Source organism: Cupressus sempervirens, chromosome 8, assembly GCF_028749045.1.
Source record: "Cupressus sempervirens isolate cs-2001-9-10 chromosome 8, ASM2874904v1, whole genome shotgun sequence".
Classification (NCBI taxonomy): domain Eukaryota; kingdom Viridiplantae; phylum Streptophyta; class Pinopsida; order Cupressales; family Cupressaceae; genus Cupressus; species Cupressus sempervirens.
In genome coordinates, this window is record NC_143125.1 from 241,313,607 (window position 1) to 241,457,785 (window position 144,179).

A 144,179-nucleotide genomic window follows, 5' to 3' on the forward strand; every position below is an offset into this window, starting at 1 on the left:
ACCGTTGCGAAAGAGATTCTATGAAGAGAATCTCAAAAAAGTGACACTTGCAACAGTAGGCAGACGCAGTGAGGACCACTGGTGACTGTTGTAAAAGAGATTCTATGAGGAGAATCTTGAAAATAGTGACACTAGCAATAGTAGGCAGACATAGCTGAAACAATTGGTGACTGTGGCAAAAGAGATTCTATGAGGAGAATCTTGAAAATAGTGACACTAAGGGGGAATTCACTCGAGTTGTGACAAGACTCAATCCGTGGATACATGAGTAGAAAGCAAGAAAGCAAGAAAGTGAAAGTGACTATACAAAAAGCCTAATGGTACACTGCAAAATGAGGCATTGGGAACAAGAGGCGCCTATTTACTATGTTTTCACCTTTTTGGGAATTTTTTTTTTTCTTTTTTTGGTGCTACCAAGGTGCCTATTTGCTACTAGATTTCCACTAGGCTAACAATTTTTTTAGGACTTTTATTAATTTTTAGATTTTTTTCAAGACATATAGATATGTACAGAGAGCTTGCTGAGATTCAATCAACTGTAAAACCACTTCAGATGGAGAGTGTTGACAAGCTCTTTAAGCACTTCTCCTTCGGTCATGGAAAGTTGATAAGCACCAGATCCATATACTACACTGATGATGTATGCACTTAGCCAGTTTGGTTCAAACTTTCCTTTTTGCACTCATTATTGTTGATTCTTAGGGTTCTCTCTCAGGACGAGGTCACCCAGCTGGAAGTCACGTGGCCTGATTCTTCGATTGTAGCTTTGTGCCATTCTTTGTTGATATGCTCGTAGATGATCACATGCCACTTGTCTTCATTGATCTAGTAACACAAGCTCTTGAAGTCGAGCTATCTTGTAGTCATCATTAGTGATAAGGCCTTTCATGGATATTCTCAAGGTAGGAATCTTGACCTGTATTAGAAGCACAACATCTGCCCCATACACCAACGCAAAAGGAGTCATGCCAGTTGGAGTTATAATGCTTGTCCTATATGCCCACAAGGCTGGGTTGATCTGGAGATGCTAGTTTCTCCCTAACTTACTGACTATGCAATGAAGAATTTTGAGGATCACCTTATTGGATGCCTCATCTTGGCCATTACCTTGGGGGTAATAAATGGAAGGCCAATGTTGTGTGATCTTGAATTTCTTACAAAGTTCCTTGAGGTCTTTATTCTTGAACTATCCTAGATTGTCAATAATGATTGAGGATGGTATACCATATCTACAGATGATGTAGTTTGTGATGAAAAGTGCTACAGTTTTTCCATCAGCAACTATGAGAGGGACTGCCTCTACCCATTTCATGAAATAATATGTAGTTGTGATAATGAACTTATGTCCATTGGAAGAGGTTGGGTGAATCTGCTCCACCAAGTCGAAGGCCCATTGTTCAAATGGCCATGTTGTAGTAGAGGGAATCAACTCTCTGGCTAGAGTGTGAATGAGATTCCCATGTAGCTGACATTACTTGTAGGACCTAGCATACTTAACAACTTCTTGCTCCATTTTAGGCCAGTAGTAACCAGGACGAAGGAGTTTACAAGCTAGTGTCAAGCCATTGGAATGAGATCCACAAATGCCTTTGTGAATGTCAATTAATGCACCTTTGGACTCGTTAGATCATAAAAACCTAAGGAGTGTTCCATCAAGACCTCTCCTATACATATCGTTAGCAATAATGACATAATGTGAAGCATTATGGATTAGGTAATGTTTTTCATTTTGGGTCAGACCTTCTGAAATGGTTTGATTATGAAGGTAGGAATAGATGTGATGGTAGTGGGATGATTCTTGCCCTATAATAGAATAGATCATCCTAGAATCAAGTGTTTCATAGGCTGGGTAGTGTAACACTTCACCCAAGAACTCATGTTAGAGATCATTTTTTGGCATTTGTAGCAAGGAGGCCAGAGTGGCCATGGCATCAACCACTTTATTATCTACGCGTGGAACTTGTTGGAAGTTGATGTGTGCAAAATACTTTGTTAAGTCATCAACCATGCATTTGTAAGGAATTATTTTCTCATCCTTTGTTTGATACACATCATTTACTTGGTTGATAACAAGCTGAGAGTCACCGAAGATGTCTAACTGATCTACTCTCCATTAAGCTACTTTTTACATACCATTGATCAAAGCTTGATATTCAAAAATGTTATTTGTACAAGGAAACATAATCTTGTACGCTTCGAGCAATGAGTATCTCTGTGGTGTAATGAAGAGTAATCCAACACCCGATCCTTGTTGTGTGAAGGACCCATCGAAGAACATAACCCATGTATGGTGAGTGAGTGTAAGAATTGACTCATCTAGGAAAACAATGTTCATTGGTAGAAGACTTTGTATGGGTGCCTCGACTAGCTGGTCTGCAATTGCCTATCCCTTTATAGCTTTGCATTCAACATATTGGAGGTCAAACTCACTTAGTATCATGACCCATTTAGTCAATCTTCCTATTAGAGCTGCCTTACTAAGCAAGTACTTTAATGGATCTATTTTAGCCACAAGCCATGTAGTGTGGGCAAGCACGTAGTGTCTCAATTTATGGGAAGCAAAGACAACTACCAAGCAATCTTTCTCAATAATATTGTAGTTTTTCTCATAAGAGACCAATGTTCGGCTCAAGTAATAAATAGCTCTTTCTTTGTTGTCATTGTCTTCCTGAGCCAACAGGATTCCCAAAGATGTTTCAATGGCTGAAATGTATAAAATCAAAGGCTTCCCATGCATAGGAGGCATTAGGATTGGTGGATTAACAAGATATTGTTTGATCTATGTTAAGCTTTGCTCACAATCTTGGCTCCAATTGAATTTCACACCCTTATGCAAGGTTTTTGTGAAGGGTTGTGATTTATCCACCAATTGTGAAATCAACCTATGAATAGATTGAAGCCTTCCTTGTAGTCCTCTCATTTGACTAATGTTCCGAGGTGGTGGCATGTCCCTTATTGCTTGTACTTTTTCTAGATCTACTTTGATTCCTTTTGCAGAAACAATATATCCCAACAATTTCCCTGATGTGACACCAAATGCACATTTCTTAGGATTGAGCCGAAGACTGAATTTTTTCATATGATCTAGGATGGGACCCAAGTCTTGTAGATGAGTATTGCATTTAGCACTTTTGACCAAGGTATCATCAACGTAGTCCTCCATGGTTCTATGCATCATATCATGGAAAATTGTAATAACAGCCCGTTGATATGTAGCACCAGCATTCTTTAAGAAAAATGGCATCACATTCCAATAAAAGGTTCCCCATGTACATTTGAAAGCCTTTTTCTCTTGGTCTTCTAGTTCAATTTTTATCTGATTATATCTAGAAAAACCATCCATAAGTGAGTACATCTCATAGCCAGCTATCATGTCTACGATCATATCAATATTAGGGAGCAAAAAGTCATCTTTAGGACATGCCAAGTTAAGATCATGGAAGTCTCTACAAACTCTAATAGATTTATTTTGCTTGGAAACAAGAACAATATTGGATATCCATTCAGCATAATCAATTGCACGGATGAAACCAACTTTCAAAAGTTTCTCCAATTCGGCTTTGACGAGCAATGCAACATGAGGGTGCATTTTTTGAAGATTCTATTTAACTAGTTTGATGCCTGGTGCTATGGACAAGTGATGCATGATAAGATCAGGATCCAATCTTGGTATGTCAGAATATGTCTAGGCAAAATTTATTTTCTTTTCCTTGAAAAAGGCAATGAAATGTTCCTTCTCTTTAGGTGACAGTGATTGCACTAGATGTATCACATGAGGATGTTCTTCTGTGCCCAGGTTAATTGGCTGCATCAGCTCTATTAACACTTATGATCTCTCCTGAAAGTGACTAGGAAGGACATCAAATATCTCATCCGTGAGCACCTCAAAGAGGTTTTCACCCTTGGATATGTCATTTGTTTTTACTTTTTTGGGATCCAACATTGCCACAATGTGGATTTCACCATCGGACCTCTTGCATTTTTTCCTTTTAATTGTGTGACTGAGATATTTGATGTCAGCCTTAGTCATGTTGATACTCTTCTCATTGGTGGAAGACGTTATAGGTTTGATAGTGTTTAGGTAACAGGCAAGAGCATAGTCATTCTAGAACATGGGGACTTCGTTAGATGCATTGGGGTTCCAGTCTATAAGCTCAGGATGTGTGGGTGAGAGAGTAGTGGCTGGTTCAATTGCGTTCATAGTATAATCATTAAGTGCATGGACCAGAAATTCAAGACCTACGATGACCTCATCCACAGGTGTATTCAAACACCTTGAAATACTAATGTCAGGAATTGCTAACTCTAGAACACTAGTTAGATCATACCCCTGTGACCTAATGCTAGATGTTTCACCCGCTTCGATTTGATTTTCATAGACATGCACTTGGTCAATGTCTTTATTAGTAGTCACTTCTGAAAGATTGTCAAACTCATATTCATGAGAATTGGTGCTACATAGTGAGAGACTATAGAACTCCCCAACAATGATAGGGACATACTCTCCTTCAGCCTCTAGATTCTTACACAAATACTCAATACGACATGACTGACTAGATTCTCCCTTTTTTGAATGATATTTGAGTTGTTGAGTATTGTCCTTAGACAAATCACTGGTATCATCCATGGTGCTAACACGTGGCACAAAGTCATCTAGCTCAGTAAAGAATTTAGTGAGATCATAAGGAATAGGATGAGGATAGGAATCCTCATCATCAGATTCTTCCTCTTGAGTATCTGACTCAGCTTGTGACTCATTTTTAGATGAAATCTCAATTTTCAGAATGAATTGATTTGATCCTAGATGGAAAGGGACCTTCTAAAACCCTAGGCCAGTTGTATCACTATTGCTTCAAGCTTTTGTTTTGATAGGATCAATTAGGCCATTGTCATTGCACCCAATAGGGCTAGTTCCCTTGTAACCAAAATGCTTCATAAGCCTAAGACCAGGTCCATATTTCTTAGGAGTGATTTCTCAAGCTTGTTCTGTTTGGTCCACTGGAGCCTCTTCTTTGTAAAGCCATGCAACAATGAGTCTATTTTCACTTTCATCTTCTAAGGGAACTATAGCCTTGACAAAAGAGCCATTAAACTTGGTCTAAGGTGTTGGCACAAATGGCTTCTTTGCTTTTGAGGGCCTCCCATAATGTCAAGGGGACTCTGGAAGAGATGTTAATGACATCACTGGTTCCATGTAGTATTCTCCCATACCAGTCTCTTTCAGTTTAAATGACTTCTCAATTTGTTTCAGCTTATTGTCATGACAATTAGTAGACTCATGGTTAGCAGGGACAAAAGAATCATCATCTTTGAGCATATTGTAGGTGTAGCTAGTAGTGGTAGGAATAGTAACTTTAGAGCCATGAAATGGGAATTTGATGCATTGGTGGTATGTGGATGGTATAGCATGCATCTCATGTATCCATGGCCATCCCAACAGAATGTTGTAGGCTAAGGGAATGTCAAGCACCTAACAAATGACATCCCTTTCGATAGGACCAACGTGAACTGGTAAAACCACAAGACCTAGTGACTTTCGTTCCACTTCATCGTATGCTTTAATAGTGATCTTTTGTTGAGGATCAACAGAGTCCTCAGAATAATCCAATTGTCTAAGCAGAACAGCAAAGATAATATTCAGGCTAGCACCATTGTCAATAAGTACCCGACGAACACGTGTCTGGTGGATCATAACCTCAATATGTAGAGGCTGATTGTGTGGGTGATTCAAAAAGTTGTCATCCTCCTCAAAGAAGGTCATAAGATAAGGTGAGGTCAAGTGACCTACCATGGATTGAAATCGCTCAAGATCAAGATCTTGAGGAATGCTTGCCTCAGTGAGGGCTTTGTCTAGAATTTGCCTATGAGCAGGCAAGATTTTAAGCAGCTCAAAGATGGAAATCTGAGCCTTAGTTCATTTCAACTGATCAAGAACACTATAACTGGTTGCAGTTAAGTTTGTTGTGTGTTTTGCACCTTTACCAGATAGACCAGCAAGGGCTTTGTCTTTATGTTGTTCAAGATTGGAAGTAGGAGGTGCAGGGCCTTTGAGCACCAACTTCACATGGGAATGAGTAACAACGTTAGCACAGTGTTGCAAAGATGCATTATCCATCTTATTGGAAGTAGGACCTCTCAAGACAAATGGTGTCTTGGGTTTGTCATTATCTTGCTTGCCCTTTATGGTAATAATGTCATAGTATTTAGAATCTACAAGTTCAACCATGTGAATGACATTGTCATCATTGGAATATGTATAGTTGACCTTATTGTACGGTTATGGTTTCGAAGTCTCTTTTTTTTCATAAGCTAGAAAAGGCTCTTTAAATGCCTTATGGTCCAAGTTTTTGTTATGTCCATCTACCACAAGATCACCAGCATCAATCATGTCCTGACTTTATGACATAAGTTTATATAGTTGCTGGTTTTGTGTCCCTTGTTTTGGTGATACTCACAAAATGTGGTCTCATTCCACCATGGTGGGCATGGTTGTGGATCATAGGGATGAGGGTTATCCATTGGTGAGATAAGCTTATGTTGTAGCATTGTTTTGTATACCACATCCAAAGGTTCTCCCAAAGGCATATACTCTCTCTTGGGTCATGTTGTCCATGAGTTTCTCAGTTTTTTCCCAGATGCCTTATTGTTAGGGGGATGCTTCTCAGCATTTTTGGTCACTTTGAGGTAGTTTGTGAGATTAAATGCCATTTTAGTAGGTTTGGGTGTGACATTGTCAACAACTCCATCATGTACAATTTCTCGGTTCTTGTTGACATGTTTGGTTTTATCCCTGTTGGAAGTTGAACCTTATTTTGTGTCTCTCTGAAGAGTGATCTCACCTTTCTTGACCATAAATTCTTCAATATAGATAGCCTGTGTAATCATGTCTTCAAAGGTATGTGGACATTGTAGTTGGACTCTATACCCAAAATTAGGTAAGAGGTTATTAGTGAAAGTGTCAAGCTTCTCCATTTCTGGGATTTTACTAGAATAATTAGTGTATAGTTGTCTCCATCATTGGAGGAAAGTGAGAAAAAGCTCACCAACCTTCTATTTAAGGTTACATAGATCTCGAATATTGACAGGGTGTTGAATATTATGAGAATATTGCTGAACAAATGAATTGAAAATTTCATCAAACATCTTGATACCAGGAGGTAAATGTGAGAACCACTCCAAAGCCTGACCACCTAGGCTTCTAGGGAATAAACGCATGAGGTACATTTGATTGTTTATAAATTCCATAGACAAAGCATCAAATTCCCGCAAGTGATCTTGGGGATCAGTAGTACCAAAGTACTTTTCATATTTGGGTAGTTCTATGCCTCATGGGAAAGACATGTTTATGCTTTTGTCAAATGGAAATGAACAAAGAGCATCCAATGTGTATGTCTTTGTAGGTTTCTCCTTCTCATGCATCATCTGAGCCAATTGGTCTTCTATAATTTTCAATTGTTTTTGGAGTTTGGAGGTTTCAGTTTCTTCTTCATATTTGACAATGGTTTCTACATTGAAATGAGAAGGTAACTTTGCTCCCTCTTGGGCAAGCTTGAGAAAGTATTTTTCTTTCTCTTCGTTGATTCGGATTTCCATGACCTTCTGAAAGTTTTTGTCTCTTTGACATTTTGCTATGTGTTCAGGGAGGATTTCCACCTCTTCCTATTCCTCATCAGTGTCATATTCTTTCTCTTTCTCTTTGTCATCCCTAGGTGGTTCTTGATATCGACTGTGACTACCATGTTCAAGTTCACGATTAGTCATTATAGGAACATGTTTAGTTTCTATATGTTGTGTTTCAAAAGGGTCTGTGGAGAAAGGATCATACATTATATTTGGGAATGCAGGACCTCTACCTGTCTCAGTATCCTCTTGGTAAAAAGGATTCCTAATTTGTTGCAAATTGGAAAATGTTCATTGAACTCGAGATGACCTGGTAGGTGAGGAAGACCATGAAGATGCCTCACTATCCAAACTAGATACAGATTACATAATGAAAGGTAAGTGACCTCTATCATGATTACGACCCCTAGCACGACCACATCTAAGGTTATCGGGATAAAACACATTGCTGCTTCTGGTTGTGACAGTCATAGGCAAGGACAAGAAGCTAGAACCTTGACAAGGACTACACTAAGATTGAGTCTCAAAAAGGACAAGATAATAGTAAGAATGTTGTTCACTAAGGCACAAATGGTCTGATTTAAAGGCTAGAATAGCTAGATATTATGACCAATGCGACACAAAGTATGACAAGCATTAAGAAAAAGACCAAACAAATTACTTATGAGATGAGACTAGTCAAGTTGTAAGACACAATTCTTCAGCTAAGCAAAGTGTCACTATTTCAGGACTGTTTGCAAATAAAGAGCAATAAACAAATGTAGAAAAGGACAACGTGCAAGTTGCAAATAGCTAAAATAGACCCAAATTGGCAATGCTGACACAAGATCTCATGTGAAAAACCTTTATGGGCTGCACAAAAAAGTTTTATAGGCCACATGAAGAAGTCTCTGTCTTGCACGAAGGTCAGTAATAGTAGTTTAATTTCATGTGAGGAAGTTCATAGGGTTGTGCGAAGACTCATAATAGCAATTTAATTTTGCGTGAGAACAAAATGATTTCACGAGGACCAGATGATTTCGTGCAAGAACAAAATGATTTCACATGAGAAGGTAGACCATTTTTACAATAGTAACTAATTTTGACAAATTTTGATCATTTCAATAACCAAGCAGATAAACAGGCATGTAGAATAGCAAGTAGGTGATTTCAAGCATGTCTGAAAATAACGAGCAATAGCAAAAGGAACGTTGCACATGAACAATCAAGTGACTTAGTACGCACTAATTCCTAAGAGAGCTAATTGTGTATTTTTTGAAAATTTTTGCAATCATGCATACATCCCTAGATAATAAAAGTTGGCCTCTCTAACATTTTTAGTAATGTTTTGACTTTGCAACTTTTATGACTCACAAGGGTGACCTCCAATCCTAGCACACCAAAGTTTTAACACAGTCTAAGAACTTAATCTTCAAGAGCTACTGGGGAGATCTAACAACCCACAATGAACAACACCCGTGGAGGTTTCTTCCACAAGGAAATTTATATAGTGGTTGTCACTACCACATCAAAAATGGCTATTACTGCTCAAGGTTCTGTCAATGTAGTTTTCCCTGTAGAGGGATTGTCTTCTACAGTGAACCCTCTCTAAAGATGACCAACTCACAATAGTGTACCACAAGGGGACTTAGCTTACAAATTCAAGGTCTTGACACCTTTTCACTTTTAGCCCAATCAAAGCAAGCAGATTAATCTGACATGCTAAACTAAGATTATCTCTTAAAGATCTATGATATCAATTCCTAGTGATCTATCAACCTTTTTAGACAAAGGATATCTCAATCAACAAGTTGAAGATTCATCTATCTGCGAGATGCTTAAAGTATCCTCCCCACTTACAAGAAATCCGTCTTAGAGAGGAGTTTCACTAGGAACCCACTCTCTCAAGATTCATAAATAGTGTTCATGGGGGTCTAATTACTATATGTGTACAGATGTTAATTCCCAAAAGAAAATCTATCCAAAAGTAATCAAAGAGCACAAGGTGGTACACTTAATCAATTTAAATAATGCAAGGTGAGTCCAAAGATGTGGAACATTTAACCCCTCACACAAGCCAAAACAAGTCCACAAGTCAGAAACTAGTGAGTTCTAGAAAGCACAAAAGGGTTACCTAGTGGAGCATTTAACGCTTCTTTCCTATAGACCCCTCCCCTTTAACGTGATGTTGATCTTGCAACCATAGGGTGAAATGAGGGGTCGACGGATTAGCGAGTCCAATAACCAAAGATAGCTAATTAGATCTATCACTAATAACGAAGCCTACTAGATGAAACTTATAGAGATCACAACCTAGTATCAAATTATGCATGTGTTGTAAAATGAGAACATGGAAGGAAATACACACAAGCTTGACACAAGAGATGTTTGTTTTAGCTCCAAATTAAGGGTTATCAGTCAAAGAGAATTACCCGGGAATCCTCACAATGCACTTAGTAGACATGTTACTTGTTTTTAGCAACTTTATCATGCTTTTCCAATTGCCCCGCAAACTGTTGTTATGTTGTTCCAAAAAATCAAAAAACACAGAAAAACTAGGAACCGTGAGTAATTAGTAGAAAAACTAGAAAACACGAAAATCAATGCAAAAAAAAGCCTCTGTCAGCAGAGTCTCGCACGAAATTCCTGACAGTTCACGTGAAGAAGTTTTATGACCCGCATGAAATTATATTCAGCCTGTGCAAAGAAACATATGTCGTGCAAAGTTTCACGCACTCAAGTGATTTCTTGTGCAGTACAGAAAGAATCTTCACACGAAGATTTTGGATCTTCGCACGAAAATGAATAGTTTCACACAAAGATTCCCAAATCTATATGAAATAGTATGAACAAAGAACAAAAACAATGATTAAAAAAATGTAGAAAGAGGCCAAAAAATTTGATTTTCCCTGCCCCACGGTGGGCTCCAAAAATGTATGTGTGAAAATGTGGCTTATTCTAACACACACACTTCAACATGGTCCTTATTTGTAGATTCATCCTGGAATGAACATTGGATTGTTCATCCAAAAATTAGCTAGCAAGGTGACCTATTGCCTTCTATCTAAAGGAAATTGCTTGTTAGATATCCTCAGATTCGAGGTATTTAAGCAACCAAACCCTCTAAGAACAAAGGATTTAAAAGAAAATGCAACTAATCTACATGAGAATGCAGATTAATCTAGAATGGAGTATGTACATTTAATCTAAAAACATATAAAAGAAAGCTATGCTAAAATGTATTCATATTATGCTAAATGAGATTAAACTAGAAAATGAATATCTTATGAAAGTAAGGAGCTCAAATAAATGCACAATCCAACAAAAATTCGATGAAAATTCTCATTCAACCTCCTCCAAACTAAAGAGATGAGGGTCTCTTAAATAGACTTTCCTGGAATCCATCAATGGTTGAGATTGATTTCAATCAATGGTCAGGATTGAAGATGAAGTTCATCCATAAAGGAAGATTCCCAAATTAAAGGGAGTTAACTGATTTAATTTGAGTAGAATAAGGAGTTAACTAATTTAATTCCTTTTTGATCAATTGTGAACTAGGAATTTCCCTTTTTTGAACTGAAGAGAGATTTTGGTGAGATATTAAATTAAATTAAATGAGATTTACTCTCATAATTACCTTTTCTATTTAATTAAATAATCTTTTAATTAATTAGAGACATTTTTCTTATTTAGTTAAATAACTCCATTTAATTAATTAGGAATGGCTTCCCATTTAATTAAATAACCGTGTTTAATTAATTAGAAGTAAGTACTCCGTTTAATTAAATAATTACATTTAAATAATCAAGACAAACGTATTTATTAAATTAAATAAATTTAATTCCATATTACATTAGCCTTAAGATATAATTTAATTTAATTAAAGTATTAAATTAAATATTAATCAATAGGTTTAATGTGACCAATATGAATAAATTCTATAGGAATTAAATAATAAGCATGATGAATGTAGATTAGGGTTTTCTGCATCTAATAATTAAGTCAAGTAGCGAGTAGTAGAATAAGAATTTGCCTAGTGGAATAGGACTTTAGGATTGATCAGAAATAGACCAGAATTGGTTGAGATGGCAATGAGCCAATTTTGGGGTATTACAGTCCTCATTGGAAATGATTTGTGTGTTCTCCAAATATATGTGATGTTTGGTAGAAAAAGAATGTTTAGCTAGTGCCAATTTGTAAACCCTATCATGCTTGATGTCTGCCATGCTCTTTGATACAAGTGTGGAAGGAGCAACCTGTTTCACCAATATAGGGTGTGCCACAAGAGTATACCACTTTAAAGACTCCTGAGTTGGAATACATATCTCTGGGGTCTTTGATTGGTGGGACATGATTCTTGAGCTTGGAGAGAGGTTTGAAAGCTATACGCAAACCATTTTTAGATAGGATCTTAGTAATTTTTTTGGAAATTCCTTCCACAAAAGGGTGGGAGGTGTGCAGAACATGAGGGGGGAGAAGAGAAGGGTTAGGACTTGAGGAGGAAAGGTGGAGGGACCTGGCTTGATTGAGGGCCATGGGAGTTTTCTTGGAAGAATAGCCATTAAGCCTAAAAACCTAGTGGAGATGGTTGGGCTCAAGGTTTAGATGATCATCATCACAAATCCTATGGGCTCTCAAAGCCAAGGTCTTAAGAGTGCTAGTTTTATGGCTAGGATGGTGGTGGGAGGATGGTTGTATATATAGGTTAGTATAGGTGGCCTTTCTAAACACACAATGACCAAGGGAGCCATCTGGTTTCTTGATGAGAAGAACATCAAGGAAAGGCAATTGGATGCTAGACTAGAGATCTTTGGTGAAAGAAATACAAGGTTTCAAGTTGTTGATGTGCTGGTGGAGCTCTTCTAGTTTGTCTAGCCCATGAGGCCAACAAACATTAGTATCATCTACATATCTTTTCCATCACTTAGGTTGAAGAGGGAATGAACAAAGGGCCACCTCTTTAAAATGCTCAATATAAAGGTTGGAAATGATAGGGGAGAGAGGGGAGCCTATCGCCACTCCATAAACTTTCTCGTAGATAACCCCTTGGAAGGAGAAAAAGGTTGACCTGAGGCAAAGCTCAACCAAACTAGCAATCTTCACATTGGTCTTGTGCTTCATAATTTCAATGGAATTAGGGATAGGGACCTTTGTGAAGAGTGAGAGTACATCAAAGCTTACCAAGACATCATTGTTGTCTAGATGTGTGTCCTTAACAAATTGGACAAAGTGGGTTGATTATTTAACAAAGGATCAGAATTTCCTACTTGTAGAGAGATTAACTTGGCCAGATAAGAAGCCAAGGGATACATGGGGGAGCCTATGGTGTCAACTATAGGCCTAAGTAGGATGCCCCCCTTGTGGATTTTTGGGACCTCGTAGATATGAGGAGTGACTTACTTGGAGGGAACCAACCTTTTCTTGATGTCACCATCAAAGGACAAGGCCATGACACTCATTTTGACTTTTTTCAAGATTTTACCACAAGACATCTAATCCAAAAACTTAGCATAACTATCATGGATTGTGGAAATATGATTGTATTAACTAATAAATGACACTATCTAACTCACTTATACTTACTTTAAACTAACCTCTATCGTTACCTATCTAATCCACCCCCTACTCCCTTTACTCTCCTCAAGCGCTATGTCTTACCCTTCCCACTTGGGCAAGTGGTGGCCTACACCTCCATAAGACAAGGTGACATGGATTGTTAGTGTGCCAAGCTATGTGGGATAGAAATTTTAATAATGGGGGTGTAGTAGTTTAGTACTATTATGGTTTTAAATTTTGGTGTGGGGTTTGTTGAATGACATGGGTTTTGGGACCCGCCCATGTGGTGGTATAATTATGTTTCACTCCATTCAATGCATGCTTCCTCTACAATGGTAGTAATGGTTGTCGTATCATAAAGTGAGTGGGTTCTTCCACCTAGGAAAGTGCCAAATTTACCTACCTCCTTGCTCTTTATGTTGTTGTTGTCCACAAGTATGCACCACCTTGACCAATTGGGAGTATACATACCTCCCTCTGCTTCCCAAGGAAAAAGGGGCACTTCAAATATGCCATGTTGTCCAAGGAGAACGTGAGGTATGGGTTGGTGTGAGAAGGAGGGTGTGTGGATGATTTTAATAATCATTAATCCTCTCTTTGACCCCATGTCTTGGATGGTTACCTAGGAGATTACTTGACCCAAGACTTGATAGTTTTTTGCAGGTCCTTATCTCCCCACTTAAGGCGCCATTAGATGGGAAGGTGGGGAGTGTCAATCAAGAAGATGTCAGCCCAACTTGCCAACCTTCCTCTCCCCATGATGCCCTTGTACTCTCTACTCTGACGACCTAAGATCACATGCAGATCTTGGAGGGGTTTCTAACCAATAAGAAGAACAAGTGTTTATTACTTCCTTTTTGTCTCCAAAGTCTACACTTAGGGTGATGGGAAAAGTAAATTAAAAGTTTAGTGGTTGGGTTTATAGGATATTTTGTTTTATTTTATGTATTTTATTTTTGTTTTTTCTTTTTTAATATCTAAGATATTTAAAGGGATCCTAGGGGAATATTCTCTGTTTCCACTTTTGAAGACAATATTATTTTCCCATACATTTTCCAGGGAGCAAATGTGCTCTCCTAGGAAATGTATGGGGAATATGCATTCTAATTTTTTTTTAGCTTGCTTTCTTTATTTACTTTCCTAGATAGCATTGACATACTTTATGAATTAATAAGCATCCAGAAGGGCATAAGGCTAATAAAAGTTTTCTATGCACCATTTAATTTTCAAGGAATTAGAAAATCAATTCAACAACTAGGAGGTCCATGCATTAAAAATATTAGTTCTACTAGGTCTTCTTGCTCTTAGGGGTTTAATAAGTGGGTCTATTCCACAAAAATTTAAAAGAAAAATTAAATAAACATATTAGAATGTGCATCAAATTAATCAAGAACAATAGGGCCTTATCTATAATTACATTTAGTAACTAAATGAGAACACTAAGAATATAAAATCTACATTCTTTCCTTCACACTAAAGTTTTCTTATAGATTTGTTCACATCGTGCATTTTTATTTCCCTATAGTTGAGGGGTGATTTAAGTTAGTTTTACAAGTGGTTCCAATTAGGACTATAGTCTATCATTTTAAGCATTGAATTTTCCAAGTAAAATGCAATGTTGTTGAAAGTGTAAATTTGAATATTAATCTTTAACAAGAACTTATAGAGAAGTCTATATATATTCATCATTTCGTCAAATTAACACTAATAAAATTCTAAAATGAAAGAGGAGGTTTAATTGATGTAGTTTTAAATGTCCACACTTTAGATGGACCCATTATTGCCCTAGTGTCACAAAACTAGGCTCTGATACAAAATGTCATGCCCAAAATATAGGGCAAAAATGCACCAAAATTTTATTTTTAAAAGTGAAAATAGGATTCAACGTAATACATAAGTATTCAAATAGAATTACTTAACTTCCTCATACTCAAGTATAATTATAAAATTTAAGTACAAATAAAATGTGAATTTTTCTTAACATATTTTAAACTCAATTTGCATAACTTAATAGATATCATCATTTTATCTAATTAATACTAATCAAATGAATACAATTTTGAACTATAAGAATTCCACAAAAAGGGTAACACATCATTGAATCCATTTTTTGATAAACACATTCATATAAAACAAGTTACAATAAATATCATATGAAAGGATCATACTCCTTTTTTAAAAAATTCAATCATCTAATTCAAGGACTCCCTCAGGAAAGAACCAGGGAAGAAAACTTGAGATCGTAGTCATTTCCACAATAAGTTTAACAATCACATTTTTACAGTGGGATCATTATCTCAAGGAGAAATCTCCCAACATTTGAATTTAAATAACAACTCTAAATTTCCTTCTTGGCTCCTCAATAGGGTAGCCATTTGAAAAGTTTGCAAACACAATAAGGTAACCATGGAGAGAACGAAACTGACTAGGTGACAAACAATTTTAACATGAAGACACAATCAATCTTTTACTCCCATCCAAGTTTACACAATAGGTTTTTCATTGAACTAGACTAGGGTGAAGGTGGATTTTTCCAATAGGAGACATTGGCCACAACACCATAACATATGCCCTTTTAGGGCTAAAATCTCAAGAACTTCTGTTCTTCCACAGATGCCCTTTTGAGGTTGATATAACAAGGACTTTCATTCTTTCACTTCTCAAATTCCAAAACTTAAAACATCATTTGTGCTGATGAGTAGGGGCCCATAACACCCTACTCTCTCTCCCTCTCCTCATCCTGAGAAGAGACTACACTGTCAAAGTCCAACTAAAGACCTCATTCTGTACATGGCCACTTCTGCCTTATTTGAGGGTGAGGAATGCCAATACAACCCATACAATGCTTTCAAAAAAAAAAGAAAAAAAAAAGGGAAAATATTTAAGAAAAACCCATTTCAATCCCTCCCAAACATATTTATCAAACACATGAACATACATATGCAAACAAAGTAACTTAAGCATGAAACACAACATGAACCAAAAGAGCTTAAAAGATTCTTACCTTCACAATAAGGTTATGAAAATTGAACAATTTGAAATGAGCTTCCCTTCCTTCTCCTTCTCCTTCAATCTTGAATTGCTCTCTAAAATTGAAGGTTGGGCGAACAACCTTCTTCCCTCAAATTTGCTCCTAAATAGGATATTTAACTCAATCACCTTCAAAATGTAATAACTCCCCCACTTGCCTAAGGTTCTAGGGTCTTCTAAATCAACTTATCATAAGGCTGACCTCAAGGTGGAGTTAAACTCATTCAACTCATGGAGAAACATTCAACTTTCTCAACAAAGCAAAAATGGGATATTTGAGTGACCATAAAAGTGAACAAAAGAGGCTAGAGGGCTAGAAAATGACCCCAACTCATACCCATTCCCCTTAGGTACTTAGATTTCATTATTTTTGGCTTCTAGGACTAATAAAGGACCTAAAAAAAGCTTGAAAATTTTAGAACTTCCTAACAACCCTCAAAAATGCAAATTAATCACTAATCTTGATTAGGGTAATTAATCTCAATTACTAACTGATTAGCAAAAAATTAACTAACCTAGTCCAACTTAGATCTTTAGGTTACTTAGGTAACCCTAACTATTAAGTTGAAATGCATTTACAAGTCATGCATGTCAAGCGACACTATAAAATCACTATTACAAAACATTAACACTTAATGCTTAAAGAATGATACATTTGTTCAATTCATGATAAAAATAAAATACAAAAAACAAGGTCTCCATTTTTTATTATACTCAAACTTGGTTTTCACAAATGGTACATAGGGTCTAGTTTTGATTCTCCATTAGATTTTCTAGCTAAAATATCCTACACACTCATTACACCCATCAGTGGCCCAAGAAAATCGCATGCATATATATATATATATATATATATATATATATATATATATAACTCATTAGGAAAATTACATAATTTAAAGCATAAGTCTTTCATTTAAATAAACCTTTCCAATTTCAACATGTATTTAATCATCAGTAGTTACATAATCACTATAACATTGTAGACACCTAAATTTGATTACACTATTTTAGTAATCCTATTTAGTTATCTAAAAAGGGCATTATTAATTAAATTTCTATTTAATTAATCCTTTGTCATCCCCTAGTTGATTAATTTAATTAATCATCTATAGTCTTAATTGATAAATCAAATAATCTATTATTTATCAATTAAATCCTATTCTTCTATCTAATTCCAAAAATCCCCATTTATTAAATAAATCTATTTGATAAATGAAATCCTCAAATTCAAAAACCCCTAACCTATCTCTAATCCTCCATTTAGCCTAATCCACCCCATCCACCCATACTAACCAAGCTTAGCCACTAACTCACCCACCCTCATTAATGCCATCCACTTGCACATCTCTAACATCCCTAATCTAATCCTAAACCCAAGCCTAATCCACCCCCTAATGTTGTCACATTCCTTAAACAAGTTTAAGACTTTTTTAATCCAAACCAAAGTCTCCCCTCAAAAAAACCCAACCACTAAGTCATGAGTGCTCTTACAAAACATAAAGACTCTTACAAGCCCACTCATGACTCTTACACCCATCTTCCACACTCTTCCCTCTCCCACACTCATTCCTCTTACATCCCTCTTACATACTCAACCCCACTCATCATGACTTTAACCAACCCTTTACCCTACCCTCTCACACTCATCCTCCTTGTGACAAGTGTCACCTTCCCATTGGTGCTAAACAAGCACAATCCATGTGCTCCCCTTTGAGTGCATCTTAGCCCTCCTTAAGCCTTCATCCATCCTTGTATCTAAGCCCTCCATCCCTCTACCCCTTAGCCTATAAATTGAATCCCATCCCAAGCCATTTCATCAACAATATTTGAGCTAAAGTTACCATGCTATTTTGAGAACCAAAGCCATCAATATTACCCTTATAATGCCAAATTGAGAGCTCACAAAGCTACCAATTTGCCATTACCCATCTCCATTGAAGCAACTTTTGAGCATCTTGAGCATACATCCACAACAAAAGGAGACATCTACAGAATCAAGAAAGCATGGATTGTTTTCTCTTGTGAGGTTTGCACTTCTTGTTTGCTTTCTTTGTCTAAGCATATATGTGAATTTAGTTTTTGGTTTGTGAATGTTTACTTTATTTTTTAATGTTCTTTGCACACTGATTCTTGTTCTACAAACATAACTTTATTCATTAATTTAGATTAAAATACGAGAATAATCATCATTAGGCATGCATAAACTAAAGCATAATAAACATCACCCATTAAGGAATACTGAACTATCTGAATGCATATAACCTAATCATTGAGGTACCATAATCAACATCATCATCATTGGGTGAATACATCTCATATCATTGTTAGTGAGATTTTAAAGTTCAAAGAGTCGAGATAATGTAGTAGCTCTCACATCACTGAGTATTAAAAGATGAATTTATCAACTAATCTCAATTTTCATCAGGGCATTCACAACATAAAACATTACTTCATCTCCCTTTCAATCTCCTATAACAATTTTAATAGAGAATTCATATTTGATGATTACATATGAGGAGGGACCTTACATTAAACTAAAGTAAAGTGTAAATAGTAAATATTTATTTACACCAACACCCCTCTTAAGTGCAAATTAGGGGAATGCACTTAAGCTTATGAAAGCTAGAATGAAATGCAAGATGGGTCTTGGCTACTAGGCCATGTTAGGTACCTATGTACATAATGAAATGCAATCTCTCATAAAGCAGAGAAAGAGGGAAAACCTCATGGGAAACACCCTCCCCCAAAAAGAGAGATATAAAAACTAGATGCATGGGTGGATGGAGTAATCAAGACCCCCCCATTATGATATACATCAAGTATATACAAAAAAAAAAAAGTGAGAAGAACACTATCCCAAAAGAGGAAAAGCCTGCCCCCCCGCCACAAGAGAGAAGTAGAAGAGAGACAAGATAGTCTCCCCCCCCCCCCCCCCCCCCAAATGAAGAGTGTCGATCAGTGATAGTTGCTCCAATGTAGAAGTTGATCTAGGAATGCTGAATAGTGTTCTTGCCCATTGGAAGAAACAATACCATAGGTACAAGTGAGATGCTTCTATTATGTGCGGAAAGAATCTTGATTATCACTAATGTCTTTAAAAAATGCTCAACTATCCCTATTAAGGATGAATGTAGAACCTGTCTCAAAGAACACATTGTCTCCTCAACTAATAAAGAGACCTCCTACAACTGTTATACATAAGTATCCATAATTATATCAACCTATAAAGATTGATCATGTAGAGAATGGACATGAGGGTCAGAGTGAGCCCTTGCAACAATTGAAGAAGGATCTTCTCCATCAAAGAGAAGATGGATATCATCAATGATGTCCCCCAAATCCACTATGTATAACTCCACAAATGAACCTAAAATATTTGCTATGCAGTCATCCTTTGTTGTTGGAGCTAGAAGACAAGGTGTACCCTACTTTTTTGGACCTATCACTATGGAAAGATATGCATGTGGATTATGTTGATGTCATGACCTCTTGCTGTAATTGTCAATAGAACCCCATGTATCCGAATCTATTGAAGCACTATTGTTGGTGTCACTATAAATTTCCACAATGTATGATGTATGGAGAGGATTAGAGGATAATATAGGTGAACTTTCCTCAAAGTGAACATCCTTCTCCATAAAGATCTCATTTGTCTCTGAATCCATAAGTTTGTATTCCTTCACATTATCTTCATATCTGATGAAAGTACAAGGCCTAGGTGGTGGTAGCTTTCATCCCCTAGAAGAAATGTTTTCCCTTGGCAGATAATTGAAGACTCTGAAGTGTGTTACAATTGGTTTTCTATCACACAATGCCTCAAAAGGAGTCTTTCCATCTAAGGCATTATGACAAGACCTATTAATTATGTGATTGGCAATATTGATTGCATCAACTTCAAGTGATGGATCTAGAGACTTGGCTTGTATCATGCAACTTGCCATAGACTTAAGAGTTTGGATCCCCAATGCTGCAACATCTATCTTGTGTAGACTAAATTCTGGTTGATTCTAAATATCAATACCCTCAAGTTTGCAAAAGCTTTTAAGTCTTTTGTTCACATATCTACTTTCATTGTCCATTCAAAGAACTTTGATGGCTTTCCTTGATTTCTATTCAAAATGAGACTTGAAGGCTAGAAACTTATTCAACACTTCATTCTTGTGATAAAGAAAGTAGATCCAACTATACTATGAAAATTGATCAATGAAAATAAGTGTGTGGCAGCCCTAGCTGATTATGTCATTGCAAAAGGACCTGCTAGTACCATGTGAACCAACTAAATAGCAACTAGTGCTCTTGAAGACTTTCCTCTAGTTAATTTCTCCTTTAGATGCATCTCCACTAAACATGTTGAACATTCACCTATGGAAAATTTGATTGTAGGTAGACCTTTGACCATTTTGTTTGAGAAAAGTTACTAAGTAGAAGGCAAGATGTCCAAAAAAATATCACCTAGGGCTTTCCTATCCATTGTTAGCCAATCAGTGATTTCACTGGTAGATACTTGATCACATTTTGGTTTAGGAAGGGTACCATCTACATATTAAGAAACTCCTTTATGCATTAAATGACACCACATTTTAATGGATCATGTAGCATAGTTATGTGGAGTTAATTTTGGAAACTTAAAATTTCCCATGATGTAGAAAATGAGAGAAAAACAACAAGCAAAGGGGACCACAACATCAAAAACACTCCCAATTTTCACTCAATCAAACTGCCCACAAAAAAGATGCTTTTGACAATTTATATATAGTGTGTTTACAATGGCCACTTGCCAATTTTGGCCTTAGTGGACTTCTTTTGATTTTGATTTTTTATAACCTCCTTATGGAGTTCAAAATTGGAACATTATAATGTATCTTAGATATAAAACAATTATGAAGATATATCAATGCAGAAAAAGGACCTAATTCTGAAAGTAACACTTTTATCCACACAACCCTATAATTTGATTGTAGATGTGGAAAGTAGATAAAAAAATAATGCACTTTGAAAAAAAATAGAACCTGTTTGGGTGTCCATATGAGCTCGTATGGAGCATTTGAAGTTGCAAAATTTAGGATTGGATAGGTACAATTGCCAAAAGACATAATTTCTAACAAATACATGCACTAAAACCAAAAAGGAGATGCACCGCTAAAAAGTTTAGGAAATTCTACCCAAAATAAAAAAAGATTGCACTTGATTTGGAGTCTAGATGATTGAGATATGGCCTCCCAAAGCTGGACTCTCAAATCAAAAATCAATCTGGAGAGGGTTGAATCAGTAAAAGATGAGGTTAAATTTGACCATCATATGACTTGCAGTAGTTCAATTTTTCCCTTAGATGATGGACAGATGGCCATCAAATCTAGGCTTGTGAACTTAATGATGTCAATGTACCCATGCCTTGTGATGACATCAACATGACATCAGGATGAAATCAACACATACAAAATTTTATGGACAAGTACGGTGACTAACATTGCATAGCATGAACTAGCTAACATTTCTATTAGCATGGCCAATGAGGTGTCTGCCAAGTGTGCTACTAATGTGGGTGGATGATTAGGCATGTAAGACTATCTAAGGTGGTAGGTGAATCAACCTATTGACTGGGCTAGGTCATAGGTTCCACATCTTAGGATGTTGTGGCAACAATACAAATTGTATGGCTCATTTGGTTGATTCCATGTGGCACTTCTAGAAAAATCATCGACACTAATTTAAGGGTTCACAGTGTCAAAAATTCAAGTGGCCCCAGGACTATAATCTTTGTTAGAGCTATGTTGTTTACCATCGGGATGAACAAGGTTTCCAAGAAGTTTTGCAAGCCATTTTCAGATTGGCATCACCAAAATATAACTTTGTAGGTTGAGAAACCATGGGTTAGTCCCACATCGGTTATGTAATGGAATTCAATTATGTTTAAAATGAAAATCATTAGGTTATAAGAAAAAAATTTCAGTCCATCGATGTAGGGTGATGTCAGATTACTGGGAATATTCACTAGAATCGATGGAATATTATGTCAGTAATTTGTAGATGAAACCCACCGATGAGTTAGAAATATTCCATAGAAATAAATATGAATTTTCATTGTAGGATCGGGGTGTCATTGCCCAATTCTACAAAAAAAAAATCTTTGCAAGCCCAACTAGGCAATTTTTTTTCTTCTGAAAATACCCATAAATTCAAAAAAAATAATGCAGAGAATAAATTAATTTAGATCTAGAAATAAATTAACATTTCAAATTAAAGACCATACCTAGTTTGCAAATCGAGCCTTCAGGTGCAAGTTTGTAAAAAAAAATTGCCTCACGATCAACTTTAACCTAGCATAGGCAAATTTATAACTGATTTTCACCAAATTAACTTTTGGGATGTAATGGTGAGGTCCATTTTGGCTCTAGATGCTCCTAATTTCTATAGATTCTTTAGATCTAGGTCAAGGTGCTGAAGCATGAATGGTCTTGAATGGCTGTGTGAAGAGAATTTCTCCAAGCTCTGATACCAATTAAGAATTTTCCTTATGGTAGAATACACCCAAGACCAAGGAACTCAAACACAAGCACAAAAGTAGACCAAAGAGAGTATGATCAGAATGATGATATATTCATTCAATATGAATTAAAAGTACACTAGGAGTGCCTATATATAAAGGCCTCTGAAAAGCTTTTAGAATGCATAGAAAGCAACATGATAAGTCATACAACCAGGCACATGTCCACTAGATATGGGTTATCCTCCATTAAGCACAAGAGTAAGTGTGATGATGAGAGGATAAGCCTACAAAGGTGTAGCATGCAAATTAATGTTGTAGACAACATGTGCTAAAATGAGAGTGTGAATAACTATGTTTTCTACATGACAACTCAATTAATTATGCGAACTCTAGTGTTGTAGACACCACGTGTTGAATTAGAGTTGCTTGCTCCAATGTTGTCAACATGACAACTCATAAGAGTTTGTAAACTCCTAAGTGTCTCACCAAATAAATAATAAAATAATGAAATATAGTAAAATAATGCATTAACCAGGTAAACTTAAGTAAAGTGTAAATAGTAAATACTTATTTACACCAACACAAATATCTTTCCCTTTTAAATTTTGAAGAACTGAAAGGATTCCCTCACTTAGCTTAGTAATTTCTTTGGTCATGTTATTAGCTCTTCCATGTTAGAGGTCTTTTCATAAGCATTAGAAGATTTAGGGTTTTCATCTTCTTTTTCAACATTCAAATGTATGTTTTATAAGCACTAGTACCATATAAATGAATCTAAAGTACACCCCCCTAGGTTTTGTAGAGCTTGAAGTATAAGAAGGGTCTAGCCTTATGGTTGGTTGGTGTTCGAAAGGGTATGTTAAAGAAGGGAAGTAGCTACCCCTAGATGTATCTTATTCTCATCAGGGTAATTTGGAATTAAATATGTCATTGTGAGTGGTTAATTATCATGGAGAAGTATTGAAGGTGTATTACTCAAATGTGTTGATAATGATCATTTAATCACAATTCTAAATGAAATTCATAGTGGAGTGTGTAGGGGCCATTATATGGATAAGAAAATAACTCACAAAATAATTGGAGTAGGATTTTGGTGGCCCAATATTTTTAAATATGCATACAAATTAGTGAGAAGATGTGATGCTTTCCAAAGGTTTAGTGGAAAATTAATTTTTTTTGGAAATGTTGCATTAAAATCAATAGAGGTTCAAGCACCCTTCCAAAAATGGGGAATAGATTTCATAGGTGAAATATCAAATAAGTATTAAACTAGTTATTCTTGGATATTAGTGGCAACAAACTATTTTACAAAGTGGGTAGAGTAGTGAACAATTTCTTGTTAAATAATATCATAACCAGGTTTGGATGTCATGAGAAGATTGTAACTGATTTTTCCATGTGCTTTAGATTTGAAGATTTGAAGATTTTTTTTTTATAAATATGGTATTACTAGACAAATATCTTTTGTATATCATCCCCAAGGAAATGGGAAAGTAGAATCAAGTAACAAGAGTCTATTGAGGATCATCAAGATAATCCTAGATAAAAACAAAAGGGCATGGGATTCCAAATTGCCACTAGTACTCTAGGCTAATAGAGTGATAGTAAAGAAAGCCCTAGGTTGTGCACCATTTGATTTGGCATATGGAATACAAGCTAGATTACCTTAGAAAAATTTAAGAGGTATATATAACTTTTTTCAACATTATGTTGATGATCTCATTGATGAGATGCAGATTAGAATGGATGATATTATGTAGTTAGAGATGCTTTAGCTAGAAATTCAAAGTTGCAAATCCAAGTTAAATGCCTATTTGATAAGAAAGCAATACCAAGGAAGTTTTAGCCTAAAGATATGGTACTGTTATAAAATTCTAGATTAGAAGACAAGGGAAAATATGGAAAGCTTGACCACGTCTAGCTAGGTCCATATACAATTCATGAAATTGTGGAGAGGATTCTTATTTCATAAAGGAACTATTAGGAAACATTCTTGAATTGCTAGTTCATGGACAATTCTTTAAGAAATACATCTATTGAAGGTATTTTAATTCTATGAGAAGTAGTTAGGTCTATACATTCTATAAATTTGTGTACATTTATGTGTCCCTCTATATATATTTGTTATTTTAGTTGTGTGTGCATTGCTGTCCCATATTTGTCAATGTTACTATCACGTGTGTGGCCTGCTCTATCCAAAAATTTTGAATTCTTGTAGGGACACAAGTTATCTATAATCTCCAAACATAGTCATTGATGACTTGATTTTTCACCCATCAAAAAAAATTGTGAAATCCTATGAAAATCAAGAAGAAATTGTGTTTCAATTGCTTAGGGTTTCTGAAAATTTGTTTTCCCTCATGATAGAACCCTAGGGCAATAGTCACGTCTTTTGTTTTGTTAAAATTTATTCAAAATTGACACACAAGTATAAATAGGGATATATGAAAAATCTTGCTTATACATTGTATCCCTAAGTAATTTGACTATTTTCATATATTATGAGTTGCATCTCTAAAAAAATATAAGTTGTGATGTTGGAAAAGTGTTTCAATTGAAACATCATTCGTTTGTGATCACTAACTATAATAAGGTATGTGAGGAGGTGAAATAGTCAAGCTAACAATCATCACATCATCGCAAATGTTAGTGTTAGTTGTCAAGTTAGGGTTGTGAAGGAGTGATTCACTAAAGATCACATGATTGCATCTTGTTCCTGGCCTAAAAACTATTAGTTACAAAGGTGCAAAAGCTAATAGCAATAGTTAAGTCAAAGTTATCACTCTATCACAAATGGTTAAGAGTAACCCAAGGTTAAGGTGGAAAAATAGTGAAAGCATGTAATTGTGGCTTTGTAGGGTTAAAAGATGAGTTAATATTTCAAGTTGTGAGGTTGCAATGGAATGAAATAATTAAATCCAATGCTTATCATGTCATAGGTTAAAAAGAATTGAAGAATTTTCAAGTTGCAAAGTAGTGATAAAGACCCCAAAAAAAAAGTTAGCAGATCACAACAACTCATGGTTAAGCCATACAAAATTATTTTGAGTCATGAAACTACAAAGAAAATTTGACAGTTAAATAAATAAGGTATCACACCATCACAGGGGTCTAAGTTGTAGTGAAAGTTTGAGTTACAAAGCTAAAAAATGAAATTAAAATAGTTAGAGTTGAAGGTTAATGCAAATTTGTAGGTGGCAACACAATTAATATATTTTAGGTAGTGTAGAAGCAACAATGAACCATGTAGTTAAATTTTGAACCATCACATCTTTGCAAGAAGTTATGATTGACTTGAGGTTAAACTAGCAAAGGGGTGAAAGCTTATAATCACACTTTCATAGGATTAAAGTGTAACTTAAGATATTCTATTGAAAAGCCATGAAACTAATAGAAGCAATTTAAAATAAAGGCTAACACAACATCATATAGTTAAAAAAGATTAGTGTCTAGTAGTTGTGAAGAGGTGACAAGGTAAATATTTGAGTCATCACTATTTTGTAAGTTGAAAAAATGTTAAGTCTTGGATTGTGGAAAAAGTGTGAGGTAGTTAGTTTGATTTTCATCACTAGATTGCATGAGTTAGTAGATTGAAGTGATAAATAGTTGGAAAGTGGCAATTAAAGGGAAGCACAATGTCACAAGCTTGACATAGCAGTTAGAGATTTAAGTGATGAAGTTGTGAAAAAACTTAAGATAGCCCTCTTCACATGGTCATAACTAGGAATGAAGAAAGAAAGAAAACTAAGGTGGAAAAGTGACAAAGAGGTCATTGGATAATCACAATCCTAAATTTTGAAGGCATAAAATAGATTTTAAAATGACCATATATGAGTTGGAAGAAGAAATACGAGATGGAAGCATGGATAATGAAAAAGTGAAGATGTTGCCAGATTTTCAAGGATTTCAAGCATGTCATTTTTTTAAAGCCATTAATGTCACACTCCCTTTTGGAGAGATAGATAAATTCTGAAAATAATAGAGATATTCATTACCAATTGCACAAGTGTTTGAATTTTTAGAGTAGAGTTAGAGTTGCAGAGTGATGTTAAGAAAATTTCTAGCATCCAACAGTAAGAATTATTGAGATTATTTTTTGGAGATGATGTAGAAAGAAGGTGAACCAATAGCAAAAGATATAATTTAAGAGTCCACTTGAAAAAGGAAAAGACATAGCCCATTCTTAGATGAATGGAGGCAAATTCTACTTAGTTCTTCTAATGCATAGTTTGTAAATGAACATACTTTCAAAGATCCGTATGAATTCTATAGAGATGCAAAGGTGCTTGGTAGGAATGGTAGGGAACTATTTTGGTATTTTGACAAGAATAGGATAGAGAAGGTCCCATTTTGCAACCCTTGGGCTAGAAACTTTGCAAAGTTGATTATGCCAAAGGCCTTTGTGGATGTTGACTTAGTGAAATCATTAATAAAATCTTACAATCCAATCAAAAAATCTTTCCATAGGAAAGATAGAAGCATTTTCTTGGCATTGGATATGGAGAATTTTATAGAATCATTCTATTTAGGAGGCCCTATGTCCTTTCAAATTGACATAGAAAAACTCAATAAAAATTTCAAAGCCATAAGAATTTCTACATGGGAAGGGTTATGACTAGGCACATCCCAATGGACAGAAAAGAGAAGGGGGAAACACCAATGAAAAAGGAGCTAATGAATCCATGCCTCTTGAGTTCTTTTAGAAATATATGAAGAATACTATTTTTGCTTTGAACAAAATCCTAAGTTTAGAGAGAACCATATATGCTACTGGTGCACACTACATAACGGCATTAAACATTTGGGATCCCAACACAAATATGGGATATGATTTTTTCAAGTACATCATTACTAAGATCCCATGATGGAGTTGTTGTTGCACATGAGTGAAGATTAGATAATTTTAGGTTCTATCATTACTCCTTGTTCATGCATCTAATCCTATTTAGAGATGTAGATTTCTTTTATTAGAGCTTCTTCAAGTGTATAGAGGAATGGAGAGAGAGATTACTTGTGCAAAGATGGACAAGGGTATGGAAAATATGCTACCCATACTCTAATGTTATTTCTTGTTTGCAATGACTTTATACACCATGTGTTAAAAATGATAGGAGTTGTTAATGAAAGAATACCACATAATGTGAATAAGGTAGTTAAGCCCAAATTATGCTATGATGGGGGAAAATAGATAGGACATAATTGGGGTAGTGTTTTTCTTTTTGAAGAATATACTATTATTAGAGATTTTGGATGCTCTTGGCCCCACCATATTCTTCCAAAGTTTGTGCTAGAGACATTAGGAATTGTTGATACATTCTGGCAATTAATTTCATTGAACAAAGAATACTTAGGTAAAAATGTGAAGAAGTTAACTTTCCTATGTAGGTGTACCAAAGTAGGATATTTTTAGATAGGGAAGAATGTAAGTGAAGAAATTCATGCTTTCCTTAGAGATTACAAATTGTCAATGACCCCTACTAGAATCTATGACCCCTTTTGTGTAGTAAGTGTTAGCATGAATACTAATGATACTACATCGAGAGAATATTCTAAGAATTGGAGAGTATTGACACGTTCCATTTATGAATGCAATTTTTATTGATGTCAACATAGAATCATTTCTATACATATTGGTTGAGTAAAAGATAGAGATCTTGATGGTAAAAACAATGGTTTGATTGTCTGGTGATGCACAATTATAGACATGTTTGGTGTAGTGTCCTATTGACATGGTCAAGTGCATAGACTCTGAGTTGAAGATGTACAGAAGTTGTACCTAATTTATAGAGAGTAGTTCAGAGATAGAGTATTGGGAAAGTAGGTCCTATTTTTTGTGTTGGCGCTAAAAATTGTAGCCCCAATTTTGATTGCCATTGAGAAATTTAAGCCCTATAAGTGCTTTTTAATGCATTTGTACCTAGCTATCCATTTGAGGCCCATGAGGTGCTTAATGCTTCTAACACCATTCATTCAGTATGTCCACTTGTCCCATGAAGATAAATTGTCATTTTGAGCTATTCCGTGAAGTCCTGTTTTGAGCAATTTCCATTTCTGCATTTTTGCCCGTGTCAAATAGTGACAAAAGGCCATGTTTGCATCTAAATATCTTGCATCCAGTGATGTTTCATGCCATGCCACTTTGGGAGTATTTAGTGTCCATACCAAAGAACCTATGTTTCAAATTTTGAGCCATTTTGAGTCCATTTGACTAGGTTTTGAATCCCTCAAAGTTGGTCTTTTAATGTTGTCATGTTGATGCAATTTGTTCTAAATTCTGAGAAGCCCTATTTGACATGTTATAACTTTGACCCAATTGACCAAAATGCTAAAATTTCTTTTGCATTGCATTTTATAGGTCAGTGACTTGCTATGTTTCAAGTTTGAGCTTATGACAAATCCATTTGATCAGTTTTCAAACACGATTCCAAATGCAATTTCTTACTTTTAATTGGTGTCAAGAAGTGTAGATTTGTTGGTGCCCCTATTTGTGATGTCATAACTTGAAATTTGTGATAGGTGAGACCAAATGGATTGTACCACTACATTTTAGTCTAAAAATACTTAAATTATTCCAATTTTCAAGTCTTGACAAATCCGTTTGCACATTTTCCCAGGTCAATTCCATTTGCAAGAAATAATTTTCTGCCATTACTTCCAATCTACAAATTTGAGTAGCCAACTTTGACCACCCACCATTTTTTCCTAGTTATTTGTCATGATCCCAAATTTCATATTTATACTCTTCTTGTGATAGTGAACCAATGCCCTAGTTTTTGTTCTCCCAATTGTCCATTTACCTAATTTTCAAAGCCAAATCCGAACGAGTTTTATGGTTTTTTGACATGTTTTCTTGTAGGTAGTTCTGAGAGGACAATTTTTTTAGTCAATATATTTTGACTGAGAATTCATCATGAGACGAGATTCGACAGGGTGCAAGAGTGCAGAACAGAGAATTAGGGGGTTAGATTTTAGAGCCCAGTTAGGTGTTTGGATCAATTTTTAAGGTCGGTCAAAGGACCCTCTAGCAGTAAATTGATAGTTTGAAAAATAATGGTAAAATAAGTTTTGAATGATTATTTAGTGGTCAAATGTGTTTTTAATTAGTATTAGGCAATTAGTGGATTAGTTTGATGGTTCAAGTGTTTGAAAACAAAATTTTCTTAGCCAGATCCACTTTTGGGCCTGACTGATTCCATTAAATTGGTAAAGTGTCATGGGGACCAAATTGTTTTTTGATTATAATATTGAAATAGAAATATTGTGTGAACACCACTATGGATAAAGGAAATTCTCGAGATGGAAAATGGAAAGAATATAGTGGCATCAAAAATTGGAAACCGAAGAAGGATCTCCTGAATCACTTGGATTTTGACATTAACAATGACATGCTTGCAACTACCAAAAATTAAAACAACGTTAGATTGTTATATAGTTGTATAATACATTTATATCAAGGGAAATCTATGATTTGAAGATAGGGACAAGAGTTGAAGGTAGCAAGGTGAAGTCACTGATCATAAAAAGAAGTCAACATGTGAGGAAGTCTATGGAATTGGGAATCGAAAATTTAGTAACTATCTTTGTAATTTGGGGTGCTCATAGCTATCAGTGTTCAAATAGAAAGAAACTCCTCTAGATTAGTAGTTAAATTATCTTTATATGCCTCAATTAAATACAATCAATTCACCAATAGGATGAATTCAAAAATAAGGTGACAAGTAGTTTGTAAACTATTGTCTAAGCTTCCACTAAATCCATCTCTCTCAAACTGCCTAACAATTTCATCAACTATCCAATTAGAATCATTCTAATGTAATGCAACAGCAACTAAAGAATTTGAGAAGCTCAAGGATACCCTATACTTAGAATCAATTATTGAGATAAAAATATATTGTAGATCAACAATTGTACAACTCTTCCCATCTTTCTAATTGCCTCTGGCGCCCAAATGATACTGCAAAACATTTTGGAAATCTACTGCCCCTACTAGAGCACATAGGAGAGCCCACATGGAAGGATAAGAGGCACATTAAAAAGGAACCAAGCCACAAACAAGAAAAAAACTAGCCACAAGTTAAAGTCAAAGATGACATAAAAAGTGACAAGACATTTGAAGAAATCTTGAACACACAACCCACATAGCAGGCAATGGTCCACGCAAGCTGATTGAAGAGAAAAAGAACACCCAAAAAAAGGAAATTGGGGGCATGTTGAAACAAGGAAAGCCACCTTTACAAAGGATGCATTTATAATGATAATTACCCACAAAGCCAATACATTAGAAATCTAGGATGATGTTAATTCCAAAGGGGAGTCCAAGGCAGGACATCTATGCTAAGAGGAGGTGGAAGGAATTGCATATAGTAGCAAGTAGAACACTCCATGAAAACAACTAAGAAATCATTCACATGAATAGGGGTAGGGGAGTGTGGATCTTTTCTCTAAAACCAATGAAGCTGCATGTACATGAAGTAGAGAGCCCATGTTAAAGCCCACACACACAACAAACAAAGAACAAGAACATCCCATGCCAATGAGAAAGAAGCTTTCTAGGAATGAGAAAAGGTAGAACATTCCCCATCATATAGGAAATGTAACAAAGAGAATAAGTTGGCCATGAGAGAGAACAAATCTAAAATGATGAAAAAGCCAATATCCCACATTCACACCCAAGGGGATATTTTGTGCTTTAAATACTAATGCACACCATAAACAACATGTATAAAAGAAAATAACTTTTTGAAAGCCAAGACCACACATGTGTTGGAAATATTCAAGATATGATATGTTAATGATGATGTTGCTTCTGGATTCGATTGTGTAAGTTTTTTTACACAATCAAATCCAGAAGCAACATCATCATTAGCAATGGATTGTGGAAACTTGATATTATTAATATGATATGTTACTAAGAGGGGAGGGGTGAATCAGTAACATCAAAACTTTTAAAACAATTCAGCACTTTAACCATATATACTATTCTCAATTCATTCATTTAATCTACTGCGTATATGAGAGAACAAACATTTATAACACATGTACACAGTGATTTGGTGAGCCAAAAACCTTCCAAATAGAAAGTAAAATTGGGGTGGGGATGATACCCACAAAACTTTGTTACTGCAGTATGAAGTTGGCCTGTTAAGGCTTACATTTATCACTTCCAGTGATCTGCCCTGTTAAGAGCACAAAGGATTGCTAGGTCCACCTTGTTAGAGGATTTACAGACATACAATGAAGTATGCACTCTATGAGGAGATTTATACAAAGACTATTAAGTCTACCATGTTAAAGGATTTATAAAACTGATTCACCTATTAGGATGAAACAGTGGATCTACTTACAAACTTGATTTTCTGATTAGATCCTTGAAGTATAGATCACCTCTTGTGACTGATGAATCTTTACTGCTTCTTGTAGACCTTGCTGAATATTCTTCTCTTTTGCTGATTTGCATTTATACTTCTCAAAACATTACATGTCTCTCTTGATGTTGTCTTCCATATATCATACATCTTGAAAATGATATAATACATTACATATATACCATTCCAACAATTACAATTGCAAGGTCGACCATAACACAAGTGAACAAAACATTACTGAGTTGGCCCAATAGTAAATAACTTGAGTTCACTAAACTGACTCGGTGACCTTCTAATACTCGGCATCCATTACATTACTCGGCATCATCATGCACTCGGTAGAAGTGAAGGCTCATTCCATACTAATCACGTGACGTAGTTCTAAACTCGGTAACCACAGGTGACTCAATAGATGTAGTGTCACTCGATAAAAATTGAATCCTTTGTTTACCTTGCTTTCACTCGGTAAAACACTGTGTTTTCATCACTCGGTAAACACTGCACTTTCATTACTCGATAGATACTATGCTTCCATCACTTGGTAAATGTTATACTTCCATCACTTGGTAAATGTTACACTTCCATCACTTGGTAAATGTTACACTTCCATCACTCGGTAAATACTGTGAAGCTCGATGAATACTGGAATGCTCAGTGTGAACTGCAAAGCTCAGTATGAACTACTTAAGTGATGAACCTATAAGGTAATCATTGAATGCTTGGTATACACTATGAATGCTCAGTGTAAACTGTGAAGCTCGGTGAGTGTAGGAAATTGAGTGCTGAGCTTGGTAGCTATACTGATATAGATAAGTGTTGTCACTAATGGCAATAATAACTTAATGCCAATAGCATGGTGGGTCTGACCTAGATAGCAAGAGGTCGTAAACAAAAATTTTGAATGTGCATGCTCATTGAAGATGCTAATGTGGAATGCAAAGAACGAGATGGTGCCACATGGAGGATGTAGTGCCTCTCCCATTTGATTGTTGTAAGTTGTCCTGATGGATGCAACCTCGATGATCTTTTGTTGTGATGGGATCATGATTGTGACCCTGAGTGGTCTACATCGTTGAGGTGTTTGGATTTATGTTTATGTATTAGTTGCTTTGTTTATGCTTTTGATTGATCTATGAGATTATGATGTGATTTTTGGTTCACTGAGGTTTGTGCCAGTGGTTACCAGGATCGATGTGGTATCATGAGGTTGTTCCATGATTACCCTGAGATGTGTGCAGAGATTGCACTGTGTTCTTTTACCATGCTACACCGGACTAGGTTCCTATAGCAGTGGTTAGTCATGTTTATGACCGTGTTTGCTTATGCATTTTAAGTGCCCTTTTTAATGTTTTTTAATCAATCATTATTAAATGCTTAAGTAATTAGAATGGATTATTCTTGTTGGATTCTTTGGTTATGTGTTGCGGACATTTACCTTATTATATTTATGATTAGAGAGATATTTGTTACTCATGTTATGTTTACATTTGAGAGGACCTGAGGGTCAGATGCTCCACTTTGATTTCCAGTATCATGGATATTAGACTACTATGTTGTTCAGTTAATCATATTGCATGATGATGCCATTTTGAGATGACAGTGTGTTTTATGATGATATCTGGTTATCTGGTATTTGGACATACCTCTGATTTTGTTATGTGATGGATTTAATGCTATGGTTATTTACTTCATTCCTGCGTTGTTATGCTTTATGCAAACGTGAGTGATGTACATAGATTATTTTAATATAATTAAATAAATGGTTAAATTAGGTGATTTAATGAATTTATTGCTTCGACTATGTTATCATATGCAATTGCACTTGATCATGTTGTTTAGTGTGCAGGATTATATCCCTGGCAGTGGCACATGGAGTTAGTGATTCAGCCGTTCATATTTTACCAATTTCGCCTTTTGTATAGTCGACGTATCCTTAATTAAATGTTTTAATTTAAACCTTTCGGTGATTATTAAATTCGAACTCATTTGCATTATGTGATTAGACCAGTAAGCATGTCTGTGCATTTAGAGTTTCACTTTGTCACGAAAGTTGTTCAGGAGATTTATGTGTTTTTGAGTTTTCGGGCTTTTTAATTGATTTATTTTAATTTCTGGCAGCTTTGCCATAGATGAATTCCTATTTATAAGAATAGCCTATTTTCATTTGGGTCGATTCGGGGTTTAACTAGATTGGCTGGTTAAATGCCCTAATCAATTATTCACCCGAAAAGTGAATAAGTATCCAAAGAGGAATTTAATTCCTCACTTCTCACTTTCAAATTGGAAAGTTGGAGAGTAAAACCCAAAATCCTCTTCTTGAGGATTTACTATTTTGTTCGTTGTGGGAGCTATAGGCGTGGGATCGTCACGAGGTTGGGCTCGTTGGATCCAGCTTGGGGAAACCTTGGATTGCTGCAATTTTTAGCTACTTCTGCAAGATATTTATTTTATGGTTCAGATTCCCATTTTGCCCTTTTGGCTGTGAGGTAGGGCTTTCCTATTTTATTGTTTTTGCTCCATTTCTGCTTTTGTTTTTGGTAGCCATTTGTTTGGAGGCTGAGAACTAGTGTTCCCCTCCATTTCTGTATGCTAGTTCTACCCGGTTGGGTGGGTATGAACATTTCCCTATTTTTTTGGGATGAGGGTTTCGGATTTTACGCTGTTATGCTGGCCGTTTTTGCATACGGTGTCCGATTCCATTTATTTTAAAATTTTTGGGGTTTTTGAACCTAAAGGCCAAATGGGTTTTAATTTTGAAGTTTTCCAAATTTTTGAGGTTTTTACCTCGTTTTGCATGCCGCCCTGTTTTCTTGGGTTTTCTTGGCACAATGTGGGTCGTGGACCTTGATGATCTATTTGGATATCAGTCAGACCACTTTTGCACTTTTATGTTGCATTGGGATGCATGTTGCATCTATACTCCCGACGTTGTGTTTGGTTGAGTGATTTTATACCTAGTGTTATTGTTTCTTTTACACCTTTGCTTTTGTTTCGTGAACGCTAGGATTCGCATAGAATCCATACTCTTGGATTGAGGCCGGTTGAGTGAGTTCACGATGTTTGGTCTTGTTACATCATTGGGATTCGTGTAAAATCCATACTCTTGGATTGAGGCCGATTGAGTGATTTCATGAGGTATGGTTTTATTGGCTTTAGGATTCGTGTAGAATCTGTCCTTCCCATGTTACTTTCAGTTGGGTGTTTTTCTTGCATTGTGTTCTCATTCCTGTCCTTGTGTTATGATCTTCGTGATAGTGGTGTGCCACACACGAGTACGTGCACGTACATTTGTTGGGTGACTTGTGAGGCTCGATCTTCCGTGGATTTGTTGGAAGTTATGATCATTGGGGTTGGGATGGGAGTATGCATGCCCACGGGTACTTGTCGTAGGATGAGCATGGGTAGGTTAGGGTAGCATATGGAGGGGGCTTCTATCCTGTAACCTGGTGACTACTTCCCAGTTGGCAGAGGAAGTTTTATATAAGTGATAATTAAATTAAAACTTTGGGTGGTAATAAATACAAGATAATTAAAATGTGTGGGTTGTGTGCCTTCCGTCGTGAAGAGTAGCTGCCCTAGGTTGTGTGCCTTCTGTTGAGAAGAGTAGCTGCCTATACTAGCTTGGGCTTGTCGATGCCAAGCGACTCTCCATGATGTCAGTCCCTACATAGCAGCCTTTTGAGTGTCTGACCAGGACCTGTACTCCTTGCATTGTCTTAGGTTCTTGGTTCAGTCATCATACTGTTTGGCGTGAGTGTTAGCCATGGATGTTGTGTGTTTGTGGTTGGATCATTATCTCCATCAGCATGGTGGGTGTGGACCTACGGGTTCCACGTGGTTGGGAGGCGTAGCTACCTTCACCACTGCTAGGGATCGGTGTACAGAGATGATCTTTGTCCTAGTGCGACCGTTACTGGATGTCTTCACTTGGTACTTTAGGTTTCGGAGTATGCTTTCTTGTGATTTATGCTTTCATTGGGATGCTTGTATATCATGTTTAGATGATATTATTTTATTTGGTGCATTCCCTTATTATGATGTTTAGCATATGATTAGATGCTGTGAATTAATGTATTAGCATATCTGTTGCTTATTGTTGTTTAGCATGTGATAGGTGATGTTATCTACTGTAGGATTATCTTATGCTTTACTACTAGCATGTTAGATTTCCTTATGCTTATATTGTTGCATGTTTTTAGTAGTGACGTCCCTATTAGGACAGTACCGATGATTTGGTCGGTGGCTTGGGATGTTACACACGGGGGATGGCTAGGACCCACAATGGTCTTATGATGCTATTGATGGTTGGGAAGAACCGCGTACTTAGTTTGGTTGTTTTGTTCTTGAGATGTGTTTATGTACATTGCGATGTTGCTTTTGTTCTTTGCGATGTTTATTTCAGTATGTGCTTTGCTTTCATGGTTTAGATGGATAGATGTTCTTCATTCTGTATTGTTCTTGCACTTGAGTGTTCATTCCTCGAGCCTTTGTGGATCCGGTACTCCCCGGTGTGGAGGTTCTTTTGTTGGTTTTTCCCTATTTTTGAGTTCTGGAAGTGTTTTTACTTTCTATGGGTGACATTTGTTTAGCATTGTGCGACATTGATAAAGTATCGCACGCCCATACAAAGTATGTCACACGAGACTGTAAAGTGTCACACACATTACTGAAGAAGTGTCGTATGACACTGGAAGAGTGTCGCACAACTTTATGAGAAATGTCGTGCGATACTTTTCCAGTATCGCACGCCTTCTTGAGAAGTGTCACACGCAGTAAGGGAGAAGTGTCGCCCTCCCTTAGTAAAAAGTGTCACACGGTTTTTGTGAAAAACTTGCGCGTGCCATCAGCGGGCACTTTTCTTCGTGATCGGATCTTTTTGAGAGTGGTTTTGGATACCCTTTTGGGCGTTCTTCGAGCCTATGTTGTTGCATTTTGAATTCGGGAAGTTTCTTTTGGAATTCAATTTTTGGGTTTCTGTTGTAGTCCTTCGGGGTTTAAAATATATTTAATTCCTTATACTTAAGATATATTTTAATATATGTGACAAATCATTTGAGATAGGTTTCAGACCTCTCAGAGATAAGTTATGGATTCTAGGAAATTTCAGGGCTTCAGAAATCCAAACTTAGCCAATTTTCAGGGCTTCAGGATTTCAGACTTAGCTAAATTTTGGGATTTTGCATTTTACCCCAGCTTGGTGTCATGTTGATGAGTGATCATTTCTTGTGCCCTCATCTTTTTGTTGTCGTTGTTGGCTTTGTTTGTGTGTGTCAGTTTGATAGTGGCGTTCGGAGATTCGTTGGTTGCTGGGATTGTGTTGAAGTCTTTCGTTGCGATCGTTGTGATCCCTGTATGATGTTGTCATGTGCATTCATATTTGTTAAAAAAAAAATATCTTGGCTTGATTTGAATCCTTGTTTCCAAGGATCTCCGGGCGAGGCATTACAGAGGATCTTGAGGCTATTGCTATGTCACCAATTAGAGTTGCTCATGTGATAACTATAGCAACATATTGACTGCCAGGTAGCTCAGTGAGGTGGCAGTGAGATGTTGATGATGTGGTGTTAGTGAATAGATGAGATGCCAAAAAATTTGCTAGAATCTAGTGGTCGCCATGTTGCCACTAGAAAATGGGAGAATTTTTGGCAAGTGACATGGCAACTTGCCAGAAAATCTAAAAATTTAGTGGAGTTTGGGAGAAGGAATGTGGGGCTCACTTGGGTACAAATGGCTAGTAAGATGATGACAAGTGGCACTTTTCAAGTGGCTGAGGGGGTATAAAGAGTTATTATATATATATATATATATATATATATATATATATATATATATATATAAGGATACCCTCCATTCATTCAAAAAAAAATTTGAATTTTGTTTTAAAAACATTGAATGTTCTATAGTTTACACTATAGAAGTATTTTAAATTTTTCAAATGCATTCTTGTTAACATACAAAGCCATGGAGTGATACCTTGAATTTCAAATGGTCATAACAGGGGCATTTTTTGCTCAAAATAGGCACTCCAATATACCATCAGAATCAAGAAGAGACAAACTTTTTGAATCTAAGGTCAGTTTTTGCACAGGTGTTCCCTAGTACACACTACAAGGGGTTTTTCCTTTAGGAGTGATTTGTGTGTTTTGAGGGGTGTTTTGATTATCTAGTTACAGAATTTAGTGACAAAATATTTAAAACATGTTCAGAAGGTCTTATATGTAGTATGTTTCGATTTTGTGATGTTTTGGCTTCAATTTGATCAAAATTGACATATCTAGAATCAATTATGAGAATTTTTTCTTTTGTTGAAGTTTTAGCTCATGGAATGGAAAAACAAAATGGGATATGATTAGCAATTGAGGAGAGAAGGTAGAGAGATTCTTTTTAGCTTCTTGAGGCAGAATTCTAAAGGGACCCATGTCAATTGCAAATTCAATCTGGGAATTTCCCTCTTCATATATATTCTTTCTTTTACTCTAAAAAAATGTTGTTGGTTGGTTTTCAATTTCTAGTTATAGGAGCTCTACTAAGGCTATGAAAGCCACACACCTAGCATTCTCTCTTCTATTGAATAAAAAATTAAGTTTTATGTAGATAGTCCTTACTTGTTAGGTGATTTGTGAAGTATTTTTGTACATCTTTCATGTATTCATTTTCAAGGAGAATGAATAAAATACAACAAAGGGTTTTCAATTCAATCTAAATCTTGTCTCCTATTCATGGATATGTAATTTCTTCTAATTTGTGAACCAAGAGCATGAATTAGGTTGCATTCTATTTAAAGGTGTATGTGATTGAAATGTCTTGCTTGTAGAACAAAGAGCCATGTAATTGCTTGGTGTTTATCATAGGGTTTGCAAATTTCATGATGGGATAATTCAAGTATGAGAATCAAATCTGAAGCAAATGTCTATTCACAAGGTGAAAGATAGATCAAGGATCTTGATGTAAGAGTTATGTCAAAGATTTCAATGAGATGTATGGTTGTAATTCATGTAGTTGCCCAATAGATAAGGCACTGATCAGAGATAGGATCATTAGGTTTTGTTACTCATACCTAGCTCTTGCTAATATCAACATATTAAATCAATTTTCCCTTTTATGTCGAAAGTTATTCAAAGTTTAACCCTCACTTAGGTTACCGGTCTCATGAGTCATATTCTTAGCTATTTCATGCTTGTGATTTCTTGGTTAAGTATAGAAGATTTAGGGGTTTCATCTATTATCCTAGATCCTAATTATGCTCATTGCACTAGTCACATGATCAGATCTTAAGAGGTTTACCTACCTAGGTTTTACAAAGCCTGAAGTGAAGGAGGAGTGTAGCCTTATAGCTGGCCTAGGTTCTTGGTGAATTGCATCCATTATTGGAGATAGCTGCCCATAGATGCATTCTTGCCTTGCATACTTGGTTATTCAAATTTATTAAATCAGGAGTCAATAGTTTGTTTTCTATATTACATCTAAGATGCATTAACAAGATGTGTAGTCAGATAGTGATAGAGGATAATCTACTGATGGCATCAGCAAGTATGCAAACTTTAGTATCACACATGTGATTTTTTGTATAGACTATGAGCCAACAATGCTATTGTAATTGTAATTAATTATCTTATTATAATTAATTTAGAAATCCTTAAGGCTGACTCAAGGAATTATTATGAAGCTATGGTATAAAGGAAAGATGTTTTCCTTGTTTCTAAAGTGTATCCATTATTGCAAGAAGTGTGAAGTGCCAAATGAAGAAGAGTGCTTATTGAAAACATGAAAGTGATCCAAGTGATTATTGGATGCAAGATTTGTGATTCGGTTACAAGCTCAGAAGGAGAAAAAGTTTGGTTAACAGGAAAGAGAAAGAGGAAGGAACAATACCATACAATTATATTGTTCTACAAGGAATAATACAAAGATCATTCAGATAGTGAGTTTATTGGTCTTTCCCTTGAAGCTATTTGGGTAGTGGGTCCATTTTTTATCCAAAACTCATAACAGGGTTGGTACAACTCCTTTTAGGGTTGGAATCTCCTAATAGGAATTCAAAATATCCTAACAGGGACTCATGTATACTAAATATATTCATAGAATCCTAAAAAGGTCCATCCTCTAACAAGGAATATTTATATTAGTTCATCATCTTGTGGGTACCATCCCCATTGTGGTTTTCCCTTCAATCAAGGGTTTCCCTAGTTAACATATCTAGTGTTATTATGTATGAGTATCTTCTTGTGGTTTCTATTTATATTACTCATGTGGTTAAGTTTGTTTAAGGTTGATAATTTTGATAATAGTTGTATAAATAATTCACGCTCCCCCCTCTCAGTTATATTAGTGGACTATATAATCTAAAAATTGGTATCAGAGCATCAGGTCCTTGAAGGGTAATCTTAACAACTTTGGGAGATTGATGGAAAATCTTTTCAGAAAGGATAGTCCTAGATTTGATGGGGCCAACTATAATATTTGGAAGGAGAAGATGAAGACCATCTGTTGTGCATGGATCTGGGATATTGGATCTTGACAAAGAGTAAGAAGACAATCATTGAAGAAGAAAATCTTGAAGGATGTAGTGAAGATGAAAGAGATCTATTCATGTGTAACATGAGAGCAAGATAAGCTCTACCAATAGCTCTTCCAAAGAATGAATGTAGTCATATAAAATTACTTGGAACATCTTATGAAATTTGGAAAGTATTATAATCTAATTTTGAAGGTGATGACTATGCAAAGAGAATGAGATAACAGAATTGGATATGTGCATTTCAAGATGATAAATTGATGGAAGATGAATCTTTAAGAAGTTATATTGGTAGAATATCAAAAATTATTGCAAGAATTAAATCTCATGGTGGAACTCAAGAGGAATATGAAGCTATATTGAAGATCTTGAAAAGTTTGACACCACCATTCAAGCTAGTATCTCAAATGATTCAACTAGTAATGCCTTGCATTAAGGATTTTAGAAAGGAAACATTTCTTGAAAGATTAGAATCTACAAAAATAGATCTAAGATAGTTTGGATATCTAGAAAGAGTCAAAATAGCCTTCAATGCCCTAAACATTCAACCTTATCTAATAAGGAGTGCAAGCACACGTGAAGATCTTGTTGGTAGTAGTAGATCTAATTGAGATAAAAAAAAATTGAGGAAGGAATTGTCATTCTTGTGAGAAGAGTAAAAGAGGGTAGGAAAAATCTTTAAATGTTGGACTTGTGATGAATTTGGTCAATATGCATCTAAAAGTCCTAAAAGAGAGAAAAAGTATAAGGGAAAGTTTAAGCCTAGAAGAGATAGAGATAGAAACTTTTTGTATGCAAGTGAAGATGAAGAATATAATGAGAAAGTTCAAAGTGAAAGTGATGATGAATTGGGATTTGTGGCTATCAAGGAAGTTGATCTTGATAGAGAAATTAGAGAAGAAAGAGCTCTAATTTCCTAAGTGGAAAAGAAATATGATTAGATTATAGATAGTGGTTGTTCACATCACATGACTAGTGATATGAATAAGTTTGTTAAGTTCAAGAATCACGATGAAGGTATTGTTAGAGTTGGTAAGAATGCAAACTATCATATAATAGGAATTGGATCCATTGTTCTTGATGGTAAAACTAACATTGATGACGTTTATTTCATTGATGGATTTAAGCATAACTTGTTGAGTGTTGGACATTTGGTGGAAGAGGGTTGTCAACTACAATTCACTGAGAAGATCTGGATTATCAAAGAAAGAGATGGTAAGCCAATTAGAACTAGCACTAGATCTAGAGGTAATGCATTTTAGTTGAAGCCTATTGAAATGACATGTTTGGTAGCTAAAGAGGATAATAGTTGGTTGTGGCATAGAAGATTCTATCATATAAACTTTGATAATCTTGTGAAGGTTAGTAGCACTTTTGTAGTCAGAGACTTTCCTAAGATTACTAAGCCTACTAATGTTTTGTGTAAGGAATGTATCTTGGCTAAGTAGAAGAAAGTATCATTTCCTAGCAAGAAGTTCACTACCACATAGAAGTTGGAGACCATTCACATAGATATGAGTGGTCCCTCCAGAAAAAAAAGGAGTCTATGGTGAAAGGTATTTTATGATTTTTGTTCATGACTTCACTAGAATGATGTGGGTAGCATTTTTTAAAGAGAAATTTGAAGCTTTTGAGAAGTTTAAGACATTTAACAATGGAGTTGAGAATGAATCTGGTGTTAAGATAAAGTGTTTGAGATGTGATACACGAGGAAAATTCACCTCTAGATAGTTTAACAAATTTTGTGAACATAATTGAATCAAAAGGAAGCTATCTTCACATAGAACACCTAAGAAAAATGAGATTATTGAAAGACGAAATAAGTGAGTAGTAGAAGTAGCAAGAGTGATGATAATTGAGAATGATGTTTCTAATACATTTTGAAGAGAAGCAATCAATGCAACAATATACACTCTTAAAAAACTACATATCAGAAAAGGTATGAACAAGAAACCTTATTAACTATGGTTTGGTCATTCACCATTAGTTAAGTATTTCAAAATATTTGGGAGAAAATGTTATATTAAGAGAGATGATGACATTAGTATGTTTGAACCAAGAAGTGATAAAGGTATGTTTCTTGGTTATTCATTGAAAATAAAGGTATATAGATATTTTAAATATAGAACTAAGACAATAGTTAAATGCATAAATGTAAGGATTGACGAAAATATTGGAACTAAAGAAAATATGGTAGATTATAATTTAGATGAAGAAGAAGATAATTCTAGAATTGTTGGAAAAAATGCTAACAAAATGCTAATTTTTTCTTTGAGATTAACAATGATTTCCAGAATGATGTGCTAACAATTGAGAAAAGAGGAGAGAAGATATTTTTACCTAGAGAATACATAAGAGTTGAGATGTAAACTCCTACATCTAATAGGAATTTGACAAAGAATCACCCTCCTGAGTAGATAATTGGAATCAAAGACATGTTGAAAATTGGCTAATTGTGATATGAAATTATTATCATTAATGGAAACATATGATGTACATATTAACATGAAATCTCAGATATAAAGATACTTAGTGGTTGGTAATCAAAAAATTGTCTAAGTATAGAATTTGGTCTACATCAGTGTATTATTTTGTTTATAATATGTTATAGATGTCATATTGTGACAAGAAAAGTCACATGGAGATAGTATACATGTTGATGATGATTTGTATAACCTCAAAATTTTGTATGGATTGTATAAAATAGATATAATTATGTTTTGATGATGCACGACAACATAATTGAAGGAAAAGAATTATTTTTTTAGAAAACAATTACTTAACTAATTAGGGCCGACATCCTAGATGTTTACTCTAACTTGAAAAAGTGAATTGTGGTCTTAGTTGACCTAGTAGTAATTTTAGTAAAGGCATGGTATTTTTGCAAAGGACTTCTTGTGATAAGAGGTGTACTATCTTGATATTATAAGGAAGAAAAGTTCTTGTATGTGCGTGTGAAGTTATGTAAAGCAAGATTTTTTTTGTTAAAGTAGTATATGAAAAGTTTTGTACGAACTATTTGGTGATCCAAGATCGAGCTGAATATTAGAGATCAAACAAAGAAGAAAAATAATAGTATACTATTTGTTTGAGCAGTGAGCTCTTCTTGTATTGAAATTGTGTCTTTGGAAAGTGGGATCTTCTTGCATACATTGTACTACAACTCCTAACAGGGATTCAAAGTCTCCTAATAGAGTCCATCCTCTAACAAGGAACTTATATATCAGTTTATTATCTAGTGGGTATCATCCCCACCAAGGTTTTCTACTGGCTAGGGTTTCCCTATCTAACATATGGTATTATGAGTTATCTTTGTGCATTGCTATTGTTACTATTCAACATTACTTTATTTTTTGGTTATGCATTGTAGATTACTGATTCACAACACTCGACCACCCCCCCACAACCCCCCCCCCCCCCCCCCCCAAGTATTCCCAACTTCTAAAAATTGGTATCAGAGCCCAATTACTTTGAAGAGACTTAACTTCTTAAGAAAGATTCCCATGGACATGGAATAGTTAATGAAGAACCTTGAAGAAGCTCTTGAACAAATTGATCTCCTTACTAAAGAAAGAAATAAGCTAAAGGACATATATGAAGATTCCAAAGTGTATATTGGTTAGTTGAAGGTAAAGATTGAACGTCACAAATCCAATCTTGAATCTACTAAATCTGGAACTACTGATGATGACTATTCAAAGTTGAAAATAGAATACAAGATCTTGAAGCATTAATTGAAGATCAAAAATTTGAAGTTGACTCTTACAAATGATCCTAGAAAAATTGAATCTGATTTGAAAAGTAAAAAATGTAGATCTTAGAGAAAGTCTAAAAAAGAAAACATCTAAACTTGAAACATTGAAAGAAGATCATGAAGATCTCCTTAAGTACAATGTTATTGTGAAAGGTGAATTGACATAGTATAAACAATAGCTTGAGAAAATTTATTTTGGTAGAGAATAGCTTGATGATTCAATGTTTATATAGAGACCTTCTTATGACAAGATTGGTCTTAGCTATCTAATTAACATGTCTGCGAAGAAACCTGAGATTAGATTAGATCCGAAAGAAAAAGACAAATTTGATGACAAGATTGAATCCAGCCAATCTTTTGAGAAACCTAAAGAAGTTGAGAAAAAAAAGGAAGCTAAAATCTTGGATGAACCAAATTAAGTGAAAACTCTTAAGGAAACTAGGTTATGAATTTAGAGGTAAGTGTTTCTTATGTAACGAGATAGGTCATATGAAAAGATATTGTACTAATAAGTCATTTAATGATGTTAATGACTTTTATTGTCATTATTGTCATGGTATGATCCATAATGCAATTAATTATAGGAAACCTAATTATGATAATGATAAGAGAAACAATAGAATGTATAGATATATTAACTATGCAAATAGAAGAAGATCTAATGAGAGGACATCAAGAGAAGGAAGATATTATGAAGATATAAGATAGATTGTGTTGGTGTTTTAAAATGTACTAAAACTACTAAGCAACAAAATGCTTAATACCAGAATGACAATACATACACGATCTAAAGACTAGCCAATTCTTATTAGCAATTGCATATGCAAAGTATTTGGACCCAACTTCAACAAAACCATAGATGGTTTTCTACTATTTTGGCTCTAAAAAACTAGGGTGGGTGTACCCAGGGATGATTCAAAACTAGAACAACTGTATGAGGATTATTCTTTGTTTCATTCTGATTCTCATTTTAAAATCCTCAGACATATACATAATTCTTTACTAACTTGATAAACACATCCCATAAAATAGATATGGCCAAGAATTCTTCTATAGATCTATAGATGTTCTTAACAATAGTGGCTAACTAAAGCTAAAACATTCCATGCAGACAAGTGCTGACCAACTTTGAAGATTTACAGGAAATAAAAGTAAAATTTGATTTGATGCTGCATTTTGATAATCATTTATGATCTATTTCTCCTTCAACTGAATCAATTTGATCAGTGCCTAATCCATTAGGATTCAAAGTCTATAGCAAGTTCTCAGATCTAGTTTGTTGCCTTACAACAAATTCTATCAGCAATTCTTATCAGAATTCATCATTCAAAAACCCTTTCCACTACTAAAGAAACCTTATCATATTCATCAAAGAATTTATTTAATCCATTGAATTAAAAATAGTGATAAATAGATATACAACCTAACTAGATTGCATTCAATTGCACAAGCCTTTACTTATACAATATCAAGACAACCAAGTAATTGAAAGGAGACAAGATTCATAAAGAATAATATGGGGAAAGTTCACAATTTGTATTCATCTTCTTTGAAAATGGTATATCATTTACAATAGACTTAGAATGACCTTCAGAAAGAAACACAGCTCATTCTATATTGATGTATTCTCAAAGAATTGATAGAGAAAATACATCATAAACTTGCTTTCAAAATTTGGACCAAAAATAGACTAAGCCTATCACTTAGAGAAATAGAATTCAAACCATTCTTTAGCCTTGGGATCTCACTTAAATAGTGTGAGATGCAACAAGCTTTAGGCTAAAGACAAAATGATAGGTGTCCTTTAAAAGACACTTACATACACTTCTGTCATAAAAGATAAAAACAAATAACAGAAAGGCTTATTACATCAAACATTCCTTGGTGGGTCCCTTTCTGTTATGCTTCTCAGTTGTTGAGACAAGAAAACATGATCTAATTTTACAATCATTCTTCATCCTCGGAGTACATAGTCATGAGGTCTGAAAGTGATGTATCATCTTCAATTACCTACAAACTTACTTTAACCTAGGGATTTTCCATGTCTTCATTACTAACTACAAGGGTAACTTTTACTTTTGCATCTTCCTCCTCATCTTCTCCTGACATTTGTTCTATAAACTGATTTTTCCATTTATTATAGGCAGCATCATCTGGCCAATCAAAATTCAGAGCCTCTCTTTGTATAACCAATAAAGAATTTGCAATTTCTTCTAAATCATCAAGCTCTTTTCTAATGTCATTATAATATAACTATATCTTTACCAATTCTTCATTTTTCCTTGCCCAAAACTAGTGGCCAGTTTCACTCATGATGTTCCAGGTGATCCTTTCATCAAATATTTCATCTAACTCCTTTTTCCATTTTTCTTTTTTCTTTATTGTATCAACAGATTCTAAAGCACAAGGAAATAAAGTGAATTTTTTAGCAATATATTTGGAAAAATAGAGTGTTAATCTTTTCTGTAAAGAATCCCTTTTATCATCAAAATCTTCTAGTTTATTTAAGAAATTAAAAATTTTCTCTACTTGATGATATGGCATTTGGATGGAAGATATACATATAATTGTAATATCATTATTCCTCTCCCTCCACTTTTGTACTAGGGGAGTCAATTTATCCTTATCTCTATTCAACTCATCCATAAGGGTTGCAATTCTTGTCAACTGATCAAAGAAAGTTGACCATTGTATTGTATTCCTTAAATACATTACACCCTGCTTTAATTTTCCTTCATATTGATTTTTTAATTCTACCTACAACTCATGTAATTTGGTTTTTTCTTCTTCAAAATCTTCTGTAGTATAGAATTGGGGCCTTTCAAGGGTGTCTAGTATTTCAATAATAGGGGTGCATTTAAAAGGTTCAATTGGGGGGCGAGGGTATGTTATTTTGGCCTAGTGGTTTTTCCCAATAGCTTGTTTTCAAGCTCAATTCTCTTTTTTACTTCTTTATTGTAGGCATCCACCAATATTTCATACTTACTCTGTAGATCAGTCATTTCCTTTTCTTCTTTTTCTGCAGTGGCCAATGCAAATTTAGAATAGTCCACATTCATGTGGGCTACCTGTACATGTGAAGTATCAGCAACCCTCCTCACAATGATACTCCTTGTTAGTCCTAAATCATCAGGCTGTGATGGAGTAGTCCTAGATCCTCTTCTTAATGACCACATAACAAGAGCAGCTTGGTCATTACTGAATGTTGTTCCCAAGAATTCATCTTTATCTAGATCCTGTAATCCTAAATTATTTGACACAGAATTAAAAATTAAAGCATCAACAATATCCCAATTGGGCAATAATAAAATATTTGCATCTTTCACCATTTGTCTACCCTCTTTAGGGGTTATATTCTAGAACTCTTGTATCATTTATTCCTTTATTTGATTCTGAATAGAGGCTTCATCCATTTCTAGATGCTCTGTTTTCATATTCCTACATCTTTTCTCAAAAATGTGCATGTTTGCTCTCCACGCAAATTGATGGAAAGCCCTAGATTTTACAAAACTGTTATCAGACAAAAATTGCTGACTAGCTTGTTCTAAAATAGGGTCTAATTCCCTTCCCTTGAAATCTGCTATAGTTAATTCAAAACTTGGCACATGAGTCTCCTGGGGCTTCCCTTCATCAATTTCTGCTTAAGTAACAAAAACTCCTCCTTGTTACCCCATTTGTTCAATTTGCTCATTGGTGAGCTGCTCCTCCTCAATTCTCATTAGAGTTTGGGAAGGTGAGTAACCTTCATCATGGGATTCCTCTTCCCTTATTGTTTTTCTTCTTTTGGGAGAAGGGTCAGGGGTCTTTCTTCAAAAATAGTACTAGTAGATTCAATTATCTGCTTTCCTTTGTTTATAGTGGGCATCTGATCGTGAATGACAGTATATCCTGTCCTCTTTCACACAACTAGTGGACCTGCCCCTATGTTAGGGGTGAAATTGATGCAGGAGCATCCAAAGGTATAAGGGCAATCATGTTTCACCAAAAAAAAAGTACTTAGACTTAGTTTTTGTTTCATGTCTTTTCATTTTTGGATACCCATTTGGGTCAAATAAAGGTTCCAACTCTCACAGTTCAACTATCAGTGTGCTAGAAAATCCTAAAAAAATAGGAGCATGCAATTTGGCCATCATTTTGGTGACCTAGAAGGTTTGAATTGGCCAGATGAATGTAATTGTGATTTAGAGCACTCCAGAAAAAGAACCAGGTCAAAAGACCCCATGGTTTGAAAGTTATTGCAATTTTTTGAGTTTTGGAGACCTCCTAAGAATGCTTCAAAGTTAGGTTAGGGGCATTAAATGACCTCAAAAAGGGCCAAAAAATGGGGGATGACCAAATCTTGTCCATAGGGCTATAGAGCACTTCGAGAGCTTTTCAAAAATGTAAACAATTCGTCAATCGGAGCTACGGTTCAAAAGTTATGCCTCCCGGAAGTTCAATTACCATTTTTGGATTCTTCTAGATTTGCACTGACTTCTAACGTAGCTTCTAGAACCTTCCATTTGGTCAGTGGATGCCTACTAGCACTTTCTAGAATGTACTCCTAGTCCTTAACCCTCCAAGGTCTATTTAAGGAGATTTTTGGCATTGTAAAAGGCAGTTCGGAGTGGAGTTTGAGAGGAGGTACTGAAAGGAGAAATTATCTTCAGATTTATGCTATTGTAAGCCCTTAGGGCATGTTTTGAAGTTTATCTTCTCTATACTATTTGTACTAGCTTATTTTCTCAATTAATATAATTTTCCCTTTCTGTTGTGTCCATTTTGTTCTTGGGTTGTGTCCCCATTAAGTGGTATAAGAGCTAGTTTTCCTAAGTGTGTAGATAGAGCGCTGACTGTCAGGCAGTTTGCACCAGGACTGTGTGGTTGTGGGTTCAAGTTAGAAGATGCCTCCACAAAGAGAGCATGGTGGAAGGGCTAGAGCTATTAATCTCGAGGAGGTTAGAGCCTTCTAAAGGCAGGTACAAGCATTGCAAGAGGAGCTCCCTAGAGGAGCAAATGTTGCCGCTGGTGATGACAGTGAGGATGACAATGAAGAAGTTATGGGACTAGAAGGAGAATTTGATAGGGAAGTTCTAAATCATGCAGAGGAAAGGCTTTTTAGGGCCATTACTAAGTTTGGGAAAAGGCCTACAATTGAAGTGGGCATATTTTCAGGAAATCTGAAACTAGATGAGTTGATCGATTGGATCAATGAACTGGAAGAATAATTTGAGTATGAGGATATAAGGGACCCAGATAGGGTTAATTTTACAAAGGCCAAATTGAAAGGCCATGCCAAAATCTAGTGGCAAGAGGTTCAATTGGAAAAAAATAGAAGAGGAAAGGAGAATATCACAAGATGGGATCACATGGTGGACAAATTGAAGAAGCAGTTCATTCCTGTGGACTACGAGCTTGATTTGTTTAAGAAGATGCATGGGTTAAAGCAAGCAGGAAGATCAATCCAAGAATATATAGAGGAATTTTACCGACTCTTGATTAGAGTGGGGAATGCAAGAGAAAATAAGGAGAAGGTTTCTTGTTATATCAGTGGGTTGCGACCTAGCATCTAGGAGGAATTAAGTCTAGTAAGAATGACCAGCATTGAAGAGGCATACCAGTTTTCCCTACGAGTTGAAGAGAAGATAAATAAAAGGTTTGAAGGAAGACAAAGAGGGCACTATCAAGGAGGAAGGGGAAGCGGTAGGTCATCTGGAGGCCACAATGAAACCCAAAAAAAAAATGAAGATGAGGGTACTAGCAGGAACCAGAGGAATGAGGGTTTCAACTGCTCCCATAACCAAGACTTTGGAAATCAGAGAGGAAGAGGTAGAGGACATGGACAAGGAGAGGAAGCTTCTGTGGTACCTATTTCCATTGCAATGAAGAAGGTCATCGTGCCTTTGAATGCCCTCAATGACAAGGAAGGACAGATAGGAGAGCTGAGGGCCAAGCTAGGTCTGCTCATGTGGATGGGGATGCACAATCATCACATTTAGAGGATGCAGAAAGAGGAGAGACCTTGGTAAATAAAAGACTCCTACTAAATGGTGAGATTGAACTAGGACAATGGAGGAGTTTGTTTTGTACCAGATGCAAGTGTGAGGATAAATGTTGTGATGTGATCATTGATGGTGGTAGCATTGATAACTTGGTATCAGAAGAGATGGTCTCTAAGCTAAAGCTCAAGAGGGAGAAACATCCCCAGCCCTATCAGATTGCTTTGGTAAAAGATGATCATAAGGTCTTGCTAAGTGAACAATGTTTAATAAAATTCAAAATTGGAAGTTACCATGATGAAGTTCTCTATGATGTTATTTCGATGGATGTTTGCCATCTATTGTTGGGTAGTTTGATAGACATGCAGTGCATGATGGACATGAAAACACATACTCTTTGACAAAGGATGGAGTTTTCCACAAATTGAAGCCCATGAAAAAGGAAGGTGAAAAGGTATGTATCAGTGCTAGGATTTGTCTTGTTGATGGAAGGAAGTTTTTAGATGGCATGAAACATCAGCATATGTGCTATGGTTTGATTCCTAGCAAAGATAAAGAAGGTAGTAGTGAAATACCACTTGAAGTTTTAGATTTACTAGGGGAGTTTGGAGATATTATCTCTGATAATGTTCCAGATGGATTGCCACCAGTAAGGAGAATTAGTCATCAGATAGATCTGATTCCAAGAGCTAGTTTGCCTAACAAGGCTACTCACAGGATGACTCCTACTAAAACAGAGGAGCTAAATAGACAGGTTCAGGAGTTGTTGAGGAAGGGCTTGATTTGAGAGAGCCTGAGTCCATGTGCAGTACCTATAGTACTTGCACCAAAGAAGGATGGAGAGTGGAGGATGTGTACAGATTCTCGAGCTATAAATAGGATAACCATCAAGTACCGATTTCCTTTACCAAGGATGGATGATCTTATGGACTGCTTGAGTGGAGCTCAGTACTTCACAAAGATAGATCTAAAGAGTTTTTATCACTAGATATGGATTCAAGAAGGAGATGAGTGGAAAATAGCCTTCAAGACCAAGGAGGGTCTTTATGAGTGGTTAGTCATGCCCTTTGGACTGACGAATGCCCCAAGCACCTTCATGCGGCTCATGAATGAGGTACTTAAGAAGTTCTTGGGAAAATTTGTTATTGTTTATTTGGATGATATTTTAATTTTTAGCAAGACTTTGGAAGAACATTTATTGCATATTTGTAGTGTCCTTGAAAGGCTAAGGGAAGAGAAACTATTAATTAATCTAAAGAAGTGTATCTTTGCAAAAAGGGAGTTAGTCTATTTGGGGTTTGGTATATCACCTAAAGGTCTCAAAATGGATCCAGAGAAGGTAAAAGCCATCTTGGAATGGCCTACTCAAAGGTCTGCTACTGAGGTAAGATCATTTCATGGTCTAGTTAGTTTTTACAGGAAGTTTATTAAGAATTTCAGTGGCATATGTGCACCCCTAACTGATACAATAAGAGGGGATAGAAAAGAGTTCAAATGGACTGTAGCAGCTGCAAGAAGTTTTGAATTCCTGAAGAAGAAGGTAATAGAACAGCCTATGTTGGCACTTCCAAATTTTAGAAAGGTTTTTCAGGTAGATTATGATGCTAGTAGCAATACTATTGGGGCTATATTAAGCCAAGAAGGTAAGCCTATTGAATATTTTAGTGAAAAATTGAATGATGCAAAGAAGAAGTATTATGTTTATGATCAAGAGTTCTCTGAAATAGTTCAAGCCTTAAAGAAATGGAGGCATTATTTATTGCCACAGGAATTTGTTTTGTATACTAATCATCAAGCATTACAGTACCTAAATAGCCAAGGTAAATTGAATCAGAGGCATATGAAGTGGGTAGAGTTCTTGCAGAGTTATACATTTGTGTTGAAACATAGAAGTGGAAAATCTAATAGGGTTGCAGATGCACTAAGTAGGAGACAGTTGTTGCTTACAGTAATGCAAGTTGAAGTAGTTGGCTTTGATGAACTCAAGAATTTGTACCCTAAGGATCCTGATTTTGCTGAAGCATGGAAAGCTTGTAAAGAACCGTTTGCTGTAGATAGAACCAAGTGTTTAGACTATTTGATTTAGGATGGCATGTTGTTCAAGGGTAGTCAATTGTGCATTCCAAGGAGTTCCATGAGGGAAAATCTCATTAAGGAGAAACATAGTGGAGGGATGGCAGGACATTTTGGTCAAGATAAGACCATTGCCATTCTTAGAGAACATTATTTCTGGCCTCAAATTTCACAAGATGTGAAGAAGTTTGTACAGAGTTGCTAGGTTTGTCAAGTTGCCAAGGGGTTTAGTCACAACATTGGTCTATATCAGCCATTGCCTATTCCATCAAGGCCATGTTAGGACATAAGTATGGATTTTGTTCTTGGATTGCCAAGGACACAAAGGGGTAATGACTCAATATTCGTGGTGGTTGATAGGTTCTCCAAAATGACACATTTCATTCCATGCCACAAAACTAATGATGCTGTCCATATTGTAGACTTGTTTTTCAGAGAGGTGCTGAGACTACATGGTCTCCCAAGGAGTATAGTTTCTGATAGAGATACTAAATATGTGGGGTATTTCTAGAGGACATTGTGGAAGAAGTTGAGAACATACCTAAAATTTAGTTCCACCCATCACCCGTAGACTGATGGTCAAACAGAAGTCTAGGCAATTTGTTGAGATGTTTAGTTGGGGATAAGCCAAAGGGATGGGATTTGATTCTACCACAAGCAAAGTTTTCTTATAATAACTCTATAAATAGGAGTACTAGAAGATCACCATTCCAAATTGTATATGGGAGTAGCCCAAGGACTGCACTAGAATTGAGGAAGATATAGCTGTAGAACAAGATTTAGTATGCAAAGAACATTAACAAATAAAGTAAACATTCACAAACCAAAAAATAAATTCACATATATGCTTAGACAAAGAAAGCAAACAAGAAGTGCAAACCTCACAAGAGAAAACACTCCATGCTTTCTAGATTCTGTAGATGTGTCCTTTTGCTATGGATGTATGCTCAAGATGCTCAAAAGCTGCTTCAATGGGGATGGGTAATGGCAAATTGGTAGCTTTGTGAGCTCTCAATTTGGCATTATAAGGGTATGGTTGATGGCTTTGGTTCTCAAAATAGCATGGTAACTTTAGCTCAAAGATTGTTGATGAAATGGCTTGGGATGGGATTCAATTTATAGGCTAAGGGGTAGAGGGATGGAGGGCTTAGATGCAAGGATGGATGAAGGCTTAAGGAGGGTTAGGATGCACTCAAAGGAGAGCACATGGATTGTGCTTGTTTAGCACCAATGGAAAGGTGACACTTGTCACAAGGAGGATGAGTGTGAGAGGGTAGGGTAAAGGGTTGGTTAAAGGCATGATGAGTGGGGTTGAGTATGTAAGAGGGATGTAAGAGGAATTAATGTGGAAGAGGGAAGAGTGTGGAAGATGGATGTAAGAGTCATGAGTGGGTTTGTAAGAGTCTTTTATGTTTTGTAAGAGCACTCATGACTTAGTGGTTGGGTTTTTTGAGAGGAGACTTTGGTTTGGATTAGGAAAGTCTTAAACTTGTTTTAAGGAATGTGACAACATTAGGGGGTGGATTAGGCTTGGGTTTAGGATTAGATTAGGGATGTTAGAGATGTGCAAGTGGATGGCATTAATGAGGGTGGGTGAGTTAGTGGCTAAGCTTGGTTAGTATGGGTGGATGGGGTGGATTAGGCTAAATGGAGGATTAGAGATAGGTTAGGGGTTTTTGAATTTGAGGATTTCATTTATCAAATAGATTTATTTAATAAATGGGGATTTTTGGAATTAGATAGGAGAAAAGAATTTAATTGATAAATAATAGATTATTTGATTTATCAATTAGGACTATAGATGATTAATTAAATTAATCAACTAGGGATGGCAAAGGATTAATTAAATAAGAATTTAATTAATGATGCCTTTAGAGATGGCTAAATTAGATTACCAAAGTAGTGTAATCAAATTTAGGTGTCTACATTTTGCCCCTCTTTGACATAGTGTTGAAACAACACTATTTCAAAGAAGTTCGAATGAAGATGACATGAGGAAGATGTTTTAGCAACAAGGTTGGCCCAGTCTCGGATAAGAAGAGGAGAGACTGGACTTAGATGATGCCCCCTCAAGAAGGTGGCGGGGAGAGAAATGAGGCTCGAAAACTTCTTGAAAAGTACAAGAATTTGAGATGAGCTAAGACACAGATTGGAAAAGAGAAGGGGCTAAATTAGCTCAAATTCTCACTATGGGAGAATGATGAAGGGAAATCAAGGCACAATAGTAAAGCAAGCTTAAGACTTTCCAGGATTGGGGGGAGAGATGGAGGAGTGGAGCACTATAAAAGGAATCCATGGTAGGGAGATGGATGATAGAATGATAAAGCTGATGCAACAGGATTTCAAAGAGTCAAACTGGCGGAAGATGGGTTTCGGAGATCCCTAAGACTAGGATTGTGGATCTCGAAAGATGAGGCTTGGTGGATTGATTTGATTGGTGGATCCCTAAGACTAGGATTGTGGATCCCTAAAGCTAAGCATGAGGAGTGATTCAAAGAGATACTGATGCATAAGCTGGGGTAGGAGCGACAGATGTAGGATATGGATGGGGGATAATGGAGATGAAGGGAATCCATTGAAGCTTTTTGAGTGGGGGGATACTTCAAAGAGAAGTACCACAATGTAGTTGAGCACTAGATTTGCTATAGGACTATTGGTTAATTGCCAAGGTTACCAAGAACATCAAGGCTTTTTCACCAACCATCCAAAGGACTGACGAACTGACTCAAAACAAACACACAAGGATTGCCCCAGTATCACACATGAATCCAAGAGGAAGCAGTGTGGAAATGACACTTAGGTAACCCACAAGAAGAAAAAGAAAACAAGCAAAAGACCTGATCAAGACCTTACGCTCTAATTGCCCCATTCGCAACATACCATGATATGGAAGATCGTGGCAACCTTGAGGAGGGAACAAGGAGATTTCTTGGAAAAGATATTTCAAGACCCAAAAGGGAAGATCCCATATCAAAAAAAAGTGAAAATCCAAAAGAGAACTGTTTGCCAACGAGATGGATAGGACGAGGTACTAATGGACCAAGATCAGACATGAGGAAAGCTATATCCTACAAGGATCTATCAGAGAGCACCTAAGCTGATGGATCTGGATGAGTGATGTGTCTGGCAAGCTGAACTAAGAAGGATAACACTTTGGTGATAGGAGATCTAGCTAAAGGATGCATTGGAATATCTAACCAAAGTGTGCGATGTGTGCAAGATGTTGACCAAAGATGAACTAACACGAAAGTCGAATAGATATAATGATACTAAGCTAAAGAGGATGTACAAGCTGACGGACCAAGATATGTTACAAATGTACAAGTTTGTTCATGTTTTGGTTTTTTGTGAGATGGAAATGTTTGTGAAGGATGGGATGTCTATAATAGTTGATAGGTGGATAGGTAGATGGTTTGTGAAAAGCTTAAGGAAAATGGGATTCTGTGTGTGCATGTGATAGGATACAAGCTAGGATACAAGATTATTTACAAGCTAGAATATGGTACAAGCTTTGGACAAGATTTAGATATATACAAGGTATGGTACAAGATTTACAAGGTATAATACAAGATTTGGTACAAGATTTACAAGCTGTACAGGAGGTATTGACAAGCTCCATCAGATTTTGGACATTTGATTGGAACACCAAGGGAACAAGCAGGTGTTTTATGGGATGGTGGGTGAATGGATGAGGGATACAGTAGTTATAGATAGTGGATTAGTCTGTAGCACACAAGGTGCTTGAATTACCAAGTTTTCACCAAGGTACCTATCCAAGGCGCTTGAATTGCCAAGTTTTCACCATTGGACGCTTATTTCTCTTTACTATTTTTTTGTATTTTTCAAAAGCTAGGTATACCAAAGATCTTCAAGCATAGAACTTCTTGAGATGAATGATGTTAGTGGGATCATTCAAGAGTTCTCCTTCTAGTGTAGATAATTGATAGGCTCCAGAGCCAAAGGAGGCAGTAACCACATAGGGACCAAGCCATGTAGGTTCAAACTTGCCTTTCTTTTCTTGATCTGCTTGGACTTTCATATTTTCTTTGAGGACCATATCACCTGGCTGAAAGTGTCGTGGGAGCACCTTCTTGTTGAAATTCCTTTTGAGATGAGTTTGGTAGACTGTGAGATGGTCATAGGCTTGTTGTCTCTTCTCGTCTAAGAGATCTAGCTGGGTGAGTCGAGCTACTCTGTATTCTTCATCTGAGATTTGCCCTCGCAAAGATATGTGTAGTGAGGGAAGTTCAACTTCTATAGGTAATACCGCTTCGACACCATAGACTAGGGAGTATGGAGTTGTGCCTATGGATGTATGGAAGGAAGTTCGATAGGCCCATAGAGCTGGATTTATTTGAAGGTGCCAATCACAGCTGGAATCATTGACAACTTTCTTGAGGATTTTGAGGAGGGTTTTGTTAGTTGCCTCTGCCTAGCCGTTACCTTGTGGGAAATATGGGCTAGAAAAGTGGTGATGGATGTGGAGGGAAGTGCATAATTCTTCCATGTTGAGATTTTCAAAGTTACCTCTGTGGTCAGTGAAGATGGTGGATGGGATGTCGAAGCGGCAAACAATGTGGTACAAGATGAACTTGGAGACTTGAACTCCTGTAGCTGAGACTAGGGGGACTGCTTCCACCCACTTAGTGAAATAGTCTGTAGCTATTATTATCCATTTATGTCCATCAGATGAGAGAGGGGTGATAGTTCCAACTAGATCAAGGCCCCAACAAGCGAAAGGCCAAGCTGGTGCAATAGGTTGTAGATCTTGTGCTGGAGCGTGCACAAGATTTGCATGCTGCTGACATGTGAGACACTTTCTGACAAAGTCACAAGAGTCTTCTTCAATGGTAGGCCAATAGTAGCCTGCTCTAAGGATTTGTTGTGCTAGGATAATACCACTCGTGTGGGTGCCACAAAGTCCAGAATGTACTTCTTTTAATGCCATCGCAGCCTCATTTTCATCTAAACATCGAGAGAGAGTATCGTGATAATCCTGATGATATAGGGTATTGGCTATGATAACATAGCGAGATGATTTTTGGATGAGGTTTTGGCATTGGGTACGTGTGAGGTGAGGGGATATGATACCATCGTTAAGGTAAGCGTGAATTTCATGGTACCAAGGGGATTGGGGACCAACCAAGATACAAACACGATTTGAATCCTCATTCACATAGGCAGGTGTGAGGAGCTACTCAACTAAAAACTCATACTGCATAGCTTCTTGGGGAATTTCCAAGAGCAAGTCGATAGTGGCCATGGCATCTTCTGCCTTGTTCTGCATTCGAGGCACTTGTGTAAATTGAAGCTTTGTAAAATGCTAGGTCAGCTGATCAACTAGCTCTTTGTAGGGTAATAGCTTTTCATCTTTGGTTTGATATTCATTTAAGACTTGTTTGATGATGAGTTGGGAATCACCAAAGATTTGTAACTCAGTGATATTCCATTCTGTAGCTATCTTTAATCCTACTACAAGAGCTTCATATTCTGCTATATTGTTGGTGCTAGGGAATTGTAGCTTGAAGGCTTTTGGAATGTAATCTCCTTGAGGTGTAACTAATAATATTCCTGCCCCTGATTCATGAGAGGTGTATGAGCCATCAAAATAAAGCTTCCATGGGGGCTGTTCTTCAATTAGGCAGATATGCTCATCTGGAAATTCTGTGAGCAAAGGATATGCATCTACTAGAGGTGCATCAGCTAGGTGATCTGCTATAGCTTTCCCTTTGATTGCCTTTCTGTCCACATACTGGATGTCAAACCCACTTAGTAGCATAACCCATTTGGCCAAACAGCCTGTAAGTGCTATTCTGGAGAGCATATACTTGAGAGGGTCAATCTTGGAGACTAGTTGGATGGTATGACTTAGCATGTAGTGGTGAAGCTTTTGAGTTGAGAAAACAACTGCCAAACAAGCTTTTTCCATAGGAGTGTAATTGAGTTCATAACAAACTAGGGTTCTACTGATATAGTAGATGGCTCTCTCTCTGCTATAATCATCATGTTGTGCTAGAAGTTCCCCTAGAGCAGTAGGTGTTGCTGATATATACAAGATCAAGGGACGACCAGGAACTGGTGGAACCAAGATAGGGGGATTGGTGAGGTATTGCTCGAGCTGATCGAAGCTGCGCTGACATAAAAAATCCCACTTGAAGTTCTCATTCTTCTTTAGCAAGTGTGAAAATGGTGTACACTTATCTGCAAGTTGGGAGATGAAGCACAGGACAGATTGAAGTTTTTCCTGAAGAGAGCGAAGTTGTCGTAGTGTCTGGGGAGGAGGCATGTTTAAGATAGCCTTGACCTTTTTGGGGTCGATCTCTATACCTTGTTCAGAAACTATGAAGCTTAGAAGCTTGCGAGATGTGACCCCAAAGACACACTTCTTGGGATTTAGCATGAGATGATATTGGGCCAACCTATCAAAGACTTTCTCCAGGTCAACAAGATGATCCATGAAGGTGTGAGATTTGACTAGGATATCGTCCACATAATCCTCCAAAATGCTATGGATAAGATCATGGAAAATGGTTGTCATAGCTCTTTGATAGGTAGCCCCAGCATTCTTTAGGCCAAAAGGCATCATGGTGTAGCAAAAGGTTCCCCAAGGGATAGTGAATGCTATCTTATGCTAGTCCTCTTCTGCAATCTTGATCTAATTATACCCAAAAAATCCATCCATAAGGGATAGAATTTCATGTCCAGTTGTAAGATCTACAATCATATCTATGTTGGGCAAGGGAAAATCATCCTTTGGACAAGCTTTGTTAAGATCTCTAAAATCAATGCAAATTCTGATGTCATCGGAAGGCTTAGTGACAAGGACCATGTTGGAGATCCATTCTGAGTAGTCGATAGGTCAGATAACCTTAGCAGCTAACATTCTTTCTAGTTTAGCTTTGACTAGTAATGCCACCTTGGGGTGCATTTTTCTAAGCTTTTTTCTGACGGGCTTGATCTTTGGATCGACTGCAAGATGATGAACTACAAGCTTTGGATCAAGTCCTGGCATGTCCTAGTATGACCATGCAAATCGGCAAATGTTCTCTCATAAAACCTCAAAAGAGGAGGTCAGCTTGGTCTTGTGATAGGGATGCAGCAATGTGAACAATTCTAGGGATCTCTGAAGAACCAATGTTGACTTCTCTAGTATCCTCTATTAGAATAGAAGACACCTCTGGTCGATTATCTTGAGGAGGCAATACTAAATCCTCATGTTCTGCTTGTGGCTCTGGATTTTCTTGCTGAGGGGTTCTCTTCGCTGCCTTAGCTAGTCCTGGTTTTACCTTAGTTCCAGTTTTGGGTGTATCGAAACTAGGTTGGGGATTTTCTCCAAAATACCCCTTGGGATCTAGCTTGTAGATGTAGGCAGAATCTGGCTTTGTCTTCTTATGAGGATTTTTGGCTCCCATGAATCTTAGAAGCACTTCTTCTGATGCGAACTCATCAATATGTATGACACTTGGTTGGTCCCAATCTATGAGTTGTGGATGAGCGAGTGGTAGGTCAATGAGATGGATGGATAGTTCTCGGAGAACAGAGTCTCCTAGGAAGATTTGGTCTGGGATATCGTCGTAGGCTCTCTTTTCAAATTCCTTGGGAATGTCTTCGATTTCAACAAGGTCACGGTGAATGTTCAAAAAAGCGTGACCGTTCTCGTTGGTGCCCCCAGTTGTGGGTATGCCAAAGCCAAGACCTAACTTCATTTCCTAATTATGTGCTTCGATGGGACATTGCATGCCCCTTTCTTCTAGTCCTAGTACACCTCCTTGATAGTTCCATTTTTCAGTGATGAGCTTATGTTGTTGGGGATACTTCTGGCTGAAGTGATCAAGGCATGCTTGATTTCTTGGAGGTGCATCCTTATGTAACCAATTGTTGATATCTGGAGTGAGCTCCTCATGAAGAGGGGTTTTTGAGGACACAAAGGTGGTTGGGCAAAACTATTTGTATCGAGGAGGTGGAATCTCCTTAGCTTTTTGATATGTTGGCCATCCATGGGTATGTGGATCAAGGGGGATTGCTCCAACAGCAAATGCATCTAATAGACTATATTCTCCACAACCTTTGTTGTTGATCTTTACAGTAGATAGGGTGGAGGCGAGGATGGTTTTTGCATCATTACAAGTGTGGGATGAGCTGGCGATGGCTATGCCAATGTCTATTCTAGGGCAATGGTTTGTATATGAAGCTTCAACTGCATTATAGTAAGCAAAGGGTTCTAGATCGGCATGGATGGTTACCTCAGTGCCCTGATGCAAAAATTTGATGCACTGATGGTAGGTGGATGGAATGGCCTTCATAGCATGAATCCATGGGTGATCAAGGAGGATGTTAAATGGTAGGTTTAGATCAAAAACATGGAAAATTGTCTCTTGAATGACCGGCCCAACCTTGATTGGTAGCAAAACAGTCCCTTCTGTGGTCCTTTCTAAGTTGTCATAAGCTTTGATGGTGATAACCTCACTGATCATATCTGCCTCAGTATACCCAGCTTGTTTTATGAATTTTAGGGTGCAAATGTTCAAGGCTGATCCATTATCTATCATTACTCTTTTCACGGAAAAATTGGATACCATGATGGCTATGCGAAGCGAAAGGGTGTGATCTGGCTCAACCGCAGGTATGTCGGTCGATTTAAAAGATAGGGCACATGAGGATGAAAGGTGTCCAACAAGATTACAAAAATTAGTAGCATTGATATCGGAAGGGACACAGGATTCTATGAGAGCACTGTCAAGGATGTCTTTGTAAACAGGACTAGTGCGAAGAAGGTCTAAAATGGATATTTGGGTTGGCATGTTCCCAAGGTGTTGCAAGATATTGTACCGGCTTTTTGATGGAGCTGATGGTGCTGATGAAACTGGTGGGCCTACGATGTTAAATCGCGCTCTTCGAGTGGTGACCACACACTCTTTTTCTGGTCCTCGGATATTGATAACATTGACAAAAGGCTCTTTCTCAGATATACAACCTATAAGGCTACCATAGTCTATATAGGATGAAGTGTGGTCATTGTTCTTCCCATGCTATTGGTTTGGCTGGTTGTTGTTGGTGTTGTTTTGGATAGGTGGTTTTCCAGTATTTTGGTTGTTGTGTGGAGGAAAAGCATTTTGATAAATCTGTAAGCCTACATTGGGAGAGGTTCGGGCACCAACAGTGATTTCCTTTCAATCAATGAGGTCCTGCACATAGTCTTTCAGTTTCATGCATCTAAGGGTGGTGTGACCATTTACCCTATGGAACTTGCAATACTCATTGTCCTTGTACCATGCAGCTTTGGATTGGCTTGGATCAATTTGCTGGGTAGGAGGAAATTTGATGAGGTTTTCCTTAGTCAATTTCTCAAAAAAACATCCAATGGCTCACCAAGGGGTGTATAGTTTCTAGGTGCAGGTTGGAATCTGGGCTTTTGCCCTATAGCTACATTGATGGCATTAGCTTGATTGTTAGACCCTTGAAAGTTGGGTTTTGTATTGTGGTTTTGATAGCTTTGGTTATTTCGTTGTTGGTAATTGATAGATTGTTGGTTGTTTGTGTGATATGGTGGGTTAGACTGGTTTTGAGAAGGACCAATGATATTCACATGTCTAGTGTCAGTAACCCCATCTGTTGCAACATGCTTATTTTTGTTCCAATACCTAGACTTGTCATTGGAATGTGATTGATTTTGGTTGGCCTCTTTGTAAATCTTTACCACACCATCTTTGATGAGTCCTTACTCAAGGATCATTCCTTTCTCTTTGATATCCTTATAGGTCTACAAACAGTTCATGGTCATGTGGTGAGCCAAGCTGGGATGTGCATTATCAATAAAAATTTTCACCACATGGCGTTTTGGCAAGGTGCAAGATATGCGGGTGGTAAGGTTTTGCCATCTTTGCAGGTATTTGGCAAGGCTTTCTCCACCTTTTTTCTTGGTGTGGACAAGATCAACTATTGATAGCTCTATTTCAACAAGATGGGCATATTGGGCTACAAATACCTCAAATAATTCAGCAAAGTTTTTAATTGTGCCATAGGGGATTCTATAAAACCATTCAAGAGCTGGTCCAACCAAGATTTTGGGAAAAAGGCGCAAGAGGAAGACATCATTGTATGCCACATCCTAGCAATGCATGTAAAATTCTTTGATATGTGTGATAGGGTCTCCTTTTCCTCTGAATTTGTCAAATTTAGGTACCTCAAAGTGTTTGGGAAATGGTGTTGTGGTAATGGCTCTGTCAAATGGATAAGGACACACATTCTCAAACTTGAATGTCTTTGGATCATTCCCTTCTTGGATGGCTTTTAGAGCTGTCTTCATTTGCTCCCACTCTGAATTGATAGGTGATGGTTGGGGTGCCCCCAATGTAGGAGTGCTTTGAGGTAGGTATGTGTTGGATGGGGCCACTGAATATGGATGGTTGTGAGGGATTTGCTGATAGGGATTGCACATTGTTTGGGCAGCTGCATGGTGGATGACGAGTTGTTGAGGGGGAGGTGGAGCATATTGTTGCATGTGCTGCGAGGCTTGCTGTTGATATGGGCTTTGAGGTTGGGGTTGAGGAACATAAGCTGGCTGTGGGATAAATGGATTGCTTTGTGGAGGTAAGGTATAAGATGGTTGTGAGGCTTGGGGAAAGGATCGGAGGGCTTGTGGGGTTTGAACAATATATGTGAGTTGTGCCCCCATTTGGGATGGTATCCGCAAATAATTGGTGGTTGGCTAGGGTGGTGGATTACCTCCTAGAAATGGCATTGAAAAGTAGTTGGTAATTAGAGGTAATGGATTAGTTGGTGGTGGAGGTGGTGGGAATTGAAAGCTTCGGAATGGAACTAATGAGGTTTGATAGCTTGTTGGCTGGATTTGGAAGCTTGGTAGAGTGGTGGCGGGAGCTAGGGTCATTTGGGAGCTTGGTAGAAAATTGGTAGTAGCTTGTGGGATTTGATAGCTTTGTGGAGTGAGGGTAGTAGCTTGTAGATTTGTGGCTAATGGTATTGAGCTCCCAAGACCTAATGGAAATGATGGGATTATGTTCTGGGCTATAGTGAACAAGCTGGGGGTGATGAAAGGTTGATTACTTGGCCCCATGGGTGACATCCCTGTTGTATATTGTTGAGGTTTACCAAAGATGCTAGCACTGATTTGGGAGATGGGTGGATTTGGAAGGCTGGGTTGGGGAGCAGCAGCAATAGTGAAGGGGGTGAACGGTGAGATGTTTTGGGTAAAGGGGGTTTGGAGTGAAGAGGTATGAACCAAGGATGGAGTGGTGGTGGCTGGGTTGGCTTGCGGCATGGAGATTTCAACTTGGGTGGATGATGGTATGTTTGGGTCTGTTGGGTCATATGGATTGGCTGGAGGCTCTTCTTTTGGAATAAATTGAGGATAATTTGGATCATAAGAGCCTATGGGTGGTGGCAGCTGCCCAAACAATGGGTGAGATGGATCTGATAATGGAGGGGGTCTTCCAAAGTCAAAGGTTCCTACATTGTCCCTTTGAAAATTAGCCATGATTGTCTCTTTGTTTTTGTCTATAATGGCGTTTACCAATACTGCATTTCCTGGTTGGTTCATGAAAGCTTCAATGTCAGTAGGTGATGGCATAGCTGGCTCTGGGCTGAAGGATGGCTGAGTGCTGAAGGGGGGTGAGGCTGTTCGATCCAAATGATAGGGCTCCATTTTTTCTTTCTTCTTGGCTAAGCGAGTGACAGGTGGCATGAAAAATGCTCCTAGGGATGAGATGCAATAATGCTGATGGATGCAAAAGGGGGAAGGCTTTTCTATGCAAATGATTTCCTAGGTTGAGGAAAAGCTATATGAAAAGACCTAAGGAGGATTGGGTTGGGGATTCTAGCTTCAAAGATATGTTGTCAAAGCACAAAAGGTTTGCTTTCCTATGTGCAAGCTTGGTGGTGATTGTGTCAACTTAAGGATAGACTGATGATCCTTTAGGAAGAACACGAGATTGACCACTTGTGGATCCCAACCTTTAGCTCAAGGTGATGAGGGATAACAAGTGACAAAGCTAGATTACCCTAGACAAAGCTCTGTCAAAGGGATAACCTTGGTGAGATTGGTGGATTTGAAAGATTTTAGGAATGGAAAACTTTTAGCAAGGTGACAACAATTTTGAAAGCTTAGATGTGTAGATTTTTTATTGCTGGATAGATGGTTTGATTCTAAATGAGATGGATGAGCTAATAATGCTTAAGGGGATAACCTAAGATGGCTGGCTTTTCTACAAAGATGACTGTAAAGTGAAGCTTATCCAAGAAGATGTGGAGAAACAAGGGTGTCTAATCATAGAAATCATGCCTAGTTGGTAAGGCATAAGTAAGATTAACTCCTAGATGTTGGCTAAATTTGATGGTGTGCTCTAACCAGGCCTCTTGAGTGCTTCATCGGTAGCTTTGTCCTCTGCTTTGTGGAGTTTGGCAATTCGTGGGCTTGGTGTTATTTCTTTTCTCTTGGCTAAAAGTTCTTGGTATGCTAGAGATGGCTTGAGTTTGACCTTGTGAAACTTCTGTTTGGGTTTGGGTTGTTCCGACATAAATTCTTGAATTTGCTTGGCTTTGGGAAAAATCTCAGTTGTTTTGCTTCAACTTGTTCAACTTCCAAAATAGGCAGTGACTACGCTAAGTGTGCCCTAAGCTAGGATTGACCAAGTTTGGCAAACATTCATTCAATAAATAAAAACAAGCAATAGATAGGAACACCCAGATAGAAGTTTGTGGTTCTCAGAATGTGATACTTGCGCTGAGGAGTGTGTATGTTCTACAAATGTTTTGATTAGTCACTCCAAACACATTAACATCCTAGATGGTTTTCTGCAAGGCTGATAGTTGGTTTAGCTAGGGAGTCCTTGATATACGCAAGGTATGTGAGGCCCAAATTCGTAGATGAGACCAAAAGGATGTCACACAACCGAGAGGAGCAGTAACCCACTTCTTCTCTTTCACTTCTCAAGGGTATAAAGTTCCTTGAGGCTTAGCCCGAATGACAAAATCTCAATCCCAAGAGAGGTTTCTTTCGATTCACCTCTCGATTCTTATACTCCGCTGGAACGCTGGAGTTGAGGTCGTCCAAGGGGTGATGAAATCCCCAAGCAGGCCTCCTAAAAAGAAACAAGGTTTTGGATCCTAATCTTATGCACCCAAGATGGCCTCGAAAGATGACAAGGGGAGAGAAGACTTGGATGACCTTGGGCTAAAAAACACGCTTGTTCTTTTACCAACTGACTCTTATGTGTGCTAATCTAGACTTTGCAAGCACTCATGTTTAAGAGACAATGTTCAATTCCAACTTGAAGCACCAACAAAAGTAAATCGATTGAAGAATGCAAACAATAAGAAGAGTTAGGGTGAACAAAAGAAAACTCACGCGCCCGGAGGCCCTCCACATCAAGTATCAATTAATTTTCTTTAAGGCATTCAAGATTGAGTGTGAGTTTGTTTTAAGCCCAAAACAAAAGTGTGTGAGATTCAATTTCAAGCACACGCCTGGAGGATCTCCACGTCAATTGTTCAATTTTAGTGCCCAAACTTGAAGTGTGATCGATTTAATCTAGAGTTTTGGCCATTTAAGAATTTTGATAAAGTTAAAGCAAACATCCAAAGACCAAGTGAGTGAGTTAGATTGTGGAACATTTAACACCTTTTTCAAGTAGACCCATCCCCATAAATGGTGCTGAGATTGCAATCAATGGTTAATATTTGATGGGTGATTAGAAAAGAGGTGAGTCCAAGGAACTACTCAAATTTATTTTTGTAAATTTGTATTTTAACTTAACAAAGTTTCTTAAATGTCCAAAAATCAAACTTTACCTAGATTGCATGTGGAAAAGAGATTTGTTTTGTTCAATTTTAGAAGCTCCAAATGAAGTGTTTGATATTGCAATGGTTAATTGATCCTTGGCATTCAAGATTGGATTTGTTGTTTTAAGCATGCATTCCAAGGAAAGTTGATTTTAATCCATGGCATTCAAGAGTGTGTTTTGAGCAACATTCATTCAATGGAAAATGTGTTTAACCATTCAAGTTTATTTTTTAGCAACATGCATTCAAAGACAAATGGTTAAGAATTCAAGTTCATTTTTTAGCAACATGAAAACCTGCAAGAAACATGGTTAGTGGTTCCATATGTGCTCCAACCTGCAATGAGACAAAAAAAAGCAATTTAGTTAGTTAGCCAAAATCTTCAAAAATGAGAGCTTAACTATGGAAAAAAAAATTTTAACTTTTTTTGCTGTTTTTTCTACATGTAAAAATGCTTAAAATGGTCTAAATCCTACGGATACGCTAGTATTCAAAGACAATAGAACAGATTTTGCGGCACAAAAAAAGGTGACAAGCAGAGACACTGATTTGCGCAGATGTGGATTTTCGCAAACATCGATTTGGATTGGCGATGGCGGAGACATCGATTTGCGCAGACGCAAATTTTTGCAGACGTTGATTTGCACAGACACGGATTTTCGCAGACGTCAATTTGCGCAGATGCGAATTTTCACAGATGTCAATTTGCACAGACACGGATTTTCGCAGTCGTTGATTTGCGCAGACAAGGATTTTCGTAGATAGAACAGGTTGCAGACCAAAACTGCACCAAAAAAGTTGAAAAATGCAAAAAAAAAAATTTAGATGGTATTTCTTCTTCCTAAGTGCATTCTTTAACCTGCAAAAACAAGAAAAACACCCTCACAACACACTCAAACAACAACAAACATTATATGGTTAGAAAAATGACATATAGATGTATATAGATGATTAAATGACCCATAGTGGGGTCCCACCGGGTGTGCCAAAATGTAGAACAAGATTTAGTATGCAAAGAACATTAACAAATAAAGTAAACATTCACAAACCAAAAACTAAATTCACATATATGCTTAGACAAAGAAAGAAAACAAGAAATGCAAACCTCACAAGAGAAAACACTCCATGCTTTTTGGATTCTGTAGATGTGTCCTTTTGCTGTGGATGTATGCTCAAGATGCTCAAAAGCTGCTTTAATGGGGATGGGTAATGAAAAATTGGTAGCTTTGTGAGCTCTCAATTTGGCATTATAAGGGTATGGTTGATGGCTTTGGTTCTCAAAATAGCATGGTAACTTTAGCTCAAAGATTGTTGATGAAATGGCTTGGGATGGGATTCAATTTATAGGCTTGGGATGGGATTCAATTTATAGGCTAAGGGGTAGAGGGGTGGAGGGCTTAGATGCAAGGATGGATGAAGGCTTAAGGAGGGCTAGGATGCACTCAAAGGAGAGCACATGGATTGTGCTTGTTTAGCACCAATGGAAAGGTGACACTTGTCACAAGGAGGATGAGTGTGAGAGGGTAGGGTAAAGGGTTGGTTAAAGGCATGATGAGTGGGGTTGAGTATGTAAGAGGGATGTAAGAGGAATGAGTGTGGAAGAGGGAAGAGTGTGGAAGATGGATGTAAGAGTCATGAGTGGGTTTGTAAGAGTCTTTTATGTTTTGTAAGAGCACTCATGACTTAGTGGTTGGGTTTTTTGAGGGGAGACTTTGGTTTGGATTAGGAAAGTCTTAAACTTGTTTTAAGGAATGTGACAACATTAGGGGGTGGATTAGGCTTGGGTTTAGGATTAGATTAGGGATGTTAGAGATGTGCAAGTGGATGACATTAATGAGGGTGGGTGAGTTAGTGGCTAAGCTTGGTTAGTATGGGTGGATGGGGTGGATTAGGCTAAATGGAGGATTAGAGATAGGTTAGGGGTTTTTGAATTTGAGGATTTCATTTATCAAATAGATTTATTTAATAAATGGGGATTTTTGGAATTAGATAGGAGAAAAGGATTTAATTGATAAATAATAGATTATTTGATTTATCAATTAGGACTATAGATGATTAATTAAATTAATCAACTAGGGATGGCAAAAGATTAATTAAATAAGAATTTAATTAATGATGCCTTTAGAGATGGCTAAATTAGATTACCAAAGCAGTGTAATCAAATTTAGGTGTCTACAATAGCAAGGGGAGAGGACAAGTGCTGAAGCGGAAGAATTTGCTGAACATATCAAGCATCTACATGAGGAGGTTCAGGCACACATTACCAAGATGAATCAAGAGTATAAAGCTAGGGCTGATCAAAGGAGAAGAAACAAGGAATTACAAGTAGGGGATCTAGTCATGGTACACTTACAAAAAGAAAGATTTCCAGCTAGTACTTACAACAAGCTAAAAATGAAGAAATTTGGCCCCTACAAAATTTTGAAGAAACATGACTCAGGAAATGCATATGAGGTGGAGCTGCCAGATGGTATTCACATTTCTCCCATTTTCAACATTGCAAATTTAACAGAGTATTATGATGATGGTGCAGATGAGGAGCTGGTGTTAAAGCCATGTCCAATTCCTGCTTCCAAGAAGGAGGAGATAGAATACATTCTAGATCATTGTGTGGGTAGGAGTACTAGAAATAGGCAGTATGAAGAGTATTTGGTGAAGTGGAAAGGATGGCTGATTGAGGACTCAACTTGGATTTCAGCAGCTGAGGTTTCCCATTTGGGATTTCCTCTACCATCCATAAAGTGACAGGGTCATTTTTCAATCTACCTTGGGTGTCTGATGCAGGAGCATCCAGAGGTATAAGGGCAATCCTGTGTCACTAAAAAAAAATGTACTTAGACTTAGCTTCTGTTTCATGTCTTTTCATTTTTGGATACCCATTTGGGTCAAATAAAGGTTCCAACTCTCACAGTTCAACTATCAGTGTGCTAGAAAATCCTGAAAAAATAGGAGCATGCAATTTGGCCATCATTTTGGTGACCTAGAAGGTGTGAATTGGCCAGATGAATGTAATTGTGATTTAGAGCACTCCAAAAAAAGAATCAGGTCAAAAGGCCCCATGGTTTGAAAATTATTATAGTTTTTCGGGTTTTGGAGACCTCCTAAGAATGCTTCAAAGTCAGGTTAGGGGCATTAAATGACCTCAAAAAGGGCCAAAAAATTGGGGGTGAGCAAAGCTGATCCATAGGGCTATATAGCCTTTCGAGAGCTTTTCAAAAATGTAAACAATTCGTCAATCGGAGCTACGGTTCAAAAGTTATGCCTCCTGAAAGTTCGGTTACCGTTTATGGATTCTTCTAGATTTGCACCGACTTCTAACGTAGCTTCTGGAACCTTCCATTTGGTTGTTGGATGCCTACTAGCACTTTCTAGAATGTACTCCTAGTCCTTAACCCTTCAAGGTCTATTTAAGGAGATTTTTGGCATTGTAAAAGGCAGTTTGAAGTGGAGTTTGAGAGGAGGTACTGAAAGGAGAAATTATCTCCAAATTTATGCTATTGTAAGCCCTTAGGGCATGTTTTGAAGTTTATCTTCTCTATACTATTTGTACTAGCTTATTTTCTCAGTTAATATAATTTTCCCTTTCTTTTGTGTCCAATTTGTTCTTGGGTTGTGTCCCCACTAGAAACCCAATTTCCTCATAACTTCCTTGGCTTTATCTAGAAAAGAATCAATAAAATGTTGTTTCTTCTCATTCATTACCTCCATTATTTTGGGGAATGTACTCATGAGCTTATTTATTCTATCTACATTAGTTGTAGCATTACTAAGAGGACTATAATCCTTGTCAAAACAATTAATAAACTCCAAAAATTTTGAATAGACTCTCCACTTCTCTTTCTTTGTTTCTTGCTCCTGGAGAGAATTTTCATTTCTTATTACATCTTTAGGGAAATAGAATTCATGCTGACTTGGACGAAGCTTGATCCTATGTCTAAGAGAAGAATTAAAGAAATCTTCTATGTCACAAAAAAAAGAGTGAGATACTGCCATCTTATAATGATCCAAAAAATTTTAGAGGAAGATCCACCCCTCTTTAGTTATTACAAACTGGTGAGCTACAATGCAAGTAGGAAAAATTGATCCTATTCCCCTTTTGTGCAAAAAGGTCTCCTCCACTCCTCCCAACTGCCATAAAAATTCAGCTACTCCTACCTTTAAAGGCACCTAATAGGGTAGTACATGGGGTGTCCCTTTGAATCCATAAACTCTAATGATAGTTGAGACTAGATATGGGATGATATTTCCCCAATTATGTGAAACTTTAAGACTATGGGGTTTGTCCATAGGCCTAACAAGGTGCATTAGTGCCTTAGGAATTCTAGGATTGTCACTCAATATGAGGCACCTTAGTTTAGAAGCAAAGTGCCTATCAAATCTAACAAAACTAGCATTCTCTGCTTCCCTAGTCATGTTTGCACTCCATAACTAAATTGGTAGTGCTTCGCCCTCTTGTTCCCTATTTAAAACCATTTCTTTACCAAAATATGTAACCCCTTTAAATAGAAACATATGCATCAATAGGGAGTACTGACCCCAAACCTTTTCCACCTTGCCCTTTGCAATCTCTACCAATCCACTGTGAATCTCATTAGCTAGGTAAGATGCAAAATCAGAAATTATTTCTACACCAAAAGAGGAGATTTGGGTGATCATATACATGAAGCTCACAGGAATAAAATCTTCTTCACCCTCTCTGAAGACTCTACACAGGGTCTTGTATATCTCTACTGCCCTAGCATTAAAGCATGATTTATTGAAAGGTTCTTTAGAAGATGATGCTATTGCTGGTAGGTTTCACATTCTACCTATGTGGGCCTTCAGTGCACCTTGTCTAACTACATCCCTTTTGGACATATATTCTTTTTCTAACTCTATCAAATCAATGGGCACATGATACCTAGTGAGAGGTCCTAGACTGAAAACTTCCCTAATTTCTTCTGGACTAATGGTAATTAAAACCTCACCATCCATTCTTCTCACTACCCTAGTGGCTTGATCATAACTTTTTGCCACGGCCTCAAGAAGGTCATAATCCATAAACACACTGGGAACAACTAGCTTTCCCGGATCAAAATTCCATATATTGGCATGAAGGGCATATAATTTCCTTTTTGCAAACCATTTCTTGAACAAACTCAAACCAATTTGAGAAGTTTGAGCATCCTGGACCCAATTACCCTTATCATACAATCCATCAGCTATCCTTAGCCTAGGATTCAATGAGGTTAACCTCTTAACTTGCACTGTCTCTATAGTAGACTCAGGGAGCAACTCAAGCAAGTCATCATGCACATTTCTATCCAAATAGTTTATTTGACCTGAAAATCCCTTCTTCGAAGGCATCTTGGACTATTTTTATGGAACTGAAAAGCCTACAAAGATTATGGTAGTACTACTTGAATTTTGCCTTTTTTTTCCTCTATATTTCTACAAACTTTTTGCAAATAGACAATTTCACAAATTCTGCCAGACTTCAGCACGCTCTCCTTCAGTAATTGCTTTTGCACAAGAATGGCTTAAAATCCTTTCTCGCGTAAGATGAAACTAATGAAATCTTTCTATATTATACTCTATTTTTTCTCATGAATGATGGTTTCATGTCTAATTAATATAGAGAGTGGCACCACATTCTATTTTTTAAGCTATGCCATCGATCTTAAATAATCCTACGATCATGTGATACGGAGAGAACAACTAGGTGTTGCACTTGACATGTTGGTCAATTCATCCAATGAAAACTTACCATGTACATAACTCTTTCCTTGATGCTGCTTATATCCAAACTCACTGGCAACTAAGGACACATGTCAGCAGGTCGCTACTTTGTTATGCATAAAGAATGAGCACCTTACCATAGTGAAGTAGTGACAACCATTGATCTGATCTGAATTTGGAAGATGATATGTTACTAGGCTTGCTCAGAAAGAAGGCGATGGGCCCTATTCACTATGTCTCTATACATATCTCCCTCGCAACTCTTCATAGCGAGAAGACGATGGCCATTGATCATAGATCTAATCAAAGGTGAGAAAATTGCACATAGTCTTTTGATTCATACTCACTATGTCACATAGCTTAAATAACATGCAACTTTTCAAAGCAAGGTAGCGAGGACTGTTGATTCTGTTCAAATCTAACGCTCAAGATCTCTTGCACATTTGATCATAAGGGAATTGATGAAGTATGGAATTCTGCATAGTTGGTCCCTTTAAGATCTTACTTTAGTCCTAATCATCATCCCACGTCACCAAAGGTCCCATCGGCTCTTGATTTCACGGGGCCTCGCTACTTCGCTAACAGCGAGATGTCAAATTTTTTTGATAACGAGGTAGCGAGCTCTGGCAACTTTAATGAAATTTGGCACTATGAAATGCAAGGGTCCATCAAATTATTATTGCTGCTATTAACTTCTTCTGACAATGGTAGTTATTACTTATCATGCCACCTGGATTAGTCATGGTACTGATGAATTGCAATGTTACCAACTCTTCAGTTTCATGGGCCTTGCTACTTTGCTAACGATGAGATGCCAAATTTTTTTGATAGTGAGGTAGTGAAGCATCAAAAAAATCATCATTCCAGCTCTGACTTCAGACTTCTTCTGCTGGGTCCCCTTTCCTATTTTGATGGTAATTGCAATGTGTACTTGAATAATAAATCAGCCAGAAAACAAAGCTCTGACTGTCGTATCTTCATTTTGCGGTCCTATTTTATAAACTTTTCAGCACTCACTACCTTGCCATACATAAAAAGTGCCCATGTTTGCATAGTGAGGTAATGACAATGGTGGATCTACTTAGATCAGATGGTTGTGGAATATGAGAGGAAAGGTATCTTGGGGGCATAGAAGATAAAAGACGATAGAATATTCGCCTTATTTGAAAATTCAAATATTTCGTGCCTGACAATTTACGAATAGAAAGAATGTAGGGTTTTCACAAGGTTTTTTCAAAGGCTAGCAAATTGATGAAATATCTAGAAACCCTTATATTTCACTAGAATGAAAAATTTGAGTTTTCTACAATTGGACAAAAGACTTCTATTAAACAAAAAGTTAGACCAAAAAATTGTGTGTTATAAGTGTAACAACTTGGATCACATTTCTTAGAATTGTCGTGCACTTGATGATCAATAGAATCCTATAAGTAGAGCACCTGCATGTCAGTTATGCAACAACTTCAGACACACAAAAAAGTATTGTAGAATGGACACAAATTTTGGAGATAGAAGAAACAATGGAAGAAACTTTGAGAATAAAAGAAATGATAGAAGGAACCATGAAAGGAACTCCAAAACTAGAAAAGACAATAAAAAACAAATAAACATTGTGAGTGAACTTCAAGAACTTAATGAAGTATTTGTGAAATGAACAGACATCAAAAAATAAAAGTTAGATGATGATGAGATAGGAAGATTGAAGTCAATTGTTGAATTTGATTCAATTAAGTTAAATTAAGCTTGTTCACAACATCAGAATTTGAGAACTTTAGACAAAGACTGAATTAGAGGTAGCAAAGTTGGGAATGGATGTATCATATTATGTCTAGATGGTACCTAAGCTTTCTTGTGATTTCGACCTATGATGTTATTAAAAGTTACTAGTATTATAGTGAAGATTAATTATACAAAAAAAGATGAAAAGTAAGTTTTGTAGAGAATTTCATGATACAAATTTTTAAGGATATTTGTCATAATGAAAGGAAGCTATGATAAACCACAAGTGAAATTTGAAGATCGAATAGATTATTTTGAGTAATTATCTAATTGTAGAATGCTAGTAACAAATTTTTCATATTTCCAAAAGTATAAAATTAATGCAAGTTCAATTTGAGGGATAAATGGAGTATATAATTGATTTTACTTCATTGTGAACACATTCAAAATGAAGAGCATTCCAAAGAAACTTGTCAAAGTGATTTTGAGGAAAACCCTATTTTCATAAGGAAGTATTTTATCATTTTTCTACAAAATTTGTTTGGTAAAAGATATTGTTGATAAAACATATGGATATGTTAGTTTTTCACAATGCTAAGAATGAGGATAGATCTAAGTTTAAGATAGTTTTTGTAAAATCTAGTGATGGATACCCTAACTCCACATTTTCTATCACTCTGAAAAATGTAGTCTATTTGGAAGATCTTGAATTTATTTTAATTGCAAGTTTGAGTCAATTGGCAGTGAATATATGAATAAGGATATGGAACTAGTCTTTAACCTCAACATGAATATGAAGCCTAGATTCAAACATTTAAGGGAGTTAGACTTGTTTAAGTATCATTCCTACCATGAGCTAGATACAAATGAATGGACTCAAATCATATTGAGAAAGAATAGGTAAATCTAAGTGAAATATTAAGGATGAAACTCTTGGAGAACCTTGAAAAGATTAAAAGAACAAAGATTGGTGTGTTTAGATTCCAATCATTAATTAATCACATATTCTTTCATGTGCTAAAGATATTTCCCTACTTATTAGTAATAGATGCACTATGGAAAATATTATAGAGGTATGTAGAAGGCACCCTTCAAATAAGGTATTGGACAATGGTAATTTGTAAATGAAAACATTCCAAAATGAGATGAAGCAAAGATTTAGGATCTCACCTGCAATTGTGGATAGGTTCAAGGAAGACATATGTATTTTAATAGATACAAATTATACTTACATTCAAGTAGTGGAACCTTGGGAAACATTTTTAGAAGTTCTAAGATAGATGAACTTTCAACTAGATTTATTTATGAAACTTATAAGATATGTGTTGAGAAAGAATAGGTAAATCTAAGTGAAATACTGAGGAGGAAACTCTTAGAGAACCTTGAAAAGATTAAAAGAACCAAGAATGGTGTGTTTAGATTCCAATAATTAATTAATCACATATTCTTTCATGTGTTGAAGATATTTCCATACCTATTAGTAATAGGTATAATGAGTAGTGAAAAATGCACTATTGAAAATATTATAGAGGTATGTAGAAGGCACCCTGTAGATAAGGTATTGGACAGTGGTGATTTGCAAATGAAAACATTCCAAAATGAGATGAAGAAAAGATTTAGAACTCACTTGCAATTGTGGATAGTTTCAAGGAAGACATATGTATTTTAGTAGATACAAATTATATTTACATTCAAGTAGTGGAATCTCGGGAAAAATTTTTAGATCCTTTGAGTTATGAGTTGACTGATGATGTTGCAATTGGTTACACTGATTTTTTGTTGAATTTAGAGAAAGACAAAGAATAATATAGATTTGGAACCTTTGATGAGATTACACAACATGCTCATAAACCAACCTTAGAGAAAGCATCTCACAAGAATGTTGAGTCAATCATGAAGAAGGCATTATCTGAGGGCAAAATGTGAGAAAGTGAATCTGAGGCCATGAGATAGACATTGAAGCAAGATGTGTCAATTTTAGTTTCTAAGACATCTTCAAAGTAAATCATACCATATGTTGTAGTATATGATGTTTGACCCAATGAACATAAGAGAAAATCAGAGAGATTTGTTGAAGCAGTGACTACAAAGGCAAAGAGAGTCAAATAGATGGCTAAAGGACCTGGCAAGAGGTAGAAATAATTGTTGACAATTGAATATAGTGATGATGAAGAGGTTGAGGAATAGGAAACCACAAAATCTGAAAAGGTGACTACGCCTAAGCAAGAAGTAGGCAAAGCTCAGCAACCATAGAAGCCAAAAATTGAGAAGATTAACACAGTGATTGCCAATGAGGGAAAATTTGTTTAGATGAACAAATTTTGTGACTTATACAATAATTTTGAGAAGGAATAGATTGATATATCTACTATCATAGAGAAGAAGACTATAGTAAGGGAAGAAGACCTTGAACTTTGGAAGTCTATGCTAAGGACAATCTTCAAGAATGATGATGAAGATGAGATTAAGAGTCTATTAAATAACCTCACTCCATACTTGAGGAAAAAATTGAGGCCATTCTTGTTCATGGTTGGTGAGAATGATATCTTTAAAAAGGAGACAAAAATAACTATCAATCAAATGTTGTCACAAACATCATCTCCTTCAACTCTTAGAACCTTGGAAGTATTAGTAAGTGGTGATACTATGAAGATTGATCAAACCAATGCTACTCTTAACATTAATGATACTAATCCATTTGGTGGATCTAAATCAAATGTACCTAAAACTAAGGATGTTGAAGAAAAGTTGAAAAAAATTAAGGAAAAGAAGAGACTAATAGAAGTTGAAAAGAAGAAGATAGAAGAAGCCAAGCAGCAATTGCTTGAGGAAACCAGAAAAAGAAAGGAAGATGAAGATAATAAAAGAATTATAGAAGAAGAAAGGAAAAGGAAAACTAAGGAACTAAAAAAGAAAAGATCATAAGAGAAGAAAGAAAGAGAAGAAAAGGAAAGGAAAGAAGAGGAAGAGAAGAAAGCTAAAGAAGCAACAAAGAAGCAGAGGAAGGATGAAACTAAACCATCTAGTTCATGTAATCTACTCTCTCTTACTAGTTTGGCTACTGATGATGATGATCAGACTAATCTAATTTCATCCTTATCTAAAATTTTATAGAAGAATAAAATGGTGAAAATTTTACAAAAATTACTAATGGAGGTGACTGACATATTGCAAATTACTTTGATAGTACAACACACTAAGTTAGATCCTAAACTAAGAGCACAAGTAGTGCTAAAATCATTTGATGAAGAGTTTAATAATTTAATGAATTTTGTAAAGGTGAAGGCCCAAATTTCTGATGATGCTAGCTTGTTTAGCACCATCTACTAGAATATCAATAATTACTTAGTCAATATTGATACATTCATAAAAGAACTTTAGAAATGTCAGTAGGAAGGGAAAGCCTTGTATGTTAAGTGTACCTTATCATACAAACTAACTAGGGATTTGGACAATCAAATAGAGGCAAAGATAAGTGAAATTGAATCTTTATCTAGCTAGATCCTACATCCTTCAAGCAAAGTTGATGATTTTAAGAGTCAAGTTACCAGTGTTCACAATGAGATCAGGAAACTGGAACTTTAGAAAGAAATTTTTTTTAAGAGAACATATGATTTTAGAGAATCTATTGCTTTGAAGTTATCTTTTGTTAAGAAGTAGCTAAAGAATTTTTCAAGGCCAAGGAAACATATACAAACTTTTTGCATTTAGATATCAATGTAGTTGAGATTGAATCATATGCATTATGTACAATTCTCTCATTAGTAGAGTCTACCAAAGAGACATGGAACAAAGATATGGATAGCTTGAAGACCATTTTTGATGATTGTATGAAGATTATTTTAGCATAAGGAAAGGACAATAATTTTTATAGTTTTAGTTTTTGATTAGATAAACAGGTACTACAGGGATCATGAAACCCAAAATTAATTACATAACTATGGATGATAATAAGCAATTAAAGCCTAGCTAGAAAAATATAGGTCTCTCGACTGATAATAAGCATAAAGCACAGCCAGAAACAAAGGCCAATGAAAAGGCCAATAGAACATCCAAATAGAAAGACAGAACAAGGAATAACAAACAAAAACCAACAAACATCTAACAACAGAAGACAAAATAGAAAAATTACTCTTGTGTCTTCCTCTTGAGTCCCTGCATAGTTTGAGTAGCTTCATAGGCTTTGTGGGTCTCCTCTACCATTTTCTCATGGGTCTTTGGTACAACCTAATACATACTAGTGAAGATAATATTAGTAGCCACATCCTCATCAGTTCAAGCTCTTCCTCTATCCTTGTCATCATCCACTTCCAACATACCTCTGGCTTTAAACACACTCATTAGAGACAATGTTTTTATTGATCAATTTGAGTATGGAAATCATTTGATTCACTAAGTTATGGTTATAGTTTTCTAGGTTTTGAATTCTCTACTCTACCAAGCTAAATCTTTCCTCCTAGTCCTTTTGATAACCCTAACTTGGCTCTTTCTTATTTCTCTCCATATGTCTGATCTTCTCCCTTAATTCCTCCAACTCATGATAAAGCCACTTGATTGATCTAAAGTTACCAATCATGTTGTTACGATAATTATCTAATAGATTCATTCCCATCTCCCTTTCATTATTAGTAATTGCCACAATTATAGGGTCAATGAGGTCTTCAAACTTGGGTTGGTCCTAATTATCTACCAGAATTTGGGGGTTCATGACCTCTCTAACAATACCCATGGTTTTAGTTTTGACTTGGAAGTTCTTCCATGCTTTTCTCCTATCCTTAACAACCAATTCGCCACCCTCTCCTCCAATATCCTCCTTTTCCTACTCCTAGGATTGAAATTGGGGATGAACTAGGAAAAGAAGGATAGTCAAAATATCTGGCCTCTAGCTCAAAACCCTGTCTTCATCTATACCTTTTTCTCTCTTACGTTTCTTCCCTACAATATCTTTCAATTTGATAACCTTTTCCTCCTTTCCCTCTTCTTCAGAAACCATGTCCTCCCCTTCCTCATTATAATATTTATCATCCTGACCTGAATTTTTTTCCCATGACTTCTAGGGCTCTTCCTTCAAGGGATAATGGTAGAAGGAGACTTTGTCTCCTTTCCTTTTTCTCTCCTACCTGAGGAAGTGTTCCCCTCCCCCTTAGAGCTAATACTTTGGATGTCATCAAAATCAAAAGAGAAACTAGAGCAACCTGTGTCATCAGTAGCATCCACATCATGTGAAGGGTTGTTGCTAATAGTTTGAGCCTTGAAATACTCATGAATTAACAGTAAAAGTCCTTTATGTAGAGTAGAATTCACTAGGGATTTCTTTTTGAAACTAGAAATAGCTTTGTTCTTAAATATAAATAAATAGAGTAGAAAGGAAATTTTAACATCATGGTGAAAGTGATTAAGAAGAACAACATGGTGAGTTCTCACTTCATCAAATCTGGGATCTAGAGTGTTGTACTCAATAATAGCTCATAAGACATACCTCCAAAGTTTCTTGATGGACTCCATATCATAGTACATCTTGTATTTTACCAAGTCATTTTTCTCCTCTAAGCTCTTCACAAAATCCTTCACCGCATTCGTCAAAAGTTTCTTATCTCTAAAGAATTTGAAACCCTCCTCTAGGATTTCAAACATAGTAGCAACCACTTCCTCAGTGATCTAAAAAGAAACACCATTCACCTTCACCTTCCCTTCCTTCCATGAATTCACCATACTATTTGTAACATCTAGGTCAAAATCATGGAGTTTTGCAATGTATTTGGCAATACCTCCCTTCTCCAATTTTTCCAAACTTTACCCCTATTTTTCCACTTTTCCACATCCCGCACGGGATCCTTCCTAATATGTTCACCCACCATCTCTTCACTCTAAAATATAGTGATTCTCATAAACTTTACTCTCTATAAACCCTACTTAGACCTATGGAAAATCTGATTACTGTTCCTCTGAAAAGTGCCAAATTGTTTTATATAACCCCATAAAAAGTAGCAAAAGAAAATTTCAACCCACAATATGTGTTGAAATGACACAGATAACCTTAGCTACTTGCATTTTCTATAAACACCTTTATTACTTAAACTCATTCCCACATATCCATAAATAATCATAATGGCAACTAGATCTCCACCATACACCCCTGGATTTTTTTCTAGTTTGATGGGACTCTTGGCTTCTACCAAAATATTCCTTCCCAAGTTCCATGTCAACTATTTATCTAGCTTGACACCATCATTAGCAAACCAATCTGCCATGGGGTTAGCTTCCCTAAAAACATGTGTGATGTGGAGACATTCAAATTTATGAAGGATAGCACGGGTCTCTTCATCTAAGTTAGTGATAGACCACAAAGGTTGAGAAATATTGTTAATGCAATTTATGATAATTTTAGAGTCCCCTTCTACCCAAAGTTTTTTGATGCCCATATCAAAGGCTAGCTTAATAGATTAACAAGCAGCATTGGCCTCAATAAAATGATTTTTTTGGACTCCCAAAGAAAGAGAAAAAGCTGCCACACCTTCTCCAAAGTTGTTCTTTATAAGTCCTCCACAACCTGAAGGCCCAGGGTTACCTTTTGAAGCACCATCAAATTTTTCTTTATGCCACAATTTTAGTTAGCATTTTGACATTTTGACCTTTGTCATTGATGTCAAAGGTGAGTAATAGCAGAAGAAAATTGGAAAGAAGAAAATTTAGACAATAAAGGTGAGAGATGTAAAAATTTTGTACATGAGATTTTTGGGAGAGATACATGTATAGTATGAAGTATATTGTAAGGGGGAGCATATATGTAAAATTCTAATAGATGTAATGTTTATTTTGTTAGGTTTTTTCACTTAGCCAATTTTCCCTATTTTGTTGCCATTAATGCCAAAGGGGGAGATTTTTGACAATTAGCTAATTGTGTTATGAAATTGTTGTCATTAATGGCAACACATGATGTACATATTAATAGGAATCCTCATAAATAAGATATTAAGTGGTTAGTAATTAGAAAATTGTCTAAGTATAGAATTTGGTTTACAATAGTGTATTGTTTTGTTTATAACATGTTGTTGACATCATATTATGACAAGTGAAGTTATGTGGAGATATTATACATGTTGATGATGATGTGTATAACCTCAAAATTTTGTATGAATTGTATGGAATAGACATAATTATGTTTGATGATGCAAGACAATGAAATTGAAGGAAAAGAATTGTTTTGTTTAGAAAACAATTACTTAACCAATTAGGGTTGACATCCTAGATGTTCACTCTAACTTGGAAAAGTGAATTTTGGCCTTAGCCAACTCAACAATAATTTGGGTAAAGGAATGGTATTTATGCAAAGGACTTCTTGTGATAAGAGGTGTGCTATCTTGATGTTATAAGGAAGCAAAGTGCTTGTATGTGCTTGTGAAGTTATGGAAAGTAAGCATACTTTTGTGAAAGAGGTATATGAAAAGTTTTGTATTAGTTGCTTGGTTATCCAAGATTGAGCTGAAGATTAGAGATCAAATAAAAAATAAAAATAATAGTAAACTATTTTTTTGAGCAATGAGCTCTTCTTGTAGTTGAAAGTGCATGTTTGGGTAGTTGGTTCTTCTTGCATACATTGTACTACAACTCCTAATAGGGTTGGAATCTCTTAACAAGGATTCAAAGTCTCCTAATAGGGAATGATTATACTAAATTTTCTCATTAACTCCTAACAGGATCCATCCTCTAACAAGGAACTTATATATCAGTATATTATCTAGTGGGCCTCATCCCCACCATGGTTTTCCCTTCGCCAGGGTTTCCCTAGTTAACAAAATATGGTGCTATGAGTTATCTTTGTGCATTTCTATTGTTACTATTTAGAATTACTTTATTGTCTGGTTATTCATGGTTTAAAGTAAGTAATAATATCCAATTGGCAACTAAAGCTTGTAGATTACTAAATCACCCCCTCCCCCCCCCCCCCCCTACTTCTAGCAAGGCAAAGGTGTGATGACAAGGAATATAGTAAATAAGGAGACATGTTTGATATCTCAAGTTGAGCCTAAAAGCATAGATGAAGCATTTAAAGATGATCATTCAATTCAACTGATGAAGGAGGAATTAGATCATATTGTAAAGAATGATACATGGGAGTTATTTCCTAGACCTAAAGAAAAGAATGTGATAGGAACCAAATGGGTATTCAAAAACAAGATGAATGAACAAGAAAAAGTTTTGAGGAACAAGGCTAGACTTGTATGAAAGAGATATTCACAAAAAGAAGCCATAGACTATGAGGAGACATATGTACCTATAGCCAAAATGGAAGCAATAAGGATATTCTTGGATTATGCAAAAAATAAGAAGTTCAAGGTTTATCAGATGGATGTTAAATCAACCTTTCAGAATGGAGAACTTGAAGAAGAGGTATATACTAAGCAACCTAAATTTTTTCATTTATTAGACAACAAAGACATCATATGCATAGTAAAGAAAGATTTATATGGTCTAAATAATGCACCTAGAACCTAGTACACAAGGTTGGATAGTTATTTAAGAAAGATTGGATTCACTAAAGGTATGGAAGATAGTAACTTCTATTTGAAATAAGTTGAAAATGGTTTAGTCATTATTGTAATATTTTTTGATGAAATCATTTTTGGAGGTAATGATTAAGCAAGTGATAAGTTTGCTAAAGAGATGAATTTTTAACGATTGAATGCTTGAATAGTTCAGTGATATATAGCTTCAAAATGACTTGTAATGAGATTTTAGCCAATTCATAGTCAAGGTTTGAACACATTTGAAATGAGTATGATAGGAAAAATGAAGTTTTTAATAGGATTACAAATTGTATAGAAAAATGATGGCATTTTCATTTCACAAGCTAAGTACTTCAATTTATTGGTGAAAAGGTTTGGTTTGAAAAGTTGTAAACCAATTGGTACACCTATGATAACTGGTCATAAGTTATCCAAAAAAGATGAGACACCTACAATAGAGTGAAAGAAGTACAAATCTATGATTGGAGGAATATAATATTTGACTTACACTAGACTAGATATATAAAATGTAGTTGGGATTGTAGCTAGATTTCAAGATGTTCCTAAGGAATATCATTTTTCTACAATGAAGAGAATATTTAGATATTTGAAAGGGACATATGACCATGGAATTTAGTATGATAGATAATGTGATTTCACTCTATGTGCATATACTGATCCATAATGGGTAGGCAATATGGATTAGAGAAAGAGCATTAGTGATGGAGAATTCTTTCTTGGAGGAAGATTGGTTTCTTTGTGAATCAAGAAGAAAGATTGCATTTCATAGAGTACTACTAAGGTAGAGTATGTTGCATCAACAAATAAATATAATCAAGTTATGTGGATGAAGGAAATGTTAAAGGATGTCAGAGTTGAGTTTGAAGAACCTATTATCATTTATTGTGATAACATAAGTATAGTGAGTATATCTAAGAATCATGTATTACATTCTAAGACTAAGCATATATCTATTAAGTATCATGCGTTGAGAGAGAAAGTAGTAGAAAAGGAGATTATATTTGAGTGTGTATGTACTAAAGACAAAATTATAGATATCTTTATGAAGCCTTTTCTTAAAGATACATTTGAGTACTTAAGAGGTATGATTGGGGTTATGCCCCTACTTTATTATGAGTAGATGGTGTAGAGAGTCCATCTTTCTATTGGTACATAGCACTATTGTTAGCCTAGGCTAAATGCTAATGCTTTCCATATGGGGCTATATTTGTGATTATTTGAGTCATTGAGAACTCTTGGTATTTTGTATTGAATAGTGTCTTTAGACACTTGAGCTAGTTTTAGACTTGGCGTAGCATATTAGTATATAGTAATATTGAGATTGAGGTCCTTGAAATTGATGTCAATGTGGGAGAGTATAGTATGCATGATAAAAACATCTCCTAAGGCATGATAGAGGGTATCTCCTAAGGCATGGAGGAGAGATATCTCTTTAGAGAGATTTAGAAAGATTCATGAAAGGAAGAAGGAATATGCATCTAATGTATTGTGAATTGATTAGTGTAATGTAAAAAAATTGATGTCTAAGACAGATCATGCACCTATCATGTACTTTTTATTTTGAGATTTTTTTTAGCATGTGGAAAACTCATGTTGGTCAGTAGCTATAGTAGAAAACTATTTGTTATTCTTGGAACTTATATGCTTTTTTCATCTATGTTGCCGTCAATGCCAAAGGGGGAGAATGTTAGCATGAATGCTAATGATTATACAGTGGGGGACTATTATGAGTATTGAAGATTATTGAAATGTTTCATTTATGACTATGTTTGTCATTGATGTCAACATAACACAACTTCTTTAAAGACTGGCAATGTAACTAACAGAGATCTTAATGGTATGGAAAATGGTTTGGTTGTCTGGTGATGCGTGGTAATGGACATGCTCAATACAGTGTCCTATTGATGTGGTCAAGTGTGTAGAGTCAAATTCAAAGATGTATTGAAGTTGTACCTAATTTATAGAGAGTAGTTCAAAGATAAAATATTTGGAAAATTGTTTCTATTTTTTGTTTTCTAGATTACATATGAGATGCAGTAATAAGATGCATAGTCAAGCTATGAAAAGGGATAGTTTATTGATGATGTCAGTGAATTTACAAGCCCTAGTATTGTACATGTGAAGTTTTGTATAGTCTATGAGCCAATAGTGCTATATTAATTATAATTATTTAATTATCTTACAATAATTAATTGGGAAAGTCTCAAGGCTCACTCAAGAAACTATTATGAAAATATGGTATAAAGGAAAGATGTTTTCCTTGTTTATAAAGTGTATCCATTATTGCAAGAGGTGTGAAGTGTGAAAAGAAGTAGAGTGCTTATTGAATGTATGTAAGCAATCCAAGGGATTATTAGATGCAAGATTTGTGATATGGTTACAAGATTAGAAGGAGTAGAAGTCTAGTTGATAATAAAGAGAAAGAGGAAGGAATAGTATAGTAAAATTCTATTATTTTTCTAGGAATAATATAAATATCATTTGGATAGTTGTTTCATTGGTCTTTCTCTTGAAGCTATTTGGGCAATGGGTCTATCTATCTTCCACAACTCCTAACAAGGTTGGCACAACTCCTAACTAGGTTGGGACCACAAGGATTTAAAGTCTCCTAATAGGGAATCATATGTACTGAATGTGTTCATCTTGCGTGTACCATCCTCATTGGGGTTTTCCCTTTGATTAAAGGTTTCCCTAGTTAACATATCTGGTATTATTGTGTATGAGTATCTTGTTGTGGTATCTATTTATATTATTCATATGGCTAAGTTTTTTTAAGGTTGATAATTTTGAAAATAGTTATATAATTGATTTACCCACTACCCACTTCTCAGTTATATTACTAGACTATGTATTCTAATAGTAAGAACTTCTTTGAAGCATATGAGGGGATATACTTTGACTCCAACAAAAAATTTATGTAAGGAGGATATAATTGAATATTATTTGAATGAAAATAATTGTAGATGAAAGATGATCAAATTTAGGGATGTAGTAAGGTTTGAGCAAGAGAAGAAGAAGGTTGGTCCATCTTTTAAAAGATTTTATCTTGAGATGGAGTATTGGGCTAGAATGGATAAATGCACTGAAAATTTTGAGAAATCTCATCTCAAGTGATAGAAGAGATCAAAAAGAGAGTGGATCCTAATTCCTCTAATAAGGACACTATGGTAGAGGTTAGTGAGGATGAAGATGACCAAGAAGAATGTTTTGACTGGGCTCAACAAGGGAACAAGAAATACAAAATAGTGGAGATTCCACAAAGGCTACACAAAAAGCCTTGCAAATCATTCCAAGAGGTAGTTAGTATTTTGATATTGTAAGAAGAAATTTTTGTATCTTCCAAGCCATTGAGGATGAGAAAATGGCCAAAAAGCTAGAGCGTCAAGCTCAAATGTTAATGATAGGATTATTGAAGCTAATGATTTCATGAGTGGTGAGGATTTCATCAAAATAGAGAAATTCAAGATCTTTTCATTCAAATTGACGTAGAATGAATTATCCCTATAGACAAAACTAGGTGTTTCAAATGAAGTAGTTGCTAAGGTTCAGAAATTAAAAGAGTATGACCCTACCAATGAATCCCTCACCTTGGAAGAGGCAAAATAACTAGTAAAGAGGAGTGAGATGATGGTTTTACTAGGATGGGATATTAGTTCTTCATTTTTATTAGATCAAATGAGAAGGTAAGAAAGGAAAATATCTTTTAAGGATAAAAATTAGATGGGAGAGTTGAGAGGCTCTAGGTATAACATTCATGCTATGATATTGCAATATGAAGTTTAGTTCCAGAAAACTAGAGGCCTACTCTCATGGAAATTAAAGAGTCCCCTACGTGGTATGCTATATTTTAGAATTTGAACTCTACTTATAGTAGCCATATTTATAGATTACAAAATTTAGTAGCAATGTTGGGAAAAAATAGGATTGTTGTGTTGGAGGAACAAATAGAAGGAGCCTATGAGTGATACATTAAAACATATAAGAATTATGAAGAGGAAATGAAAAATACCTATGTCTTAGACCAAAAAAACCTTTAATTAAAAAATGAAATAGTGGGTTTAAAGAGCACTACTAGATCCACTATTGAAATTCAAGACCAAGGTATACAAATAGAAGGATATTCACCTGAAGTAGAAGAGGTCACAAGCCAAGCTATAATAGTTGATGAAGAAGAATTAGAGTCTGGCAAGGATATTGAAATTAGAACTATCAAGAACTTTTTGATTCACATGGTAAATGCATTAAAACTTGTTCCACAAGATGTGCATAGTAATTATCTTGTTTTGCAAGGGGCTGAATACAAATGTTTAGAACCAGTTGCTCTATTGTCTCCCCTTTTTACCACATGGGGTCCTTAAACCCAATTTTTTGTTAATATAATACTTGTGTTGACACAAAAGAAATATTTTCCAAAGGTAATGATTATCAATGCTAGAAAAATGATAAATAAGGTAAAAGATTTGAATGGTTTCTTTGCTGGAAAGTTGTAATTAATTTAGAATAAAATGAAAGAAATCTCCATAGGAATACCTAATTTTATGCCAGCCATTTTGGAAAATGATGGAGGAGTTAAGGATTGGATGGAATATTCATCTTCTTTCAACAATATTTTTGATCATTCCATATTTTTAGCCTACTATAATGATGAGGTAGATGTTGTGGTAATATATGATTTGATAGATGTGTTATATAAGTTAGAAGTTGAGATTTCAAATATAAATATAGAGGTTGAGGCTATAATAGATGCCAAGTGGAACAAACACCTTGAAGAATTAAATAGAGTCAAGGATACCATCTAGCCTAATGTGGACATTGATATTGCTATTTGGGAAGTTATAACAGATATAAAGGCCCTACCATCTAGGGAAAGTGATTACATTGTTCAAATATGTAGTTAAAGGTAGAAGAGACAAAAAGATAAAGAAAAGGCAAGGAAGGCAACAAGCTACCAGAGCACAAAAAAATTTAAGCTAAAGATACCTAAAGAAAGTTCTAGTTGCCAATTTTACAACAACATTCCCAATTGTGAGCAAAGTACAAAGAATGTTTGAAAAGAAACGATATAAAATATCTTTGTATTTTCTTTCTAGTAGATTTTTAACATCTATCCTCCCATATGAAGCTTGTTCCAATCCTTCTATGAAAGGATTTCCAAGATGTGGAGTGGTGGTCCAAATTTTGTAGAATTTTAGTGCTTATGTTATTTATAGTCAGTCCAATTTTTGCATCAATTGTATGATGTATTTAGTTTTGTAAATATAATAATGAAATGAATCTTAAATGATAGGTTTTCTCATGTCTTGAGTTATTTTTTGAGTTTTATCAAAGAAATTTTTTTTCAAGGAGAATTAATAAAAAGGAAAGTTCTGCATATCCATGTCTCTGATTTTTGTCTCTATTTTCATGTATTTGTTATTTTGAGATTGAAATGAGAAAAGTTAATTCAATTTAATGTAGCTTGGATGGGTTGTATGTCTTTTCATTGATTTCTTTTAATTCAAAGGGTTAAGTAAATAATTTCATGAATTAACAGGGTTTCTAGGTATAAAAAATGTATATCACAAGAATGAAATTAAGAGTTAATAGGTGATAAGTTTAATTGCAAGCTAATTAAATAGGTCTAAGGTTACTAGTTTGACTTTGTGTAATAATGAACAAGGCACTGGTCATTAATTTAGATAGAAATTGATCTAATCATGTGGTTGCACAATACACATATAAAATTAAAATAAATTTTCCATTTCTACAAGGAAAAACTAAATTGTTGGTCATTACTTATTTGTAATAGCTTTCCTCTAAGTTATAGTTAGCTACTATAATCAAGGAGTTAATTACAAGTCCAAGAATATTATTGACCATTTTATACTATAGGGGATATTATCTAAGAAGAAGAATATAAATGAGGAAATATTTGAAGAAGAACATCAAAGAACAAATCATTACAATCCCTAAGGTGCACCCGACTTGGCCATGCAGAGCCTAAAGTTTAAAGAGTCTTTGTGTTCTATTGAAGTTGGTCTAGATCTGAAATAAATTTGCTTAAATATGGGAATTAGCTAATCCTTAGACTGAGTTTTATCTTTTGTATCTTGGTAGTGGGTTTTTACAAATTGGTAGTTTTGAAACACCAACATACATAACATTTAGAGGTAATGATGAAGCAAGTGATAAGTTTGTTCAAGAAATGAAGAATGAGTTTGAGATGAGCATGATAGGAGAAATGAAGTTTTTTCTAGGGTTGTAGATTGTGTAGAATAGTGATGGAATTTTTATTTCACAAGCTAAGTACTTGAAAGATTTGTTAAAGAGATTTGTATTGGAAATTTGTAAGCCTATTGGTAAACCACCGATATTTGGTTGCAAGTTATCTATCAAGGATGAGACACCTTTAGTTGAGTAGAAGAAGTATAGATCCATGATTAGAGGTTTGCAATAGCTGACTCCCACCAGACCAGATATAGAAAACATAGTTGGGATTGTAGCTAGATTTTAAGCTAATCATAAGGAGTATCATTGTACAAAAATAAAGAGGGTATTCATATATTTGAAAGGAACATTTTATTATTGAATATGGTATGATAGATCAAATGATTTCACCCTATGTGTATATATTGTTACAAATTAGGCAAGAAGTATGGATGATAGAAAAAGCATCAGTGGTGGAGCACTTTTTCCTTAGAGGAAGATTGGTTTCTTGGTTGAGAAAGAAACAAGATTGTATTTCACAGAGTACAACTAAGAAAAAATTATTTAGCATGTAGTGCCTCTCATATTTGCAGTCTTAACCTTGTTATATTTTGATTCAAGAGATACTTGATACTCATGTTATGTTACTTTTGAGATGATTTGAGGGTTGGATGTTATACTTTAATTTTAATGTCATAGATGTTTTTCTGCTATGCTATTTTGAAATGATAGTATGTTTTATGATGATATATGGTTATCTAGTATTTGGACACATCTCTAATTATGTTATGCGATGGATTTTATGCTATGGATATTTACTTCATTCTTGCTTCATTATGTTTTATATGAATGTGTCTAATGTAAATGGATTATTTTGGTTTAATTGAATAAATGGTTAAATTAGGTATTTAATACATTTATTTCTTTGGCTATGTTATTATATGAAATTAAACTTGATCATATTTTTTGGTGTGCAAGATTTATATCCATGGTAGTGGCACATGGAGTTAGTAGTTTAGCTATTCATTTTACCAATGTCATCCCTATATGGTCAATGCATCTTATTTAGATATTTAATTAAACCTTCTAGTGATATGATAAATCTAGACTCATTTGCATTATGTGATTAGACTAATAAGCATGTTTTTGCATTTAGAGTTTTACATTGTTACAAATATTGTTAAGAAAACTTTTGTGATTTTGGGATTTAAATTTTATTGAATTTAATTTCTAGCAAATTTTCCATAGATGAATTCCTATTACTAAGAATTTCTTATTTTCATTTGGGTTGATTTGGGGTTTAACTAGGTTGGTTTGTTATTTTCCCTAATTGATTATTCACTCAAAAAGTGAATAAGTATTGAAAGAGGAATTTAATTCCTCACTTATCACTTTTGGAATTTGGAAAAATTGAGAACTTTTTCTGAAATTATTTTATGGAGGATTAGTTTTCTATTTATTGTGAGAACTATAGGTGTCCGATCTTTACAAGGATGGACTCATTGGATCTAGCTTAGGGAGACCTTGCTCTGCCATCATTTTTAGTTGTATCTATAAATTATTTATTTTACCTAGCTATTTTCTATTTTATCCCTTTTGGTTGTCAAGTAGGGCTCTCTTGTTTTCATGTTGTAGCTTCATTTCTAGTTTTTCTTCTCATAGTTGTTTAATTGGAGGCTGAGAATTAGTGTTTCCCTCTATTTCTATTTGCTAGTTCTACTTGAGTGGTCTGGTATGAATGTTTTCCTAGTTTTTGGGATGAGATTTTAGGGTTTCACACCCTTATTCTAGCCATTTTTTTGCATATGGTGTTCAAACAAAAATTTTATTAGATTTTTGAGGCTTTTGCGCCCAAAGACCAAATGGGTTTTAATTTCAAAGCTTTCCAATTCTGGGGTTTTAACCTTGTTTTTCATCTCACCCTATTTTCTCAAGTTTTCTTGGCATGATATTGGTTGTGAACCTGGATCATCCATAGGGATACCAATTAGATCATTGTTGCACCTTTATATTGCATTTGGATGCATACTACATCTGTCTTCCCAAGCTTATTTTCAGTTGAGTGATATTTTTCTTGTATTCTTATTTAGTCCCTATGTAATGATCTCCATGCTAATGGTGTGCCACACATGAGTATGTATGTTTACATTTTTTGGGTGACTTTAGAGGCCCAATCTTCTATGGTACTTCTAAGAATTTTAATCATTTAAGGTTGGGTTGGGAATGTGTATGACTATGGGCACTCATTATTGGATGAGTATGGGTAGGGTAGGGTAGCATATGGAAGGGGCTTCTATCTTGCATCCTGGTGATCATTGTTTCCAAAGGGTTTGTAGAGGATGCTTTAATCAAATGATAACTAAATAAAACATTGGGTGGTAATAAAACTTAAGATAATAAAAGTGTTCTATTATAGAGCCTTCCATTGAGGAGTTGAGTCTACATGATTTGAGCTCAGGCTTTTTGATGCCAATCAACTCTCCATGATGTTAACTCCTACAAAGTAACCCATTGAGTGTCTAACCAGGAACTATAGTACTTGCATTGTCCAATGTTCTTGGTTTTAGTCCTCATTATTATCTCACATGAGTGTTAGCCATAGACATTTACTTTATGTGTATTTATGGTTGGATCATTATCTCTATCAGCACAATGGGAGTGGACCTATGAGTTTCAGGTAGTTGAGAGGCATAGTTACCTATACCACTACTAGGGACCAATTTATAGAGATGGTCTATTATCCCTGTGTGACCATTGCTAGACATTTTCACTTCATACTTCAGGTTTTGGAGTATGCTTTCTTGTGATTTATTCTTTCATTGGAATGCTTGTATATCATGCTTAGATGAAGTTAGTATTGACACATTTCCTTATTATGATGTTTAGCATATGATTTGATGATGTTATCTTCTTAGTTGGAGTATCTATTGCTTTTAGTTTAGCATGTTACATTTCTTGTTGTTATGATGTTATTACACTTTAGTAGTGGTGTCCTTATAAGACAACTCCAACTATCTAGTTGGAATTTTTTTATGTTACACATAGGGGATTGCTAGTCCCTTTGAGCTCTCATAATGATATTATGGTTGGGAGGAGCCACACACTTAGTTTGGTTATTTTAGCTCATTGTGATGTTGTTTTTATACACTATGATGTTACTTTCAATGCATTCTTTACTACTATGTTTCAGATGGTTAGATGTATTTTCATCTTACAATTATAGTGCTTGAGTGTCTATGCCTTGATATGTGGATTTGGTACTCCCTAGTGTGGAGGAAATTCATTTCCTCCCTTTTTACCTTAATATTTTCTAGCTTTCTATTTTGGATGCTCTCATGGAATTGCACTTTCTTGTGTGAAAGTGAAAAAGTTCATATGGTGTATGTATTTTTCTCATGCAATTCTTGGTACTTCCTCATGTGAAACATCACACTAGTTAGGGGTGTTTTTGCTACTAGGTTAATAAATTCCTTAGGCTATTTGGTGCATTTCCTTAAATAAAAGATACTTTCTCACATGGATTGTTGTACTTCCTTGTGCAAAAATTATGTCTACTATCACCCTCGCATGAAAAATAGGGTGCATCTCCACTAGTTTTTGGGGAATGCAATTTGGTGTTTTAAGTACCCTTTGGGTTTTCTTAATTTTCCATGCTTTGACAGACTATTGTCATCTTTGGTCTTTATTTCTCTATTTGTGTGTGTTAATTTGGTAGTAGCATTTGGAGATTCATTAGTTGTTAGGATTGTAGTAAAGTCTTTTGTTATGATCTTTGTGATCCTCATATGTTGAGTGTCATGTACATCCATACTTGGTTAATTTTTTATTTTTTTATCTTGGCTTGTATTGAATCCTTGTTCCAAGGATCTCTATGTGGCGAATTACATCTAGTATCAGAGCTAGGTTATAATATTGGGATCTCTGTGTTATGCTTCCACTATGAGTTGTTTTTGTGTGTGTATTGTTATCTAATGTTTATTATTTTGATATCTTGTTGTGGTTCATGCTTGCAATTATTATAATTGTGATGTTTATTTTGATGATTACCTTATGATTCCTTAGTGATGCCTCCCACACATAGACCTAGTGGTCAGAGTGGTGATTGATAGAATAATTATGAGGAAGAACACCAAGAGGAAGAATGATAGGTTGCTATGGAAGAATAGGTTAATAAAAATTAGGGTGGCATTGTGGTATTAATGTACATGTTGCAAGATATTCTTGCTTGGTTTTGGACCTCATGTAGAGGAATGCCAACAAGATAGTGGTTGAGAAGAAGGATCTCATCATGGAGATTCCCACATGTTTGAGCATAGAGAGGAGTGTGAATGTGAGAATTCTCATACAACACTAGGTGGATGAAGGCACCATTAGGGTGGTAGGAACTACAATGATGAAGATTCCATCCATTTGGAAATTATGAAGACTCTTCATCAATCTAAACTACCATTCTATGATGGCAAGGGAGGTGGCCTTAGGATGGAGAGTTGGTTATTAGACATGGAATTTTGCTTCACCATGTACCCATATACAACAAATCTAAAGGCTTGTTGTGTAGTTATGCAACTGAGTGACCACACATCCATTTGGTGGAATACAGAGGGGTAGAAGCTCCAAATCAACATTGTAGCTCTCAACTAGGAGATCTTTGAGGAAAGGTTCTAAAAGAGATTCCTATCTCCTTAGTTTAGAGAGGCAAATGTTGATGAGTTCCATGAGATCAGACAAGAGAACATGTTAGTAGACTAGTACAAGATCAAATCATTTGAGCCCAGGTAGTACTCATGCTATAATCATGATGAGATACTCCTAGCTTAACATTTTATTTGAGGCCTAAAGGATGCCCTTCTTGGAGAGGTTCATATGCACAAACCTAGGACTCTTATTCTTGCTACAAACAAGGCATGAATTATAGAGAGTAATCTAGTTTACAAAACCATAGTGCATAGAATTTAGGACAAGATGCACGATTTACTTAGTCTTCAGGGAAGGGCCAAGCTCATTCAACACCCTCTCAAGGTGGTTACCACCATAAGAATAAGAGTTTTTGGAACAAGGGTGGATAGAATCTAGGTGCTTTAGGAAAGAATGGAGATGACTAGAGTTATGGACAAAAAGCTTAGCAAGATCACCCTCCTCAGAGTAGCTAGTAGAACTCTAGTAGGGGTATGCACCTCATCCTAGTGCTACTTAGGATGGTCATAGAATTGGATCCAAGTTTGGAGAAAACTATTATTCTTATGGCTATCCCAACCATAAATCTTTTGGGTGTCCTATTAAACACTCTAGAAGACCTAGGAAAGGTGCAACTAGATCCAATCCTATAGTGGGAGATGCTAGAAGGAATCATCGAGTATTTGTTGTGGTTAGTAACTATCAAGCTGGGCATCAAGGTATAGTAGTCAAGGCTACATGTACATTGCATGGTATTCCATCTTCAATGTTATTTGACTTAGATGCTTTAGATTCCTTTATTTCACCATCACTTGTTCAATGGTGCGAGCTAGTGGTAGCATGCTAGGTTGATAGGTGATAGGTTGAGTTGATTATAGGTTCCAAAGTGGCTATAGACTCCTTGGTTAGTGGTTGTACTTTGAACTTGGGTACCTTCACCACCATAGTGGATCTTTGTATCCTACCTCTAGGATTATATGACATTTTGTTGGCCATGGATTGGTTAGTTTCCCATTAGGTGAACATAGATTTCTTCCATAAGTCAATATAGTGTCTTGGTGATGTAGGTGGATAGGTGGAACTTTTGGGGGTCTAGAGACTAGTTTCACTTTAGATGATCTCAGCCAATCAACTAAAGTAGTGTGTGTAGAAGGGTTTTCAATTGTTCATGGTTTCTATCAGTGATCTTGAGGAGGTTCAAAGTTGTAAGATGACATTTAATGATCACCCACTCCTTTATGAGTATGCCAATGTGTTTCCTAATGAGATACCTAGTATGCCACTATAGCATGACATTGATTTTTGGATTGATCTTGTACCAAGAGTGCAACCAATTTAATGAGCTCCTTATCACATGACCACTCAAGAGTTGAGTGAACTCAGATTGTAGTTGGAGGAGTTGTAGGCCAAGGGCCATATTTGTCCTAGTGTATCCCCATGGGGTGCACTAATCATCTTTGTGAAGAAGAAATATAGATCTTTGCATTTGTGCATTGACTACTCACAGTTGATTAAGGTGATAGTGAATAATTGATATCAATTGCTAAGGATAGATGACTTTTTTGATGAAATTAAGGGAGCTTGAGCATTCTCAAAGATTGATTTTAAGTTGGGATACCATTAGCTTTGTATTCAAGAGGCTAAAATTCATTGGAGAACTTATCATACATGATATCAGCATTATGAGTTCATGGTTATACCGTTTGGGTTAACTAATGTGCCATCAATGTTTATGAGTTTGATGAATGGAGTATTTCACATGTACCTCAATCAATCATATTCCTGCATGACATATTGATCTATTCAAAAACTATTGAGGAGCATGAGGTCCATTTATGGTAGGTATTGTAGTGCTTGAGGGATCATCAGTTGTATGAAAACCTAAGTAAATGTAGATTCTTCTAGTCAAGGGTAAAGTAACTGGGGCATATCATCATTGGTGATGGCATTGTAGTGGATCTAGAGAAAATTTGAGCTATCATGGATTGGCTGGTACCCACTTATGTCTCTAAAATTTGTAGTTTCGTAGGATTGGTTGGTTACTATTATCACTTTGTGAAGGATTTTTTAGGAGTATCTAATCCCATTACTTCTCTTCATTATAAAGGGAAGATGTATGTTTGGTCAAACTAGTGTGAGGCAACATCTAATGCTCTTAAGGAGTATTTGAAAAATGTACTAGTCCTTGTAGTGCCTAATCTTGTAGGTGATTTCATGGTTTGTGCAAATGTTTTATTGGAGGGCATGGGTGTGGTGTTGATGTAGGATGGTCATGTATTTTCTTATGAGTCTAGAAAACTCAAGGACCATGAGCTTGACCACCCCACTCATGATTTGGAACTTGTGGCCATAGTGCATTCTCTAGTTCATTAGAGGCATTTCCTTTTGGGACACAGGTTTGACTTACAAAGAGATCATAGGAGCTTGCAGTATATTTTTACTTAGCCAAACTTGAATGCATGATAGTGTCGCTGGATGGAGTTATTGTGTGAATATGTCTTTGATGTTCACTACATTAAGGGAAAGAGAATTTCATCACAGATGCCTTGAGTAGAAGGTGAAATATGATATGAGTGTTGTAATTGGAGGTATATTTGTGAGGCTATATCTTGGAGGCCTTGCCTAGTGACACTTGGTATCAAGAGGTGAGGGTGGAGATTGAGTCTAGAAAGACCCTTGAGGGGAGGTTTTTAGGTTAATTTCTTGAGTTTGATGGACTACTATGACACTTAGTGTGTATCTATGTACCTATGTTAGGTGATATTTGTACCTTGGTCTTATTAGATGCACATTATCCACTATATTTCACACATCCCATTGTCAAGAAGATGCATGTTGATCTTAAACAACTATACTTTTGGGTAGGGATGAGATGTGATGTTTCTAAATTTATTACTAAATGCCTTGAGTGCTAGAGGGCCAAGGCAGAGCATTAGCATCTAATGAGTCTTTTGTAGCCACATACCATTCCAAAGTGAAAATGGGATACAATATATATTGATTTCATCACTAGGTTACCTATGCCATTATGATGTCATGATTGTATTAAGGTGACAGTAGACAAGTTGTCTAAGGTAGCATATATTTCACCCATGAGAGCATCCTATATAGATTATTCTATAGTGCATGTTTTCTTGGAGGATATTGTTCTTTTTCATGGGATCCCTCATCAAACTATCTTGGATAGAGATCTAGTGTTCACTTATGCACTCTAGACATCCCTCCAACATGTTTCTAGCATGTAGCTGAATTTTACTTTGGCTTATCACCTAGAGACCAATAGCCAAATTGAGAGAATGAACTAGGTATGCTTCACATGTATGTGATGTATATGAATGTGAAATGGAGGAGGATTTATACCTTGTTGAGTTTTCATATAACAATGGGTATCATAGTTCTCTTGGCATGTCACCTTTTTAGGCCTTGTATGGTAGACTATGTCGTACCCTAGTTGGGATTGTTTGGAGGACAAAATACTTTTAGTTATAGAGATGCTTTAGGATATGGAATAGTAGGTTGTTCATATTAGAGAGCATTTCATTACTGCTCAAGATAGGTAGAATAAATATGTAGATGCCCATAGGTTGGATTGTCACTTTTCTATTAGCGACAAGGTGTTTTTGAGAGTGTGGCTAAGGAGGAGCCTAATATATTAGGGGAAATTCTTTAAGGTGGTGCTACATTTTTCCAGACTATTTGTGATCCTCAAGAGGATTGGTCCTATCACTTATTGACTAGCATTTCCATCTAGCTTATCATACATCCATGATGTTTTCCTTGTTTTTGTTTTGAGACATTATATTCCCAATATGACCCATGTTCTTGAGTGGGATGCTTTGTAGATGGAGGATGGGGAACTTACTTTGGAGCCCATTTGTATCCTTCAACATCAAAGGTTGATTTTGAAAGGTTGGGACATCAAGTAGGTAAGGGTCTAGTGGGACTCAAGCGATGAGACCTTTATACTTGGGAGGATGCTACATGATTGAGAGAATTATACTTGTATTTGTTTGCTAGCTTCTAGGAGTAAACCTATTCTAATGGGAGAGGATGTAGCACCTCTCATGTTTTTAGTCTAAACCTTGTTATATTTTGATTTAAGAGATACTTGATACTCATGTTATGTTACTTTTGAGATGACTTGAGGGTCAGATGTTATAGCTTGATTTCAGTATCGTAGATGTTTCACTGCTATACTATTTAGTTTATCATATTTGCATTTTTATTCCATTTTGAGATGAAAATATGTTTTATGATGATATCTAGTTATCTAGTACTTGGAGACATCTCTGATTATGTTATGTGATGGATTTTATGCTATGGATATTTACTTCATTCTTGCTTCATCATGATTTATGTGAACATGTGTGATGTAAATGGATTATTTTAGTATAATTGAATAAATGGTTAAATTAGGTATTTAATACATTTACTACTTCAACTATTTTATAATATGTCATTGCTCTTGATCATGCATTTTAGTGTGTAGGATTTATATCCTTGGCAAGGACACACAGAGTGAGTGATTCAGCTATTCATTTTACCAATGTCATCCCTGTATGGTTAATGTATCTTATTTAAATGTTTAATTTAACCTTATAGTGATTTTATAAATCTAGACTCATATGTATTATGTGGTTAGATCAGTGAGCAGGTTTGTGTATTTAGAGTTTTTCATTGTTACAAAAGTTGTTAAGGAAATTTTTGTTATTTTGGATTTTTGAGCTTTAAATTTTATTGAATTTAATTTCTTCTAACTTTGCCATAGATAAATTCCTATTACTAGGAATAACCTATTTTTATTTGGGTTGATTTGTGGTTTAACTAGATTGGCTAGTTATTTGCCCTAATCAATTATTCACTCAAAAAGTGAATACGTATTGAAAGAGGAGTTTAATTCCTCACTTCTCACTTTTGCAATTTGGAAACTTGAGAGCTTTTTCTAAAATGCTTTCCTGAAGGATTGGTTTTCTATTCATTGTGAGAGCTAAGGGCATGGGATCTTTGTGAGGATAGACTCATTAGATCTAGCTCAGGGAGACCTTACTTTGTTGTCATTTTCTATTGTATCTACAAATTATTTATTTTACCTAGTAGTTTTACATTTTAGCCCTTTTGGCTATCAGGTAGGACTATCTTATTTTCATGTTTTATCTTTGTTTCTAGTTTTGTTTCTGGTAACTATTTGTTTGGAGGCTAAGTACTAGTGTTCCCCTCTGTTTCTATTTTTTGGTTATGCCTAGTTGGTCAAGTATGAACATTTTCTCAATTTTAAGGATGAGGGCTTGGGGTTTTGCACCATTATGCTTTCCATTTTATTTTTTATGGTGTCCAAACTCAAATTTTATTGGATTCTTGAGGCTTTTGTGCCCAAAGATCAAATGGGTTTTAATTTTGAAGTTTTCAATTTTTGTGGTTTTTACCTCATTTTGCATTTGAACCTCTTTTCTTGGGTTTTTATGGCATAATATTAGTAGCAGACCTGGATCATCTATTGGGATGCTAGTTAGATCATTGTTTTACTTTTTTGTTGTATTGGGATGCATGCCACATCCATCCTCTTGAGCTTGTTTTTGGTTGAGTGATATTTTGTTTGTGTTCTCATCTAGTCCTTGTGTAATCATCAACAAATAGAGTGAAATAATCATTTCCATAGTAGCTTTGAACATCAATGGGTACACATAGGTCAATATGAACCAATTCCAAAATATCACTACAAGTGTATATTTTTCTCTTAAAACTAGACTTGGTCATTTTTCCCAATTGACATTTTTTACAAATAGCATTGTTAGGATTCTTTAGTTTAGGAAATCCTCTATCTTTCTTCATTTTAGTAATATTTACCAAATTGTACAAATTCACTTGACATAACCTCTTATTCCATAACCAAACATCTTCTTGTGCAAAAAACATGTCTCATTAGATAGATGAAGATAGAGCAAGTTACCACTTGTCTAATCACCACTTCCAACTAAGTTACCATCAATAACATATATCTTGGCCATCCTATTGTGTAATTCAAATTTTTAACCTAATTTTATCAAGATTTTGGGTTGACATGTAATTCTTAAATTATAACCCTAAAGCAGTAAAAATACTTGTATAAAAGGGCTTAGGTTTAGGGATTGTTTCATTGTTGTAATGTGAAAATTGGTTCTTGTAGTGATATTGAGCTATAAGGGATTATAGATTATAATTAGGTTGTAATCACTAGATCATAATAATATTAGACTTGCTATTTGGTAGACATAGCCCAGGGATTGGGTGAACCACATTAAATCTTGGTATCTTATGTTCTTTTCTATGTGATCTATTCTTTTTTGATATTTTTTTATATTTGTATGTAATTTTTTTATTTTTTTGTGGTTTAATCCTAATCGTGTGTTGAGTTTTGTTCAAGTTATTCTACTTTTTGTATAGGAGGCTTTATAGTGCAATAATTTTGGGCAAGCTTCAAATAGGAGCCCATAATTGTGACTCCCACAATTAGTTTTTAATGGCCTCTTGGGGAATGATAGTTAAATGGGTCCTCTTGGTTATTTTAGGGTTTCAAGGCTAGAAAATGTGCTTTTATATTTTTTCTAACCAGCCTAGGTCAAGTACCTATGTGGATTTGATCTTGTGAAGATGTTGTTTGTGTCATAACATGAGAAGGAGATCAGTTGAAGGGATGAGTGTTTGGATTGGAGTTATATTAAGGTGAATAGTCATTCTTGAGTGTTGGGTGTTATTCCATGATCCCATTTCCTTGTGGTTTATTTGTAAACCAAGCATAACTAGGCCTATTAGGACTGAGTTGCATTGTGAAGGAAAGGGAGTGCTAGAGTGGAGTTGTTACCCATTGCTTCAAGATTGGACATAACTTTGAAAAGGTTATATAGACCCCTTTTTTTTCAAGGTTTTTTTTGGACTTTAGAAAGTGATGCAATGGGGCCTAGTGGGATTGATCAAAGGATGATCAACTAGTTCAAAAACCCTCTTCACTAAAGTCCTTTCAACCAAGTATATTGGAATGATGATCAAATGTGCAAGAAACAATCACAATTTCTGTAAGGATGACATGAGGTTATCAAAACTATTCACCCAAACAAGGAAAACCCTAATCACAAGTGAACCCTACAAACAAGACAACTTATCACAAATTGCTCACAATGCACAATTTGACCCAATTTGGTAAAACAACCCTAAACATCATGAAATGACTAGGGGAGACTCATACTCATGGAAATGGTCTATCTAAGTTACAAATGGAATGATCTAGTTATTAGAAACCAACTATGCAACTTCTAGAATATAGTTTCTTTGTTAAGCCACTCAAAAAGGCTAGTAGCCCTTTTTGATAAAAATCTAACTTAAAAGATAATATCTCCACACAACTCAGGGAAGAAGTTATAGTTTTAAATACCATTTTGGGACTTACAAAACATGATAGACCACCAAGGTTTGATGATACAAACAAATAGGCTTTTTCTCAATTTCTTACCTAGGCAATTAGGGCTATTAGGCCTCCATTTACAAAGGAAGAACATTTTATAAGAATCCATCCTGCAAATTGATGTAACAAGAAATCAAAATGGGCCTTCAAAACTCACATTCTTCCATATCATGCTCTATTGGCATTCACTAGAGGCTCACATTTTATCATCTATACCCTTTTGATATACTTTCTCATCCACTAAATCCACTAAACAAAACTCTTAAAAAAATAGCCAAGAATATACCTCCTTGTTGTCTCCTGGATAGACCCATACTTAGAGGGGTATAAATTTTGAATGAGATAAAAACACCTAGATAACTCTAGTGAGGATGGGTGCAATTAGGTTTAATAAAACATATCCAAATCTCATCAAAATCCAATAGTTAGACTTTGAGAAATTCCCTTCACACTGAGACTATTATTTTCATGACAAAAATACATTGCTTTCCAAGAATTAGTTTTGGAACCATCATAACCAATTTCTGATTGGTTTTCATAACTAACTTAACCCCCCAGCAAGAACCTATAATCAATACCACTATCTTTTCCCTAAAGAACCATAACCAAATACAAATAGAAATATTAGAATTGATAAAGATAATACTTAGCAAAACTAAAAACTATTAACAATAAACACATACTTCTATTATATGCTTAGTGATAGTTTACAAAAGAATGGCTCTCTAGCTACTAAGTTTCTTCTTGATTCACTCTCTTCTTCAAACCTATCTCTTTTCTACTCCTTATAATTCCTCCCTATCTTGTTTGGTTACAATATCATCTCTTAAAAGAGATTCCAAGTAGTTATTTCAACCACTTATCTAGCCGATATTCAATGCTTCTTTAAGAACTCCCATTACAATGCAAATCTATTTTTCTAGTTTTTAATATATCACAATGCAAATTTAAGCATTTTGACCATTTCTTTGACATAGTTATAGGGAAATCTAAATGATTTTAATATTACAATATTATGAAATTCATCATAATGTATGAAGGGTCAAGATGCTCCTACATCACAAAGTAATGATGGAAACGTGTGAGGGAAACCCTAGAAAGTCAAAATACCTAACTTCAAGCCTTGATGCCAAGTTTGGTGCAAGTTGTGGGAGATGTTACATTCTTTTCCTAGCATGCACATGGGTCTTGCATGCCTAGGGCATCAAATAATTCATTGGTCCCTACAAGTAAAAATCAAAAACAATTTGCATCTTATCATACATGTTATGCACTAGGATTTCATCAAAGGTTGTTAGATTCCCATGGTGAAATCCTTGGTTATGCTTGAAAATGCTTGAAAACCCTAGGTTGGAAACTTTCTAAACTAGCTTGTGTAAAAATAAGGATAACTTGAGTTAGGAGATAGATCTATGCTTCAAACCAGATGAATTACAAATCAATTTCATCCACCTATCCATAAATTTAATTTTCAATAGCAAATGTTTTCATACAAATTTTTAAAACATAGGGCAACAAGTAGATTGCACTAAAAAAAGGTATTTTTATTGATTTGAAAAGTGAAAGTATGTCATTATTTCCTATCACCTACCTAAAAGGGCTTATTATAGTCCTTTAAATGATAATAACAATATTTTGAATTGGTTTGATTTGTTGGGGATGTTTTTTTAACTATTTTGTAAAAAGCTCCTAAAGTTGCTTGACAAAGTTTTAGTAATTTTTGCAAATTTACTAATAAAACTAATGAAACTTAGTCTAAATGACCCATGCCATGAAATTTTTTACCCTTTCCTAAATTTTTTACCTAAAAGAAACCTCACGTAACATGGAAACAATCTCAAAAGTATGGGACTTTGTAACTGGAGATTGAGTCTTTGAAGAAGGTTTACTTCCTTACTTTCAAGGTGCACCTAACTATTCTTGAAAGGAAATGATCTGAATTATTTTAACAATTCATAAGAAAATACCAAAGTAATGAATATTGATATTATAAATACATAATAAACCATATGAAGACTTCTATTCATTCATAATATCAAACAAAATTTCATATAATTGTGTGCAATCTCGTAAGTGAGATGTATGCCTGTAAATCAATCAAATTTAGAAAAACCTATGGAGGAGTTGTATGTTTGAGCTCATAATAGTTGGGCTATCCCTTTAATGCGATGTATGCCCATGAACTCTATAAGACTTGCAAAATCTTGTAGTTGATATGTCTACCCATGAAATTCATATATAAGATCTATTATAAATTAGCAATTTCAACAAATGAGATTTATGTCCATATCCTTCCCCCTTGTTGAATTTGATTTGAGCTTCTTTGTACATCTTCATTGAAGTTGAAAGTTCACGCCATTTAAATGCTCATTATAACTTGAATGGAAAATTCAAAAGTGAAAAGCCATTACTTAATATAATATGCCATCTTAATTCTGATCATTCCTCCCCATTTACAAGGCAATGGGTCCCATTGTCTTATCACCTTTTGTGAGATATATACTCAATAGTGATTCTACCATGTAGCTTGAAAATGAGATTTTTATTAAATATGTTTATGTAGATGCCTTTCCAAGTCTACTATTAACCATCTTTTCTTTTTTTTGTTTTGATGTGACTTCTGAGAATAATGGCAAGAAATGTTGCTGATATTAACCAAGCACCATAACCACCCCTTCTAGAACCAACATGAGAAGAAAGAGAATCTTGCATTATATATTTTTTATTTTGATTTTTTTTTAATCTCAACTTGAAATACAAAGATTCTTTGCATCAAATTCATGAGTCTTTCCTTCTGTAAGGATGTCTTCAATTTTTTTCTCATTATCAAAATTCACAAACCCAAATCCTCTTGAATGACCTATACTATGGTCTTGTATAATTTGTACCTCAAAAAAACTACCATAGATTTAAAAGTAATTCTTGAATTCCTCTTCAAAAACTAAAGTGGATTAGAAGAAAGAATGACAATGGAAATGCTCTACTCCTCTCTACCAAAATGTTTCTTCTCCTAATAATAATGTGATCGAGACAAGTGATGTCCCCAATACTAAGGAAGCTCCACAAGTTGGAGAAGAAAAAAAGATACCAAAAATGCTTCATCACCAATAGTAGCAAAAAAATATAGGGAAGTTATCCAACATGAGTGTGAAGAAAGAAAAAGTGAGAATCTAGAAATGGTCTATTCATCTATTGTGGAGGAAAAATTACAACTTGAAGAAGAGATTACAATTATTCAAATATCCAATCAATCTCCTGCTTCCACACTTACAAGGGAATCTAAAATAAGCCTCAATACATTTTTCTATACACTTCTAGACAATTATTAATTGGAAGTGTGGAAGAGACTCAGATTAATCTTCAAAATGTTGAAGATGATTGTGCAGGAGATCCCCAAACCCCTTGTAAAAGAACTCACATGAATTTATGCCAACTACATGATTTTTCCACTGAAAACCCATCTCCCATTACAATATGCAATGATGAACATATTAAACTATGAATGCTAATGTAAATACAATCAAATTCTAAACACAAGAAATTCCATACTTATGGTCCTTGGTGCTTCATTTTCTACCAAGAAAATACAATCAAGTTATTGTAGCTCTACTACTTTTACTCCCACCATATCTTGCAACTAACTCCATTGATTATCTCAACAATTGGAAGATGAAGTGTCACTAAAGGAAATAGTTAAACAAAAACACAACAATCCACCATGAAGTAATCACTCTTGTAGGATTACTGCTAGTCTAAAGATCAATTATTAGTTTTTGTTGACAATTAAGTAATTGAGATATGTAATTTTTTTCATTCATGGTGACACATGATGTACATGCTTATAGGAAACATCAGAAATAAAGATACTTAGCTTTTGGTAATCAGTAAAATTGTCTAGCCAATAGTGGCATGTTGTGATGGTTAAGTTGTTGAGTTATTATCCATGCCATTAAGGTTGAAATCTAATGGGGATGAGGTCCCCCATTTGTGGCCTTACTAGTTCATAGCTCCAAGTCAAAGCGTTTACCCTTCTTTTAAAAAAAAAATAGTAAAATTGTCTAAGTATTAATTTGGTATACAACAGTGTATTATTTTTTTTATAACTTCTTATTAATGTCATATTATGAATAGTGAAGTTATATGGAGATAGTATTGTAGAAGTTGTGAAAACCAACTTCACAAATCACCAAGACCACCTTCATGCAAATAACCTACTAAAGAGAAACTAAAGAAGGAAAAGTAGGACTTGGAGAATCTCAATAGTGTGAGAGAAAATATATTCCAACAATGAAAACTGAAATTGCTATAGAAAAATACACTAGGATTTCTTATTTATAAAGGCCTCTAGTATGCTTCTAGAATGAGCTAGAAAGAGCTAGGAGATAAGCATGACAACTAAGCATACATCCACAAAAATTGGATTATCCTCAATGTAGAGGAGAATGTCAACAAGTCAACAAGTAAGAGTACACTTACTCCTAGATAAAAAACTAATAAATAATGCATTTAACTAAGTGAACTTAAGTAAAGCATAAATAATAATAATTTAAACTAACACCCCCCTTAAGTGAAACTAGGGGAATGCACTTAAGCTCACAAAAGCTATGATGAAAATGCATAATGGGTACCAGAAACTAGGCCATGTTAGGTACCCATGTACAAATGCAAAGAAATACAATCTCTAAAATGGGGAAAGAGGGAAAAACCTCCCCCAAAAAGAGGTAATTAGTAAAAACATGCTGAAAAAATATGAAGGAAGGAAGGCCTCAAAAAAACCCCCCAAGGAAAACTTCTATAACCCAAAGCATAGACCACAACTAAAGATAGTGTGGCAATGCAAAAGGTTTGGTGAAGATGTTAGCAACCTATGCATCAGGGGGAATGTACTCTAAAGAGATAACACCATCCTAGATTAACCAATAGATGAAGTGCATATGTAGCTCAATGTGTTTAGTGCATTGGTGCTCCATCAGGTTGCAAGAAATATGGATAGCACTCTGATTATCACACCACATAATAGTGGGATGATTAGGAGGAAAACCAAACTCATTCATCAATTGCTGAAGATATAAAATCTCTTGACTAGCAAGCACTGCTTCCCCATACTCAGCCTCTATAGATTAAAGTGCATGAGCATACTACTTATTACATGAATAGGTTATAGGACCAGAGCCAAGACAAAAAACAAAGCTAGAAGTAGACTTCTAATCATCAACATCAGCAATCCAATCTGAGTCACTGTAGCCAACAATGTGAGGAGTCCCTGATGTGTAATGAATGCCATACATAAGTGTACCCTGAATGCATCTCAAAATGCACTTGGTAGCTTACCAATGAATCTCATGAGGCTCTTGGGAAAACTAAGAGACAAGGCCAATTGTAAAGGAGAGATTAGGATGAGTGTGTCTCAGGTACAATAAGCTACCAAACAATTGCCAATACAAAGTGGCATCCACTAAAGGTGAAGAGCAGGAGGTAGACAAGGTGACACCCGACTGAAGAGATGTTGGAGTGGTCTTTTAATCAAGCATGTCAAAGCATCAAAGCATATCAAGAGCATACATCTACTGATAAAAAAAAATCCTAGTAGAGGATTGAACAATCTGGAGACCAAGAAAATAGTTTAGCAGGCCAAAATCAGTCATCTCAAACTAGTCCATCAAGGCACACTTAACATCCTAAAGCATAGAGGATGAGCTACCTATGAGGATAATATCATCAACATATAGTACAAGGATCAAAAACTCAATTCCAAGATGCTAAATGTACATTATAGGATTGAAATGGTGACAGGTGAAGCCTATAGAAAGTAGAAAGGAGTCCATCTTCTCATACCAAGCCCTAGGGGCCTATTTGAAACCATAGAATGAGTGTCAAAGTATACAAACCAAGGAGGAATCTTGCACAAATCATGGATGTTTCTCCATGTAAATTTCCTCGGTGAGATCACCATGCAAGAAGGCACTCTCCACATCCATTTGGAAAACAAGCCATCCCTATGAAGCTATGAGGGATAAGACAAGGTGAATATAATTTATCTTGGTGATAGGGGAAAATGTCTCAATGTAGTCAATACCCTCAACCTGTGAAAAACCTTTCACAACAAGATGACCCTTGCGCTTATCAATCAAACCATTAGCAACAAACTTAGTACGATAGATCCATTTGCATTGCACTACCTTTCTTCCCTTTGGAAGAGGACAAAGATCGCAAGTATGATTCTTCATCAAAGAAGAATAATCCTCCTCCATGGCATAGTCCCACTTTGAATGTCCTATCACTACTTCAAATATCTAAGGATCATCACAAATAGAATGATTGAGAAGACTAGAACTTGTAGTATGAGATTGGGTGTGACAAGAAGTGAAAGGGTCACTAGCTAGAGATCCTGTAGCCTCAACTATAGCATTAGCCCATTTAGGCATTTGTGGAGGATCTTGTGGTGGAGGTAAATGGGGATCACTGAGATCATCATCCCCATCATCTAGAAAAGAGACTAGAAAAGATGAGGGAGTAGTGGTAAGTGAAGTGGAATCTAGAGGCAGGGTAGGGACTATAGAAAGGATCTAATCAAACTTAACATCCTGTCAAAATAGGACCTCTCTAGAATCAAGATCAAACAACCTATAAGCCTCAACATCCTTGTCATAGCTAGCAAAAATGATAGGTTGAATCTTCCTCTCCATTGCTTTCCACTGAGCATCAGGTATGAATGCCCATGCTACACTACCAAAAACTCATAATGAAGATACATTAGGCTTTACATGAGACCAAGACTCCTTAAGAGTAATATGTTGAATTTCCTTGTGAGGCATCTAATTTTGAATATAGTTGGCAAAATTGACTGCCTCTACCCAAAAAAATAAATCTATGGACCTAGACTAAATCATACAATTAGCCATCTCCCAAAGTGTTTTGTTCTTTCTCTCTACCACACCATTCTATTAAGGGGTGTAGAGAACTAAAAACTAATACTAAAGACCATGTTCAAAGAAAAAATCTCTAAAATATTGGTTCACATACTCCCCCCATTATCTGTGTGTATTTGCTAAATAGAAAGACTAGACTACTTCTACACAAATGTCTTGAAGACTCAAAATGAATTAAAGACATCATACTTGTACTTCAAAAAGTACACCCATGTGCATCTAGAGAAGTCATCAATGAAAGTAAGCATGTATCTGGCACCAAAAAAAGGAGTGGGGAATGACATGAAGTCACTATGAATCAACTCCAAATGTTCCAAAGAATGAGTGGCTCATCCACGTGGAAAAGAATCCTTATGTTGCTTGCCAAGTGCACAAACCTGAAAAACACCATCTATAAAGGAAATCTATGGAAGCCAAAGAACAAGTGCCTATGTGCTCATTTGTTGAAGATATCTATAATTGATATGGAAAAAATGCTCATGCCAAAGTCCACTTACTAAATTTACATGTGCAACAAGATAGGAATCTATGTCATTAGAAGACTCAAATCCATCAAATTTGTAGAGGTGAGATGTAGAGTCAACACTCCCAATAGCCACAATCATCTTGGAATCATGTAAGTCTGAGATAATCACATCATGTGGTGAGAACTCAACTATCTTACTAGAGCCAAAGTCGAAAATTTATAGATGGATAAGAGGTTTTTTGAAATATCAGGGATAAAAAGAACATCTTTAAGAGAACCCTTAGCTAGTGCAACAGAACCAAAACCCATAATAGAAAGATGTGATGAGTTCCCAACAAAATTCTATGAGGTATCACAAGGAGCAACTGAGGTGACCAACATTAGAGTGTTTTTCATATGGCGAGAGGTGCTAGAATCAAGAATCTAGGTAGGCCTAGAAGTCATAGATAGAGTAGTGAGAGAATGACCTTTCCTTGTAGGGGGGATTCATACTTAGGAGCTGAAATTTGATGCTCCTACATGGCTTCCTCTAAAGCCTCCAAATGTTTCTAAAACCTAGAAATAGGATGTCCATACTTGCCACAAAATATTTAGGTCTCAACTAATTTCTTCTTAGTCTTGGAGGTAAACTTGATAGACTTTGAAAAGTCTTTAACCTTGGGAGGGTTAGGTAGATGTGTAGAATCAATTTTTAGTGTATCTTTCTTTAGTTTGGCTTTCTTTTTTTATTTCCCCTTAGAAGATTGAGCAACCAATACTTGGATGGAAGAGCTAGAGGCATCCACCTATTGGATCTTTGCCTATTCCCATGTCAACTAATCACAAAATATCTCAAAAGAAGGCATCTGATGTCTATTACCCAAGGAATCCATAATGGAGTAGAAAGTGGAAGAGAAGATTTGATACTATCCTCACAACTTTGAGAGTATCAAAAAAAAAAAACTCATCATCTATTTTTTTTTTCCCACATCCCTACAAAACTATATGTAGAGATTTAAACTTTATCAAGAAGTCCTCAATAGTGGGGAATCTGATAGGTGTCAAAGAAGTCAACTCTACATCAAGCTATAGTGTCCCAGAATTCATTCACTATGCCAAACAAGTTGTGAAACTTGGTGCAAATAGCCCAAGGAGTGGTCAAACCATCCAAGTTAAATAGTAGACTATCTAAGATGTTCAGTGCAATCAATCCCATGGCTTCATCCATTTTGTTTCTATGCTGAGGAACCTCAAAAAGGCATTGTAGAATAGGTTGGTTCTCATCTAAACATGACCATAAGCCTAGTCATTTGTGTTTCCTAGGTGTGATAGTTGTGTGGCATGAGCCAGGTCATATAAGGGTCCAACATTAAGAGAAGAAGATAGAAGTGGAAGGGTTTATTCTAAAGTAAATTATAGAAAATAAAAATTCACCCCATAATGTACAAATATATCCCAAAATACCAAAAAAATAACTATAGAAAGCACAAAAATTGAGAAATAACTTGGATTTTGGGTGTAGAGAGGGAGGAAATTGAAGCCTCTACTTCAACACAAAAAATAGGAGCTCAAATTTACTCAGAATGAAATGAAACGAACACCATTATCTCTATCTTCAAACTAGCTTTTTCAGTGCTTCTTTTAGATTGTAAAAAGACCTCCATATGCTCAAGTTATGGCCAAAAAATAACTACTACTCCAGAAAAAGCTCATTGAAAAATTATAGTCATTGCAAAAAATTTGATGGTCATATGGCTGTGAACTACCCTTTGCTAGAAAAAATCTAGCCTCTGGAATGATGATATCAACAGGCTAGTAAATAACATTAGCTAATAGTGAAATGACATCAGCAGAGGGGCCCATGAAGATGACATCAACTACTACTCAATTGACATTAACAACTAAGATGGTGATGCCAGACACTAAGAAGATGATGTTAGACTGAGTAGTGGTGTCTAGGTGGTGGGTTGGTTCTACTTTGTAGTGGCCATGGCTAAAGAGGGTGGCACCAATAGTGTTAGCAGTGGCCAAGCTAAGTTGAGGTGGCTGGAGGGCTACCTACTGGTGATGGCTAGGAGCAAGCTACACTGCAACTACGTGCATGAGTTATGCTCTGATGGTGGTGGGATGGTTGGGCAGTGGCCACTGGGTAGAGCAGCCTATGCTACCACTTTTTAAATTAAATTTATTTTTTTTATTTTCTATCCGTATTGCCCTCTAGGAGGCCAAATTTTTTTTTCTAGAAGCTACGATGTCCAAAATTTGAAAATTATATATGAATTCTAACTATACCTAGGCCTTTTGAGCACAATGGAAATGTCTATTTTTGCCCAAAGTGCCCTTAAAAAAGAACTTTCTCTTGATTGAAGAAAAAACCTTGAACAAGCTAGCATTTGTGTCTCTAAATTGTGGCTTCAAAAAACTTCAAACCAAGAACTAGAAAGGATAGTTTGATACCATGTAGAATTTGTGAAAACCAACTTCATAGATCACCAAGACCACCTGCACGCAAATAACCTACTAAAGAGAAACCAAAGATGGAAAGGGAGGTCTTGGAGAATCTTAATAGTGTGAGAGAAAATATATACCAACAATGAAAAATTAAATTGTTGTACAAAAATACACTAGTAGAGCCTATTTATAAAAGCCTCTAGAATGCTTCTAGAATGAGCTAGAAAGAGCTAGGAGGGTATGTGCAGGATCATGGTGTGCCAAAAAGTGGCGATCTAAAAAATATGTAGTTCGGAAATGCCTCAAAGAATTTCAAAATCTATTCCAACTTTTTTCCCACCCATCCTGATACTAAATGAAAACAATTAATACCTTTATAATTCCTACTATATCTTTCGATACCAACCTTATATGGTCATCTTTAAAACATCCCAAAAATGTGTTTTTTGCATGTTCTTATGTGTTTTTTACTTCAAGCATGTAGCTGACGACTTTTTTTAAACAAAAATTTGATGTAATGAAAAGGGTTTCTTAAGAATGTTCTTAGCTTTTCATAAATGTAAGGTTTGTCAAATTATGAGTTCAATAAGTAATTATTACTTATTTTCTAATGGAGTTAGCTGCAAAGTGTTGATTGACATATTGGTTGAAAAATAGCTATAACTTTCAAACCGTATAAGATTTGTGAAATCCAAAAAATGCATCACATTCTATGCTTCAACTAGTATAAGGAAAAGAAAAAAAAAACTTAATTTTGATTTTTTTTGAACTAGTTAAGGTGGTCAGACACGGGAGTTTTTTAATTCTAAAAATAATATAGTAGAAAATTCGTAATTAATTATTTATTTGGAATAAAAATTCCAAAAAATATGTGTCACATCTAGGCATAATTCTACTTTTTATATCTAAAATTATATTTAAAAATATTATCATTTCATTATGATTAAGGTGGTCAGACATACACCTACTTTTTATTTTCACCCTGAAATTTTTGTATTTTTTAAGTACTGCATTAAAATTCAAAATTTTGACCAATCAAGTATATTTTTCTCTAGATAAGGCCTTGTATTCTAGAAAATAGATTCAATTTCCTATAGATTATTTTCTTACAACTTTTCGATATAAAGTCTAGAACCACTTTAAAATTATGTGTCAAGTTGACATAACCCTAATTTGCTGATTTTTCACTACCACTTAAGGCCATAGTTTGGTACACCATGATCCTGCACATACCCAGGAGATAAGCATGAAAACTAAGCATACATTCACAAAAAGTGGATTATTCTCCATGTAGAAGAGAGTATAAGTATGACAAGGTAGGTGCAAACTCGTGTGTTGTCAACAAGTCAACACATAAGAGTACACTTACTCCTAGATAACAAACTAATAAATAATACATTTAACAGAGTAGACTTAAGTAAAGCGTAAATAATAATAATTGAAACTAACAACTATACATGTTGATGATGACATGTATATCCTCAGAAGTTAGTATAGTCTATACATAACAAAGATATTTGTGTTTTAATGAATTAGGACAATGGAATTGAAGGGAAGGATTATTTTGTTTACAAAATAATTACTTGTCCAATTAGGGCCAACATCCTAGATGTTTACTCTAAGTTAAAAAAATATATTGTGGTCTTAGCCAACCTTGTAGCAATTTTTGTAAAGTCATGGTATTTATGCTAAGGACATCTTGTGATAAGAAAGTGAGAGAAGTGCTATAAGTATTTGTTGTGTTGAGCAATTATATGCGAACTTTTGTGAAAGTGATATATGAAAAGTTTTCAAAGCTATTCCAAGATCTAAGATTGAACTGAGAAAGTATCTATATTCTCAAAGTCTACTTACTTGTTTGGGCAGTGATCTCTTCTTGTAATTGGAAGTTTATGTTTGGACAGTGGGCTCATCTTGCATCTACTATACCACAACTCGTAACAGGATTGAAATCTCCTAACAAGGATTCAAAGTCTCCTAATAGAGACTCCTTATAATGAATTTTATCATTAACTCCTAATAGGGTCCATTCTCTAACAAGGAACTTATATATAAGTATATTATCTAGTGGGTATCAACCCCACCAAGGTTTTCCCTTGGCCAGGGTTTCCCTAGTTTACAAAATATGGTGTTATGAGTTATCTTTGTGCATGGTTACTATTACTATTCAACATTACTTTATTACTTTTTTATGTATGGTTTAAAGTAAGAAATAATATCTAGTTGGCCACTAAAGTTTTTAGATTACTGATTCATCTCCCCCTTTTAGCAATCCCTATTTCTAAAAATTGGTATCAGAGGATAGTTACTCTAAAGAGGTTTAACAACTTGAGTAAGATTCCCATCGATATGGAATAGCTGATGAAGAACCTTGAAGAGGCACTTGAACAAATTGATCTTCTTACTAAAGAGAGAGATAAGTTGAAGGATAGATATGAAGAATCTAAAGTAAACATTGGACAATTGAAGGAAAATATTGAGCATCTCAAATCCAAGCCTAAATCTACTAAATCTAGAACTAGTGATGATGATTATTCAAAGCTAAATATAGAGTACAAAATCTTGAAGCATGAATTAAAGATTAAAAATCTAAAGTTGGCTTTGAGAAATGATCCTAGCAAAGTAGAATCCAATTTGAAGAATAAGAATGCAAATCTTAGACCAAGTCTAGAAAAGAAGACATCTGAATTTGAAACATAAAAGAAGATCATGAAGAACTTCATAAATACAACACTATTGTGAAAGGTGAATTAAATTAGTAAAAGCAACAACTTGAGAATCTTTATTCTAGTAGAGAAAATCTTGATGATCCAATGCCAATTCATAAAACCTACTTATGATAAGACTGGTCTTGGTTATTAAACTTAAGATTATATGAGATCCAAAAGAAAAAAATAAATTTGATAACACGATTGAATCTAATCAATCTTCTAATAAACCGAAAGAAGTTGAAAAAGATGAGGAAGTTGAAATTTTTGATGAACCAAAACAAGTGGAATCTCCTAAGGAAACTAGGTATGAATTTAGAGGTAAGTATTTTTCATGTAATGAAATAGATCATATGAAAAGAGATTGTACAAATAAGTAATTTAGTCATGTTAAGGACTTTTATTGTCATAATTATCATTGTACGGTTCATAAAGAAAATTATTGTAGGAAATCTAGGTATGATAATGATAGAAGAAATAGTAGAATTTATAGAAATACTAACCCTATAGATAGAAGAAGATCTAATGAAAGGACATTGAGAGAAGGAAGACCTTATGAATACAAAAGACATATCGCATACTATAAGTGTAACAACTCTGGACATAGAGCTCAAAATTATCATGCACCTAATGATCAATAGAATCCTATAAGTAGAACACCAATATGTCAGTTATGCAACAAATTTGGACATACAACAAAGTATTGCAGAATGGATAGAAACTTTGGACATGGAAGAAACTTTGAAAAATGAAGGAATGATAGAAGAAAGATAAAAAATGATAGAAGGAACCATGAGAGAAACTCCAGAACTAACAAAGATAATGAGGAAAAAGGGAATGCAGTCAATGAACTTTGAGAAGAACTCAATAAGGCATTTCTAAAAGGTTTGAACATCTAAAAGATAAATTAGATGATGGTGACATAGGAAGATCGAAGTTAGTTATTGAGTTTGATTCAATTAAGTTGAATTAAGCTTATTCACAATGTTGGTGTTTTGAAATAACATGATTCCAAATTACGTCGATGAGAACAAGATACATCTAGAGGTGGCTACTTCCCATCTTTGACATACCATTTTAGGCACTGAGATAACTATAAGGCTTGACCCTTCTTCTACTTTGGGCTCTGCAAAACCTAGGTGAGTAGACCTATAGATTTCTTATATGGTACTAGTGCTAAAACATACACTTGAATCTTGACAAAGTAGATAAAACCTTAATCTCCTATACTTATGTAATAACAAAGATATGAAGTAGGAAATTGAAACTCTATGAAATCCATAAGCTAAGTGAGGGTAACATTTTTTAGCTCTTCAACATGAAAGGGAAAAAAACATTTGATTAATGATGTTGATTTTCAGTAAAACCCCAAATATGTAGTAAACAGAACAAGCTGATCTTATAGCTAATTAGAGTTTTATCTATTGGGCAATTCTATGAATCAAACACATACATCTATGATATCAATGACATATTTCATACACCAAGATATCAGATCTATCACATTGGTGTTCATAAAGACCTCATTCTTATGAAGTATCCTTCTCAAAATAACTAGCAATCTTGTCAAACATATCAAGCATTTACTTGGCCCTTTATTCCAACTGCAAAATATATCAGACATAAAACCTTAAGGGGATGCAAATGGGTCTTAGTTCTTTGTACCTAGACCACATAAGATTATAGATTATAGAGATAGGAGATGAGAATCAAAATGAAAATAAAGAAATTGTTCATCATTTGTATTCATTTCTTTGAAACTATACATTTAGATGCATGAAATTAAAACATAAGAAATGTCTAATAGATCAAAACTTTCTATATTATCTTAACTATGATCAAAACTTTCTATATTATCTGAATTACTGGTGTTCATACAAGAGAAATTTTTCTTAAGAATGTGGTGTCACAATGACGAGAACACATCAAAATTGGAACCCAAGTTTCACAAATCTGAGAATACTCAAGATTGGAACACACATGGTATCACAGTATGAGTAGTTTTTCTCCAAAACTAGAACCAACCCTTACAAAGGATGAGAAAGAAGAAGATATAGACAAGCAATGAATTCTTGGATTTGATCTAAAGATGACATATGTCCACTTGAAATTCCATCTTGTACTATTGTAAAACATCTCTCCTCTTTCTACCCTTGAAATCTAATTTAGTTTTCACCATTATTCTGTAACAAACTTGGAAATATCTCTTAGGAATGATGAAAACCCTCATGTCACTAAAATATCTAGAATGCATCAAGAAATGCTAATAAAATATGGATTTAACTGACTTGAAGGTGACCAAACTCACCCCTTACTGCATTTTTACTACCTTTTATGCACATTCAACTCATCACCCTACTAGAAATAACATTTGAACTTCACTACTTGAATGTGGTTGTAAATTAGGAATCTCAAAGAGAACCTCAAATAACCTGAATAGACAACTTCCTATGAAAAAAAAACTCTAGAATTGGAAAGTACATTTTCTCCCAGTTCTGACAATATATAATGTGCCTATACTACACCCAAAAAGTCATTTTGAAAAATATACCTCTACTATGGCCTCAGGTTTGCTCTTCACCTTTTTAAAATTTTATGCAAAAATTTTTAAAATCCTAAAGTTTAAACTTTAAGTTAAATCCATTTGAATTAAAAAAAATTGTATGTGCCCTTTTGAAATATGATAAAAAATCATTTTTTATTATTTTCAAAATTTTGGCTCACCCTTGAATTTTGGGTCAAACCCAGTTGACCAGGCTATGTGTCAAGTTCTTATTGGTTGACCTCTACACTTTCACCTACCATTGGGCACCACATGGCACCCTTTGATTGGCCTACTTATTACCACCACATGGAAGCTCCTCCTTAGTTCTTAGACTGCTACATCATGGCCACCTCACTACTTTACTAGCACTTTACTAGCACCTACCATGTCACCACCACATGAAACTTCATTATTGGTCTGAGAGTCACTCCTACCATGTCACCATAGACTAGGGCCCTCTACCACATGCTGACCTACCACTTCCCCACTTCACTTATCTCCCAAGCATCTCCACAATGCAGTAATGCAATAGTCATCAAATCTTGCCACATGGAAAAATATGACGCATCCATCTTGAGCTCATTGGTTTCCATGTGTTGGTCTATGATTCATTCAAAAATACACCACTTGTTAGATTTTAACTTGATGAAAATTCCATGTTTCCTGATGATGTCAACACCTTATCTCTATTTTCATTCTAGTTAAAAATTTCTTTGGTCTTCTCTCCTAGTCCACTGTGGTCCACCATGTGGGTTTGTGCCTCCAAAAGGTTAATTTCTTTAATACATTTAGTTATTGAGTGATGTAGTATTTAAGCATTGTGAATTATCTCAATCTGGTCAATGTGGGATTAATGGTTTAAACCATTATTTTAACCATTTTCTTCTCTTCCTTGCACATCTTACTATCATGACATGGAGTGTTGTTGGACATGAGTATCCCCTTCACATCCCTATGACCTTCATCTATTCTAACATCTACATTAAAACTGCCAATGCAGAAAACTATATCGCCTTTAACTTTTTGAGGATCCAATGATTTCTCTACACAAGTCATTCTGCCAATTGTTTTGACACCTGAAAGTCTAACATATAATCCTAATACCAGAGGGTACATTCTTCTAGTCTTGAGAGAATACTGAGCTAAGCTTTCTCCCTAGCCTTATATATCTTCTTGTTGCCAAGTATAGCATTGGAAGAGAACTTTCTATCAAGAGTACCTACTCCTACTATAATAATCTAGGGAGCAATGTTTGAAATAGAACCAAGTATTGGACCATCATTCCCTCCCACACAAACAACAACTCTCTTTTGTTCTACAACAAGGAGTGAGGCATGGTGATTGAATCTAGCAAAAATATTTGACCATAAGGAAATCCTCCAAGGGAAAGAGAGATCCCATCTACTCCATCATATATTGCTTGGTCAAATGTAGCAAGAATGTCTACTTTAGCACAACTATCTTAGCCTAAAGCATCAGTCCAATAAACTTTGTAGCTTACAACTCTTGCACCAAATGCCCCTCCCTTTGCAATGCCTTCTCCATATCTAAACATGTTAGGATTAAACCAAAAATAGAAAAAAACAATTAAATGCAAATATAACCAATAACAAAAAATAATAGATCACACAAAAAAGAACACAAGACATCAAGATTTAACGTGGTTTAGCCAATCCTTGGGCTACATCCACCAAATTTCAAGTCCAATATTGTTATGATCCAGTGATTACAACCTAATTACAATCCATAACCCCTTACAGCTCAATACCGCCACAAGAACCAATTTTGTATCAAAACTATGAAACAATCCCTAACCCTAAGCTCTTTCATACAAGTATTTTTCACACTTTAAGGTTATAATTAATAATTACATGTTGGCCCAAAATCTTGATAAAAGAGGTCCCAATTTTTTTAAAAGGAATTTATGAAGTATGTACAATAATTTCCTTACTAGTCACCACAATCTAATAATCTCCCACTTGGGGATTGATTAGGCTCCACACTAAACAAGAATCTCCCACTTGGAGACTAATCCTGTAGCTATGCCACTACTTTATAAGGCTCCAACTAGATCAAACCACCTTGGACTCTGCTATTCTTTTATTCATGTTTAGTCTAGAAGACCAACCAAAGTTGAAGAGGAGTTCAACTTCTCTCTTGTTACTACCTTTGTAAACATATCTACTAGATTGTCATTTTTATGTATCTTATCTAGTTTTAACTATCCATCCTCCAAAACTGACCCGAATGAAATGGTACCACAATTGTATGTGTTTGGTCTTTGAATGTAGAGCTGAATTCTTTGCAAGAGGAATGGCACTTTGACTATCTGTAAAAAAATAATTATCTTTTTGAGGGTGTCTTAATTCTTCCAAGAAAAATTGAAGCCATATCATCTCCTTGGCTACCTTTGTAGCAGCTACATACTCTACCTCTATAGTGGATAAAACATTAACCTTTTGTAACTTAGAAACCTAGCTCATGGCTACCCCACCAACAATAAAGACATAACCTATAGTACTCTACCTAGTATTAATATCCCTTACCAAATCTAAGTCAACAAAGCCCTGTAAATCAGTAGTAGAGCCCCCAAAGTTAAACACTTATTGGATGTTCCTCTCAAATATCTGAGAATCCATTTGATTACATTGTAATGCTCAATTCTTGGATGACTCATATACCTACTAATGATTCTCATTGCATGTACAATATCTAGCCTAGTACATACCATAGCATACATCAAGCTTCCTATAGTTGAAGCATAGGGTACCTTGGACATCTTATCCTCCTCTTCCAAGGTCTTAGGACACATCTCCTTAGTTAACTTCAAATGACTAGATAAAGGTGTGCTAATAGCTTTAACATTCTCCATAGAGAAACATTGCAACACCTTCTCCACATAATTAGCCTAAGATAGAATCAATGTTCTATTCTTCCTACCTTTGTAAATCTTCATACTAAGGATTTTTTTTGTTGTCCCCAAATCCTTCATAGCAAATGCATGTGCTAATTGGCATTTTATCCCCTTAATGTGATCCATGTTAGACCCAGCTACAAGCATATCATAACCATATAAACATAAAATAATGTAGCTGTCATCATCCAACCTCTTAAAATAAACACAATGATCTAAATGACACCTATTGTATCCATGCTCATGCATAAAACTATCAAATTTTAGATACCATTTCTGTGGTGCTTGCTTCAAGCTATATAAACTTTTCTTCAATTTGCACACTAAGTTCTCCTTACCTTTGATTGCAAATCCCTATGTCTGAGCCATATATATCTCTTCATCCAAATCACGATGAAGAAAGTTTTTTTTAATATCAAGCTACTCTAAATGAAAATCTTTAGTAGCCATAAGACTTAAAATAGTATGGATAGAAGTCACTTAACAACAGGAGAAAATATCTCATCAAATTCAATGCCCTTTTCTGTGCAAATCCTTTTAGAACTAACCTAGCTTTAAATCTTTTCTTACCTCCTTCCTATTCTTTCAACCTATAAACCCATTTATTCTATAAAGCTCTTTTACCTATAGGAAACTTGCATAAATCCCATGTCTTATTCTTTAGCAAAGAGCCCATTTCATCTTTCATTGCAAACTCCCACTGAATCTTAGTATCCACCTGCATAGCTTCATTATAACATTCAGTTTCACTAGCATCAGTAAGTAAAATTGAATTCAAAGAGGGAGAGAATCTTTTTGGAGGTCTAATTTTCCTTGTTGACCATCTAACATTCACTGATGTGTGTGGTATTTTTTGTTGTGATTGTTGCACATCATGAGGAATGGCTAGAACATTATCTTGTGGAGTATCATCTGGCACTACATAATCATCTTCTTTCTTCTCATGTTGCTGCAATACGTCATTGTACAACACTTTCTCATTGAATATGACATCCCTACTTCTTAAAATTTTATGATTTTAAAAATCCCAAAGCCTATAACCAAATTCATTAATGCCATATCCAACAAATACACATTTCTTTGACTTAGCTTCTAGCTTGGTTCTATTTTCAGAATCTATGTGAGCAAATGCTTCACTACCAAAGGTTTTGAGAAAAGAATAGCTCACCTTCTTACTAGTCCATGCTTGCTCTAAAATACCATAGCCTAAAGGAGTAGAGGGACCTCTATTAATCAAATATATAGTAGTATCCATTATAGTCATGTTCATGCATTTAGCCACTCCATTTTCCTGTGGAGTCCTTGGAACAATTTTCTATCTATGAATACCATTAGTGGAGCAATAATCTTCAAATTCATGACTACAATACTCACCACCATTATCAGATTTGAGATATTTTAATTTCTTACTAGTCTCATTTCCAACCAAGCATTTCTATTTCTTAAAAGTTTGAAATATATTAGATTTTTTTTAAGGAAATAAACCCATACTTTTCTAGTTGTGTCACCAATAAATGTAACATAATAATGAGAGCTGCCAAGGGAAGATCCCTGAGCTAGTCCTCATACATCTATATGCACAAGCTCTAATTTCTCCTTTTTGTTTTCCTTCCCAGTCTTTACAAAACTCACTCTCTTTTGTTTTCCATACACACAACTTTGACATAAATCCATATTAACACATTTCAAACCTAGTAAAACTTTTTTTTAATGAAGTACTTTCATACCTTTCTCACTCATGTGCCCAAGTCTATTGTGTCACAATGTTGTATCAGAATCTATAATAGCTATTTGTTCTCCGTACTGAACTACTACAATTATTCTTGAACACTCATTTTTCTCTAAAACAATTAAAGTAGAAGGAACAATATGACCTGTACAAAGATATAAGGTACCTGCTTTCACACCTTTTGCTACTACAAGGAAATCTTTTGAAACCTTCCAATTTTTATCATTAGAAGTAACCACACAACCCTCATCACTGAGTTGCCTTACTGAAATTAAATTCCTACTTAGCCTTGGAACATATCTTACCTCATGTAGTAGCCAATGATTCCCATTCTACAACTTAATCTTAATTTTTCCCTTTCCAAAAATCTGATAGGGTTCATTATCCCCCAAATAAACAAGCCCAAAATCCCCTTGGACATAATAAATGAAATAACCTCTATGAGGTGTAGCATTAAATGAAATAATAGAATCTAAAACCCATGAATCATCAACACTTTCTAAAGATAGAAGCAAAGCATCCTCTTCAGATTTCTTACTTACCACATTTTCCTCCTTGTCTCCATCTAGTTTATCTCCTTCATTTTTCTTTTGATTCCAAAAATCTTTCTTTTTGTGCCCTGGTTTCTCATAGTACCAATAGTCATTTGGTCCTCTTGATTGAGATCTCCTCCCCTTTGACTTTCCTCTTGATTTCCCATGATTTCTAGAATTACTTCCTCTTTTAGTGATTTTGCCTCTATTTTGTGCATTCAAAGCACTTCCTAATGTGGATCCACTTGAAGATTTCCTATGAGTTTCCTCACTCAAAATAACATTGATCACATCATCATATTTTAGGGTACCAGATCTAGGAATAGAATTTCTCATAGCCATTACCAAGCAATTCCAACTTTTAGGCAAAGAACACAAAATCAAGAGAGCCCTAATTTCCTCCTCAAAATTGAGACCCATAGAAGATAATGAACTAGTAATAGTATTAAACTTATTTAAATGATCTACAATAGATCCACCTTCTATCATTTTAATATTAAATAAATGCTTCATGAGAAATACCTTGTTTGAAGCATAAGACTTTTCATACAATGTCGCAAGAGTTTTCATCAACTCTTCTATTGTCTTTGCCTCTGTAATATTAAATGCCATTGATGGTGCTGGGCATAGTCGAATGCTTCCAAGTGCTTTTCTATCCAAAAGATCCCATTCATCATTTGACATAGATCCACAATTCTTGGCTTTGCCTTCTAATAGCTTCCATACATCCTTTTGATCAAAATAGTCTTCTCTTTACATCTTCCATAACTTGAAGTTCTGCCCATTAAACCTATCAACCCTTAGCTTACCCTCATCTGCCATCATTCCTACTCAATTGTGAGACTCCCACTCAATTGTGAGACTCCCACTCAATTGTGAGACTTTCCTATAGGGGATAACTAAAAAAAACTTCGCTCTGATACCACTTGTTAGGATTAAACCATGAACAAAAAATAACAATAACATACAAATATAATCAATAACAAAAAATAATAGATCACATAGAAAAGAACACAAGATACCAAGATTTAATTTAGTTCACCCAATCCTTGGGCTACATCCACCAAAAAACAAATATGATATTGTTATGATCTAGTTATTACAACCTGATTGCAATACATAATCCCTTATAGCTCAATATTGCTAGAAGAACCAATTTTGCATCACAACTATGAAACAATCCTTAACCCTAAGCTCTTTTATACAAGTATTTTTATCACTTTAGGGTTATAATTTATGAAGCATGTACAATACTTTCATGATTAGTCACCACAATCTAACAAAAAAAGCTTGCATCCTTCACAAAATTATGTCCTGTAGTGGATAGAGTATGGGAGCCATGCTCACTTTTGTCATGCAGTGTGTTTCTTGTTGTTGCCTCAAAGATATCAAGCTCTCCATTTTTAGCCTCAAATCCTTCATGGAAAATTTTGGCTTCAATCAACTTCCTATTGAAACTATAGTTGCTAATGTTTTCACATTTTCCTCTCCATTGGAAAAGGATAGGACCCATAAGATCTTTAATATTTGCAAATAATTTTAATGCATATGCTTTGCATAATGATGCATTGTCATAATGCTCAAACATGTTCTTCTTTCTATCATATACAAGCAAGCTCCAATGTGCTCCACCTTTGGCCAGGCTGAAATCTTCATTATCATTGATGGGGAAAAGAACCAACTCCTTCTCTAGAAGCATTAATAGATCAAAAAATAGTTTTATGGAATCAACATCAGGAGTACTAAGAATCCAAAATGATACTGAAGGTATAACAAGGTTGATTGTAGGAGAGATGGAAAAAGATAGGTAATAGAAGTAGAACTTGATAATAAGATCATTAAGATGGTTTGGGCCTTAAAGAATCTTCAAATTAGATTTCCTTAATATTATATCATCATAGCTCAAAAATTTCTCATTATCTCCCATTGAATACAAATCTTCGAAAACTCCTAGTGTATTATAGTTCTTAAAACACCACTACTATTATGACCTTAATTTGACTTGACCATGACTTTTCCCATTAGGATGTCAATTGCAGTCAAACATCTGGAATGAAATATGGGAGCATGCAATACTACTGAACCCTTGATGCAACCCTAATATATACTCTCCTTGATAAAATTCTAAAATATTTTCTTCAACGTAAAGATTACCAATGCCCATGGATATTGGAGTTTTATCCTAATCCTTGAATGATATTGACCTTTAACTGAAACACATATATTCTAATTTTGAACTATAGTAATCGACTAATCACTTAACTCTAGATTATTCCCCTTTGCACTGAAACTCCTCTTGATTCATAACTCCTTTTAAATACTATACTTTCCATCTTATAATGAAAGTTATTATTCCCCTAATCAATCTTTTTGAATAAATCCAATATTTTATGTTCTTCTATCTTATACTTATGAATGCCTTTTGTACAAATATTCAATTAAAAAATGGCACATGAATCAATGAAAAAACTATATTCAATTTTTCCATAGACATTTGAACATATCTAACATATTTAAACTCTTCATGATTTATCACAAGTAGACCCTGTTCACCAATTTGACTTATGATGCTCTCATATCAATGTACCCTTATCTCCAAACATCATAGTAGTTTAACGGGATTAGTTGGGCCCCAAAGTGGGTCTGGCTAAAAAAAATCATTTTCAAATAGTTGAACTATAAAATTGATCTACTAAAAATCTCATACTAATTGGGATTAATTTTGAGCACTAACTGATCATCAAAACTCATTTCACATCTTATCTGCAAACTTTGATTTTTTGCTAATAGGGCTTGTCGACTTGCTTTAAAAATGGATCCAAATAGATAATTAGGCTCTAAAATCAAACCTATTGATTATTTTTTCCACATACTCTTACCCTATCAAATATCATTTCATGAAATTTTTTAAATCAAAAGATATTGACTATCAAAGTTGCCCTCTCAGAATTGCCTACAAGAAAACATGTTTAGATTTGACTTTGAAAATAGGAAAAACTAACACTTGAGGGCACAAAAAATGGGAAATTAATTCATTGTCTTTAGGAGAGTATAAATCTTGGATGAGGGATCATGAAAAATAATAGGGTCTACTTGGGGAGTGATCAAAGTAGGCTACTTAGAATTTGCAGACTAGAAACATAGATAGACAAACATTTTTGCAAATGGAAAGGACCTTGGGAAAGTGTGCAGATGGATTTGTGATGACTTGCAAACTGAAAAACTTAAAGAATTTTGAGAATAGAAAATAGTGGTATAATACATTCAATTTCACCTATCACATATTTAGAGATATGACATCATGAACAGGGGTACCAACCAATATGCATTTACTAACACTGGTAAAAAGTTACAAATTACATTTTGAATTGCATTCAAGAACTGATCAAATAGTTTTTCATAAGCTTAAAATTGAAACATAGTAAGTTTCTAACCTTTATAATGCAACAAAATAAGAATTTTCTCATTTTGTTCAATTGGGTCAAAGTTATAAAAAGTCAAACATGGCCTCTTAGACTTTTAAACAATTCACATCAGCATGACAATAATAAATGAACAACTTTGAGGGATTCAAAACATAGTCAAACTTATTCAAAACAAGTCAAAATCTAAAATATAGGTTCTCTGCTATGGACACTAAACACTCCCAAAATGGATACTCATGAAACATTTATAGGTGTGAGATATTCAATTGCAAACATAGCTTCCTACCACTATTTGACACACAAGGAAAAATGCAGGTTTGGTCATTGCTCAAAATAAAATTCCACCAAATGTCTCAGAATGGAAATTTATCACCATGAAACACATAAATTTTCTAAATGCAAGGGGTTAGAAACATTAAATACCTCTTAGGATTCACAAGTACAACTAGGTACACATGCATCAAAAGGAACTTATAGGGCTTGATTCTTTCAATAGTACTCAAAATTAGGGCTTCAATTTTGAGTCTGAACACACAACACCAAATTTTGAAAAATTCATTAAAAGATCAAATTAGAGGTTGCAAAGTTGGTAAAAGGTGTATCAAGATAAGTTTAGATGGTACCTAAGATCACTTTTAATTTGGAGCTTATCTAAACAAGTTACAAAGGAATTAAGAGTTACTGGTATTACAAAGAAATTTAATTCTATAGAAGAAAATGAAAACTATATTTTTGCAGAGAATTTTGTGAAGAAAAGTCTTGTGGAGGATTTTCATGATGAAAGGAGGCCATAGTAAACTGCAAGTGGCATCTAAAGATCAGATAGATGATCTTGAGTAGTTATTTGATTATAGAATGTAATTGACAACTTTTTCATGTTTGAAATGTACACATTTAATGCAAGTTCAAGTTGATGGAATAAATGGAGTACAATTTTGATTTCCACTTCATTATGAATACATCTAAAGTAGAAAGCACTCAAAAATGAATTGTTAAGGTGGTTTTGAAGTAAAACCTATTTTCAAAAATAGCTATTTTAACATTTTTTCCACAAAATTATTTAGTAAAAGTTCATATTTATTAGAAGAATGGATATATCAGTAGCACACAATGTTTAGAATAAGGATAGACCTAAGTTGAAGGTTGTTTCCATGTATCCTATGAAAGGAAACCCTAACTTAGCATTATCCATTACTCCAAACAATGTAGTATATTTGGAAGATATCTTAATAGTAAGTTTGAATCTATTGGGAGTGAATACATGAATGAGGATATGGAATTGGTTTTCAATCATGACATGACTATAAAACCTAGGTTTGAACATTTTAAGAAATTAGAACTATTCAAATATCATTTCCATAGAGAATTTATCATAGATGAGTGGACACAAATCATATTAAGAAAATTACATGATGGGAAATTATGGATGCAAGATAGTATAGTTGATATTTCTACCAACCTTATTCATGAGGTAATTGGTTTTAGTAAAAAAGGTAGTGTACCTATAGGTGAGAAAATAGTCAAGAAGAAAGCTAAAAGTTATACCAAAGTAATGTACAATGGAAAGGTGATGGCAATCAGCACCATTAAGTAAGAAGATGTAAGATTCCTAAGTAGAATTATTGCCTACTCTATATGTGCAAGCACAAAGATTGATGAATTGTCAACTAGATTCATCTATGCAACATATAAGATATGTATTGAGAAGGAACAAGTAAACCTCAGTGAAATTCTAAGAATGCAACTACTTGAGAACCTTAAAAAGATCAAAAGGACTAAAAATAGTGTGTTTAGATTTCAATCATTGATCAATGAAATATTCTATCATGTGCTTAAAATATTTCTATACGTATTAGTCATAGAGATAATGAGCAGTGATAGATGTACAATAGAGAAGATCACAGGAATATGTAGAAGATATCCTACAAATAGGATATTTGATAGTGGAAACCTGATAATGAAGACATTTTAGAATGAAATGAGATGGAGATTTACAATTGCACCTATAATTGTAGATAGATTTAAAAATGATATTTGTATTATGGTTGATACAAATTTTACTTATATTCAAGTAGTAGAACCTCAGGAAACATTTCTTGATCCCTTAGGTTATGAGTTGAATGATGATATAGTAGTTGGATACATTTATTTGTTGTTGAAATTAGAGGAGGATAAATTAGAATACAGATTTGGAACATATGATGAGATTACCCAATCAGCTCATTAGGCATCCTTGGACAAGGCATCACACAAGAAGATAAAAATTGTTATGAAGAAAGCTTTATCAGAGGCTTGTATGACTAAGAGTGAGTATGAGGTAGTTAGACAAATTATGAAACACGGCATACTAATTATACAACCCTTGTCAATATTTGGTGTAGAGACATCTTCAAAATAGAGAATTCCATGTGTAGTAGTTTTAGATGTGCAACCAAGAAAGCCTAAGAGAAAATCTGAGAGATTGCTGGAAGCAATCACCACTAAGAGTAAATGGGTCAAGTAACAAGCCACTATACCAAGCAAAAGACAAAAGACATTATTGACAATTGTCAAGTCCAATAATAAAGAACAAGAATTCAAGCAAGTAGAAAAGGTGATAGCATCTAAGAAATTAGCAAGAAAAGCTTGGTAAGCCTAGAAGCCAAAGATGGAAATGATAAACTTAACTATTGCTATTGAGGGAAACTTTGTTTAGATGAACAAATTTTATGATTTTTTGTGATAATTTTGAGAAAGATTAAATTTTTATCTCTATTATGAGATACATTATAGAAAATAATCTAAAATTGAAGGATATTGAGGGCATAGTAAACCAAAAGGTCTATGATAGACTTATTGAGAAGAAGGTGCTAGCAAGAGAAGGAGATTTAGAAATTTGAAAGTCTGTGCCAAGAACTATTTACAAGACTGATGAAGAAGAAGAGATTAAGATATTATTGAATAATATTGCATCTTATCTAAGAAATAAAGTGAGACCATTTTTATTTATGGTTGGTGAGAAAGAAAAGTTAAGAAGTGAGACTCTAGCAACAATAAGTTAGATGTTGACAGAATCTACGGTAGCATCTCCACTAGCACCTAGAACCTTAGAAGTGTTAGTAAGTAGTGACACCATTCAGATAGATTAGACCAATGTTACCATTAACATTGATGATACTAATCCATTTGAAGGTTCCAAACTCAATGGACCTATTACTAAAAATATTGAAGACAAACTAAGGGAAATTGAAGAGGAGAAAAGATTATTAGAGGAAGAAAGAAGGAAAGTAGAAGAGGCCAAGCAAAAATTTCTTGAGGATGAAAAGAAAAGAAAGGAAGAGAAGGAAAGAAAAGAGTAACAGAAGAAGTAATCAGAATGAAAACAAAAGAAGATGAGAAGAGTAGATTAGAAGAGGAAGAAAAGATAGAAAAAGAAAGGTAAGAAAGAGAAAAGAAAGAAGAATCAAAGAGCTAGCCAAGAAGCAAATGGAGGATGACACTAAACCTTTTAGTTCATCTACTCCTCTTTCACTTGCTAGCCTAGCAATTAATGATGATGATAAAACTAATTTAATCTCATCCCTATCAAAACTCATTTAGAAGAATAGAATAGTGAAGAACCTACAAAAAACCTTGATGGAGGTTATTGACAAACTACATAGTACTCTGGTAGTGCAACACATAGAGGTAGATTTAAACAAGAGGGCACAGGCTATGCTAAAGTCATTTGATGAAGATTTTACCAATTTTTTGAATATTATAGAATCAAAGGCACAAATTTTACATAATGCTAACCTGTTTAACACCATTTTTCAAAATATTAAGAATGATTTGATAAGTCTTGATACTTATATCAAGGAAATTCAGAAGTGTCAACAAGATGGGAAGATACTATACACTAAGTGTACCCTATATTATAAATTAACTAAGGACATTGACAATCATATTGGAGGTAAGATGAGTGAGCTAGAGGCTCTATCTAGCTAGATACAACATCCATCTTGTAAAATTGATGATTTTGAAGGACAAGCAGCTAGTATTCACAATGATATCAGGAAACTTGAACTTTAGAAAGAATAGATTGTGAAGAGATTATCAAATTTTAGAGAATCTATTGCTTTGAAAGTATCTTTTTTTGAGAAAAGCTGGAGGAATATGTTAAGGCCAAGGTCTCTTATTCTAATTTTTTGTAATCAAACCTAAATGTAGTCGAGATTGCATCATATACCTTATGTGCAATTCTTACCTCTACTGAATCTACCAAGGAGAGATGGACTAAAGATATGAATAATCTTAAGGAAATTTTTTATGATTGCAAGAAGATTCTATCTTAAGACAAAAGGACAACATGTTTGATAGTAGATCGATAGTTTGTGGACAAAACTTGACATTTTGACCTTTGTCATTGATGTCAAAGGGGGAGAGATACAATGTTAAAATTGTAAATTAGTTAAAGAGAAGATAAATATTGTAAAGTATATTGTACATGGGAGTATATGTAAAAACTTAACATAAATAATAGGTGTATTTTTTATTACTTAGCCAATTTTCCCTATGTTGTTTCCATCAATGCCAAAGGGAGAGATTATTGACAATTGGATAATCGAGATATGTAATTTTTGTCATTTATGGAAACACATGATCTACGTGCTTATAGGAAACCTCAGAAATAAAGATACTTAGCTTTTGGTAATCAAAAAACTATCTAAGTATGAATTTGGTATACAAAAATGTATTGTTTTTTTTATAACTTATTGTTGATGTCATATTATGACTAGTGAAGTTAGATGGAGATAGTATGCATGTTGATGATGATGTGTATAACCTCAAAAGTTATTACAAACTATACAGAAAAAAGATATTCATGTTTTAATGAAACAAGACAACATAATTAATGGAAAGGATTATTTTGTTTACAAAATAATTACTTGTCTAATTAGGGCAAACATCCTAGATTTTTACTATAGGTTGGAAAAGTATATTATGTTCTTAGAAAAATTTGTGTAAAGGCATGGTATTTATGCTAAGGACATCTTGCGATAAGAAAGTTTGAGAAGTGCTATCATGTAATTGTTGTGTTGAGTAATTGTATGTGAATTTATGTGAAAGTGATATATGCAAAGTTTGTGAAGCTATTTTGAGATCCAAGATCAAATAGAGAAAGTATCTATATTCTAGAAGTCTAATTACTTGTTTGGGTAGTGAGCTCTTCTTATAATTGGAAGTGCATGTTTGGGTAGAGGGCTCATCTTGCATCTACTATACCAAAACTCCTAATAGGGTTGGAATCTCCTAACATGGATTCAAAGTCTCCTAATAGGGACTCCTTATACCAGATTTTCTCTTTGATTCCTAACATAGTCCATCCTCTAATAGGGAACTTATATATCAATATATTATCTAGTGGGTATCATCCCCATTGGGGCTTTCTCTTGGCTAGGGTTTCCCTAGTTAACAAAATATGGTGTTATGAGTTATCTTTGTGCATGGTTGTTGTTACTATTTAGCATTACTTTATTACTTTGTTATGTATGGTTTTAAGCAAGAAATAATATCTAGTTGGTGACTAAACTTGATGTTCATTTTTGAGAAGAAGACCACTACAAGGAGACCTTGATTTGGGGTAAATATAATAGAAAACACATCTAAAATGATCTAAATTGGCTCTAATACCACTTATCTAAATTATTTTAGCAATTTAGATGATAATACCAAAAGAATAAATATTAGTATTGTAAATACATAATAAACCATACGAATAATTCTATTCATTCATAATATTAAATAAAGTTTCATACAATTGTGGACAATCTCACAAGTGAGATGTATGCCTACAAATCAATTAGATTTCGAAAAACCCATGGAGGAGCTATATGTTTGAGCTTAGAAAAGTTGGGCTATCTTGTGAATGAGATGTATGCCCATGAACTCTATAAAAGTTTGGAAATCCTATGGTTGAGATGTCTACCCATGAACTCAATATATAAGATTTGATACAAATTGGAAATCTCAACAAATAGGATGTATTTTCATATCTTCCCCCCTTGTTGAATTCAACTTGAGCCTCTTTATACATCTTCATGGAAGTTGAAAGGTCAACCCATTTAAATCTTCATTAGAAATTGAATGGATAATTCAAAATTGAAAAATCATTACTTTATATAATACGCCAGCTCAATTATGATTAGGAAGAGGGAGAATGAATGCATAAAATAAAACTACCTAATCTAATTTAAAGGGGGTGATACACCAAAATAGTTTGTTCAGTCTTATCTCTGCCTAACAATGCACTATTCATCAATATAATCTCAAAATACATTAATTCAACCTTTTCTTTAATTTAAATAATCAGATGAAGATCAAGGACCAAATGTGATGTCATAAAGAAGGAACTTCCCTATATATCATTCAAGCCTAAATATGTATTGTCATACATATTGAAGAATGGAAGTAGTACACTAAAAAAGGCAAGAAAGTTTTGCACATATATTAATGGGAGAATGAGGTACAATAGAAAAAATATTCATTCATAGGAAAAAGGAAATTATAGTACTAGAGTATATGATAGAACTACTACAGAGTTAGAGAAAAAGGACCAACCCTTGGAGGGCTTAGAAAACTTGCTTTTATAGTTCAAGCATAACTGAGATATTACATTAAGTTCAAAATCTAACTAGGTAGAGTTGAGCTTATAGAGGATCAATAATTTTTAATTAGACAAAATCATGATCACATGCACAATCCCATACAAAATATTTAATCCTTTATGTACAATTACTTTTAGAAGGGACATGCACGAAAACCATGATCACTTTATTTGGCAAAAGGATAGCCAAGTAGCAAGAGGAATGTCCTTTACACTTACTAGGAATGAAAAACACCAAAAGTGGTTACATATGATCAAAAAATTTGATCTTCCATTAAATAATTTCTTACCCTTTATTCTTGATATGCTAAAACAACTAAGTCATTGAGTCAACTAAATTCAACTCCTACTTTGTACCTTTCTTGCAATTTCTTTGGTCGAAGACCCCTTCTCATCTTCTAGCTCAGATAAGAAAACACCTTTTCATGTCAACCTAGGGTCTTACAATCTTTTGATCACCTTTGAAATCAAAACCCTCTATATCATCTCAAGAAAGGAAATTTTCCCATACAGTCTTATGATCAACAAATTATCGTATGGTTTAGGGTTCCTCTTATAAACTTTATGATCTCATGAACACTACCTTGGTGTAAAATTGACAATATGCATCCTAACCCTTACAATATTATAATCATGGTTTATCATATCATTAGACCCTTATTATTTCTACCTTATGATCTTATGATTAGGACCAACTAACCCTATCATGACATCAACAGCTATTCCATAACCACTACCCTTATCCTAATGGTATGCTAGTTGCTATCCTCTTTGTTGTAGTTTTATAAGCTTCCATCATTTGACCCTAAGATCTCATGACAATAACACTTTGTATGGTTGCAAGTCTTCATTGACTATCATGACATTGAGGATCATAGATTATCTTCTTGATCCTCTCCCACATCATAAGATCATAACCCTTAGCTTATCATAACATCATGTCACCAACTTGTCATTTGGCATGAAACTATTATGATTTCAAGACAATAGGGATGTTATGAGGTCACAAACCTTGAAACTTCCACCTATGATGCCACAATGGACTAGGTTAGACTGAGTTGTTCACCTCTGCATGGTTGGAACTTAAATCTTTGAAGGTTATTGGTGGAGTGCATCGATTGAATTGATTAGCCATTACTCAATGAGATATTCTTGACCCTTGTGATGATGAAAAAATGAATCCTTCATGAAATTGACCCATAATGACATGGGACATATGCTTATATTCTTGCAATTTCTAAAGATAAAGAATTTTGAAAGTGTGGGGATACGCTAGACATCAATTTTCTTAGATTTGATGACAAGAATATGATTGAAGAACCTTGGCATATTCAATTCTCTCAACTAATTAGACACTAACCCTTGATTGCCCTTTTGATACATCCTTTATTGTGTAGTCCACATCCTAAATCTAGTCCTACATTTCCCATGTGGGAAACATTCTCTTCCCTTCTTTAATTAAAGCTTGAAAAACTTCGCAAAGTGTGAATATGGTAACCATCTATCTAATTCTGATCTAATGGTCACAATAAAGCTAAATCCCCTATGAGCCTTTTTAGTACCTCTAAAAAATCAAAACATACCACCTTGTCAACCTTTCTAACACAGTTTCCAACCTACAATCTTATGATCACCTCCCCCTTGTAGCTTTGAAAGTCCCAAAAATTGCCTTCATGATCATGTGATCATTCCTTTCTTATAAGATCTTAACCCTTTTATAAAATCAACACTTTTTTGTCCTTATGATCTTACAACCTCACATTTCTATGAAAACACTTTCTTTTTTGTATGATTGTAGGACCTTCTTTGAGCTTTTACGATCTTGCAATAGATAACCTATCATGACATTACAACTCCATTAGAACCTTAATAGTATATTCAATAGTTACAATCATATGAAAAGGGGTCATCATAAGATTGCAATCCTTAAAATACATACCTAGTGATACCATGACAAGAGAAATCATAAAATTGTAACCTTAGAAAAATGTATTGGCAATACCATGACAAGAGAAGATCATGAGGTCGGGAGGCTTATCATTTGACATTATGATGACCCACTAGCACCATACGTTGTATCATTTAAGGAAAGAAATTGAAGGCCTATGAATAGATGATAAAACCCTTGATCATAAAATCATAATGCTAGATGAAAATATGAAAAATAACATATGACCAAAATATGGTGTGAAAAACTAGGGTTTTGCAGATTTTGACCATTTGAGTAATATTGATGCCATGAAAGGTATCTTTGATTGGATTTTGATGATGGTGTCAAGAAAATGGGGGGTACAAAAATTGACTAACATTTCTAATGACTAATATAAGATTTTTTCATGATAAGCATAGGAACAATGGCCTTAGGATATCTATTGGGCTATAGAGTCAAAAGAATGAACCTTGTAACTATCTAAAACCCCAAGAAACTACCTCCTCTACAACTACAAAATTTCAAAAATCCACTATCTCCTATAGAGAAAGCTTGTGCCTATTCACTTACTAGAAAAAGGAAACTACTTTATTATATATAGGAAACCTTAGCCTTCTCTAGAAGCTAGGTTTAAGGTGACTTACATTGACTAGACTTGGTAGAAAATCACAATTAGGCCTAGATAGCTATAAAGCATTGGCCCCTTTACAACTAGTGATATCATAAGGTCCACTGCACATAGAATCAAATTTGGAGTGCCTACCTAGTTTACCCCTATTTCCATCCCACTTGAGAACAAGGACACTCTCTCTGAAAATTCTAGCTTTTACCTTCTTGTCAAAACTTCATTTGACTTGTTGTTGAAGAGCCTCAAATGTTTTCATACATTTCTATCTCTTTTCTTCTAATTCAATTAGTTCTACTAGCCTGATTATGTTGGGATCATTTTCTTCTAGCTACAATTCATGAGCTAGCTCAAGAGAGGGGAACTCAGTGAAATATTATCATAACTTCTCTTTCATATACCAACATAAAAGGAGAATTCCCTACTACTCTCTTAGGTGTAATTCTGTTAGCCTAAAGAGTAGTTCTTAGATTTGAATTCCAATAGCTCTAGTTATCTTCAATTGTTCACTTCATGATTCTGATGAGGTTCTTAATGGAGGATTTAGCCAAGCAATTTCCTTGGGTATTATAATTTGAGGAAGTGATCAAATATATCCCATGTTCCAGACCCCAAGATCATATATGAGCTCCAACAAAAGATTTGGCATTATCTGATATGATAGTTGATGGAGCACAAAATTTGGTTACTATTCCACCAAGGAATTCAACCAATGAGGCTTCTATTGTATCCTTTAAAGCAACTACCTCTATCCATCTTATAAAGTAATATGTGGCTACCAAAATCCATTTGTTACTAGTACTAGAGGGTTGGTTTATCAGACCAAAAAAATCCAAACCCAACTAAGAAAAGGGTTGATCAACTTGAATAGGATGGAGAGGGAGGGCAGCCAATGATGAAGGGTGCTCCCATTAATACCATAAACCATAACAGAAAAAAAAGAAACAAAAAATGTAAGAACATAATATGGACTTCTTATTTGTGCCACAAATGTAGAATTACAAAATTTACAAGTACAATATGCTTATCCACATAGGTACCTTCATCGCAATAATCTACAAGAGAAGCTATGAACTATCACCTAGAGCTATCCTAGACAATGTTCGAGTCTTTCTTGAATGGGCAATTTTATGCCCCCCAAGAAGGTTCTAGACAATAAAACTCAATACCTAGGCCTGATAGACCCTAAAAATACATATAGAGTTGGCCACATACATCTTTGACAATTATTTTAGATATTTCAGGTAGCCCAACTTCAGAAGGCCATAACTCTTGAACCATTTCTCTAATTCGCTTTTATAACAACATTTTAAAAATTTTAGCTCTTGATCTAAAGGCTTGAAACCACACAAGCACAATTCCATCAAGTTTTTAGACCTCATCCAAGAACTCTAAGGCCTCCAATGGTGGGCTAGAAGATTTTTTTGTAAATTTTTTGCACGGAAAATCCATAATAACTTCTTTGATACTTAAGCTGGAGCAATGCGATTTTTTATGGTACTAATGAGGGCACAACCCAAGACCAAATAAACACAATAAGGAAAAGGGAATGTTATTATCAGAAGTGATATGCTATTACATTTAGTAAAACAAAAAATGGACTCCACTACATGCCCTATGGGCTTATAATGTTATTAGATTATGAAGAAAAACCCTTCCCATAGTACCTTCTCCCAAACTCTGCCAAAAACTACATTTACAATGCCAAAAATGACCTTAAGTAAACCCAATTAGGTTTAGGGTTAGGGTTAAGAATGCATTTTAGAATATGCCATTTCCCATCCACTGCCAAAATAGAAGGTTCTAGCAAATATGTCAAAAATCAATGTACAATTAGAAGAATCTAGAAATGGCAGTCCAACTTTTGGGAGGCATAACTTTTGATTCGAGACTTTGATTGATGAAAATTTTACATTTCTAGAAAGATCTCCAAGTGCTCTATAACCCAATGGACTAGATTTTCCAATACCCCAATTTTTGGGTCCATAAAAGCCTATTTATTGCCTCAAATCTGACTTTGAAGTGCTCTTACAAGGTCTCTAAGCAACTTAAAACTGCAATAACTTTCAAACTATAAAGCCTTTTGACTTGATTTTTTTTTGGAGTGCTTTAAATTAATAGTATAATCATCCCTCTAATTTAAACCTTCTAACTTATCATAATTATGGCTCAGTTACAAAATAACCTATTTTTTGCATTGGCACATATCCTAATGTGCTCAAAACTCTAGCCCAAAAAAACAATAGTGGAACTATGGGAGTTGGAATCTCTATTTGACCCAAATATGTATCCATAAATAAAAATAGATTAAAAAAAAGCTAACACTAAGCATATTTTTGGGTGATATAGGATTTCCCTTACACCACTAGATGCTCCTGTATCATACACCCAAGGTAAATTAGAAAGTGATCCTATCACTTTATAGCTAGTAGATGAAAACCCAAATGGGTAAACTCTATTGTAGATATCCAAGTTGAATCTTCTACTAGTCAGCCTTTCCACTTCACAAGGTATTCTTCATAGTAGTTGTTTTTGGTATTCTAGTCTACACAACTATCTAGAATTTCATCAATCTCTTCCTTCTTAGAAGTAAGAATTAGACATGGCTCCAACATCCACTCCTCTACACCATCATCATGGTATTCTGTTAAGTCTACAATATTGAAAATAGGAGAAATATGAATCCTATCTAGCAACTCCAACTCATATGCATTTCCTAAGTCATGTTTCTTCAAAAAAATTTAGGGGCCAAATTTCTACATCTTCATTTTGTTGAAAGCACCCACTAGAAATCATTCCTTCCTCAAGTATACCATAACTAGATCCCCAACATGGAACTTCTTATGTCTCCTCTATTGATCTATTCTAGTCTTATACTATAGGTTATCTTGGTAATATGTCCATGTACCTCCTCATGTAGGTTCTTGACATGTTCAACAAAGTCCTCTACCTCAGCACTTGTCCTCTCCCCTTGCTCCATCTTCCTCAACTCTAGTACAGTCCTTAGACTACTCCTATACACAATTTGGAATGGTGGTCTACTAGAAATCCTATTCATAGATTTATTGTAAGAAAATTTTACTTGTGGTAGAATCAAATCCCATCCCTTGGGCTTATCTCCTACTAAGCACATTAGCAAATTTCCAAGACTTCTATTCAATAGTTGTATTTTTTTGTCAATCTATAGATGATGTGTAGAACTAAACTTTAATTCTATCTTCAATTTCTTCCATAAAGTCCTCTAGAAACACCCACCAAATTTTGTATCTCTATTAGAAACAATACTTTTTGGGAGACCATGTAGCCTCACCATCTCTCTAAAAAACAAATCTGTAATATGCACTGCATCATGAGTCATGGCATGGAATGAAATGTGTAATCTTGGAGAACCTATCAACCACCACTAATACTAAGTCATTGCCACTTTGTGTGCTTAGTAATCCAAGAACAAAGTCCATACTTATCTCCTCCCAAGGCTTGTTTGGAAAAAGAAATGGCTAATAGAGTCTAGTATTTTGTCTTAATCCTTTGGCTATTTGACATACTCAACAACTCTACACACACTTCTTCACATCTTGTGATAGTTGAGGCCAAAATAATGTTCACTAATAATGGAGATGGTCTTATCTTGACCAGAGTGTCCTATCATCCCTCCACTATGTTTACCTTGATCAAGTTCTCCCTTCAAAAAAATACTATCCTAAATTATGTAATCTGGCTACCTAGTCCTATCTAGACTAATAGGTTCCTTAGATTCTTGAGTTCATCAAACCCAACCATTTCAACCTACATTTCTATCAGAAAAAATTATCTCCTACTTAATGCATCTACAATCCTATTAGACCTTCTACTTCTATGTTACAATACAAATGTATAGCTTTGCATGAACTCTACCCATTGTAGATGTCTCTGATTCAATTTACGTTGGCTATTTAGGTATTATAATGCCTAATGATCAGTATACAAGAAAAAAATTTTGGCAACAAATAATGCCTCCATTTCTTTAAGGCCTAAACTATTGCATAGAACTCTTGACCATAAACAAAATTCTTTTTCTTTGCATTATTCAGTTTTTCACTAAAATAGGCAATAGGTTTACCTTCTTGGCTCAACATAGCCCCAATAACACTGAAACTAGCATCATAATCCACTTGGAACACTTTGTTGAAATCTAGGAGTGCCAACATAGGTTGCTCTATCACCTTCTTCTTTAGCAATTCAAAACTTCTTCCAGCTCCTATAGTCCACTTGAACTCTTTTCTATCCCCCCTGATTATTTTAGGTAGGGGTGCACATATACTACTCAAATTCCTAATGAACTTCTTGTAAAAACTAGCCAGACAATGGAATCACCTCACTTGAGTGGAAAACCTTGGACTAGGCCATTCCAAGATGACCTTCACCTTCTTTGGGTCCATTTTGAGACCATCAGTTGATACAAAAAACCATATATAGACTAACTCCCTTTTGGGAAAGCTACACTTCTTCAGATTAATCAAAAATTTCTCTTCCCTCAACCTTTCAAGGACACTATGAATGTGCAATAAATGTTCATCCAAAGACTTACTAAAAACCAAAATATCATCCAGATAGACAATAACAAATTTTCCCAAAAATTTCTTTAGTACCTCATTCATAAGTTGCATGAATGTGCTTAGCACATTGGTCACTCCAAAGGGAATGATTAACCACTCATATAGACCCTCATTGATCTTGAATGCATTCTTCTAGTCATTTCTCTCTCTCTCATTTCCATATTTGGTGATAGTCACTCTTGAGATCTATCTTTGTGAAGTACTAAGCTCCACTCAAGTAGTCCATAAGATCATCCATCCTTGGCAAAGAAAATTGGTACTTGATGGTTATTTTATTTATAGCCCAATAGTCTATATACATTCTCCACTTTCCATCCTTCTTTGGTGCTAGTACTATAGGTATTGCACATGGACTTAAGCTCTCTTGAATTAAACCTTTCCTCAACAATTACTAAACTTATTTGTTTAGCTCCTTAGTCCCAATAGGAGTCATTCTATGAGTAGCCTTGTTAGGAAAACTAGCTCTAGGGACTACATCTATTTGATGATTGATTCTCATTATGGTAGAAACCCTTCTAGACCTGAAACTTCATAGACCTAAAACTTTAAGTAGAACTTCACAACTACCTTACTTATCCTTTCTAGGAATTAAATCATAACACATATGTTGATGTTTCATGCCATCTAGATATTTTCTTCCATCAACAAGACATACCCTAGCACTACTGCATACCTTCTCACCCTTCTTTATTAAGGGCTTCAATTTGTGGAAAACTCCATCCTTTGTCAAATATTATGTATTTGCATGACCATCATGTATAGAATTCCTATAAAACTACCATGGCCTTCCCAACAATAAATCGTAGACATCCATTGTGATGATGTCATATAGAGCCTTGTTATGGTAACTCCCAATATTGAACTTTACCAAACATTGCTCACTAACTAGGACCTTATTCTCATCATGCACCCAAGAAATCTAATAGGGATGGGGGTGCTTCTCCTTTTTGAGCTTTATCTTTGAGACCATCTCCTTTGAAACCAAGTTGTTCGTGCTTCCACCATCAATAATTGCATCACAACATTTACCCTCACACTTGCACCTAGTACAAAAAAAAACTCCTTTGTCCAAGTTTAGTCTCACCACTCATTAAGACCCTTTCATTAACTATAACCTCTCCTCTTTTTGCATCCTTTGAATATGATGATTGTGCATAATAATCCACATGAGAAACCCTTTCTTGACCATTAGCTCTCCTATCTATACTTCCTTGGCATTGAGGGAATTTGTAGGCATGATGACCTTCTTCATTATAATTAAAATAGGTACCACAAAAGGCTCCTCTTCCTAAACCTTTTCCATTTCCTCTATCTATTCCTCTTTGATCTCCAAAATTTTGATCATAGGAGTGGTTGAAATCCTCATTCCTCTAGTTTTGGCTAGTACCCACATCTTCATTTTTCTTTTGGTTCTCATTTCAACCTCCAAATGACCTACCTCTGCCCCTTCCTCCTTGATTGTGCCCTCTTTTCCTTCCATCAAAATTTTTTTTTAGCTTCTCCCCAACTCGCAAGTCAAACTGGTATGCCTCTTCAATGCTAGTCATTCTAACTAGACTTAACTCCTCCTGAATGCTAGGTCTTAACCCATTAAGGTAATGAGCAAGATTATCCTTGTTTGCTTCCACATGTCCTACCCTAATAAGGACTCAGTAAAATTCCTCTATGTATTCCTAGATAGATTTTCTAGCTTTCTTTAAGTCTTGCATCTTCTTGAACAAATCAAACTCATAATCAACAGGAATGAATTTCTTTTCTAGTTTGTCCACCATGCGATCCCATCTTGTGATTTTATCCTTTCCTCTTCTATTTCTTTCCAACTAAATCTCTTGACACCAGATTTTGGCATGGGATTTCATTTTTTCCTTTACAAACTTAAACTTATCAGGGTCCCTGATATCATTGTACTCAAAATATTCCTCTAGCTCATTGATCTAGTCGATCAACTCATCTGGGTTTAGATTTCCTAAAAAAATGTCGATATCAATTTTAGGTCTTTTTCCAAGCTTGGCAATGGCCCTAAAAAGATTCTCCTCCACCTAGTTTAGGAGTTCTCCATCTCCTTCCCCTTCCTACCCAATATTTTCTTCTTCTTCTTCATTTTCCTCCTCACTTTCATTGCCTATGACAATATTCATCCCTCTACAAATCTCCTCTTGCAATGTCTGAACTTATCTTTGGAGGGCTCTAACCTTAGGAGGAACAACTTCAACACTTCTACCACACTCCCATCATTAGGGAATCTTCTTTCTATATCAAAACCAACAACAACATGGTCCTAGTGAAAACTATCTAATTGTTAGTGCTCTATCAACCCACTCAGGAAAACTTGCTATGATACAACTTGATGAGGCACAACCTAAGACAAAATGAACATAATAAGAAAAGGGCAATTTTATTATCAGAAGTGATATGCTATTGGATTTAGTACAAAAAAAATTAGACTCCATGACATGGCCTATGGGTTTATAATTATATCAAATTTTGAAGAAAAACCCTTCTCATAGTACCTTCTCCCAAACTCCACCAAAAACTACATTTACAATGCTAAAAAAGACCTTAAACAACCCCAATTAGGTTTATGGTTAGGAATAAATTTTAGAGTATACCATTTGGAATCAAATTCCAAAACAAAAGGTTATATAAAACATATCAAAAGTCAGTGTACAATTAGAAGAATCCATAAATGGTAGTCCAACTTCTAGGAGGCATAACTTTTGATCTGAGACTCTAATTGATGAACCATTTACATTTCTAGAAAGATCTCCAAGTGCTCTATATCCCTATGGTCCAAATTTTTTTTACCCACATTTTTTTAGGTCTTTATGAGGACATTTAATGCCTCAAATCTAACTTTGAAGCATTCTTAGGGGGTCTCCTAGAAAACTAAAATGATAATAACTTTCAAACTGAAAAGCCTTTTGACTTGATTCTTCTTCTTGAGTGTTTTAAATTAGAAGTATAATCATACCTCCAACTTGCACCCTCTAACTCATCATAATTATGTCTCAACTACAAAATAACCTATTTTATACATTGGTATGTATCTCAAGGTGCTCAAAAACTCTATCCTAAAAAACCAATAGTGGAACTATGAGAGTTGGAATGTCTATTTGACCCAAATGGGTATCCAGAAATAAAAAAACATTAATCTATAACTAATGCTATGCATATTTTTGAGTGATACAGGATTGCCCTTACAACACTAGATGCTTCTGCATCAAACACCCAGGGTAAGTTGAAAAGTGACCTTGTTTCTTTATAGCTAGTGGAGGAAAACCCAAATGGGAAACCTCCACTGTAGATACCCAAGTTTAAACTTCTACTCGCCGTCCTTTCAACTTCACCAGGTATTCTTCATATTGCCTATTTCTAGTACTCTAGCCCACACAACTATCTAGAATTTTGTCAATCTCTTCCTTCTCTGAAGTAGGAATTGGACATGGCTCCGACATCCACTCCTCCTTTCCACCATCATCATGATATTTTGTTAAGTCTACAATACTAGAAATAGGAGAATTATGAATCCTATCTAGAAACTCCACCTCATATGTATTTCCTAAGTCATGTTTCTTCAAAATTTTGTAGAGGCCCAAATTTCTTCATCTTCAGCTTGTTGTAGGTACCCACTGGAAATTGTTCCTTCCTCAAGTATACCATAACTAGATCCCCAACTTGGAACTCCTTATGTCTCCTGTTTTGAAATCCTTATGTCTCCTCTTTGGAACTCCTTATGTCTCCTTATGGCTCCCGCATCCACTCCTATTCTACACCATCATCATGATATTCTATTAAGTCTAAAATATTGAAAATAGGAGAAGTGTGAATCCCATCTAGAAACTCCACCTCATATGCATTTCCTGAGTCATGTTTCTTCAAAATTTTATAGGGGCCAAATTTGTTCATCTTCAACTTGTTGTAGGTACCCACTAGAAATTTTTCCTTCCTCAAGTATACCATAAGTAGATCCCTAACTTGGAATTACTTATGTCACTATAGGTTCATCTTGATAATATGTGCATGTACATCCTCATGTAGGTTCTTGACATGTTTAGCAAAGTCTTCTACCTCAACACTTGTCCTCTCTTCTTGCTCCATCATCCTTAGCTCTAGTGCATTCCTTGGACTATTTGTTAGGAATAAGGTGTCTCAACCTTGTATAATTCCTATTCTTGTTATTTGTTTTGTAAAATGTATTTTTTGCAAATAATGTTGATGTGTCAACATCTTGAATTGTGTGTAAGGAGGTCATGACTAAAATGGTTATCACAGATTCCTATGACACGTAAGAGCTATATTAGGAAGATTCAATGACAGGTGAAGACATGTGGCAACTAAGATATTTGAGTACTGTACACTCTATCTCAAAAAAATTTTTGGGGTTCCTATTTTCTCAGAGAATGGTAAAACCCTAATACGATTTACCTTTTGGGAATAGCCCTAAAGTGAAGTGCATGTTATAAGCATTTTTAGGGCTGCAAAGAGATGCGATGCAAAAAAGGTGTATTGTTGGTACTACGAGTAGCTACTGGAGTCTTCTGTTGTTGATGCTAAACTTGCATTACAAGTGTATTGTAACCTCATGTTGAAGATAATACATTGTGCAGGTTCTGAAGGGGTGGGGTTATTTTACCAAAAGGTTTTTCCCCACTGACAAATCCTTGTGTTATGTGTTCCTTTCTCTGTCTATTTTTTGTATGCATGGTTGGCTGCAATATTGTTGTTTACATGATATTGAATCTATAAGTGTAGAAGATTTTAATAGGATTTGCATCATACTTTCCTTATGAGATTAGTGTAGGAAGTTGTTTCCACACCTGAGTTTCCTTACACTATTCCCATACACAATTTAAAATGGTGATCTACCAGTACTCCTATTCAAAAAATTATTGTAAGAAAATTCTACTTATGGTAGAATCAAATCCCATTTCTTGCACTTATCTCCTTCTAAACACCTCAACAAATTTCCTAGACTTCTATTCACTACTTCTATTTGTCCATTAGTCTGTGGATGATGTGTAGAACTAAAATTCAATTCTATCTTCAACTTCTTCCACAAAATTGTCTAGAAATACCCAAAAAATTTAGTATCTATATTAGAAACAATACTTTTTGGGAGACCATATAGCCTCACCACCTCTCTAAAAAATAATTTTTTAATATGCACTACATCATGAGTCTCATGGCATGGAATGAAATGTGCCATCTTTGAGAACCTATCAACCACCACAAATATTTAGTCATTACACCTTTGTGTATATGACAATCAAAGAACAAAATCCATACTTATGTCCTCCCAAGGCTTCATTTAAATAGGCAATGGCTAATAGAGTCTAGTATTTTGACTAAATCCTTTGGTTGTTTGACATACTCGACAACTATACACAATTTTTTTCACATCCTATGATAATTGAGGCAAAAAATAATGTTCATTACTAATGGAAATGGTGTTATCTTGACCAAAATGTCCTACCATCCCTCCACTATGTTTCTCCTTGATCAAGTTCTCCCTCATGGAACCCCTTGGAATACATAATTGACTTCCCTTTAACAACATACTATCTTGAATTTTGTAATCTAGCCACTTGGTCCTATCTAGAGTAACAAGTTCTCTAAAATCCTTCTAAGCCTCTATAAAGTTAGGATCCTCAGGGTATATATTCTTGAGTTCATCAAACCCAACCACTTCAACCTTCATTTCTATTAGCAACAATTGCCTCCTACTTAATGTATCTACAACCTTATTAGACCTTCAAATTTTATGTTTCAATACAAATGTATAGCTTTGCATGAACTCTACCCATTTCAAATGTCTCTGATTCAATATACCTTGGCTATTTAGGCATCGCAATGAGTGATGATCAGTATAAAAGACAATTTTTTTGGAAAAAAAAATGCTTCCATTTCGTTAAGGTCTGAACTATTGCATAGAAATCCTGGTCATAAACATAATACTTCTTTGCATCATTAAATTTTTCACTAAAATAGGCAATAGCTTTACCTTCTTGGCTCAACACAACCCCAATAACATTACCACTAGCATCACAATCCACCTAGAACACTTTGTTAAAATCTAGAAGTACCAATATAGGTTACTCTGTCAGCTTCTTCTTTAGCAATTCAAAACTCCTTACAACTCATGTAGTCCACTTGAACTCTTTTCTATCCCCCATCATTGTTTCATTTAGGAGTGTACATATACTTCTAAAATTCCTAATGAAATTCTTGTAAAAACTAGCCAAACCATGGAATGACCTCACCTCAATGGAAGACCTTGGAGTAGGCCATTCCAAGGTGACCTTCACCTT